The following is a 109,793-nucleotide window of genomic DNA, read 5'->3' on the forward strand; positions in this document are numbered from 1 at the left end:
GCTTAGGTCATGATGTCAAGGTTCATGAATTCGAGCCCTGCATCGGGATCTCTGCTGTCAGCAAGGAGCCTGCTTCGCGTCCTCTGTCCCCCTCTCTCTCTGCCCCTCCCCTACTTGCACGCTCTCTCTCAAAAATAAATAAACATTAAAAAAACAAGAATTGTGATTTTACATGTTAGCAACAAACAATTGGAAGTAAAACGATCATCCGTGAATAAAGGCAATTTTATTTCTTCTTTTGTGATCTTTATGCCTTTTTTTCTCTTGCCTTACTACATCTATTGGAACCACCATGACAATGTTAAATTGAAATGAAGGTAAGAATCCTTGCCTCGGTCCCAATCTTACGGGAGAATGTTCATTTTTCTCCACGAAGCATGACACTATGATGTTTTTTGGTAGATGCCCTTTATCAGCTGTAAAATGTTCCTTTCTACTCCTCGTTGTCTAAAAGTCTTCATCATGTGTGAGTATGAACTTCATCAAATGCTTTTAAAGCACTCATTGAAATGATCACATTTTTAATTTTCACTTTCTTTAACTAATGTGGTGAATTGCATTGATTGATTATTTGATGTTAACCCTACTTTGTTTTTATTAGATAAACCCTTCTCATCCGTGGTGTGTTACTGTTTTTGTATGTTTCTGGTTCAGTTTGCCAACATTTTGTTAATATTCCTGATCTATGTTCATGATAGTCTGTCAGGGTTTGGTATCAGGTATATGTTGTCCCATAAAATGAGTTGGGAAATGGCCCTTCCTCATCTTTTTTCTAAGTTTGTCTAAGAAGGGAGCTTGCTGATAGAATCAAACAGTGAAACTACCTGAAACTGAAATTTACTTCGCAGAAAGGTTTTTTGATAGGAACTTCAAAATTTTCCAGAGAAATAAGGCTATTTAGATTTTTTACTTATTCTTGTGTCCACTTGATAAATTGTGTTTTTCAAGGAATTTGTCCGTTTTATCTGAGTCATCAAATTTGTTGGTGTAGATATTAATTAATATGAATATTATTCTGAACATAACCTGATTTTCCTTTTAATGTCTGTAGGACTATAGTGATAGCCCATTTTCATTTCCGATATTAGTAATTTGTGTTCTCTGTCATTTTTTTCTTGATCGGTCTAATTAGAAACATATCGAGGGGCGTCTGGGTGGCTCAGTCGGTGAAGCTTCTGACTTTGGCTCAGGTCACGATCTTGCAGTTCGTGGGTTCGAGCCCTGTGTCAGGCTCCATGCTGTCAGCGTGGAACCTGCTTGGGTTTTGGGATTCTCTCTCTCTCTTTCTCTCTGTCTCTGGCTCTCTCAAAAATAAATAAATAAACTTAAAGAAATGTATTGTTTTTTTAACCTTTTGAGAAACCCAGCGCTGTTCATTTTTTTTCTCGTCTGTTTTTTTTTTTCTTTTTTATTTCTGTTAGACCTTGCGATACTGTCCCAGAGGCTTTGTTTATTTCTAACCTCTTTTGCCCTCTGTTCTTCCACCGTGGGAGGCGGAAACATCTGTGAGCAAGAAAGCACCGTCCGTGAACCAAGAAGACAGCCCCAGCAGAAGGCGACCGTGCTGGTGCCATGACCCTGGACCTCCAGGCTCCAGACCCATGAGAAATCAGCACTGTTAATAAGCTACCCCGTCCATGGGCTTCTGTTACGGCAGCCTGAGCACACTAAGGGCTGGGCACGCACCCTCGTCTCCACACGCAAGTTGCCCATCGGCACACAGCACGTATGTCGGAACATGGCGGAGCCTGACACACTCATGTTTGATCACACGGCTCGTGTGGTTTCCGAGCTTTGCCGCGTGCCTGTTCCTGTGCTCCATCGAAGTCCACGGACTCGAAAATGGCCGCCACCCAGTGCGGGGGGGCTGGTGGGTGGCCCTCTCGGCAGGTGGCCCTCACCCCATTGGCTTAGGACGACCGATCCCTGTTCACAAGTCTTCTCCCGGCATAATCATTACTAGTGCCCTGCATGCTCTGAGAAGCGTCCCAGTTTGGACAAGTCATGACATGGTCACCTCCCTAAAGGGTCTCCCCTGGCCTCGAGGCGGGTGGAGGCTGGCCCGGCTTTGACCAGGATGTGGGGCTCCTGCAGCTGCCCTCCCGCTGGTGTTGTCTTAGCCTCCCCTGAGACGAGGAAGTTAGAACAAAGCCTCCATGGGGATTATTTGGGTGAGGTGCGGAGCGCAGGAAAGGATTCTGCAAACATTGGTGATTGATTACGAAGGGCCGGTGATTCACAGAGACCAGCAATGGAATGTGCACAGGGAGGGCGGAGGCAGGCCCGGGACACTGTGGAGGCACAGGCCTAGGGTCGGACAGGGTCTCAGGTGCAGGGGCGCCAAGTGCCAGGCAGAGGTCCCCGGAAGCCCAGCCAGGGTGGGTAAGGGGAGGGACCCGGGCCCGGGTCTTTTAACTGTGTTCTTCCCTCCCCCTTGTGAGAAAATTTCCAGTGAAGGTAGATCTCAGAGCCAGATGCGCCGAGCCCTGGGGCTGCCATAGCAGAGGCCATCACACTAGGTGGTTCTGGCCACAGTGGGAAGTCTGCAATCCAGGTGGTACAAGCCGTGCTCCCTCCCGAGGCACTGGGGGAGGGTCCTTCCTGCCTCCTCCAGCCCTGGTGGCTGCACGCTGCCCTTGGCATTCTTGTTCTTAGCTGCATCACCTCAGCCCCCGCCTCCGTGGTCACCTGCTGTCTCCCTGCGTGTCTGTTTCTCTTCTTACAGGGACACCAGTCATAGTGGATGAAGGGTCACCCTGCTCCCGTCTGACCTCATCTCAACTTAAATAATTACACTTGCAATAACCCAATTCCAAATACGGCCACGCTCTGAGCTTCCAGGAAGGGTATGAATCTGGGGAGGATGCTATCCATCCTGGCACTCTTGGAAGTCACTTAGTGACAATGATTTGATTCACAGGCAAATCTGAAGCCCGAGAGCACAGGGGCTTGTCCGGCTCGGCTGGCAGGGGACCATTTTCCGCCCTTCCCCCGCTGTCCTCCTGGGACGCGGCTCAGAGCAGCGCTGAGGGCTGGCTTGCACCAGGTGCCAGCCGGGGGCACATCCGCGTCCCGGTGTCCGTGAGCTGCCAGAGCCTTGGCTTCCTGTTGGAGCCCATCCAGCGGCTCAAGAAAGGCCCATCCGGGTCTGAAAGGAGGGGCTGTCAAGGAGGGGCCTGGCGCCCCAGGCACATCTGCCTCCCGGCTCTTAGTTCTGTTTATTCCTGACTTATCTCTGTTCCTTTGGGTGTCCTGGTCATCGGCTAACTCATGACTGGGAAGCTTCCTTGTCGTAACGGCACCTGGGGTTGATGCAATAGCTCAAACCCAGAGGCGATCCGGGGTGAGGGGTGCTGTGGCCGAGACCGCCAGCTGTAGACTTTGGGCTAAACGTTGGTTTCTCCAAAACACCCCGGGTTTGTCCCATGCGCCTGCTTGCAGCAGGACAGACAGTGACCCAGTGTTGGGAGCAGGAGACCCTAGGTCTTTGAGGGGCATCCTAGGGCTCCTGGCTTCTGTTCTGACTCACCAGGACCCTCTGTCCTCTCCCTCTCCCCCTCCAGAGTTGTGGGGAGACTCATCTGCACAGCTCCACTCCCCCGATTTGTCCTCCGAGTAAACCACGCCAAAGACGGGAGCCTCCAGGAAGGGTCTGGAAGTCTCTCTCCAGGAAGCAGGAGGAAACTCTGTGCAGGACACAGAGGGAGGTGCCCACACCCAAGGCAGCTGTGGAACGATATGACAGCCGGTGGATAGGACTGTCCCCAGGGAGGTGTGTGATCCCAGGGGCGAACCCAAGCGCCCCGATTAACAGGACTGCGGGTCCACCCCTCCATCTGGCTCTCTGCTGGCTGGAGGAACCAAGAGGGACGGTGCTAGTGAGCTGAGAGGTAGCCCGGAGCATGTAAGCCTGGGAGGCCACGTTGACTCTGTGTTTGTGTGGGTTAGCAGTGCCTGTCTGGAGCACCCTGTGACCCTCACCCATCTGGGAGCTCCTATTCACTCTCAAAACCCAGTTCAGATCGCTCTCCCAGGGAGAAGCTTCCACAGTGTATCACAATGCACGTATCAAGGCTTACTCTCCCCCGTGGGCTGTGGGCTGTGGGCTCTGAGGCCAGGGGTGCTGCCCGGGGTCCGGAGGCTCCCACGTTAGCAGGCCACGCACCTTGCCCTTGATCCACGGTCAGTCCACGCCCGTGACATATACATGCCAGTGGCCATGCACTCCGCAGGTGGGAAGGTTGCAGACCCAGCGCTCAGGGCCAGACGGCCTGCTTCTGGACCCGTCCAGGAGACCCTCACCTTCCCTGGGACACCAGCGCACAGGGCCCAGGGCAGGTAGGGGAGGGATCCCAGGACAGTGCAGGCAGAGATAAGGCTTCAGAGCAGGAGGAAGGAGAGAGATCCCAGCAGGTGCCAGGATGTGCTCACCCTGGGTTCAGGGACGCCCGCGGCAGCCACCTGTCAGGGTGTGGCTGCCGACCAGCTCTGGCCCTGGTTTTCGTTCACTCCTAGAAGTTGAACCACCCCCCTCCCCCTGCCCCGAACAGGGAGGCTGGGGTAAGGCAGCGAGCCCGTGAGCTCTGGAAGGCAGGGCGGGCATTTGAATCCCATCCTCTGCCCCTGGGTCGAGGGTTCCCTAGCACCGAGGAAAGGAACACACAGGAATTCCCTCGCCACAAACATTTACCCGACGCTCCCGTGCCCCTGTGCCAGTTCAAGCTCACTGTCCTCTGACCCAGCTGTGCTCCTGCTGCAACCCCCCCCCCCCCGCCCCGGCCAGACCACAGCTGCCCTTGTATCACATCTGGGGTCCACGAGCCCAGACCCCCGGCCTCTGCACCTGCCGTGCCACACCTGCTGATCGCCGTGTGTCCCCAGGTGCCTGGCTTAGCTCTGCATTACCTAAGTGTGCAGCCCTGTGGATGAGGTGCTATGGGACAGGCTGGGAAACCGAGGCACAAGTGGTAAAGTGACTCAGGACCAAATGTCTCACCCTCCCATCCTAACTACCACATGGCCCGGTCTCCCCACGGAGGACCCTTCAAGGACAGGGATTTATCACTCATCCCAAGCCCCAGGCTCTGTCCACGTGAACTGAGTTAGACTGAAAGCAAAACACCAGCTGTTTTTTTTGTGGTGGTGGTGGTTCTGGGCACTGGCTGCAATCTGAGGGGTCTTCCCGAGCTGGGGGGAGGCAGGGGACCAGCTCCGACATGGCTCCAGCTCCCCCGGTGATTCTAAGTGCAGTCGGGCGGAGGCCAAGGCGCTCTGACAGTTCAAACAGGTGTTCCCTCTAAACCCGTTTCTGGGGTGTTTGCATCTTCCTGGAACCTGGCTCAGCTCCACGATGACGCCGGGCCTGGGGGTACTGTGGGGGCAGGAAGGCAGCGGTCTGGCCAGAAAAGGCTCCCAGGGATTTTCTCTATGATGACCATTATTGTAAATATTTATTTGTTATTTTGAGAGAGAGAAAGAGAGAGACAGAGTGCAAGCAGGGGAGGGGCAGAGAGAAAGGGAGACGGAATCCCAAGCAGGCTCCAGGCTCCGAGCGGTCAGCACAGAGCCCAACACTGGGTTTGAACCCATGAACTGTGAGATCATGGCCCGAGCCGAAGTCGGATGCTTAACCGACTGAGCCACCCGGGCGGGCGCCCCATATGATGCTATTTCATAACAAAGACCATGCCATCTGTTAGCTTGGGTGCACGCTTTCTTTCTGGGAACAAAGCAAGCTCTGACAACAACACAGACCTTGCTCTGTCTTCAGCCCGCCCTTGTCTTGCAAGGAACGGCAAACCAGACGGTGAGCCTCGCCTCAGGTCCGTGTCTCATGGGCTTCTGCACAGGGTGAACCCCAGGCCTGTGCCAGTGTGTACACGGTCAGGCCGCGTCAGTCACCGGGTGGAGAACAGCTCCGTGCACAAACCCCGGGGTGGCCCAGGTCTCCCTCCGACCCCACCCCCCTACCTCGGGGGCTGAGGCGACCAGCCAGGTGCACCTGCTCCGGGTCCAAGACAGCTCCCTGAATCCCAGGTCTACGAGAGTAACCCCTGACAGGCGCCTTACATTGTGAGCCATAGTTCATTCCTCCGGAAAATGGGTATATTTTTTCCCACCTGTTTTGATAGGCTATTATAAAATAATCTCCTTTATTTAAAAAAAAAAAAAAAAGCAAGCTGAGCAAAGGTATCCAGTAACTTCTCATTTGGCTTAAAAATGTGCTTAGATCTAGAGAGAGCATTTCTGGAAAAATACCCAAGAAAGTGTTAAACCGATACCTCTAGACAGGAGAGGGCTTTTTTGTATCGTGTGATTTTTATTTATTTATTTTTAGTTTATTTTTTTAGAGACAGAGAGAGAGCAGGGGAGGGGCACAGAGAAGGGGGGAGGGAGAGAATCCCGAGCAGGCTCTGTGTTATCAGCACAGAACCCGCCACCGGGCGCGACCTTACGAACCGTGAGATCGAGACCTGAGCCCCGATCAAAGAGTCCGACGCTTAACCGACTGAGCCCCCAGGCGCCCCTGCACGGTCTGATTTTTCAAACTTACTGCACTCATTCTGTTTTTATCAAAAGATTACAGTTGATTACATTAAATGTTATCACGATAGCGAATTCGTTCATGTTAACACATTTATTAAAGTGCAGTTAATGGTAGAAATAAGTCTTACTGGAAACAATCCAAAAAGAAAGGGTGGGAATTTCAAGAGTTTCGAAGGAGAGACGACACCCGTGCGCGCAGTGCTGACTCGCTGACTTTTCAAGCACCTGAGGGTCTGGGATTAAGTGGCCTGGGCGCTGTGGCCACGGAGGTGCCGAGCCTTCATCCTGGCCTCCAGGCCGGGCTAATCCCGGCTCCCGGTAGAGGACTGTAACCCGGAGACTGGAGCCTGACCTCCCGGCTTGCTTGCTGCCACAGCGGTGGGGTGGACTTGCTCTCTCCCCCGCAGGAAGACGGGCCGCTGGGGGACTTCACAGTCCCATGCAGGCAGAAGCAGGTGCAGCCGGAGCCAGAGGGAAGGGCCGTCCCCAAACAAACAGAAGGCAGAGCCCTTGTACAAACACAGGGGTATAAATGAGTCTGCTCGGCCGACACGGCATGTCCTCTGAGCGGTCGGGTCCCCAGAGCCCGCCTGTGACCATGGAGGCCAGAGTGTTCTGGCTGCTGGCATTGGTCCTGGCCTTGGGGTCCTCCAGCTTGGCTGACGAGTATGTGGGCCTGTGTGAGTACCGTTCTGACTTTGCTCTGTAGGAAGGAGGGGCCAGGAGGTGGGGGGCAGGGGGGGGCACATAGGAGGAGGAGAAGGGACGCTAGGTCCAGGCTCGGGGGGGGGGGTGTGTGGGGGGGCTTTCTGGGGGCTAGAGGAAAGTGATCAAGCCCCCACATTGATTTATAATTGCCATTTACCAGGCACGCATGTTCCTTCCCAATAGCCCTACAAACTGGGTCTTGCTGTTTACAGACGAGGTAGCTGAGGCTCAGAAAGTTAGTAACTGGCGGCAGGCACCCCCCTCCCCGCCAGTGTTGAAACCGGGATTAGAACCCAGGTCTGCCTGGCCGGCCGGCCACCCCTCCGCCTTCTTGGCTGCAGATTTCTGAGCGACGGTGTAGGTCTTCACGCACCGTTCTGGCGCACTCGCAAGGCAGAAAGGAAAGACCGAGGAACACTGATCCCTGAAGAGCATTTTCAGCACATGGTTTTCACTTGGCCGTGGCATTGTCCCTGCAGGTGGGGGGAGGGCGGCTGTCCCACCCACCCAGCTTTGAAGACATTAGGGTGTGGCTATTATCAGGGGCCAAAGGCGGTGGTTCCCAAACGTGGTGCCTGTCAGAGTCACCAGGACAGCTTTGCGACCCCTACAGCCCAGGAGGCGCCCTTCGTGGCACAGTGCCTCTGGGGTCCCAGTGTGAGCAAATCTGGCTGGGGAACCAGCGGGTTGAGGCATTACCGCCTGGCACAATAGAGTCGGATTTTACACACTTCACATGGTTCTGTTTTTCTAAGGAAAATCCCATTAGGCAATGAGGCCGACTTTGCGGAACTTGAATTTTTTTTTAATGTTTATGTATTTTTGAAGGAGAGAGAGTGTTCAAGTGGGGGGAGGGGCAGAGAGCGAGGGAGGCACAGAATCCGTAGCAGCTCCAGGCTCCGAGCTGTCGGCCCAGAGCCCGACGCGGGGCTCGAACTCGTGAACCACGAGATCGTCACCTGAGCTGAAGTCGGACGCTTAGCCAACCGAGCCACCCAGGCGTCCCAGATTTTGCAGAACTTTAGACACTATAGGCTTGCTTCAACAACGAGTATTGAGGACAGAAGGATGTCCCAGGAGGACGTGACCAACCAAGTGCCTGGGGGACAGGGGGACACAGGAAAGAAATGGAAAATAGCATGCGCTGTGGTTTTCTGTACTGAACGTGCATCTCCTCTTACACTGTTCATTTTTTTTAAGGGGGCAGTTTGTGTTGATAACACAGTGAAGGGGAATTTGTGTCGGGGTTCAGGAGCCCCCAGATTCCCACGGGTTCCTGCCAGCTGGAGGGACCCGAGGCCCATGGACTTCCCGACAAGGCTCCAGGGGCACACGAGTGAGGGGTGTGCCCTGGCAGAGGCCAGAGTCCCCACAGAGCATACAGAAGTGTGCGTGGGAGGAGGGTGCTCCTCGAGCCGATGTTGGGGTGCGGGTGGGGTCACGTGCTTCGAACCCAGAGGCTGGGGGCGGTTGCAAACTTGCCAAATGAAGGCAGCAGCCAACACCCCGGGCCGGCAAGGGCTCCGGCCGCTGACCGGGCTTTGTTTGGGACAGCGGAGAACCTGTGTGCCGTGCCGGCCAAGAACAGGGTGGACTGTGGCTACCCCGAGATCAGCCCCGAGCAGTGTGTCAACAGGGGCTGCTGCTTTGACTCCAGCATCCCCGAGGTGCCTTGGTGCTTCAAGCCTCTGCAGGACACAGGTGAGAGGCCCCGCGAGCCCCGTGTCCCTCCCGGACCCCCCGGGAAGCCTCCAGATCCCCAGGAAGCCGCGCGCACCCGGGCGGGACGGCCAGCACCGTGACTGTCCATCGGGGAGGGGGCCTCAGCCAGAGGCATCGTGCGCAGGGAGGTCAGCTGCCAGGGGCCGTCCCCTGCCGTCCCTTTGCTCGGCGGTTTGTGCGAACTATGAAAGCAGTCGTTTCAAAAAGGTGCTCGAAGTCAAGGCACTGTGTCCAGGGAACTAGTTTAAAAACCATCCTGGAGAGAAGTGGAAAACACACAGGTTTGGGAAGTTGGGCCGACATTCGAGGCCTCGCTCGGCAAAGCATGGTCATCTGTGACGCACTCCCGGCAGACGGCAGATGGCGGCAGCACCGGGCACGGAGCCCTGGCGCCTGTCCACGCCCCGCGACCTTCCCCGCCCTGCCCCCACCGCGATGCACCCCTCCCTCCCTCGGTGTGCAGCGGGGTGCGGGACGGCCGCCCTGGGGAACCCCACGTCGGCCGCGAGCAGGTGTCTGTGCACGTGGGTGGTTCGTAGCCGGCCTCCTGAGCAATGATGGGGCCCTGCCCACGGCCCTGGGGCTTCCTGCCCCTTCCCGGCAAATCTGGGCCCGGGGGCCCAGATACAGCTCTGGGACCAGGAGGGAGCTGCCCGTTGCCTCTCTGCTGGCTGTTCCCCTACTTTGGGGCCCCTTTCCTTTGGGCCCCAAAGGGGGGGGTGCTACACCCTTTCCTTTGGGCGCTGGTGGGGGCCTTGAGATGACGCCATCTCATTTATCATCTGCCTGAACCCCTGTGTTCTGGTGGGACACGTGCTATTCTCCACGAGGCCCGACCCTCAACACTTCTCCAGGGACTGGGGGAGAATGCAGCCCAAGGCACTGACCTTGGAGGCTGTCTTGACCTTGAGAAGCGGGGCACCTGGTGGGTGGAGCCAAGGCTGGTGGTGGTGATGCATGTCTGCGCTTTGTTTCCAGAATGCACATTTTGAAGCAATGCCCACCGGCCCTGGACACCCTGGAATGCGACCTTCCATGCTCCGGGGGACCCTGCTTGCGTCCTCTGTGGGGCCGGCCGCGGCCACTCCTCCCTGCTTTTCTCCCACCCTGCTCCTGGCACGCCCTTCCACTGAGAGCTGATGCCTGGGGCCTGATGGCTTAACGAATAAAGATCCTGTGCTCAGCATGAGGGCTGCTCCTCATTCCCGAGACTCCTCCCGTGCTGTTGAGTTTTATTTCTGCCAAGTGCATTTCCTTTCTCAGCCTCTCCCGGACGGCGGGGGGTGGGGGGTGGCAGGAGGGCGTGATGGCATCTCCGGCCCGGGGCCTCCCCAGGCCCCGAAAGGCGGCCCCTAAGGCGATGCCCCTTGCGTGAGGATGTCACAGGCCCCAGGCCAAGCCCTGACACGACAGGGAGCCCGAGCGGCCTTCTCAGCGGCCACCACCTCGTGTAAATTCAGAAAAGACATTGCAAATGTAAGTTTCAAAACAAACAAACAAACAAACAAAGATCATTAGTGTCTTTCTTGGGGAAGAGAGCAAGCCAATAAAGCCATGTTCCAAACTGGCACTTTTCTGTACTTATTTACAGGTCAAGTTTAACACCTGTGACACCTCGGGCGGCTTTCTTTTTCCGTTTTCTTCTGAAAATGGCTGCAGCTCTGTAAGGGAGCGAGTCTCACCATGACGTTCCCGTCCCAAGTCCTCACGGGGTCCTAATGACGCCTAGACGCAGAGCGCCCCACCTGCCCCCTCTCCTCCTGGGACAGGTGGCTCCCCGCGGACTGTCCCCCCTATCCCCCCCGCGAGGCAGTTTCCAAGGTGGAAGCCAAGCGCGCAGCTCGGAGGATGGGCCGCCTGGTCCGAGCCACACTCCCACTGAAGAAGAGACCCGGTTTCCATCAAAACAACAAGCTTTGTTCCTGGGCCGTTGGGGCCAGGCCCCCAGAGCTGACTCTATCCCTGGAAGGGACATACGGTTGCCCTTGTCTTACAGATAAGGCAACATTAGGAGAAAGACTTAAAAAGACCCAGCCAGTGGCTTCTGCTGAGAGGGGACCACGTCAGGACACCCAGGCCTCTGAAACCAAAGCTCTGTGTGTTCCTCGTAAAGCCGAGCAGCTACTCCTGCCAGGCCGAGGGAGGGCACCTTTCCAGAAGCATCTCCGACCAAGCAGCACGTGCGAAGTGCAGCTTCCTCTCCTGGGGACGCTGCTACCCAGAGCTGTTCTCGCCCGGACACGCCCCTGGTTCTGCCTTTGTGTCCCTTTCTCCTCACAGACCGAGCCCGGCCTTTGAGGCCAGGCCGGATCTTAGCTGGAGGGGTTCAGGGGTCACCCCGGGCCCTGGGCCTTGGCCTCAGGCCATGGCGATGACCGTCAGCCATGGTCCTGGTGACCGGGCTGTGCCACACAGCCTGCTGGGTGACGGGAGGGCCACGTCCTGGCCAGTGACAAGGGACAGCCCCCCCCCCCCACCACGGAGGCACGAGGACCCCCAGACCTCGGCACCCCGCCCTTCCTGGATGCAGCTGCGGCCCAGCGGCCATCACCCTTCAGAGACAGTGCTGTCACCACCCACAGTGTCGTCACTCGCTGGCCAGATCAGAGCTACCGCTCCTCCTTCTGAGCCCTGGACACCCCGGTCCTGCCCGCTACCCCCACCCCCAGGCAGCGTCTTCTGTCCTGTTGTCTTGGACGACCCCCAGTCTTGACAGGGTCTTCCCGGGGAACTCGGAGAGACCCCAGGCCAGACTCACACATGGAAACAACCTTCACACCCAGCACAGGGGCCTCCTTCCAGAGACCTCGCTGCTTAGGAGAACCATCTGGAGGAGGGGGACTTAAGTGTTTCATCCTGGGGTTCACAGGTCTTTCCTGAACCTTCCCTCTGTTGTTCCCACAGCGGGCGCAGGGGGGTCCTCACGCAAGTCAGGCTTTGGACTGTCTGCTCCATGCTCCCTGGGGGTCCCGGGCAGCGTGAATGCTACCTGCCCCCCAAAGCCAACAGCTTCGTGAATACTTCAAAGAATGGATACAGATGATAGAGCCGTCTGAGAGGCTTCCGAAAACCTCAGAGGCCAGGCCATTAGATCAGGCTTGAGGGTGGGCTCGGCCCCGGCCCCGGCCCCGGCCAGCCAGGCAGAGAAGCTGGTCACTTCCATCAGTGCCGGGCGGACGCCCAACAGCAAGAGCAAAGTGGGTTGTTGGGTGGGCGGGGTCTCCAGGTCAGAGATTCGGACGCTAACCCAAGGTTCAAGATTCTTCCTCTCTCCAGCCTGTGTCAAAAACGAAGTGAACAAGCAAAACCTGTAGCTCACCTGTCCCCACAAAGCCTCTGGGCCAAAAAGGCCACAGACATCTGGGGACCCTGCCAGGCCACTTAAAAAAAAAAAAAAAAAAAAAAGACTCCACTAAAAATATCATTTATCTTGATCGCTGAGTTTTAGGGCAACCTTCCAATTTTGTGCCTCTCCCTGGCCCTGTCTTGAGTCCATGGGGGCCATGATATTCTCACGCACAAGTTCACAGAGCACCAGCAACCGGCCGGACTGCCGACCGCCTTGGAGGGAGATACCTCCAGCCGCCGCTCAATCCATCCACCTGGTTCGAGCCCCCAGGGCCCACCGGCTCCCTCTTCAGGTCACCACCAGTACTGCGGCTTCCTGCCCATCGTGGCTGCCACCCTACATTTCTCCCCTTCTAGAAAAGATGTATTAAGATCCCCGATCTCTCCACTACACCTACCTCCTGCCGGCACCTCTTGAGCAAAACCCCATTTCCTTGAACACCCTCAAAACTGCATAACGCACGCCTAAGTCCTATAGTTAATCCTTCCTAACACCTTCTTACTGAGATGCCCCATAATGTGCTGTGTTCCTGTGGTTTTTCGCAGGAGGACGTCGTCAAGACACAGGCTGAAGGCTTGGTGGGGTGACGGGGACGTGGGGACACATGGTCTCAACCCGTGGTCCTCAGTGGGGCCTTCACGGCCACAGGGGATGTTTGGAGATCTGTGGGTATGTCTCTTAGTGCCATATGAATGGGGGGAGGGGCTGCTGGCATCGAGTGGGCACAAAGCCAGATATGGGGGGTCTGCAGTGTGCTGGGGGGTACTGTGGATGGCCAGTGTCCTGTTGGACGCTCAGGCAGCCACAGACCTGTTTGTAATGGTTGGAGACTAGAAGTAGGTTAAAATCCTAACACAGGGGCATGTCGGGGGCTGAGCCAGTCAAGCGTCTGACTCTTGATCTCTGCTCAGATCATGACCTCACGGTTTAGAGGTTCAAGCCCCATATCGGGCTCCATGCTGACAGTGTGGAGCCTGCTTGGGATTCTCTCGCTCCCTCTCTCTCTGCCCCTCCCCCACTCACTCTGTCTCTCTCAAAATGAAAATAATAATAATAATAATAATAAATGAAATGAATAGGGGTGCCTGGGTGGCTCAGTCCGTTAAGCATCCAACTCTTAGTTTCAGCCCGGGTCATGATCTCACGGTCTATGAGTTCGAGCCCCACGTCAGGCTCTGCGCTGAGAGCACAGAGCCTGCCTGAGATTCTCTCTCTCCCTCTCCCCCTGCCCCTCCTCTGCTCTCTCTTTCTCTCAAAATAAAGTAACTTAAAAGTATTTTTTTAAGTCAATAAATGAAATAAAATAAAATCCAAAAAGCAAAGTTGTTGTCAAGTTTGGATATACCAGATTTCCCAGGAATGCAAGGGAAGCCTTCTGCGTAGTTCGGAGCTTTGGCCGAGTGGGTCATTCCCGACACGCCATCACCAGGGACAGTGCCCCACGTGCCTTGTGCCTTGTCCACCCTGGGGCTGCCTGCATCCTCGGTGCCTCAATGCCTTGCATCACTCGTAACAAGGGTGGGGGGGGGTTGGTGCAGGGGCGAGCCCCCGCCCTCACTTCTGTCTCCTCCTCCAGCTCCGGCACGCACAGCTACACAAACATGTAGCATTATCGCCCCAACATTACTTTCCCTTTACTTCTTGTATTTTCTAGGGCAGGCTGCATATTTATTTCTTTTAAACTCTGTGTGTAGGCAGGTTATTAAGTTATTAAGGATAAAATTATTAGGTATAACTTCAGTTCAGGAGATCAAGAGGGGTCTTATGAAATCCTTGCTGTAAAGAAGGGGGCTCTGCTCGGATTAGACTCCCCACCTCCCAGGGAGGCCTCTTGCCGCTTCTTGCCGGGGTCCCGAGCAAGACAGCCAGGCCCAGGAGACCCCTGCCTCCCCCGCCTCTCTTCGTTCCTGTATTTTCAATCTGAAACCTGGGTCACGGCTTTTGAACTTAAAAAACCCCAAAGGCTGACAAATGTGTCCTCTGGTTCCCCAGGACAACCTCCCTAAAGCCCCCTCCCCCTCGTCCCCAGTTCAGATGAGGGAGGGTCACCAGGCCCACAGAAGCGTGGATAACATGACCTTGGCTCCCACCTGCCCGGTACCCTGTACCTTTACTTGCCATTCAGGGGCCGTGATCCCTCTTTCCAAAACAATCCGTTTCTCCCCAGTATCCCCGCAGCTATGGAGGCCGAGTGGGTAAAACCTGGGGTCATGAACACCCAGCCCATACTGCTGAGCCCAGCCCCGCCCAAAGCGCATTGCTGGGGCCCAGAAGCAGGCATCCGGGAAGGGGTGAGGGGTCTGTGCCCCTCCAGGGCTGTGATGGAGCCGGGTGAAAACCCTAAACCCCATGGTCTGTCTCTCGCCCACCCCCTGGTCCCTCCCTCTGTCCCCACTAAAGGATCAAGGGGTTCAGTTCCAACTCCAGGAGATCTTGGCTGACCTGACCTGCATGTCAAAGTGTGTGCCCTCGAGGCCCAGGACTCCTGCAGGAATGACTGACACCCCCTCACGGCCCAGTGTACAAACCCACCTCCAGTCTCCACCAATTAAGGGGAAACTTTATCTTTGCCAAAATTTCAAAGTTCCTCCTTCTCCTCCTGTGCTTGAGCCTAACCCAGGTGTGGCCCATGCCTCCACCTCCCACCCCTGGAGATCTCCTCTGTGCTGGGGGAGAGAACAGATTGGAGGGGAGGACGGTCTCAGGGAAGCACTTGGCGCCCTGCCCCCCCCCCCCCCCCCCCCCACGGACGATGAAACAGCGGCTCAGCCTTCTTTAAGGCTCATCGCTGTCCCCGCTACGGTTCACATATTCCACTTCATTTAGCCCCACGGCAGCCCTGCGAGGTACAGATTTTAAGTGAGCAAGTGAACGCACAGAGACGTTAGGCCGAGAGCCCAAGGTCACACAGCAGAGAGAGGGACCGGAGCCAAGAGTCTGGTTCCAGGGTCCGCAGACACTCGCCCAGCAGCTCCAAGCTCTTTGAGTAGAGGAGAGGGGCTCCTTCTCAGTTCACGGCCAAGGCACTGGGTGGGGTAGTCCGTGGAGGAAAGGGGGGAAGAGGCAGATGGCTCCAGCAGTAGCAATGGCCGGATGGCTACTTTGCGTCCTGCCAGAGAGAGCTAGAGGCAGCCCCCCGACCTGCAGGCTGCCGGAGGGTCTTTGAGGGCATCCCAAATGTCCTGGGACCCCACCCAGGTGCACGCTAGCCCAGGGCAAGCTGGAGGGACAAGAGGAGCAGACATCTGGGGGATGTTTGCCGAAGCCACCCGCCCCAGCCACCTGGGACTCACTGAGCAGTGCCCCCAGGACAGACCGACAAGGACCCCGCCCCCTGGTGGAAGCCAGGACCCCGCAAGCCCCCCCAGCTCACTGGGCTGGAGAACCCCGACCCAGTTTACCCGCAAGTTCCTGGGTGGGGGCAACAGAGAAAAATCAGGTCGCTGTTTTGCACAAGGAGTTTTGGGGTGAAGGTGAGTTATGTGTTCGCTACACATCTTGTGTTGCTGCCCCAAGTCTGCAGCTGCCTCCCGCGTTCCCAGGAGCCGTGGGGAGGCCAGCCCGGGCAGGAGGAGGCGTCCGGACAGGGGCCTGGCTCCCCGAAGTGCTCCGTGTGTGCACAGGGCAGGGTGGCCTCTGTCGGCTGGGGTGTCTTTCCCCTTTGCCCCGGGTCTGACCGTCTCCAGGCGCCGCCTCACCGCGGCCGATGCCCAGAGAGGTTGTGGACGTGGAAACTAGGCCGGACCGAGCACCTGGCGTGTGTCAGATGGCGACTGAGCACACGAGACCTGCAAACCCACTGAATGCTCCGGAACCATCCGCGAGGCGGGGGGCATCTCCACCTCCTTGGCAGAGGAGGAAACAGACACAGAGCCAGTTAGTAATTTGGTCGGGAGTTTGCAGCCAGCAAGGCCGGGCTGTGAGGACGTCCCTACGGCAGGAGGCCGCCCGGGGCTCGGAGCCCTTCTAGAAGAGCGGGGTTGGATTACAGCACCTGCTGTGCATAGGCCGTTCTGGTCTGTTCCCAGCCACAGCAGTGTCTGTCTCCTGACTGGCTGAAGAAATTAAATTGTTCTGTGTTTCAACCTTGTGTAGAGGCCCCGAGGTAATCTGCTAGGTTTAAAAATGAAACACCCAAATCCAGACAAACCAAACGGGAGCGATTTCCTCTAATTACTTGCTTGCCAGGAGCCAAAGGTCCCCTCCCCCCAAGCCCAGTTCTGCCCCTGAGTCCTACGGGGTCCGCGGAGGTCTCCAAAGGGTGCAGAATCTTCCTGGGGACTTTTAAACAACAACATTCTTGGCTGGGAACAGCCGGTGTTGATAGAGCGCCCAGAGAGCGTTAACCAGTTTTAAAATTGGGGGCTAGAAGGTGCTACAGTGTGGGCCGGAAACTCTTTTTCCCTTTTCCCCAAACTGCAGTGAGAAATCATATATTTATTCTTACTTTACTGATGCGGAAGTTGAGAGAAATTTACCCGAGGACCCAGCCTTGCTGAGGTTCAAAGCTGGGACGTGCTGACTGCTCTTGTGGGGGCTACACGGACCCGACCACCCTCACAGCCTCATCAGGCTCCCTGGGCACTCAGCTGACACTGGGGCCCCCACATGGTGCCCCATAAGCCTGGTCAGAGCTCCTCTGAAATTCACACCCACCGTGGCCATTAAACCTGATTATTATCTCCGGTGATGTGTACCTGCCTTCCCCACCTCTTGAGTTTAAGTACAGCTGGGCACTAAAAGTGTGGCTTTAAGGGACGCCCGGGTGGCTCAGTCGGGTAAGCATCTGACTCTTATCGCGATCTCACAGTTTGTGGGTTCGAGCCCTGTGCTGGGCTCCGTGCTGACAGCATGGAGCCTGCTTGGGATTCTCTCTCCCTCTCTCTGCCCCTCCCCTGCTTGCCCTCTCTGTCTCTGTCTGTCTCAAAAATAAATGAATAAACGTAAACAAAAATTTTTTTGAACCAGTGCGGCTTCAACATTTATTTGGTAATGGTTCCTTCTGCGTAGGCTGCATGGCTCTGGATCGTCCCAGGATATGTTGGCTTTTCACTGGAATTCACACTCTCTTCTACGGATCTTCAAACGTTCAATGGCACACAGAGGAAGGTTTTTGTTTCACACTTAGACACGAGGGTCAGACTGGCGACAGACTCCACGGAGAAACCCCGAGAGGGAGGGGGTCAGGCGTCGCCGGGAGTCTCAGAACTGCTGCGGGTCTGGCACCTCTGAACGCAGACAGGGGAGGCACGAAAGGGGGTGGGCAGGGCCTCAGACCGTGGCCAAGTTCAGAAGAGGTGTCCTAGCGAGCCAAAGTGCCCCTTACAAGAATCCTTTCTGGGGGCAAGAAGGGCCCGGCACCGGCACCGTGTTGCATCGTAAGGGGCATCGGCTGGGGGAGTTCGTCCACCTCTGCCGGATTTTCTTGGACGGACTTCTGGACGGCGTGTGGCCCACGAATTGTCACAAGAGGCTCCTCTTTCGCTGTGCGTTTTCTCTGAGGCCCTTCCGGAACCTGGGCTGGAAATCCTCCCCTCGGACCGCTGGCCTTTAGGGCTAAAGAGGTGCGGTCGTGTCCTGGAAAGAGACATCCTTTGAGCTTCAAAGACCCCGTCGGCAAACTGGGGACAGCGGCCATGGCGACATCAGAGCGCGTTTGATAGCTGTGGCCGCAAGAGGCAGGCTGGGAAAAACCTGGAAAACCGGCACACCGTGGTCGGGCTTAGCGCCGTGGGGGGAGGCGGGGGTCTCAAACCTTCCTGAGCCGCTGGCAGTCCTTCTCGTGTGTGAGAGGCTACTTTTGAAAACGAAACGAGCTTTATGCTAATTGAAAGAAGCCAGACGCCAAGACAGCAAGCGCGTGACTGCATCTCTGTGACGTGCACAGAACAGGCACATCCAGAGACAGGAGGCACGTTCGCGGCTGCCGGTGACGGGCTGGTGGTGGGTTTCTTCCGCAGGCAACGAAGGAGTTCGGAAACTGGAGACTGGCCACGGCTGCACGAGTCTGTGAGATCCTGGAAAGCAGTGAACCGTACATGTTAACAGGGCAAATTTCACACTGAATGAGCTCGCTCTCTCTCTTTCCATACACATTATATATAATAAACACACTTGTGCTTCTAATCTCTCTCTGTGGATTTCCTGACTTTGGACAGCGTCAGACTTTCTGCTCCAAGAACTGAGTTTACTTCCAAGAGTTTACCAAGGGCCACGGTGGGGGCCGGTGCATCCTGTCCTCCGCGCCACTGGCCTTACCAGATGGCCTCTGAGGGGGCCTCGTCCCCTTCCAGGTGACCCCGGGCCGAGGGCTCTCTCCACCTTCTGCAGCTCAGGGTGCAAGAATTATTAGCTGCTCCTCACCAGACAGCTGCCCTTGCCCCTGTTGGCCTGGACGCTGCAGCCTTTCTCTGTGTTTGGTTTTGTGGGGTACAGATGGTCCCCGCTGCTCCGACCTACAAACCTTGCCAGGAGGGCTGGGCTGCTCCGTGGCCCACGGCGCACAGCCCCGGCGTCCACTAGAGGGAGCCCTTGGCACCCACGTCTGTTCTGTCATTGCTCTGGTCCAGCCACCCCTCCCCCACTTCTCACCAACCCAGCGGAATTTTCTGTCCTGGGATGTGCAGAGATCCCTTCTCCTCCTGCCACCTGCTCTCAACCGTGACACCCGGATGAGGAAATTGGGAGAAACGAATCAAGTTCCAAGGTCACTCCTGGGTGTGGCTGGATTAGCATCTCCTAAGAGCCGGAGCACAGAGCACAGACCCACAGGGCCAGCCGGCTGCTCGCATAGCAGGACAAGCAGAGGAAAGAAGGCAGCTGGGGGGAAGAGGGTTTGTCCATCAGGAAGAGCACCTGCCACAGGGCTTTATCTCTACTGCTTACATCATTGTCTTTCTACAGAACGGGGTTGCCGACACGAGACCCTTACTTTCACCGCCAAGGCCATGGCGGTGTTGTCAGCAAGGATTAGCACTCTTGGGTGGGGTAGGACCCTCTTTCCCAACAACATCCCCGGGCCTGGCGGCTTTGTTGGGGGTCTCCTGTCCCCCGCACACCTGCAGCTCCCAAGCGTCACCACGTTCGCATGTAAGGCAAGGCCAGAGGGCTGGAGACGAGATGTCAGCCACGTGGGACTGCCCCAAAGCCGCCGTGAGAGCGAGGGGGGCACACGTGGGGTCCGCGGGTCCCCGTCTTCTCTGTGCACCTGTCCTTCCTTCCACTTGCGTTTCCAGAAAGCCATCTGTGATTTAAATTGTGGGTTACAAGGATATCAGTAGAAGAATGCTGTCCAGATTTTCAGATTTATTAAAAGCCTGTTTGTTATTGTGGAAACAACCACAGCGTCTCTCCGAAGGGAAATGGCTGCAGGGATTCTGGAACGTTCCCGCGGTGATGCGCCACGCAGCTGCTGAAGTGAGAATAGGGAGGGCTGTGCCCTCCGGTCTGGAGCGCCGTCTGCGATCCGGTGGGAGGGGAGGCGAGCGGGGGCGTGGGGTGGGGGTGCTGTGTCTGCCTCTCTGGGGGAACAGACTGCTGTCTGCTTGTCCACTCCGGGTACCTCGAGGGGGGTGCCTGGGATGGGTTCGGGGCAAGATCATTCACTTTTGCATTATTTGTGAAAACAAGTATGTAGAATTTTTGTAATTTAAAGATGCAAATGAAGATAATTTTGGAAAAAGTGTGGAAGGAATGGGGATTTTGATGGGGGAAGGAGCAGAGGGGTTTGGGAGCATCTCACAAGATTTGGGGGCAGAGAAACCCGGGCAGGAAGAAGGGGTGATGAATGCTGGGTCATCGGGTGGTGGCTTCTCTCTCTGTGTGTCCCTGCGTCCACACCTTCCTCCACACCTGCAGAAGTAATCTGGTCCTCCCCATCACGGCCACACCCAGGTGATGACCCCAGAGTGACACCTGTGCCCAGGCCCAGCCTGAACCCCGGTGTTGACCTATACAGGGGCCCTTAGAACATAAAGCCACCAGAGCTGACTCCTGGGGACACTCGCCCATCATCGTGCCCCTCGGCAAAGTACCTGGGAGAAGTTTCCTCTAGTCGTGGGGGATGGGTTCCCGCAGCCACTTCCTGTGACAAAACAGATTCTCCTCCTTAGCCTTCAACCCCACAGTGTCTTCTTCCCACGTGGGGGGATGACGCAGGGGTCAAAAGCCCTGGCTCCCTGCGAGACCGTCACCATCTGATTTCAGCCTCCATCACTCGTCTTGGGCCAGCTGTGAAATCTCTAAGAACCTCGCTTCCTCATCTGTGGTTCTCCGGCCCCGCCCGAGGAGAGCGTTTAAATGAGATAGTCCACGAAAAGGCACTTGACCCGTCCTCCCGCAGAACCAGTGGGGGCTGCCCACCACACCACTACCAGTCTTGTTCCTCTTCCCATCCATTACAACACCAGCTGAGCCAATGGCTCCATCAAGAGCGAGTTTCTGCCAGACCCCGGGCCCCATTCGCCCGGCAGGTGCGAGCGCTGGCATTGTGGAAAGCAAGAAGGAGAGAGAAGGAGAAATCTGAAAATAACAATGCTTTATTTGACTTATGTCACATTTTCATAAGTGGCATCTAGTTTCAGAGAACAAAGTTCAGGTCTGCAAAAAACGCACGTACAAATCTTCTAAGGAAGTAACTCTACAGAAATGTACACAACAGGACCGAAGCCTGTAAGGTACAGTTAGAAAGCTCACATCCTAGGGTCTGCTTGGGTCTCTGTTCCAACGGAGTGGACAGCCCCCGAAACACGTACCCGAGAGAGCCGACGTTATTTTTAAATATATATATTTGTATATACGTATGTACGTACACGTGTGGTGTTTATCTACAACGGTGCAAACCTCTCGCAGAGCGCAGGCGACGGTATTCCCTAAATAACAATGGCAAGATTGTTGCAAAGTCATCCATACCGTATTTTAAAAACCAGGGATTATACAATCACAGATTAGGTATACAGATATATGCACGTGTTTGCACGCTGATTGAAAACGTTGCTTGCATTGACTCTTGCTTTGGGACAACAAAGGGATAACACTCGGTAGCGACTCATCAGATGAAAGGCAACGACTGGCCACCTGCTCACACACCCACTATGTCTGCAAAGGAAAATGCAAACAAGGCTCAAAGGGCTGGTTACAGACAGTAACTTTGTTTTAAACATACACGTTCTGCTGAGAAACTACTCTTTCAGCCCCTTCTACAGTGACCCTAAGATTATAGAAACGGGAAACCCACTGTGCGGCTTCAGTGGCCCATTTTATCAGCAACTCGGACGAGAGGACTCTTTCTACCGTTTTCGAGTGGCCGAGAACTTAAAAATGAGATGTTGATGGCGACGCTCGGGCGTCATGGAAATGTCATGGGAAAGAGACCCCGGGGGGGGTACACGAGGACAGAATTGGCAAAAACAATTATACAAGGTAAAACAAATAAGAACAAAGAACAAAGAACAAAAAATAAGAACAAAATAGCTACCACGACCATTGAAATACTTCCAGGAAAACCAAGACCCGTGGGACCGTTCGGACCGAGCTGCACCCTGAGATCTCCAGGAACCCCAGGCCCTGGGGCTCCCAACCTTCACCCTGTGTTCCCCATGACTTTTACCTCCCCCTCCGCCTAATCATTCCGTCCAGCGGGCGAGGGCACATTCGGGGTGGCCCAGGAGGGGAGGCCGTTTTGGTGACCTGTGCGGCAGAAATGGGCCAGCGGTTTCCCCCAGCTCCCTGTGCGCCCCCAGGCTGTGCTGGGATCTGTTGCTGGGCCAGCCCTCAGGGCAGGTGGGGCAGAGGAACACCGTCCACCTGTGAGCTGCTGGCAAGGGCTTTCCTTCCCCGGGGGGGACTGGTCTGGCGGGGGGGGCCTTGAGAACTGGGCCCAGCGGGCCTGCAGTGGAACGTCACCGGGGCGTTCTGTCGCCCACCGGCCTGGCCCCAGCACCCCCCCCCCCCCGGCCCGCCCGGCCCTGCTGCGCGTGGCGAACGCCTCCCGCGTGCAGAGGTGAAATGCCGTTTAACTGTACACAACACCAGGGCCACGTTTAAGTTCATGTGCAAAGTGTAGGCCAAAGGCACCCAAAGGCGACAAACGGGATTCTCTCTTCCGTTCACGCAGATGCTCCAGGACAGGGAGGACCTGCCCCACGGAGGAAAACCTCAGCTCCGTGTAGCAATGTCGAGTTTTGCTGCTGCTTCTTTATGTGGCTTGGGGCTCGTGCCGCTCCCAAGATTTGGTGCTCCTGCTTAGGGGCTGAGGGAGGACCCTCCGGAAACCGGGAATTGTAAGCTCGGCGAGAAAGGCACGCGCGCCCGGGGTCACGTCCTCGGTCGAGACCATGGGGGGTCTCCCGGGAAGGAGGAGCGGATCGGGCCAGCCCAGCCCTCCAGCCGTGACGGACCCCCAGGGCTCTGCCTCCTCCGTCCTGCAGCCTCAGAAAGCCGGGGCCCGGACAGAGCTGCAGACTCCCCCCACCCCGCCCCTGCGATCAAACAAGGACACTCCATGCTCTGGCTTCCTCCTCTTCTGCTTCGCGATGGTCTTTGTGCTGCGGGAAAGCCCCCAAGCTGTGCCCCCACCAGGGACAGTCCCTTCCCCGGGCCGCAACACGGTACCTAATGTGCCTGGTCGTTTTCTCCTTCGAGACGCCAGGGGGACTATTTCTGAGAACAGGGAGGCGTCAGGGGCTGAGCCTGACCTAAGCTCATTTATACAAACCGGGTTGACATAAACGCACGGCGGATTCCCTCGGCCGGCCTCCGTGCGCCCTCGACCCGGCCACACAAGCGTCTGTTGGAGGAACGACTGCAAGCTGGCATGTTCAGAGGTAACGTACGAAATCGGGCTCGGGCTAAACCCTTCCGTCTGCGCCAAGATGAGAGAAAGAAACGGGAAGAATGTGCAGTGGTTCTCGGAAAACCCAGCTACACCGCCTGGAAGGGCGGGCGTGGGCGTCACCTTCGCTCTGCCTTCCTGCCCTGGACGCTTGCGTTTCACAAACCGGCTGAGCTGAGCCCGCCGTGAGGCGTCTTCCCTGCCCTGCCAGCCTCTGGCCCCAGGGAGGCCCCCGGTCTTTGCAGAGGGCGATGATCCCAGAGGAGTCCAAGGACAGTGACCCAGAAGGGCCGAGGCGGGACTGGTCCCACGCATGGGGTGCCCTCCGATCTTGCAGGCCACCTTCTGTCCCCGTCACTTAGGATTTGCAGGGGCCAATCGTTGTGCCACTTAGCTCAGCCCGGCTCTCTGCTTGTTTCCCAGAGGTGGGAGCGAAGACCCGTTTGAAGGCCAGGCCTTAAGCACCACTACCCTTAAGTCCTTGCTCCGGGGGAGCTAAAGCAGTGCACAGCACCGGCCTCCTTCCGGGCCCCGCTCACGTCCGCCTGGGGAGCCAAGCCTAGGGAGAACATGCTTTCCCCATCACAGCCGCCTCCACAGAGGCCAGGCCAGAGAAGTGGGTGTCCGGGAGAGCAAGGAGAGGGGGATATTCCTCTGCAGAATGGCCACCAGTGCCTGTGTCCCCGGAGCTCACTCCAAGACGGAGGGGATTGGAGAGGAAGGGGCACAAGGGCCACAGCGCACTGGGGGGCTCGGCCCTGTTTGAGGTTGTGGCCGACACTGACAGGGCAGGAGGAAGTGGGCGGGGGTCTGGGAGAACAGAGCAAAAGCACAAAGCTTTAAGACACCACATGGTGTCCGGAGAGGAAGGTGAATTTACAAGCGGGTGTGTTAGACCAGAACGCCAAGTAACAAAGCGAGAATCTTACTAGACACACAACAAATGTATTCCAAATGCAACCTAAGAACCCATTTTACCTAGTAAGATTTAAGCAAATCATTCTGAACTGGAAGCATTTAACACTGAACACAAGCGAAATGTTTTATGTAAAATATTTTATTAGCAGTCTCGATTTCTTAAAAGTTATCTAACTTTATATTCACACACTCTGCACTTCCCCGTCTTGGGTGTTGTGTTTGACCCTTGGTCACATTCACACGGCACTGGATGTGGGAGCCTCAGCGGAATTTGACTACGCTCTTAGCCATCTGCACGGCAGGCATGAAGTGGAATTTTCTCCCACCTTCTGGGAATAAAGGATGACGGAGAATTCGGAGACGGAGCACGTGTGCGTGCACACACACACACACACACACACACACACACCAGCCCTCTCTAGCCCGAGCTAATTCTCAGGTACGCCACTTTAGGAAGCCAAGACCAGGCCGGGGCAGAGGAAGGCACCTCTCCACGAGACAGGAGTCAGCTCAGCCTCCAAGGCCAGAGGGACAACCCCATGCCGGGCGATGGTGTGGGGGGAGGGTAGGGGCACGGGCCACCCTCCTGTCTCAGCTTTCTGTTTGGTAGCAGCCAAGTCCATAATGAACAGCCACTAAGCTAGTATTCTAGTATTGCACTTTATGCTTTAGGAAGTATTTTCGTGTGTATTTGTACATCACAAAGAGGAGGCAACAGGGCAAAGCAAAAAAAAAAAAAAAAAAGACCTGGGGTCAGACCCCCACTCAAATTTCCAGTGCGCTCTTCCCTGGTGTCGGACTGAGACCTCGCCCGTCCTCCCCCGCCCGGCCTTCTGCATCTGCAGAATGAATACAACCCCCGCCCCATCACCTGCCACCCTGGAGGCCAGGTCACCTCTGGGTTCCCTCCCCCTGGGCCCCCAGGGCCTGAGACACTAGCACCAAGCACGTGGGGAGCACCAATGACCGCGTTTGCTGAGGGAGGGGATGAACAGAGGACCCCCGCGGCTCCTGGCTCAGTGTCCGGGACAACCAGCAGGGAAAACACGCTCAGTACACGGCGGCCCGGGCTTTCCGTCCTCTCAGCCAAACCACAGAAGGTGACTCCACCTGTCCCTGACCTCCCGGTCATGCTCCCTGGGAACGTGGCCTTTTTGTGGGTCTCTGGGATGAGCTTTCTCCTGGTCCCGAAGGCCCCTTGCCCGAGGTGACGTCACCAGACTCCAGCATCTTCCATATACGGGGTTTCTTCCCTCCCTGGGGAGAGCTCCCCATGGCACCCACGCGGGACCCTTGGAAGGACTGCCCCCTCCGGCTGGACCTCAGCGAGACCAGGAGCAAAAACGGGCACGATCCTACGGTGGCACCCGTGGAAGGCTCCCCAGGTACGGCTGGCACCAGACCCCAGGCCCCGCAGCTCCCCCTTCTCGCCTGACAAGCCGAACTTGGAAGCCAGACCCTTTGGACTCGAGCTTTTGCCTCTCCTAACACCGCAGGGGCTTCACGTCTCTCACGCAAGATTTCGCTCTTCCCTCTAAATGAAGAATCACAGAGACGAGAGGAGGCATTGCATTCAGAACTCACGACGAGAATTAAATCTGGGCAGCTGGCCTCGATGCAGTCCCAGCAGGTGGACACCCCCCTCTTAACCGCAACGAGTTCAAAAACAAGTCAACAGGTTGTCTGGACGTTAGCTTAGGTCATCCGAGTGAGACGCTGTACCCAGCAACCTGGGGACGCAAGGAACACCGTTTGCATCGCTGTCGCCCAGGGTCTGTGTGAAGGCGCCAGCGGGGGGCGCCTGCTGCTGACGGGGGAGGGACGGCATCCCGGGACTGACCGCCTCTCTCAAGGCGCCCCAAGGTCTTTCTGAGCAAATCCCCTGCCTGGCCACGACGGTACTCGTGACACACACCAGTTAGCGCCCTGTTGCTTTGCACATGCATTCTCCTCGACAGCGGACAGCCTCACATCCGCCAGATCTGCCCCCTACCCGTCTACATCTATTAAGGGACAAATGTAATTTCTCAAGAGTGGAAAATGGAAAATGCAGGGAGCGTGCGCTCCTAGGGAAATATTTCCTTCTGAGGACGCAAGGACACTTGGAAACTAGATTTTCGGTCTCAAGGAATCTGTTTCCTTCTGAAATGGCTGAGACACCGCACGGTGGGCTCGGGTCACAAATGGTGCCTGGTAGGGGGAGGGCTGGGTCCTGCATTGCAGCTCCCGGCCAGCCCGTCCTTAGCAGGGTCACAGACCTGCCTCCAGAGGGCTCACCTGGAGGGAAAGAGGTCTTTAAATACCCAGGGCACCTGATGTCACTGTGGCGTGACCAAAGCCATCCCCCCGGCCCCACCCCCTCTCTATTTCACCAGGCTGTTCCCATGTGGGACTTCCTACCTGTGACACCTTGCAGGCAAATCTGTCTTGAAATTAAACGAAGACTTTTTATGGCGCCTAAAAAGCGATCCTGGTTAAATCGCTTCACCTGGCCGGTGATGCCCCATTTGCACAGAACCATGAAACTGAAAGCTACGTTGTAACATGTCTCCACTGTGTTTACTAAAACGGATCAAAGCGGGAGCAAAGGGATCACCAAGTATCTGTGAGTCAAATCCATGCGCCGGCAAAATCTGAACGCTCTCCATTCTCTTCAAGTAGGAAATAGAAGCTTTGGGAACACAGCTGAGGAGGCGCAGAACCTCTCAGGGCTGAAAGCGGCCTTGAAGACGGCCCGGCGCTACCGTTCACGGACCAGGAGATCCAGGCTCAGGGCGGGAAGGAGCCAGAGTCGCTAGGAGACCCCGGCCCCAGGGCAAGGAGATTCCCAGGGGGCAACACTCCATTCCCTTCTCTGGCCTCTTCCGACCTCCACCCTGTGGTCACACTGCCTCCGACGGCTGGTAGGCGCCCAGGCACCTGGTAGCAAGCCAGAGGCCGTTTACCCCCCCCCCCCCTAGATGCACCCTGGACTTCCTTCACGGGGAAGAAGGAGCTTCTGGTCCGCGACATCGCCACCAGCCCAGCCAGGGCTGAGAAGGAGGAGATGCCACCGAAACGGGGCTTGGCAGGTGGCATTGCCCACAACCCTGTCCACCGCCTGGCCAAACCACAGGCGTCTCGGCCACACGGTGTTCGCCGCTTTCTTGCAAAGGCCTTGGATGCTCTGGGGTCTGGGCACCCTCCCCACCGCCCCCCCCCCAGCCACAGTGGGGTCCCCTCACGGCCCTCCGTGTGACCCCCTGGACTTTCCGCGAGCCCAGCACCCCCAGCTCCGTGGAGGTAGGTGATGTGATACGTGGGGAGAGAGACACACGGGTAAAACATCAACAAAGCCAATTTTCTGGACATGTTGTAGGCAAAATTAAGGTGTTCAGAGAGTTAGGAAGAAATAAACAATATGTTTTGCTTAAGATAAGAAGCACGGGGGGAAACAGAAGGCTTGGGGGGCGTCGGCCAACCTCACCCTCCAGCTCTCCTCACGACTTCTTGAAATTCCGGCGCGGCTGAGCGCGTGCGGCTCCAGAACCTTCTCTCCGCCGGGGACCGCGTCTCCATTTTTTACAGCTTCAGCCCGAAAAACGAGACCAGCCCCGCGGTGAAGTTCAACCCCTCGCCTCTCGAAGCAAAGTGTGTCATTTACCCTGAATCGTGTTCTTCGACGAATACTAAAAAGATACAGTTTCTTCAAATGGATGAGAGTTATCGGCTTTTGGCTTGGAAGGTGACTTCTCCGTGGAGAAGGAGGCAGACCGTGGGGGGGGGGGGGTGACGGCGACAGTCATGAGCGGGGCCGCGGGCGCTGGCCTTCCTCCCCGGCCGCCCCGCCGCCGCGTTGTGAAATGCTGCTCGCGGACACACCTCTACACCTGCTTCCCCGGCGGAGCCAGAAAGGGGGACGGAGCGAAGGCCCGGCCGGGCTGCGCGGACGGGGCGGCCTGACGCCCGCGGCCCGAGGGCGCTGCCAGGGCTGGGTGGCGGGGGTCCCTGTGTCCGCGGGCACGGCCCTGCCGCCGCGATCCTACAAGCCACCCTGGGCCGCACTGTCTACTCCGCCCTCTGCCGGCACTCCGGTGTTTTACCTCTCGGCCCGGATCTTGTATCTCAGGACAAAGTAGGCAATGAGGCGCAGGGAGATGAAGAAAACCCCCAGGACGATGAAGTCCAGGTAGAGCTTGGCGTCCTCCACGTCCAGCTCCCGCAGGATGGCCTCTGACTTCTGGAAGTGGCACGTCTCGTCGATGCCGCAGTGCAGGTCCTCCCGGTCCAGGCCGTAGATGGACAGGATGACCCCTTCGAACCCGTACCTGCGGAGGAAGGCACAGAGCGTGAACACGGCTCTGCCCGCGGCCAGGGGACCCCGCAGCCCCGCGCGGGGGGGGGGGGGGGGGGATCCGGGTGGGCCCCCAGCCAGCCCTGACCCACAGCGTGGCCGCCCTCCCTTCCCCAGACCTGTCGTCACGGAGATACCTCCCAGCCCTGCAACGTCGTCCCCAGACAAACGCATCCAGCGGCTTGGCTGAGGCCTGTCCACTTTTTGTCTCCTCCAGAGCCTCCTCCCGAAAAACCAAACCGGACACACAGTAGGGATTCGTTCAGTGGGGAAATGAATTGAAAACTCTTTGATCAGGGCGCCTGGGGGGGCTCAGTCGGTTAAGCGTCTGACTCTTGGTTTTGGCTCAGGTCACATGATCTCACGGTTCGGGAGATCGAGCCCCGCGTCGGGCTCTGCACTGACAGTGCAGAGCCTGGTTGGGATTCTCTCTCTCCACCCCTCCCCTGCTCATGCTCTCTCCCTCTCTCTCTCTCAAAATAAAGAAATAAAAAATTTTTAAAAAGCTCTCTGATCACCTCTGATATTACATACTTTTTTTTTTAAATAGTTAGGACCTGAATACATCTGGGTCTGAACTGACATGCTAGAAAAGGAAAGCTTCTTCCCAGCTTCGGATCTCAGGCGTCACCCGGAGTCGCTACAGCTGGGGGAGGCGAGCTCTGAAGGCGGGCGCTGTCCAGTGAGGCCAACGTGCCAGGAAGCCCCCAGCACAGAGGACGAGGTCCGGGCGCCACAGTGCCGAGGGGCCAGGACGCTCTTGGTCGAAAACAGTAGGATGTTTAAAACATGACTTGGTTTCTCCTGGATTTACACGCGGTCAGAGTGACGGGTGCTGTTCGTTCCCGAGAGGAACGAGGTTCCTAAGGTGAAAACACTCTCCCCACGGCAGCTCTCCAAAACAGGCGGAATTTGGGGGTCCACAGTGGCTCCTCCAAGGCACAAACTGCTAGTATTTATTTTATCCTTATGTGTGTGTGTGTGTGTGTGTGTGCGTGTGTGTTGGTGATGATGGGAACACGTAAGACTTAGGGAAAAAAATGAAAGGCACCAACGGCCTTGGATCTGTAATGCAAGCATCATGCTGGCCTGTAGCTGACGGCTGAGAAGTGGCTTTTGTCCCCTCCCTCTGTGTGCACAGCGCTCCGAGTGATGAGAGACGTCACACACGCTACCTGACATAGGAGATGTATGACATCCACTGCAGGTAAGCTGGGATCGTGTCGAAGCTGACGAAGAACCCCGAGAAGAGGAGGACGGGGATGGCCGTCACAGGGCCCACAAAGGTTGCCACCTGGCGGGACGCAGAGAGCACGTGCTCAGAGGCGGCAGGGGGGAGGTCCCGCCCGATTTCCTCAAGTGTCCCCAGAAGGCCATCCCCCACGTGTCTGCAGGGTCAGCAGCAGCCGGGGCCGGGCCAGGGTGTCAGGCTGGGGCCCACGAGGCCAAGATGGCACGAAGGAGCCCCCGTCCTCCAGCAGCAGGGAGCGGCTGGGATGTTGGGCTTGGAGATCAGCGGGCCCCAGCAGAGGGGACGGGAGGCAAAGAGACAGAGCCTTCTGCAGGGCTGCAGCGGGGACCGCAGTGACTGGCGGTGAGGCAGCAGGAACAGCACCTGGGGGGTCGGACAGCCAGGTGCTGCCACCGCGTCCGAGGGAGGAAGGGCCGTGAGCGCTATCCCCTGGGCACCCACTGCGGCCGGTGGGCCCAAGCACTTTCCACGGCCATCCCGGGGGTACCATCGCTATTCCCGTCTGTGGAGTGGGGGGCCACCCTAGGGGCTAAGCAGGTGGGGCTGGCGGGTTGGGGGGCAGGGCAGTGCCGGACACGTGAAGGGCACGTGAAGCCCCAGAGAGCACGTGGAGGGGCTCGGGGCAGGGTGGGGGCACAGACTGCAGCTGGGGGGGGGGGGTCCACGGGGTAGTGGAGTGGATTCCCCAGAGGCTGCAAACCGCAGGACTCGGAGCCAGCTGCGTGAGCCTGACCAGACCGTGTTGCCTCTTGGGCCTCAGTCTCCACATCTGTGAAATGGGGACAGCATCCCAGCTAGCGGGAGGGCGTGGGGGGGGCTCCATGAGCTATCATGTGCCACCCGAGGGCACCTGCTGGTGGCAGCGTACCAACCCTGACCCTGGCCACAGCGGTGTGAGTCCTTCCCCAGGGAGCGACCAGGTGAAGCCGATCCAGGCGGTCAGGACAGAAGCGAGAGGGGGGTTTGGGGAGGAGGGGTGGTACTGAGCCCCCGCCAGGGCAGCAGCCCCGGCCGCACCGGCCCAGGTGGGGGAAGGGAGGCCCCTCAGGTGGTGTTTCCTCCGCCGGTACCTGCAGGGACGTCGAGGCAGCTCCAATCAGCAGACCCAGGGACTGCGCCACCAGAGAGGTCATGGTGCCCAGCGCGGCAAACAGGACGAACCTCACGGCGTCGGACGGCTGTGACGTCATCCAGTACACGATGCTGCAGTAGGCCACCGGGAACATGATCTGGAAGCGCAGGGTCCGTTACGCCCCCTGCAAGCGGCTGCCTCCCCCCACCCCCTGCCCCTCCTCCAACCTCGCCCCTTCATTCACACACCTGGAAGGGGACATCGGCCATGGTCTTGGCCAGGTAGTAGGCTTTCAGGCTGTACCAGTAGTTCAGGTGTTCCCGGAGGAACACTCCCATCTCCAGGGGGACTAGGAGACAGAAGGATGGAAGAGGGGTCGGGCGGACGTCCCCGGCCAGCTGCAGACGCGCCCAGGCGACCCCGTGCTGAGCTGGAGGCCGGGGCCTGGGCCTGTGTGCGTGCAGCGCTCAGAGACGGAGGGAAAACATGTGAAGTGAATCACCAGCCTGGAAAAACTGCCAACTGGTTTTATAACCCGAAGAGGCACCGAGCGGAAAATCAAAGCGCGGAGGACGTCTCCTCGGAGACCGAGCGTTATTTCAGTGATGCGCTCAAGTAGTTACGACTAACCTCACCGCTGACCAATGTGAGTCCTTCCGTGGGCAAGAGCCCCCAGGCTGGTCCTGAGGATTCAGGGCCGTTTAGGGCGGCAGCACTCGGGCCGGGGGGCGGTTTTTACGCCAGAGTTCACGGTCGGCCCGAAGTGAGCAAGGGCAGTGCACTCACAAACAATCCGGAACGACACAGAAATCCATCCAGAATAGCTTTACCCGCTGGCAAACTTGGCCACAGCAGGCTCCCTTAATAAGTGAACGAGGCCATGCTACCCCAGTAAAATTTGAGGGATTCCTGATCAGAACACCTTTCAGAATCCCCCCATCAGCCTTCCTCCATGCTTACAGATATGTCATTAGTGATTAATTCCTTTGCCTTAAACATGGTATGTATTTTCTCGTCTAAGAGAAAATATGATAGTACCTGTCAACCGAGAAAATGGCACTTCGAAGAACCAAGATAGTACGCGTCAGAAAAGTCATCTGTGGGCCACGCCCCGGTCTCAGCGCCCCACTGGTGGGTGGGTCTAGGGTCAGGCACTCACATGTGAGAACGGTGGGCATGAGGGCCGCGAACATGAGGAACAGCATGGAGAAGAAGAGGAAGCCGGAGTTACTCAGGACCTTCTTGGCTTCGTTCCCGATCCCCAGGTAGAGCAGGCCGATGAGGAGGCCGATGCCGATGTGAGACGTGATCCGCAGGTGCGTCAGGACCTGGGGGCAGACACAGCTCTCACTGGTGTCCGCGGGGGTCAGGCAACGACAACAAGGCCAAGGCCTCCGGAGGCATCGGCTGCAGATTTCTCCTCCAGAAAAACAAGCCTGAACCCTAAACCAACTCTCTCTCTCTCTCTCTCACACACACACACACACACACACCCAGCATTTAACTGCTGTGAAAACAGAGGCAATTGCTAGAATGGATACATCCGAGGCCGCTCCTCGGAGCACACTGGCCCGGGCGGCCCCCAGCCCTCCAACTTTCCAAGTAGGTCCCGGAGCCCCACTGGGCACTCGGCCGTCCTCGGCAGGTAGCCCGTCAGGTTGTCCACTGGGACAGGTGGACATGATCACAGCTCCTGGTCACTCACCACCTCCCGCCTGACGGGCTCTGTACATCTGCCAGCACCTGGGCCCCCAGGGACTCCTCGAGGGAGGAGCACTCCCACTTGGGCCTGGCCGGTGGGACGTGCGCACGGGAGACGGTCTGCCGCCCCCAGAGGGAAGTTTTACAGGCCGCCTGGATTTCTCTCTCACGCTTGCCCTTTGCCGCGTCCCAGAAAAGGAGCCGCGTGTCCGCTCCGGGTTCCAGGATGAGACACGTGAGGCAGGGCCACAAGCCACAGCCACCAACGCACGACACCAGTGAGACATACACGTTTCCTATTGTAGCCACTGGCATCTGGGGGCTGTTTGTCACAGCAGCATCGTGGAGGGAAAGCTGACTGATGCAGATGCAGGGAAAGCAATCCGAGAGCCCCATCGGGATGAATAAAGCGGAAAATGACTCGACACGCACGAGACACGGGAGAATATCTGCAAACACCCTTACCGAATCCCTCATGATACTGAGGAAGGTCCTTTTGAAGAGAATGCAGAACTGGGTGAGGCAGCTGGCTGAGAAGCTGTGACAGCCTTCCATGGAGGTGGAGTCCTGGGGACACACGCGGGAAGGGGGAGGGGTGAGCCGCCCGCCCGGGACGCGCCTCCCCCCCGGCTCGGAGCCCCCATGCAGTAGCGTGCAAGGGGCAGCATGCAGCCGTCCCACGGGGGGGCCGGGGGTTTGCATTACCTTTCTCAACCCCTTTAATCGTTTTGCCTGCTTTACCTCTTCAGAGGGCCGGTGCCAAAGAAAAGGGTTCACCTCGGCATCCCCCCCAGGCTCTCTCCTGTGGTCAGAATCACACATGCCCTCCCGGACGGCTCTCACCAGGCGGCTGTTCTGGTCACCGTATTCACCGGACGCTACCTCCATGACTGCAGGAGACACAGGCGGGTCAGCCTCGGGCCCCAGAGAGGTGCCCCCAGGTCCCTCCCATGGAGCCAGGCGGTGCTCGTTTTGCGACAACACAGCCATTAGCCTTGCGGGGATATTTTCAACCCATTATATGGACGCTGTGTGACACGATGAAATCATTTCACGGCCAGTGTGTTTTCAGCCCTAAACTCCCCTCCCCTCCCACCCAGAAAGGCCATTCATCATGTCGGATCCTAGAAATGCAAATTCAGGTGGTGATGCCAGGGAGCCTGGGAGGTCATTAGCTCACCATCTATTGACTTATCCACCCACTGATGTTAATTGAATGCCTGTTTCAGGCATTCAGGCCGCAGGGTTGGAGCCAGAAGGTGAGCAGAAGGGGGCTTGTGTGTCCCTATGGGCCGAGGCGGGAGTGATTCTTCAGCACCATGGAGAAGGGCCCCGGAAGCACCAGGCTGCGTGGGACCATCAACCCCAACTCTCCATCCCCAGGGATGTCAGACCCTGTCTCTGGCTCCCACTGGCCTCTCCTTGGCCCCTGGTTCCACACCCCACACTACTGCTGCCCCTTCTCGCTCCCGACCTGAGGTCTTGGTGCCTCCTTCCCACGGCCCCACCTCTCCCTAACATCCTTGCTGAGGCCCAAAGTCCCCGGCCTTGATTTTTTGGTTCTGTCCTCTGCAAAACCAGCTGTCTGCTTTCCCCGAGCCCGAACCCCTAAACCAGGGTGGTCAAGCCCTCCTAGGTCCTGTCATAAACCAGAACATGTTGCCTGGAGATTGGAGGGACACAGCCACAAGCCCAGGAACGCTGGAGCCAGCAGGAGCTGGAAGAGGAGGGAAGGAGCCTCCCCTGGGACTTTCAGAGGCAGCACGGCCCTGCCCACACCTTGACTTCTTTCTGGCCCCCAGAACCACGAGGTTTTAGACCACTCAGTGTGTGGCTCAGCAGGCACGGAAGGCAGGAGGCGCTGGCAAAGATTGGACCCTGGCACCGGGGTTGAGGTGGGGGAACAGCACAGAATCGGGGATCTCCAGCACTTGGGGGTCTAGTAAACATGAAGCTGGAGAGAAAGAGAAGGCAAGAGGGATGCCAGGGACTCCAGCTTGCAAAGCAAGGTGGAGGACATTTGGTTTTGGAGACGGCCTGGAGAGGCTGTTGGGTTTGCTGAGAGCTATGCGGGGAAGCGTGATGTGGAGGACGGTGCTGGGCATGGGGACCCGGTGGGGGGAAAGTGATGGCTGGCAATGGTCAGTGCCCTGGAGGGTGTGGGTAGAGAGGAGAATGCCTGGGAGCACTGCCAGCACGGAGGTGTGGGCCCCTGCATCTCAAGGCCCGTGAAATGGTTCAACTGACCTCCAAGCACCAAGGCCACCAATCCCAGGACCACCAGCTCAGAAGGAGGAGCTCGGACCATCAACATAGTCTCTGGACACTGAGCATCGCCTTTTTTGCTATGTTTGGTCAAAGTTTAAATCAGCATTTTAACAATTCGGTTAACCGACGCAAAAGGGTCACTTTTTATTTTTAAAGGTTATTTCTTTCCAGAAATAACTTCTTTAAAAGCAGAAGCGTAACACAGCATAGCATTAGGAAATTCTGCTCCTAACAGCTCCCTTGTTCTAGTTCCCAGGTATCTTATCTGGAGGAAAGAAAACCTCTTCTCTGTTCTTAAAAGCTCCACCGCAGGATGGCACTTGACCCATGTTTGGAATAGTGAAGGAATTCCAGATTTTGGGGCTTCAGGTAAAAGCAGAAACCCACTGGGAGTGGAGAAGAGCCCTTTTCTTTCCCCTCCAGCTGGTCAAGCCTCTACTTACCAAAATCAGCAGGGTTGTGATAGGTTGGGCAATTCAGACCTAATTCCCTCAAGTATGGTACAAGGTTTGAGACTTTTCCCCGGTACACACATTGTCCTTGACTAAGGACATAAAGCTGGAAAAAAGTAAGGAAAGGGAGAACACCAACCTTGTCTTCCTTTGTAAAGCAACAAGAGCTGTCAATCCGTCCACCCCTCCACCCACCACCCATTCAACCGTCCACCCACCCACTCACCAATCCTTATACCCACTCACCCACCCACCCCTCCACCCCTCCATCTAACCACCCACCCATCCATCCACCCACCCACCCATTTACCCACCCACCCATCCATCCATCCATTGATCTATCCATGCATCCCCCACCCATTCAGCCATCCATCCATCCACCTTTCCACTCATCCACTCATCCACCCACCCACCCACCCATCCACTACCCATTCAACCTTTCATCCATCTATCCTTCCATCCACCCACCACCCAATCAACCATCCATCCATCCATCCATCCTTCCATCCACCTTTCTACCCATCCACCCACCCACCCACCCACCCATCCACCACCCATTCAACCTTTCATCCATCTATCCTTCCATCCACCCACCACCCAATCAACCATCCATCTATTCATCCTACGTCCATCCACCTTCCATCAATCAATTTTTCTCATTTTCAGGACAGCTATACATTACCTCCCCCAAACTGTTAAAGTTCAAAGGGAACTTTAAGTCAGGGAAGGTATTACATGGACAGGCATTACTTTACTATATTGCTTCCTGCCCCTTCACACTCACTGCCTGCTAGGAAAGATTTTTGAAGCTATACACATTTCATCCCTGGGCCTTTTTTTTTTTTTTTTTTTTTTTTTTTTGCTTATTATAATACTGAAACCTAAGATTTATAAAAGAGATGATGTCGTGCACACGTGATAACCTGCCATTTAATTCTGTAAAGCAGGTGTTCCCCATTGTTACAGGGGTGGGGGTGGAGGATGAAGCTTCCACAATGTCGGTGACTTGCCCAAGACCCCTTGGCTAGATACCAGCCCCAGAGAGATAACGCTGGCCAGCTCTCTCGACCCCCTCCTGCCCTACCACCTTAGCTGCCGATGACTCCAAAGTCTTATGAAAAATAACACTTGAGGCCATTCAGAAATGAAGACGCCTCCGGGAACCGACAGGAAGCAGAGTCCCTGGGACTTGGCTTCACTCGGGCTATCATCAAGTGGTCTGCGCACCTGGTCAAAGAGCTCGAAGAGCTTGGCGCTGGGCTGATGGACAGTGCAGATGATGGACCTCCCTCCTTGGGCCAGTCCTTTCATCAGGGAGACCACCTGGAAGCAGGAGGCACTGTCCAGGCCGCTGCAAGGCAAGGGGCACCGTCAGATGCCTGTGGGACCCCCCAACCATACCCTGTATTCAGCTCACACGGGGAGGCCTGTGCTGCACGCCTGAGCCTGTCATGTCTTCTAGAAGCGGATGGAGAGAGGGAGGGAAGTCAGGCTTCCCCTCGGGGACCCCGGGATAGGAGAGAAAGATGGGCAGGCAGAGCACATGCCTCCCCCCTTCTGAGGCTACTCTGGGGCCCCCCGGGGACACTGCTGATGGGGAGGACGGGGCTCCTCCCTCATTGCTCCTGATTACCTGGTGGGCTCATCGAAGAACATGACGGGAGGGTTGTTCACCAGCTCCAGTGCGATGGCCAGGCGCTTCCGCTGGCCGCCCGAGAGGCTTCCGGTTCTCGTGTTGGCGCAAGAGAGCAAGCCCAGAGCCGTCAGGATCTCCTTGACCTGAGGGAGCAATAGGGCCAGAGTATCCGTCAGGGACTGCCCACCACACTTCACCACCTACAGGGTCCATGTGGAAACACCTGCTGCCTCCTGCATCCCACTAGTGGATACACACGGATGGGACTGCAGAGCAGGGCCCATTGCCGAGTGGACAGGTGAGTTTCCAAGTCCGAGGTCCTGATTTGGGCCCAGGAGGCCCAGTGCTGGAGCCAGGCCCGCCTGGGGCGGAGTCTCCGATATGCCTCCTGCAGAGGTGACCTTGTGGGGCTCTTTAAGCCTCGCTCAGGGCCCAGGTCAGGGAAGGTGCCCAATCACCGTTTATAGAACAGGTAGACCGGCAGACGCACAGAGGATGATCAGGGTTCTGACCAGCACAGAGGGGAGGGCCATCGTGGCAGTTAAATGGGAGAAGATATCAAAACACCCAGCTCAGGGCTTGGCACACAGGAAGCATTTAATCAACAGCAGCGACCAATGCCACCATTCTTAGCGCACGCGGTTCCTGCAGACGCGCCCCACGCAGGCCGGGTCTCTCCGGAAGAAGGAAAGCTGCCCCTTGGCACTTGTCAATAGAAGAACCAGGTGTCCGACGTGCCAGCAAGGCCAGGAAACCGCTTAAAGCCGTCACCACCCTCCACGGTGGCCCCCCCGAGGCCAGCCCCCGGGAAGCAGGCTGGGCACCGGGATACAAACAGTCCACTGGGACGACGCCTTCCTGTCCGCTCCAGATGACTGACCCAGCATGGGCTCAGGGAACAGAAAGTCAGCAGGCTTAAGTGCAGTGTCTTCCCGGAGGCAGCCCCTGGGAAGGCGGGGGGCCACCGCCGCTGTCCCGCGTCCACACCAGGCTCGCCGCCCAGGGCCAGCCCCCCTGGAGGTCCCACCACGGCCACCATCCTGGCCCCTGGTGGCAGAAGCAGGCGGACCCCAGTCCAGTGGCTTCTCTGGGGAGATGAGGTCATCCCAAAGGAGAAAGAACTCCCAGGGAAGAAAATTTTCACTCCAGCTCTTGAATTCCTGGTGCACGGTCAGTACAGAATGCAAGCCTGGGTGATGATAAGAGCTGGGGCACCACTGCCCCACAGCCTGGGAGGCAGTCAGGTCAGACGGACTTGGGTCTGAATCCCACCAGGCTCTTCCCTTGCTGACCAATAAACCCAACCCACGGCCCTTCTAGGACACACTGCATTTGAGGGATTCCAACCTAGAAAGAAGGTCAGCGAGGTTTCCTGGGAAGGGCCATCAAAAGGGGGCTGCGGGGGGGGGGGGTGGTGTGTGCCCTGGCCCACTTCCTTCCCCTGCAGACGGCACCTGTTGGCTTTCCCAGAGCCACCAAGCTCATTTGGTCTTCTGGGACACAGACTGAACTTGCAGAACGAAGGGTCATTCTGGTTGTTCCAGGTTCGTCTTTGGGGCCCCCCTGCAGCACGGAGCATGCCCTGTCCTGTCCACGATCTGTCCTCTTGGGGATCCCTCCTTGTGGTCAGGTGTGGTCCCCGTTCCATGTACCCTCGGCCCCCACAGACAGGACACAGGAGGTGGAGGCAAATATCGGTGTCTGTCCTTCTCCTGCCTGTCCAGCCCATTTCTCCGGCTTTCTCTCAAGAGTCATGCTCTGCTGGTTGGTTTTTTTCTAAAACTAGTCAGAAAGAACAATGTCCCAGCCCTGGGAGACCTTGCTCCTGAGAAAGCCCCTTGCTGGGGACACTGGAGGGCTGAGGCTGCTTTTCTGGGAACCAAGGAAGGCTGTGGACAACACATTCCATTACCTAGTAGAACATTCTATCCTAAGGGCACCTGGGTGGCTCAGTCGATTAAGCATCTGACTTCGGCTCAGGCCATGATCTCACGGTTCGTGAGTTTGAGCCCCGTGTCAGGCTCTGTGCTGACAGCCTGGAGCCCGGAGCCTGCTTCGGATTCTGTGTCTCCCTCTCTCTGCCCCTCCCCTGCTTGTGCTCTCTCTCTCTCTCTTTCTCTCTCTCAAAAATAAAGGCTAAAATTTTTTTTTTAAAAAATAGAACATTCCATTCTATTGTGTTTCCACAAGATACAAACAACTGTAACTCAGGCTGGGGGGAAATGAGTCACACTCGCCACTGTTTCATCCTGGAAATAACCAGCCAATCCGGCAGATGCATTCTCGGGGGAGGCGGGACCCACACCTGGCTGAAAACCAGAACGGGGGCTTCCAGTAAGAAATGTGTGCGGGACCCAAGACCACCTCTAGGCGTGCATGCTCACGGCCTCGCTCGGTCCAGCAGCAGACGAATCTGGAGACGGGGCAAGCCTCTTGCTCCCTCGGGACGATCAGCCACACAGCTGGCAGACGAGACCCTCACTGACTTGCTGTCTTTGCTCTTGTAACCCAGCTGAGAACAGCATGAGGCTCTGGTCTGCTCGTGTCTTAGGTCAGGCGTATGGAGGACATGTGCACAGGCGTGGCCCGCCCGGGAGACACCTGCTCGCCCCACCAAGAAGGCCTTCTCGCCCCGTCCCTTCTGCTAGAGCAGGAAGAGTGGGTTCCACGGCCCTCCCCAAAGACCCCGACCAGCTCCCTGATGGGGGCTGGAAGCCGGTTTCTGAAGACCTGGCTCAGGAGGCAAGAGGGCCTGTGTGTGATACAGAATGTCAGCCGAGAAGCACGCATTGCCCTCCCAGCCCTCCAGCGAAAGCTACGTTCCTGTTCCCTTTCCCCACGGAGAGGACTGTCCAGGAGAGTCGTGCTGCAGGAAGATCACCGCGAGTCTGCTCTGTGGATCCATGAGCTAAGTCAGCTTCACACTGCCCAGAGGGCAGGGGCGGCCGTGGTCTCTAGCCCTCATTACAGACAACGGTCCAGAGCGCTGGAGGCAGCGACCCAAGGTTATCCAGCGGGTCCTAGGAGGCCAGAGCTGAAGGGGCCCCCCTGTGGATCTAGCTCCGCCTCAGGGCAGGGCCCTCTCCGTGTTAGCAAGACCCTCCACCTCCCCTGTCCACTCACCACCATATTGTGTAGTCCTGAGCGGAACTATAACCTGGCCCTCCCTCGCTCCGAGGGGCCTTCCCTCCACGGCTTTCCCCGGCGGGCCCGAGGTGGTTGTTCACTCCTGGGGGCCTTCCACGTTCGGCACCAACGACCCAGCCCACCCCTCCCACCTTCCTAAGGGGGTCCCCACATTTGCCCCGTCTCTGTCCCGGGTTCCAGCAATCTATTTCATTCCTTTGGGCTTCAGAATAAAAGAACGCCACAGGGGGCATCCTGACAGCAGCAGGGGTCTTTGCTCAGCTCCCACCTGCACCCACCACGTGGCTGACCTCGGACTCCCGGGGCTGACCCTGAGGGATCTGAAGGGCGCCGGCCAGGCCAGGGTCGGGGTGGGGGGCAGAGGGGAGAGAAGGAGCCCCAGTGATGCCCAGCATTGTTTTCATGGCACACTCCTGGAACATGAACTAGGATGTGCCATGGGAGAGGGAACAGACGTGGGAAATAGACTTGCTATTAATGTTCCTTAACCGGGCCCTGCCTCTCATCACTGCAGATTACGGCAAACGTAAGGCGCTGACCAGCACCGCTGGTGCTGAACCTGCAGCCTACTCTTTCTGCCTCCGGACTGTCGTCTTCTGATGGTATCAGAAGACAAGAGAGTACTGCGAGAGTGGGATTTCGCCCAATTTTACTCTTCCATTGAAATCCCACTAGCACCAGGCTAGCCGGGGAGCGGAGGAGGGAAGTTGAGTCTCCCCCAGACGATGTGTAAACATAAATCCGTCATACCCGCCGCTGAGTGTGGCTTGCCCACTCCCGATGGGGTGCTGACCCGGCACCTTCCCTGTGCCCTGGGCTTTAGGGAAGCGGCGAGGAGGGGGATGAAAATTTAGAAGGCCTCCAGCATCCTGGAAACTTACTTATTTGATTTTTTTAAGGCTGCTTAATAACACGTTAAGAACAAAATATCTTCTTGTGAGTGCGTGTGGGTGGAGGCTGGTTATTTTTAAGCGAGTGACTAACCATCTTCATTGTTAGTGTTTTATAAAAAACAACAACAATGGAGTACAAAGCACATTAAACACTAAAAAGGGGCAGAACGCTTGGTCTAGTGTTGAGGCTGGTGTCCTCTGACCACCTAAGCTTTCCTGCCGCGCCCTTGCCATTTGGTGGCTATGCTAAGAGCTGTAAGTCTTGTGACAAGGCGGCCACTCCTGGGTCCCGGCTGCCAAGCCTGGGGCGCACACGGAGATGTCACTGTCCCCCATGCAGAAGGCTAGGTGACGAACCAGCAAACAAAAGCAGGGCCACAAAGTCCCTCCCCAAGCCTCGGCCAAAGGGATCTCACGCACTTTCTGGACCACCCGTGGCCCAATCCCACACTTACCATCTCCCTCCTGCCTTCGTCCTTCTCCTGGAGCTTCAGATGTGCAGACACCTGCAGGGTGGGGAATCAGAACAGACTGCGGTCAGCAGGGCAAGCTAACTCACTGGTCTGCTGTGGGCTGGAGCCTGAGCGGCCACGCTGCCAGATAATGGAGGAAAGCCCCTGGAGCTCTTGGCTTCCTACCCCCGTTGGCTTAACAAAGGCGGGGTCCCAGAGAGCAGTACGTGTCTGGATTGCTTCCTGTCATCTCAGACGGCTTCTCTGCTGTGCCCACAAGAGAAGGTGGGTAGGGGCAGCTGACAGTCAAGGAAACCCCAGGCATCAGGGGCTTAAAGACCAGGCCACCCGTTAAACCACTGGACAGCTTAACGCTATCCACAGTGGGGGTGCTCACACCGCAGAAATTGGAAAGTGCTAAATATTAGGACCCCCCCCCTCCCCCGGCATTGTTTTGTTTTGTTTGAGATCCGGTTGGCTGTGCACAATGCTGCTGGGTAAAACCTTGGGTAGCAATTGGCATCCAGTGTCAGCCCTGGTTCTGCCCTGCCGGGTACCGTGGGCCGCCCTGGGAGACGGGCACACCTCCCATCCAGGCCTGGGTGGCTCACAGGGCCGGCTGCCTGCTAGGTAACACTGAGTGTCACCTGGTGGTCTGCGTGGTGGTGGTAAGGATCAGAAGCAGCACGTGGAAAGGCACAGCTGTCGCGACACATGCCTGGGACTGGGTGTGGGTGGCTGGTGTCACCCCCACCCCTGTGACAGGACCTTCTGAAGTCAAAGGCACGATTTCCCCAAGAGAGAGGTGGTTTTCAAGGTATCATACAACTCTCAAAATCAAAATCTTATTTAATTTCATGCTGAAAATGGATTTCACAGCACAGCCTGGTGACAGCTTGGTGAGAGTCACCAATCTTGTCTGCAAAAGAAAGCAGTGATCGAGCTGGAAATCGAAATGAAGCTTCTCAGTCAAGTAACCAAGCATTTAGCTCAGTAACTCGCCAAGAAGCTAAACTCTGGTCTCCCAGGAGAAAGGCGAACAACTAAGTTTGAATTTTCTAAATCGACTGTTCTTTTCGTAACCCCTCCTAAGTTCCCTGTGCCCCATGAGAATGGCCATTTGGAGGCAGAATAAGCCATTAGAGGCACTGAGCATGTGTGTCTGTCGGCAAGGCCCAGCCTGGTGGAGAGGTCTCTCCTTCCAGAACATTCAGCACCAGGCACGTGAATGAAGACAACCCACAGAGCAGGTTGGGGACAGGTGGCGTATCCGACATCTTACCTGCTCCCCTTTGCCAATCTGAGAAGCCCTTGGAGTTGCCCTTCAGATAAATTGGCAGGCAGCCCTCTCCAAGCCTGCAGAGAGGAAGCTTTGCCCTGTCCGGGTCAGGAGCACAGGGCAAGACCTCTCTGGGGCAGGAGAGTGAAGGTAAAAGCCTGTTTACTGACCAGGCCCCAGGCAGAGCACCCCAGAACATTCCCCACGGTGCCAGGAGGGACCTGGGGGCCACACGCTATCTTTTGCAGCGGGTGAGGCCAAGGCAGAAAAGCTAGCAGCCCCATGCACAACCAGCGGGGGGCTGAGGACGAGACCCTCAAGGACCTAACCCAGGCACCAGATCGGGGAACTTGGGCCCAAAGCCACAAACAACTAAGGGCAGCTGATGGCCCTTAGGGGTGATAGGGGTGTGTCTGATGGTGTATCAGTAAACACACAAACTTGGCCATGAATTTGCCATCCAGAGTCTATGAGAAGTCAGGGTCTTGGGAGTTTGTTTTCAATGAAGCTGTCCAAACAGCATGCCTGGTGTGAGACCTGCGCTGGAGGGAGGTGGCCCGCAGAGCCCCCAGCCCCACGCCGGGCACTGCTCTAATGGGGGGGGGGGAGGGGGGTGGGCTCAGGCTGGTGGGCGGCTCACCATCATGGCTTCCTGCACAGTGAGGTGTGGCAACAGCATGTCGTCCTGCATGATGTAACAGGACACCTTCCGGAAGCAGCGCAGATCCCGGGGCAGGCCGTTGATGAGGACGACCCCCTTCATGCCAGTCTCCCTGCAGAGCCGAGAGCGGACACCGTCAGCTCCTCCTCCAGGGCCCTGGGGAGGGAGGAGGCCCCTCCCAGCATCTTCCCGACGGACCGTTTACCGCAGGGACACCAAGGGGCAGGCAGGAGGGGATGGGGACCCAGAACAGTACCAGGACTCGCAGGAAGGAGCTGCACGGAGACCACGCTCGGGATGGACGGGGAGGTGAACCGAATCCGTAAGTAACCAGCGCTTACGAACAAAGATGCACGTGGGTGCTCCCACGCACGGCCACCAGGTGGGACGTGCCCCCCCCCCCACACTGTGCTGGGGTTTGTGAGATTGGCTTCTGAGCGATGTCGTGAGCGGCCAAGGCTACCCCGAAGGCCAAGACTCTGCAGCTGGGGGTGTGGCCGCTATATAGGAACCAGCTCCTGAGGGCGGAGACCGAGCAGGCTCCCTGTGTGCGGGTGGCTCAGAGGAGGGGGTCTGGGCCCTGCATCCATTCGGCCAAGCGGATGCTCCTTCTCCACAGGGGAATTTGTCCCCTGGCCCAGCGACAGGTCGGGACATGGCGTGTGCACCCCGGAGACCTGAAGGGCACGGCCTCCCCCTCCCAGACCCACGGTGCATCTGCACTGGCCCAGGGAGGTGGGGGAGGCCGGGACAGCCCCCTAAGGAAGTGCCTCCTGGATGTCTCGGGGCACAGTGGAGACCAGTGAAATTACGGAGTCTGGTTTCCAGCCTCATCCCGGCCGTTACTATGACCTTGGGCTCTTTCCTCCAGGCAATGGGCTGGGATCCCCCCGCCCAGGGAATAGCCACCTCCAGGCAGTGGTCCACAGCCCCAGACTGCCTGAGCACCCCTAGGCCAGGCAGCAACTGTGGGTGTGGGATGTGCTGACAGTGGCTGCCCCCCCCCCACCCATGCACCCCCTGATGCTGGACGTTGACTTCAACCTTTGTCAGGGTTTTAAAAATCCTAATTTCTGGCATTAAGGAGTAATGCAGAGGTCCCAAGGAAAGAGGTGATAGTGTCTTTTTGTTTCCAGGAGATGATATTCTCCTGAGTATCAACAGTGTTTTTTGCTGCAGTTAGCAAATGCAAGCCCGAGAGCTGAAGACAGGCAACTTGAGGAGCACAGTTTTAACACCCATGGGGACTGGGCTTTCCGGCGACGCCCCCAGGAATGACACGGGGCAGGATGTCCGGGGCTAACACAGGCACTGGCAGGAGTGCGTGAGCTCGGGGACCCAGCCTGACGGTCCTCCTGCTCATCTTAGACCCTGACTCACACTAGTCATTAGACCCTGACTCACACTAGTCTTAGAGTTCTCCTGCCGTCCCCTCCCCAGCCTTGACCTTCCTCCTTCTTCCTATCCTGCGCCTGGCCGCGGCTGAGCCCACGAGGGAGCCCACCTGGCTGCTCCGTCCCGTGGCCGCCTTCCCCTGCACGTGGGCCGTCCACCCTCCACCGTCACGGGACATTGAGCAGGTGCTGCCCTCTGACACTTTCAAAGTCACTGCCGTCCCTGCAGGGCTTCCTTCCCGGATCCCAAGGCCTCTCGCTGCTAAACCCCACAGGTCACCGTCTGTACAGAACCTTAAGAAGTGACAGGTCGAACAGAAGGGGCTTCTCTCTCCCGACTGCCACCCACAGGCCAACCACGGGGTGAGGACCTGTTTCTCCGCAGAGGCGTGCTCACCTGTATCCAGCCAGAATGTTCATGAGTGTGGACTTCCCGGCCCCAGAGGGACCCATGATGGCCACCAGCTCCCCGCTGTTGAACTTCCCGGAGATGCCTTTCAGAAGGGTCTTGTATCCTGCAGAAAAGCGCATCACACCCGTTTCCCAGCTGCCGATCGCAGGGATCATGGGCTTTTCCTCCAGGCAATACAGGCAAACCCACAAGAACACCCGACGACGTAACCACGGCCAGAAAGCAAGATCTTACACGCGTGGCCTAAATGCTGAGTTCTTAGGGCAAAAGCCCACCGCCCGTGTGCCCCCGTCTTCCTCAGTGGCACACCCCCCGGCATTACGTTAGCAGCGACCCGCACACGTGCGCTGCTCTAGTGTTTATAAAGCAACTGCATGTGCATTAATTATCTGGCCTACAGGGAATCCACCACCTCGTTTTGGAATAAGACCAGGGGGTCTGGTGTCTCCTTCAGGACCCCCACAGCCAGTGTGAACAGAGCTCAACCCAGGGCCACACCGCCAGCCATGTCACTTCCGCCCCCATGATGGGGAGCAAGTTTTATTTGCTTATTTTTTAAAAATTTTTTTTAACGTTTTTTTATTTTTGAGACAGAGAGAGAGCGTGAACGGGGGAGGGGCAGAGAGAGAGGGAGACACAGAATCCGACACAGGCTCCAGGCTCCGAGCTGTCAGCACAGAGCCCGATGCGGGGCTCGAACTCACGGACCGCGAGATCGTGACCTGGCTGAAGTTGGATGCTTAACCGACTGCGCCACCCAGGCGCCCCTTAACATTCATTTTTGAGAGAGCGAGTGGGGGAGGGACAGAGAGAGAGGGAGACAGAATCAGAAGTAGGCTCCAGGCTCCGAGCTGTCAGCACAGAGCCCGATGTGGGGCTCGAACTCACGGACCGCGAGATCATGACCTGAGCCGAAGTCGGACGCTCAACCGACTGAGCCACCCAGGCACCCCGCAAGTGTGTTTATTAACGAAACGGTTATTTCATTTATTTGCAGTTTGTACACACACAAACTATTCACGCGAGATTTCTTCATAAACCATCGCCTTCTAATCAAATAATTAAAATAGTATTAATTAATTAATAATTAAGGGCTTGTCGTTTTGCAGCCACGTCAAATTGCTTTGGAAGCTCTGCCAAGTCTCCATCCGAGAGCCTCGTAAAAGGAGAAGGACCATGCGTCACAGAGACAGCCACGTTCGCCTGCCTTCGAGTAGATGGTTCAACGTGCGACAATAAAACAGAGGCAGCTGGACCCACAGGTAAAGACTCCTGATTCGGACCCATTTTCTCAGTTCCTGAGAAACGTGCTCAGAAGGGACCCCTCCAGGACCACAGTCACGCAAACGAAGCGTTTCACCCCCCACGGCCAACACTTACAGGGGCCGGTGAAGCCCTCCAGGCAGGGAGCCCCTCCTTTCGACTTTCTCCCCAGTCGCTGGCTGTATGCTCCCCATACCCCCAAACCTGCACGGGCCTGGGGGGGGGGGTTCTCGCCCAGCTGTCTACTCATCTTCCACAGATGGGGCCACTCAACCCCGCACCTGTCACCATGTGCCACCTCGATTTGGACAGGGAGTCCCCGAGGACTTGTTTAATCAGGCAGAGAGAAGCAGAAGCAAAAGGCAGGAAGCCTGTGGCCCCGCGATCTGCCTCATTACGGAGAGCGGCAGAGTCCCCTGGGGAGATCGCGCCAGGTAGGAAGGGGCAGAGCAGCTCACATTCCTACCGCTGGGATGTGGGGGACTTAGCGGAAGGAGCAGAGGGAGACCAGCTGCAGGCCGGGGCTGGGACCCCAAGGACGACGTCTGCATCTGCCCCGTGGCGGACGGACACGTGGAAAAGCTGGGGATCAGCAGAGGCTTCTCCTCTGCAAGGTCAAGCTCCCCGTGCGGTGGGACCTCATCAGGCGCCCCGGGGCCTGGGCCACAGGGACCCGAATGACATCACTGAGGGCGCAGTAATTCCAGGCAGGCGTCTGCTCCTTCCTGGCCTCCCGGTGGGCAGTTCAGGTGGGGATCGGGGTTACTCCCGAGCAAACCCTCCCTTGAGTCTGTCCTGTGAACCAGTAACCTCCCGAGGATGTAGGTGACTCGCTGAGATGGTCACCAGGCCATGTGCGGGCCAAGGGCCGTCTGACGGCCTGGGGGCGGCCTTGTGCCCCGGGGTTCCGAGAGGCCCTTCCCTCTGGGCAGAGCCCATGGGGGCTCCTCTGACAGCACCTGGGGCTGCCCCTTGGTATTGGGGTGCACACTGGGCACCAGATAATAGCACAACTCACACAGGCAGTGATGCCCACGGCCGGCACACCGGCATGTGCACCAAACCCGTGGGAGCAGTGGACTCATCTGGCCCTTTCAAGAGAAGCTGGGCCCGTAGGGGTGTGGCCTGTGGTCTTGTCATTTAGAGCCACCGACTGGGACTGTACATGTGCCCACGAACCCCGTAGTGGCTTCGTGGGCCAGGGCCAGGTGGAGCGAGGCTGGTGAGGCTGACGACTCATGCCTCGGGGAGGGGCGCTGGCTCCCAGGGCAGCCAGTGAGGCCAGGTGCATGCGGCGGGCTGGCCGAGGGGGTCCTCCCGAGTGGGGCCTGCACGGGTCCGGTGGCGGAGAAGGTACCAGACCCGGCGTGGGGCTGTGCTTCTTTAAGATCAGAAACCTGCTTTTCTTTAGAAACAGCGAACACACATTCGGGAGTGAAGAATCGTAAAAGTGACAGGGAACCAAGAAATCACCAGTCTGTCTGGACCCGCGAGGGTCCGAGTTCACACTCGGACGTGGGGCCCCCAGTGTGGTGCCCAAGGACCGGGCGCACCCATTAGAATCGTGTTTGTGAGTGTCCCACACGTGCTCACTCTATTTGCGCAGCAAACTCGTCCTTGGCTGCAGAGCCTTGCGCTTGACCCCTTGCAGAAATACGGAATGCGAGAATACGTGAGGCGTCCCAAACCCCCGCCCTACGTCCCGAGCTTGAGCTCGGCCCAGCCCAGCTCTTGGCACGATGGGGGAGCCACCTCCTTCGTGCGCTGTGGACACTCGATATGCGTGCTCTCCCTGCTGCTTCTGGTGAGGCAGTGATTTTCCGGGAATCGCCAAGTGTGGAAACCATAGAGGGGCAGGGCCCCCCTGCCGCGTGGGGACAGCCCATCCCTAAAACAGCCGGGCAAGAAGCCAGATCAAAACCCACACAACAGAGGAGCGGAGAGAAAGACACAAAGACAGAGAGGACAGTGCCCCAGGTCCCTCCAGCCCAGGGACGAGAACTCTGCTCAGACACCGGCCCTTCCACCTCAGAGGAGGTTAGCGCCACTCTGTCACGGGGACCCACGTTGGCGAACAGTGCTTCAGGGGGCAGCGGCATCTGTCGACCCCCACAAGGTGCTGGGGACACACAGCGGCAAAGCTTCAGCTTGGGGGGGCACACAGATGTCTCATTTTGTAGAAACGTGCCCTTGGAGGGGAAGGACGGGGGATAGCCCGGCCCTCGGGCGAGTGCCAGCTCTGGGAGCGCTCACTCGGGGTGAGCGCGGCACCCTCTTCGCTCACATCTTCCCCTCTGTGCCCCACAGCAAGCTGAGTACTGGGTTCCTCCCCATAAGCTGCAGACCAGAAGCCAGGGCCCAGAGAGGGCGTGTGACCTGCCCAAGGCCCCACAGCGGGTCAGCAGAGAAGGCCAGCATTGCAAGGGCTGTGCGAATCTCCAGCAGGGGCTCTTGCAGCCGGGGGCCTGATGTGCCGCCAGTGCCAGCAATGCAGTCGCGGGGTTTGGGCGTTGCTCCCGCCCCCCAGCGTGGCCTGACCCCTCCCCCCGCCCAAATCAGCGTCCGCTCAACCCAGGCACGTGCGTTCCGTCTGCTACTGTGTGAAGCACTTCGCAGAGAAAGGGAAGAAATGACGCGCCTCTCGCCCCCCAGAGACAGGATCCCCTCCCTCCCCGGAGGCCCAGGTTGCCACCCACCCGGTGGCAGGTGAAGCTGAGAGGTCCCGGGGGCGGGGGGGGGGGGGGGGCTCGGGCTGAAAATGCCCTGTGTGCACCCAAAGAGCTCGGAGCGGGTCGAGTCCTCCCCTCCCCTTCCAGATCTTCATTCCGTAAAACGCCCTCAAGGTAAAAACAAACACTTCCTGCCGGGGTGAGGGAGGGTCTTCTGTGGTTTAGGGAGGACTCAAGCCCTGTGTATGTTAGGGACCCCTCAGTGCACGTGGGAAGACAGGCGTCCTCTGACCGAACAGACGCTCCCGGATACTAAAGCGCCTCCAGCCACCCAGCCCGGCGGCGCAGGGACAAAGGGGTTCGGCAGACGTGTTTCAGGGCAGCGCCCGCAAATCGGGGCCCGCTGTCGGAGCCCTCGGGGACCCGTTAGGCCCCGATCCTGGTGACCTGCAGAAAATAACAAGCAGCATGTCCTGCAGGCTCCAGCCAGTGACTCGCTGGCTCAGGCCTCATTGACCGAGTTGTGGCTTTAGAACAGGCGGCTGTTTCTAGAGAGGTTTCCAGGGTCAGTGCGTCGCTAGGTTTTGTTTCTGAGCCTCGGCAAACAAGGGCGCGCTGCCTCACCGTGCCGGGCAGCGGACGGAGAAGCGGGCGCCCCCAGAGAAGGGCTCTTTCCGTGCTCGTCCAAGGGCCGAATGCCATCCTGAGGGTCCAGGGCGCTGACCCCGCCGGGGGTGGGGCACGCACGCCATAAAAATAACAGTACAGGAACAGTCCCCACACAGGCAGCTGTGCAGAGGCCACAGAGGGGCCGCCCTCCTGGGTCTGCTCGCTCACTCACTCAAGACCCGGCCCAGGTGGCTGTGCCCACAGAATAAACCACGGACTCCCCTGCTTTGCTGCAGAAGCAAATGGGTGTGGCCACGTTCCAATAAACCTGACTTACAAACCGAGGAGGCGGGCGGATTTGGTGGTTTGTGACCCTGTTCTAGAACTCTGGAGCGGGGACTGGCCCGGCACCAGAGGTGGCTGGGTTCCCACCAGGTCGCTTCTCTCAGGCGGGTGCGCTTGCTAGCTGTGGGAAGGCCAGGTAGGGCTGGTGTGCGCCTGCTCTAGGGGAGAATGGGGAAACTGAGGCAGCTCTGAGAGGAAACGAACCTCACCCTACACCCCGGAGTGAGGGGGACGCGAGCCCAGACCCAACTCAGCAGCATGAATGAGACGGCCTGTCAGGGTGCCCGCTGCTCCCCCATCACACCCAGACTCCCCATGGTGCCATCCTAACCAGGAAGCCACACTGCCCCTGGGCGGGGCGGGGGGAGCCCCCTAGGACCGCGGTCTCCAGAGCCACCCACGGGGGCCACCTCCTCACGGGCCCTCAGGGCAGCTGCTATCAGCACCCCACTTCCACGGGAGCCCGAGAAAAGGTGACCTCAGGGCCCATTCGCTGATAGAATGTTCTAGTCCCCGTCTCCAAAGCTTACCCAGGTATACTAGAAACACGTTGGTTCGAAGCAATCCCCAGCGGCAACTCCCAGGGTGGTTGTCAGGCCTTGAGTGTTGGGGGTTCGGGGTGGAGTTGTGGGGGGGACAGGGAAGGGAGGGAGGGAAGGAGGGAAAGAGGCAGGGATGGGGGGATATGTGCTCTACCCCTGGAGTGGACCGAATACTAGCCTCCAAAGAAGTCCACATCCTAATCCTGAGAATCTGTGTTACCCTGCAGATGGGATTAAATTAAGGGTCTTGAGATGGAGATATTACCCTGGATTATCCGGGCAGGCTCAAAATAATCACAAGAGTCTTTCTAAGGGAAAGCGGGAGACAGGCGGGTCGGAGGCAGGACTGGAGACATGACCAAGGACGCAGAGGCTGAGGAAAGAGACAAATCGGGTGATGCCCCCCTGTTGGCTCTGAAGATGGGGAAGGGGCCACAAGACCAGGGGTACAGCCGCTGGATGCTGGGAAAGGCAAGGAAAAGATTCTTCCTGGAAGTCTCCAGAAGGAACACAGCCCTAACGTCCCAAACTTGAAGACAACCCATGTGTTGTCTGAGGCCGCCTGGTCCGTAGCGATTTGTTAGCTCAGCACCAGGACGCCCGTAAATCCCTCCCCGCCCCGCTCAGCCGATGCCCAGGTGCTGCCTGCGGGGCCATGTCCCCCCGAGGACCACGTCCCCCCTCCTCTGTGGACATGGCGGACAGGCCAGCAGGCCTCACGAGGAGCAGCTCGACGGACGGTCTTCCCTCCGGGAAGGAAGCCCCGGGCTGTTCTAGAAGAGATGAGTGGTACCATCTGGCAAATCTTCCAGAACGAGTGTTTCTTCTATCCGGTGTCATTCTGACTTTCTCGGGTCATCCACACGGCACAGAGCCTGGTTAGACCAGGTCCCCAGTGTAGACTTTTCATAATGAGGTTAAAGGAAGCAGATTAAACTTTGCAATTAAAGGTGAACAGAAAAACAAGGAGAGGGAAGAGTAAGGTGGGGGGAGGCAGCCGAGGGCCCCCCCCCCAGCTATGCTCACGACTAGGGAGTGGCCATGGACAGACCGCCTACCCGTCCTGGCCTCAGTTTCCCCAGGATAAAACCCGTTCTGGCACTAGAATCCTCTAGATTCCTCCAGGAGTCACACGTGGCTTTCTTTCCCTAGACAACCAAATGGTAGCTGGGGGGTTACGTGCGGATCCCACTGACAGGGCCAAGGGGTCCTGAGACTGGGAGTCCCCTCCGCACGTGCCAAGCTCACGGCGAGCGTCTGCGACTGAGGCCAGGTCCGGGTTCGTCATCGTGCAGGGCCTGACACAGAACCTTCCCTCAGTCCGAGCACGTGCTTTATTTTCAAACGTTCGTCAGCTCTGAGTAATGACGACAAAAAAGAAAGGAGCCCCAAGCGGCTTAGGAAGAGCCAGGTAATAAACACAGACCGTCGACTATTTTTAAATGTGTGGGATTTAACTACAGATCTTTTCGGCGGTAAAATTTCCCACAGGGCTGCGTTCTGGGGTGGGGGGCTGGCTTCGGGGGTTCCAGCGTGGGCCCGGGGCTCTGATCGCTCACGGCACACCGACGTGTACAATCTCCTGCGCACGCCAAAGCTGCCCATCTGTATCCAGACAGCAGGCAGCCCATGGAGCCCATATGCACGTTCTCCCTCCTTACACAGCTTTATTCTCAAGAAGCACAGTGCCTCCCACCGTGCAGGGAGGCATCTCTGGACCAGGGGCATGTCAAGGCCAGTTCGATCGAATCCTAAATTATGAGACATTCTCCCTTGCCCCTAACTTAAACGCATTCCCGTGAGGGCTTGGATCTTGGCATCAGCATCAGAGTGGCTCTGAGCCCCCAACATCGTGGTTGCTGGCCCCAGGTGACCTGTGTGACCTGGGTGATGGGAAATGGCGTCCTGGTTAATATCCCATCGGGGTTCTCTGAGATGCTGACCCGCTGAGACAGCCGTGGGGCACGAAGGCGTGAGCGGGCCTGGGTACAGTTGAGCTGCAAGGATGGCAGTACCCGGCACATGAACCTCTCTATCCCAGCCACCGCTCCTGGAGCCCAGCTGACAGTGCCCGCTGTCCCCTGTGGCCTCGGGCGCAGGAGCTGAAAACCCCACTGGCCCCTGTGGTGAGACAGACAGGGTCCTGCCAGTGACACCCTCAACATCTTTCCTGCATCGCCATCAAGGGCTGTTTTGACGCAAAGCCCTCTGCATATGCCATTGAACCAGCCTCAGTGAGCCCAGCAGCCCTGGGGGCGGGGGGCGGAATGAATGTCAGAGGAGGGGACCGAGGCTTACAGAGGCCGAGGGACTTGCCCAGGGCACACGGAGAGGAAGTGTCCACCCCTGGATCCAAGTCGGGGCCACCCCTTTCCCAGTGCTGCTCTGGAGATGGGGAGGCGGCGCCTGGTGACCGAGTCCCAGCCAGCCCCCCTTGGGGGCATCGGCACACGGGCCGGAGGACAAAGCCGAGGGCTTGCCAAATAGCAAAAGGTCTCAAAAACCACATCGGAATTCCTTCTCTCGGATCCACCGTAGAATCAGTCAAGGCATAAAGCCATCACTTCAGAAGGACGACTGAGAAGTGTTGTTTCTGGGACACCAGAGAGCGGGATTCGGGGAACATGAAGAACTTTAGGCGAAAGCAGGCCCCCCCCCTCCTGAAACCAGAGGGAGCCCGAGCTGCGATTAAAGGGGAAGAGCAACACAAACCGCCAAGCACGACGAGCAGAGTCTCCGAGGGTGGCTCCGCGATTTCCATAAAGTCCCCGCCCCGAGCGGTGGGCAGGAAGCTCACAAATGAAATTCTGACTGCGTGTCTACTTCAGGTGCCCTCTCTGTGATCCTTACCTGCACGAGGCCGCCGTGCACCCACGAACGTGCCCACACACCAGGTACACACAGGCACACTCACACCCCACCGCATGCCCACACCCTGGTACACACACGCACACATGCACATGCACACCACACACACACACACATGCACACCCGCACCCCACCATGTACACACACAGGCACACCGACACCCCACTCCACACACACCACACCGCCAGCCCGTTCGTGAGAACACTGGCAGCGGAACAGCCCTGCCCCAGCACAGCCACTAAAAATTGGATGCAAGTCATTTACATCTGCCCGTCAGGCATGAAGCAGGTTTTTATCACCACGTTATTTTTATACTTCTAAAAGCAGAACTGGTCTCTTTCACACACTTCTAAACCTGGCTAGAACAATGAAGACAAAAATCCTGATTCTTCAAATGATGCCAGCAGGGCCGCGAGGGTGCCAAACCATCCTCCCGGCATCCCATCATCCTCACCTGAGCAGAACACGCAGTACCTGGTCTCCACGCCCACGGCGGAATTCTCTATGGAGACCGACGTTTGTAAGATAAGCCCAGCTGCACACCTCCCTCCCCCCCATGCCCCTCCCCCTCCTCCCTTCCCTCCCTCTCCTTCCCTGGTCTCCCTCCCTCTCGCTCCCTCCTCCCCCTCCCTCCCTGTCCCCTCCTCCCTTCTTCCCTCTCCCTCCTCTCTCCCTCTCCCTCTCCTCTTCCTCCCACTACTCTTGGCCCCAGAGCTAAAAGGATCTCTTGTTCAAAGTGTCTCTCTCCAGCCCCTTCCCCCTCCCCCTCCAAGAGTAACCTCAAGGCACGAAGGACAGAACTCCGTGTTCCTATAAACCCAGACATTTCGTTCTTAGCCCACCTGCTTCTTCCCTGCAACACCCAAGGGCCTTCCCATTCACGCCTCGGTTTTCCTTATTAAGTGGCAAAGCCACGCCTACAAACCAACCCTCGTTCTCCTTTTTCACGCACCTTCCGAAACAGTGAAGGGGGCTTCTGACATGACAGCAACAGCAGGGAAGACGGGCTCGTAACGTGAACACGGGCCCGAACACGGGGTAGGTGAGGGCTTCTGAGACGTTACCATGTGTCCCCAAACCGTGCAAACAGCACGTCCCCGCTCTCTGCCGGCCCAGCGAGTGTTGGGGCAGCAAGTCCAGTCGGCTTCAGCACGGCTAACTTAACCGGTCTGACCGTGACCATCTACCACTGGTCTTACAGCCCCCTCTCCCCCCACCAGCAGCTGGATAACAGACAAAGCGCTGAACTTTCCAAGGGCTTTCCTTTGGGCGTGACTTTAATGGACCCAAAATGGTCACCCGGCCACAGTTCAGGATGCCTTTCCACCCTTCCTTCCCTAGAGCCTCTCTGCTTTATTGTCCCTGGTTGATGGTCTCCCTCACCGCCCATTTCCCCTGTCTGTCTGTCCGTCTGCCGCCCCACCTCGGCCCGGCTCTAGGCCCAAGCGGCTCCCTCATTCTTTCTGCCGGCTTCGGCCTCAGGATTTTAAACCGAACTGGGGAACGATCACATCAATGAACATCACGGGAGACGGTGCTCAGTGTCCAGAAAGCACCCCAGGGAGGCGCACACGCCCCCTCTCACCTCCTGCCCCAGCCGGTGCATCTGGGGTCGCTGGGCAGAGCTGCATAAATGTGGTTTCCGTTTCCCCGGGAAGCCAGTCGCGGCACCAAGGGTTTCCGTCCAGCTCCTCTCTGCGCAGGGCTTTTGGCCTCGGGGTCGGTGGGCTACTGACACCCTGGAGGGTCACATGAGGGCCTTTCTCCCTCTAAGGAAGGGCTTTGGGCAAGAAAACTATCCAACGGGCATCATCCAGTGCCTTGCTGAACTGCGCCTGGTGTGGCTGGGATTTAGTCCCCCACCTTCCGCGGTGGCTGGGGCTGTCCTCCCCCCGCGAGCACCAGCTCATCCCCAGTCTGGTCCTGTGACCTGCTCCGGGCACCCGCCCTTGGAGATGCCGCGCTTGACCGGGTCTCCACATGTCTGCGCCACCCACGTTCTCTGCTGACGTGCCCCACTCAGACCCCGGTGTCTGTCTCCCACCGGGGTGGTGACCAGCCCTCGATTCCGGGCAGGGCGGATGCACTCCCCAGGGGCCAGCGGCCCCAAGGCTGGGATCCGGATCCCAGCGCCCTGAAGCTCCTGCCATGTCCCTCCCCGAGTGCCGACGCTGCACGCAGGCCTGCGGGGACGTTGGGAGACCGGAGCACTCGGGTGGCAGCCCCTGGTGCAAAGATTCTTGCTGTTGCCGCCTGCCCCAAGGAGCACCAGCGTCAGCCGCGCTCACTGCCGCCACCGCCCGCCAGGATGACGTGGGGGGAGGGCTTCCCTCCAATGACTTCCCAAGGAGGCCGTGGTCACCGAGCTGGAAAAGGGACCGTCCCCTCCACTCCACCCTGCAGTCACTGCACCAGGAGGTTGCCCCCGGCCTCACAAGCAGCTCTTCTGTGAATGGCAGTTTATCGCGGGACACGTTTCAGAACTGGAGGACATTCACCGGCGTCTTTCGTTGAAGACACATCACAGTACGACTCGCACCAGAGGCCACACGCTCTCCAAAAAGGCACAGTGGAGGCTCTCAAACGGGGCAACCTAGAAGTGTCACTGCATTTCCCCATCGGCCAGGCTGGCTGCCATAACATGTCACAGTCGCCCGAGCTCCGTGCTCGACGGGCTCTGAGGCGTCCCGGACCTACTGGACCCGTTTGTGCTCAGCGGGGCTATTTAAGGAAAGTCGTGGTTACCGCTGTGATCTGTCCAATGACTGCTTCCCCATCCCAAGTTCAAAGTCTGAAGGGGGAAAGGAAAAACTAAGCCCAAATCAGCACATGTGCAATTGTACATACAGAGGGCTCTGGGCGGCTTCCAGAAGCACGCCATGGCTGGCGACCGCTGGGCTCTACTCCCCTCCCTCATTGGGAAACGTTGATGGCATTTCCCCAACAGGAAATGGCAGCCACAGCTCGGTCTCCTGCAAACACCCGGGCAGAGCTGGAGAGAGCTCAGCCACGCGTCACCGTGCGTGGCCACATCCGAGAAACGTTCTGGGGACAGCTTCAGAAGATGCAGATTGGAGGACGCTGTATTTCCACATTTGGCATTTCCAAGGACCCCGTGGCATGACCGAGGTGGCTAAGCCAGGGATGCCAGTGACCCCACCAGCTTCATGAACTTTCCCTGTTGTTCTGGGTTACACAGCCATGGAGAGGACCCCACACACAGACGCAGGCCTCACACCCATCCTAGAGGGTCACTCCGGCTCCCTGAGTAAAAGCTCGGTACCCTCTGGGCCAGTGGGGATTCCCCGTGGCATCCTGAGCCTCTCGGGTGTCCCTCTGGATGGGGCCCCACTATCTCCCCCTCCAGGACCACCTCTGTGCGGCCAGGCCCAGGGTTCCAGGCCTTCTGTCACAACTGGGCCCTGCCAGGCCCATCTCCCACCACCCAGTGATGAAACTCAACTTTCCCCGCACACCAGGCCAGTCTGCTGGGGTCTCCCAAACATGCCTTGGCTGGTGTATTTCACCCCACAGAACGCGCCCCCTGTGCTGGCTCCATCATGGTCTGGCCAGGGACGTGGCCCCTGGGAGAGAGTGACCTTTATGGGGTGACTGGTGATGGCTCAAATCCCAAATCTACCCCTCTGTTTTCTCAACTCTAAAGTGGGGATAACCACATCTACCTGCTTGGAAGGTGAAAGGAGGAGAGCACTGCGGGGGGTGGGGGGTGGCTCTGGTGCTGGGCTGGGCCTCAGTGAACACAACCCCCGCCAAACTAGACAGGCTTCTTCCTCCAAGCAATTGGGCCATTTTCATCGATTCGTTCCATTGGCCAACTCATTCGCCACCTTGAGAGTCAAGGCAGCAGGTGCGGAGGCAGGCCGGTCAGAACCCACTCCTGCCTTCCTCCAGGCTCGCCACCTGCCGGGGGCCGGCATCCATGGGGCGCGGTGCCTGGGGCAGTGTGGGACGTCAGAGCACAAGTTCGATCACTGTCACCGCGCTGTGGTCGCTCTGTTGTCAGCTCTGCCCTCACGTCCCTTGCAGGGGGAAGACGGGTCCCTCCTGGGAGCCTGGTCCTCCTGGGCACCGGGGAAGGCCTCACACCCAGCGCCCGTCCAATCCTCGGCCTGGCTCCTGACCAAGTCTCCAACCAACAAGGCGTGATGAGAAGCCATAATCGCAAGAGACACAGGCTTAAGTGTTACCTGCAGTTCGGGGAGCACGGGACCCAGAGACGGCCGGGTTCACGGCACCACGCGGGAGAGGCTGACACAGCCGTGCGCTAAGGGCACGTGCAACCCACGAACGAAACTCCGGGGACCACGCGCGGCCACAGGGAGGACTGGCGAGCCGGCCGGAGAGGAGGCCCTGCCCCTGGATGGACTGACTCGTTCTCTGGACGGCCCGGTGTGTGTCCTCAGCGCCCACTTCCGAGGAGCAAGCCGAGCGTGGCTCCTGAATGTCCGAGCGCCACTGCACGCAGCCTCCTGTCCCTGGAGTCCTCGCCTGTGAGCAGGACACCCCACAGGCACCCACAGAGCAGAGACCAATGAGGTGCCCAGGGGGGCCGGGGGAGCCGGCTGAGCTTGAATCTGGCGTCTGCCCGTTTAAAGGCCTTCAAAATGTGACCAGACGTGCCACAGTCCCCCAGGTCCCTGGTCAGCAGGGTGGCAGGATTCACCCAGGGGGAAGGCCGCTCGGCCAAGGAGGCCTCGTCACCTCCTTCTAGGGCGCTCTCCTCCTGTGTCTTCCCTTCCCGTCGTCCCCCGGGAGCCCCAATCCCCGGGCTTGCAGGTCAGAACCCCACGTCACGCACGGACGGACACATGCCGGCCCTCCCTCAGCGGGAGCCCTCCATCCATACGTCCCTTCTGCTCTTTCCTTTCTTGATCGCAGACCGCTTCAGTCGCAGGGCGCTGGCGACCGCAGCCGCCCCGGCTTCCGGGCTCCCTGGGCCCGGACGCCATTCCACGCTCCCACGCGGACTAACTCAGCGGATTCCCACACGACCCTGCGTGGGACGTACTTTTAATACGCCCACTTCACGGGTGGGAACACTGAGGGACGGAGAGCTAAAATAACCTTCCCGGGGTCCCGGGGCCAGCGGCTGGGAAGTCAGCACTTAAACCACCTGGCCTGGTCCCGAGTGTATCTGTGATGCTAACTCCCTCTCCGACACAGACAGAAGGAAAAGAAATGAATACTCACGTGCCCACCACCCGGGTGAGGAAACAAGTGCCTGCTGTACCCCGTGCCCTCCTGGGGTCCCCACGCTCTCTGTGGGCCGCAGCCTGTCTCCCTCATGGCACACAGACTGGTCAGGTACTCCCCCCTCCCCCCCACACCCCCCCAGATCTGGACACCACGCCCGGCCCTCGGCCGGGCTCTGGCCCCCTTCCTTCCTGGACAGTGGGCCTCCCATTACACATTCTGTCCCCCGCCCCTGCTTCCTGCCAAGGGGATGGTGCCCACCCCTCTCGGCTCCTGGTTTCTAGAACCCTGCCATGTATCACTCCCGCTTCCAGTGACCCCCTCCCTTGTGTAACTTCCCCTCCCCTCAAGGGCCATACTTTATCCACTTTCTTCCTCCCCGAGACTTAGCCAAAGCACTTTGCTTATAACAGATAACTAATAACAAATTTGTTGAATGATGAACAGATGCTTTACGAACTTGTTAAGAACATGGGGAAAAAACTCAAATATTTTCTAACCTGAAAATTACTCAAATGGAGAAAAAAGCAAACCCCCCAAGAAGGGTTGACTAGAAATTGTTTCTCAAGAGTATGTAACACCTCACATTTCTTTTTTTTTTAAGTTTATTTATTTTTAAGAGAGGAAGAGACAGAGTGTGAGCAGAGGAGGAGCAAAGAGAGAGGGAGACACAGAATCGGAAGCAGGTTCCAGGCTCCGAGCCGTCAGCACAGAGCCCGACGCGGGGCTCGAACCCACACACCGTGAGATCATGACCTGAGCCAAAGTTGGACGCTTAACCGACGGAGCCACCGGGCGCCCCTACACCTCCTGTTTCTTACGGTAGATGTTCCTGTCTAATTTGAAGCAGAAAAGGGCTTCCCTGGTGTAGTTTAAAAATCATGATCAAGTTTACAATCTAGTGATCCTAGGCTTTTGCTTCCCCCCCCCCACCCCCCACCCCACTTATCCTAAGCTGGTTACATGCGGCTTTAGTGCTGATAGTAGAGGCAATAATATATCACCTTCTCACTCAGAAGGAAATAAAGATATGCACATGAGATATAAATTTAGATGTGGCAGGGACAGTGTTTGATCTCAAAAGCTGATTTATCTTAAACCCAACTCTGTCAACCCAGGCCTTATTTTTCTAGAAAACTGGATTCTGTGAATCTTTTTTTTTTTTTTTAATTTTTTTTCAACGTTTATTTATTTTTGGGACAGAGAGAGACACAGCATGAACGGGGGAGGGGCAGAGAGAGAGGGAGACACAGAATCGGAAACAGGCTCCAGGCTCTGAGCCATCAGCCCAGAGCCCGACGCGGGGCTCGAACCCACGGACCGCGAGATCGTGACCTGGCTGAAGTCGGACGCTTAACCGACTGCGCCACCCAGGCGCCCCATGGATTCTGTGAATCTTTAAGTTCTTTTCCTTACTTAAAAATAAATACTCACATAGGGGCGCCTGGGTGGCGCAGTCGGTTAAGCGTCCCACTTCGGCTCAGGTCACGATCTCGCGGTCCGTGGGTTCGGGCCCCGCGTCGGGCTCTGTGCTGACAGCTCGGAGCCTGGAGCCTGCTTCGGATTCTGCGTCTCCCTCTCTCTCTCTCCCCCTCCCCTGCTTGTGCTCTGTCTCTATCTCTCGAGAATAAATAAACTTAAAAAAAAATTTAAAACACAACACTCACATATAAAAGTAATCGTACGTGAATACATCACATACACAAGCACTGATACCTGCTTATGCGGCTGCATCTTGAAATCACCTCTCTGACTCCCTGTAAGGCAACATTATGAAAAAGAAACGGAAGAAAGCTCATGAGATCGCTCATTCCTGTACATCAGGGGCTTTCAGCTGTGGCTGACCACCTTCTCTCAGCCACGGCAGCTCTGTTTATGCTTCTCGCACTGAACTGAGGCTACTTTATGTTTGAAAACGTTCATCACCAGGTAACGTACTGGAACAGTTTTAATGTTTTGCCGGCATCACGAGTGAAGAAGGCCTCAAGAGCAATAAATCCTTTTTCAAGCCTCTTTACATCCACTGAGGACTCTTTTTCCATACCCAGCCTCCGTCCAAACCCCCACATTGACTCCTTTGACGTGCATGGATGGCCAAGGTCGTACAGCTCGAGGCTGACACCTGTAGATGCAGGGAGCTGCCCCGGGGGTCGGGATCACTGTCTGTGTCCAGTCACTGGACTGGACGCTGGACATGTGTCTGTGTCATTGTCCCCCCCTCTCACCAGCCTGCTCCTCCCCGATCCGCCCTGGGTTCTCTGGGGTCTCCTGCCCGGGCCACTGTTCCTGACCCAATTCCAGGATGTTCCCCAGGGAGAAGAGAGGCAGGCATGGCCCCCCACTGGTGCTTGGCCGTCAGGGTCCCCCCGAGACACTCGCTTGGCTGTGGAGGTGTGCCATAACGGGCGGAGGCCAGGAACAGACGGGGAAGTGTCTGGATTGCCTGGTTTCCCCTGCAGGTTTGCCCACCTGGCCTGGCCGCATCCCAGCCCTGAGTTGTTCTCTTTTTTCTGCCAGCCTCGTAGGCCTCTCCACGCCTCCCCCCCCAGTCTTTGTTTCTGCTCTGCCGTCTGCCCTGACCTCTCCTTGTGCCCTGCTTGGCCCCTCGTCTGTGTGGGGTTGCAGGACGCGAGGTAAGCCCCAGCTTGCAGGCAAACGGACCCCACTCTCCACGAGAGCGCTTGCTGTATGCTGAAGCAAATTGGGGTGAAGTCCTGCTTCCCCCCCCCCCCAATAATCCCCTTATCTGCACCGAAGGCCTCAAGTCAGCTGGAGAAGAATGTAATTTTCCAGTTCCCTTCTAATTTTTATGACGCCAAAACCCCAACCCAACAGCTTCTCTATAGATCGAGCTTATCCACAAGCCAATGGAAAGGCTCGAGTTTTCACGTAAATCCCATTTTCTTTGGTTCCTCCATCTACAAAGTCCCAGAAGTCTTCAGAGACCGACGTCTGCTTCCCCCTACACACTGTGGCACAAAGCACGGGGCATCCAGAATTTACTGGAGGAGGCTCCAGAGGTCCAGAGGCAGCCCAGGGGAAACAGGCGCAGCAGAGCTCGTAGGGTGGGTCTGAAATGCAGCAGGCATCTGGGAGGTAGAGCTGGGCCGGTGACGGGGGGACCCAGGACCCTGCCAGGCACAGGGTCTTCTTGCTTGGAAGTCACCCTCAGCCGGCAAGTCGAAAACGAGAGAGTTCACGCTTCCGGTTTCTACATGTCCCCCCTGCATGACTCCTGCCAAGTCAACAACCCTCTGTGAACCTCCAGTTCTGCCAGCAAGCTTGGGGATTTCTCTGCCTCGGTCATTCCGCATGTGAAGGTGCTTCCCCTGTGGTAAAGGTCATTGCCAGTTCTCAGCAAGTTTTTTTCCAATGGAGACACTTCAGTGGCAGAGTCAACTATTAGGTGGTGGGGCAAGGGGTGCCCTTCAGCACAGAGGCTTCGAGAAGCCTTGGAGTCGCCCCACTCACGCTCCCACCATTAGGACCGCCTCTGTGTTCCCAGGATAATTTTTTAAAATTCGTCAATTACCGTCCTGCGATTCAGAATAATCTACCCTCTGCGAGACGAGGAAGATGCTCGGGTTCTTTGCCAAGAAGGGAGTGGGGATTGCAAAACAAGACAGCAGATGACAGGGAACGTGGTGCATCAGAGAACAAGATTTGGGGGGCTTTTACATGTGCCCGCCTACGGGCAAAGCGGTGGCCGTGCCGACCGCGGTGTTTCTTCTCGAGTCCCTGGAGCTGGTGCAGAGGACTTTGGAAATGCGACCTTATTCTGCTCTGAGCGAGTATTACGAAACACCGACAGACGGCTCAGGTAGGCTCGTGTTGGAACCCTGCTCCGGGAGGGGAACGGAGAAGCCCGGGGTCCAAAGGGCCCATTCTGAACACCCGTGGGCCCCCGTCTACTCTGGCCGTGCCCCCCCACCGGGCTGACCTCAGGCTCCAGCCTCCGCAAATGGTTTTGCGGCTTACAGTGACGTTTTAGCCAGAAGGGAGGAATTTTTCCGTTAGTCAAAGACGAGGCAGGTTTACAGACAAAGAAAGCGGGCGACCAGGTTGGAAGGTTGGAAGTGAGCTCCCCTGCGCTCCCCCCCACCTCCTCTGTCTGGCCAGTGCCCGGGGTTCCCACAATGGACCCCCGTCCCTTCACACGGCCCTCTTCCCAGATTTCACAGAGGAACTGGCCAGTGGACAAGAGTCCAGCCGTGTCAGAGATCAGAACAGCTTTCCTTGGGGGCTTGAACAAGCTTTACACACAAGCAGGAGGAAGCCTTATCTTCTTTATCCCGCACGGGTGAGGTCTCAAACCAGACGGCGCACACACACATACGCGTGCACACACGCACACAGGGTATCTAAAATACCGTGCTCTGGGTGAGACAGAGACAAAAATACAACGTGTGTTCTCTTGAACACAAACAGTAAAAATCGCCAAATCCAGGCACTCCCGCCCTGTTACCCAGCATCCAGAAGCCTGCTATTCCCCAGAGATGCCCCGGGGAGGACAGTGAGATTTTAGTCCTCAGGGGAGGGGAGGGGACGGACAGTCTCCCCAAGTCCACGGTGGGGCTCAGAAGCTTGGGCCCGGCCCTGTGTTGCACGCGGAGCGGCACCTGCACCCCGGTCCCACCCTCCTAGGTCCCCCGGGGAAGCTGACCGTGAGCTCCGGGGCTGCTGAGACCCTGACGCCTCCTGGGTCCCGCCTCCAGGGCAGGTGTGGGCGGGGCCACTTCCTGGGCCAGCTCCCACAGGGCCAGTGTGGCTGTCAAACGGCCACCAGCTCCTCTTTGTTTGAACTCAGCGGTTCTCAGAGTGAGGTCCCTGGCCCAGCAGAGGTAGCATCACCCACACCTAAGGGACGTGCCGATTCTCGCCTGCCCCCCCCCGATGCTGAATCCCACCCTCTGGATGGCACCGGCCACCTGCGTTTCGCAGGCTTCGCTGCCACTCTGGCACTCACTCGGGTGTGGGGCCCCTGCTCCTCTGACTGCCTCTCGTCACTTCAGCTTCTGGAGACGCCAAGGAACAAACAGAACAACACAGAGGCTGGTGCCCCTGCATCCGCTCTGAGGGGGGCCGTGTGGGAGGCGTGAATAACAAAAGAGCTAGAGAAACCCCAGCTGGGCGAATTCTTGGTTTAAAAAAAATACAGTAAGAATAAAGGTTTTTAATAGCAAAAGAAGAAGAAGAAGAAGAAGAAGAAGAAGAAGAAGAAGAAGAAGAAAGAAAGAAAGAAAACAGCAAGAGGAAATGAAGAGGCCCCGAAACGAAACGCCAGTGTTCTCCCTGCAGCCAATACACCCCATTACCCGCATCGTTACACCCCTGCCTGGGTCTGATAGCAGAACCCAGGCTCTGGCCCGCCACAGTACCCTCCCTCTTGCTGCACAGTTTTAAAAAAGCCAGCGTCCCCTAACGGAAGCTCAGAAAGTCAAAATAAAGTAGAACGAACAGCACACGCTTTGGTCATTTTGCTTGGAAGAAAACACACTAAGGATGGGGCGCCCGGGTGGCTCAGTCGGTTGTGCGACCGACTCCGGCTCAGGTCACGATCGCGCGGTCTGTGGGTTCGAGCCCCGCGTCGGGCTCTGTGCTGACGGCTCAGAGCCGGCAGCCTGCCTCGGATTCTGTGTCTCCCTCTCTCTCTGCCCCTTCCCCGCTCACGCTCTGTCTCAATCTGTCTCTCAAAAATGAATAAACGTTAAAACAAAATTTTTTTTTAAAGAAAACGCACTAAGGAGTCTACCGTAGCACTGGCCCCTCGGGTCTTAGAAACGCATCTCGCCACGGGGCATTCCTAATACCACGGGATTTCTTAAGAAAACACTGCACGGCTACCGTGGATTCTCAAACCCCCAACAGAAGAAACACGGGCCCGACGCGTCCCCCCTTCTGGGGTGACGGCGGGCGAAAGCTGGTGGCCCGGCGTCCTGAGCCTCTCTAGAAGGCGGACAGAGCTGTCGCAGTGTGTGTGCGGACACCGGATGGCCGGAGAGGCCCTCCCTGGTCCTCCCAGGCCCCTCTTCTCCTCTGGCGAGTCTGCCCTGAGCGGACAAGGTGACAGAGAGTCTGGATTCACCCCGCCCTGTCCAGGTCCGCCCCGGGTCAGGCGGGGCAGCGAGTGCAGTGTGGGTCCATCACAGTGCAACATAGTCCCCGGGGACGGGCAGGGGGCCGTCTGGGCCCGGTCAGGACCCCCGGCTGCAGCCTCCACCACTCGGCTGTGCTCCGAGCTCCTCAGACTTACTCCCTGAGGACACTGCCTCGTTCTCCCCGAAAACAGGGCTGCAGGGCACAAGCGTGAAGGAAGTGAACATTCTCGTGTAGGGAGCTGACTCAACAGGGCCATGGGCGAGTGTGGGCGCTGGACCTGCTTCACACGATCAAGGGCAAAGAGGAGGAGAGTGGGGTCAGCCGGGCTGGCCGTGATCGGGCGTCTGAGTGGCCCCTGCAGGAACTCTGAACCTGTGGCTTATGCTGCTCCAGCCACAGTCTCCTCATGGGTGACGTGAACGGGCTGCCAGACACAGTGTTGGGGACAGAGCAAGACAGGTCACCCTACCTCTCTCCTATTCCACCCACGGGCGGAGCCTCCAAGGTAGATGCCCAGGGCTCGAGCCTCCAAGACTACAGCCTGTGACCCCGGCTGTCTCACGAGGGCCCCGCCCCTCCGTGGGGCCAAGGTGAGGGTCATGTGAGCTCACAGGTGGTGACGCGTCATTTACCGTCACCGTGAACCAACTCCACTCTTATTTGTAAAGCCTAAGATTTTCCCCCCAACTCACTCTCGGAATGATAACCGAAGGGCTTTGATCCACCCTCGATTCAAGGCTATTATGACTATTTTATTATGTCGCATACAGAACCATTCATGGGGATTGTAGCTACTGTCTATTCCGCACTACGTGTTGGGCACGGCGCTTCATATATATGAGGTTACTGGATCCAGTAAGAGGGATATGATGACGGTGAGGATGATGACGGCCGTTCACAGAGAGGCGAGGGGACGCGCCCAGTTGCCCAGGCGGTAGGTGGCAGAACCAGGCTTCGAACGAACGCAGACTCCCTTATTCTGGAGCCCACATTCCCAAGCCAAACCCTCCGCCACAAAGCATACGCTGCCAGGAGGTGCTGGACCCGCAGTCCTTTTATTAAAAGAGAGAAAGAGGTTCTGGCTAAGCCCGTGTATATAGTTCAGGTCGCCTTACCCTCCTCCGCCTCGTTACACGTTAACTTACGACTCGAAGGAAGGAATATGCGTTGTTGTTTTTTTTAATTTTTTTTTTAACGTTTATTTATTTTTGAGGCAGAGAGAGACAGAGCATGAACGGGGAAGGGTCAGAGAGAGAGGGAGACACAGAATCCGAAACAGGCTCCAGGCCCTGAGCTGTCATCACAGAGCCCGACGTGGGGACCGAACTCACGGACCGCGAGATCGTGACCTGAGCCGAAGTCGGACGCTTAACCGACTGAGCCACCCAGGCGCCCCGGAATATGCGTTTTTTACAAAACTACAACCTGGCAGGATTTCACACTTCGTATCTGCAAATCCAAGAAGATTCACACGCCGGCGATCTGCCACCACGCCGAGACTGCGGCCTATCACCGCGCATGCCCGAGAGGCGGCCGACCCCGCCACGTTCCAGCACTGGGCACGACGTCCTTCGTTTCCAGCCGTGAAACTCTAGCCAACAAGAGGAACACGCACAGCGCCCTGTAACATCTCACACCCGCCTAAGATAACCCAATGAACCTCGCTCCCGAGCCAACTGCTGAAGGGTAATGTTGCTGGGCGCCTTGTTCCTGCGGTGGAAATTTCCATCCAGTCACTCCAAGTGTAGACACTTCTGTGTCAGTAGACTCATCAGCCGGCAAGCTGAACGTGCCTGCGGGACCTCCCAGAAATAATGGAACCTCTGTCTAGTTCATCCACGGACGTGCGCAAGCCTTAAATAAGGTATTTATTCACATCCCTGACATGGTGGGGGTCAGTCCTGACAGCCACCAGGAGCAGGAAGCCACTTTAGAGAAGTACAGAAATTCCCCCAGAGCACAACTCTGGGATGCTTGTCAACGGTCTTCCTCGGACAGGGCAGAGAGCCCAGGGCATCGGGACACGGGTCGAAGGTCCCAGGGGAGGGAGGGCACTCTGTGCAGCTCGGGCAGAGGACCTCACTGCTCCGAGCCACAAGAGAAGGGGGTAAGGAGACCTTCCCCTGCGGATGCTGGGAAGACAAACACACTGGTATCGTCGTTCTTATTCACGAGTAAAATCCCCAGGGAAGCCAAGACCACAAAAACCAGGACTTCAGCAAAGTCTGACCTACCGTACCGACACGCACTATGCCCCGCTGTGTGTGGGTGGACCTCCGCCCCTCCCTGCTCGCACCCACTGAGGGTGGGACCCTCCTCACCCCATTCTGCAGATGCGGGAACTGAGACCCAGAGCCACATGGCTCGGGGGGGGGGGGGGGGCGGGGGGTGGAGCCAGGATCCAAGAGCAGGGTGTCTGCCCCAGACGCCAGACTTAGCCACCGCCCATCTCCCACCCGCCTGCCTGCCCATCCAGGTTGCTGGAGGTGAGGCCCGGGGCTGCAATGACCCAAGGAAACAGCAGGCAGCCTCTTCCTGGGTGATCAGTCAGAGGGGGCTCATGGGCTCCATACAGCATGGGAAGATCAAAGCGTCCCATGTCCCCGAGACCTCTTCCAGGCTGAGGCCGCGCTTGTCTGCTGTGACCTAGGCTTCTGTGACTCCATTCATTGGACTGGCGTTGCGGGCCGGGCTGAGTCAGGCCCTGGGCTGGACTGCAGCCGTAAGGGGTCATTGACATAGTTCCCGTTCGGAAGCGGAGAAAAAAAAGACACAAAATCGTGTGCTGAGCGCCACGACCACGGGGCACAAGGGTATGGAGGCACAAGCCACAGAGGGGAGGACGGGAGGAGGAACACCTCCCCGGCCGGGGAGAAGAACACACACATACTGCCAGCAGACGTCTTTCTCACCAGGCAGTTCTGCCGGCCCACCCTGCCTGCAGAGCAGCTTCAGGGAAGACAGGCTGGAGGCACGCAGGAAGGGGCCGAGGAGAGCCCGTGAGAGACACGGCCAGTTCCAAAGTCAAGAGGTACAGAACGCTCCTACGAAGACAGAAAGGGACGAGATGACCGTGATCCCTCTCCTCCCTGAGCCTTATCAAAACGAGAGGCAGGGTTGGGGCGCCTGGGTGGCGCAGTCGGTTAAGCGTCCGACTTCAGCCAGGTCACGATCTCGCGGTCCGTGAGTTCGAGCCCTGCGTCGGGCTCTGGGCTGATGGCTCAGAGCCTGGAGCCTGTTTCCGATTCTGTGTCTCCCTCTCTCTCTGCCCCTCCCCCGTTCATGCTCTGTCTCTCTCTGTCTCAAAAATAAATAAATGTTAAAAAAAAAAAAAAAAAAAAACGAGAGGCAGGAGACGTCTGAGCTTTGGCTCAGAGCACGTGACACATTCATGAACGACCAAAAGGAAGGAGGACGAGGCGCACGTGGTTAGAAGGCTCACCCCATTTAAGACGTAACCACTTTCTGGACAAGCTGATATGCAGGCCTCAGAAACAGGAAACCCGCAAGCTTCCTTTCCTATGACGGGGGCCTCTGAAAACTGCCGTAAGGGCTCCCCACTCGTCAACTAGAATTTTGGACGTAGTATATCCTTATGCTGCCAATATGCATTGTTATTGTTTATAACGATGGAGCGTCGCAGCTGTCTTAAACGTGCACTTCCTTCTTTTTGCAAAGGTTTGGGACCCTCCTCACCAGCAAAACCTCAAGAAAACGGAAGAGGGAATTTCTGGTAATGAAATTTGCCCCCGCCGTCTCCGACTTCCTAGATGCTACCTTCAGCTCACCGAGTCTCAGAGGACTAAGAGGGTCTCTACGCAAGTTTACAAAAATGTCAAGGCTACAATCACAGAACCCGATAAGCAGCCCAGTAAAACCCAAGAGTACGAGAAAAATCATTAGACATCGGGTCAGGAAACCGAAAGGTTGAGGAGAGCATAGGAATAACAGTGTTGAAGGTTTCCTGACACACGGAAATTAAGCCCAAAGGAACCAGACCAGCGTGTGTCTGGACAGGGAGGGCCCCGGTCCCCAGGAACGGTGACACAGGGCACCCAATCCCATCACGGCATTCCCAGGCCCTCGCGGTGTTGGAACGGAGCCCAACCGCAGAAACTATGTTTATCGCCACGTTTGTGGGTTCGCAAAAAAACGTGCACTAGGTGTTCCAGAAAACACGCTGGTCAAGTTCAGCCATTATTTCTCCTGGCCTCGGGGACACGCCCAGGGTGGAAGTGACTCAGCAGACAGGGAAGCAGCAGCCTGGCTCTCTGGATGCCAGCCGCCTTACTGGATCCCCCGCTTCAGATTCCTGAGGGGAATTCCAGGATTCCGAAACCCGCCCGGGGTCATGTGTGAAGGCTGACCTGACCGCCCGCCCGGAGGGGGCCACAGCGGGGGCTGGGTGCTTTCCTCCCAACCCGCTCGGCCCCACCCCCAGAGGCCGGCCTCATAGCACCTCACCCACAGGTGAGCCTAAAACAAAACAAAACAAAACAAGAAGCTTTCAGGAGGACTGAGAAGTCGGTCGCCTCAAAGGGAACGTGCGCCACCCGACCTAATGGCGCCACCTTCCACTTCAAATAGAAGTCTGGAAAAGTCGTGGAGCCTGCCCAGGATGAAAGCTACAAGGACACAGACACTGCACAGGACACCTGCCGTGTTCCTGCGGCTGGCCTTTGTAAACGTCTGTGCGCTGTTCCCACTCCGGTGAAGCGCCCAGTTATGCTTAAACGGACATCAAAATAATAAGCAGGGAGTAAAGAGTCTCTCCGTACATCAGGTCCGTTTTGGGGACGTCTCCGGAGGAAAATTAGGCTCCCCGACACGAGAGAGAGAGAGAGAGAGAGAGAGAGAGAGAGAGAGACAGAGGTCTGGGCGCCGGGGTCTGTCGGTGCGGGTGCGGGCGGAACACGGGGTCTGCCAGGCCGGGGTCCGAGGATCAGAGGGCGCCGGGCCGGGGACGGGGGACACCGGCCGCCCCAGGGCCCCAGCATCCCGCCCGCGCTCAGCGCCTCCGCGCCCGCTTGGCAACAGCGCCCCGCGCGCAGCCAATCGCGCCGCGCCGCTGAGGTTACCAGCGAGCGTTGACCGAGAGTAACCCCGGCGCGGGCGGCGGCGGCGGCGGCGGCGGCGGCGGCGGCGGCGGACGGCAGCCACTGCGCACGCGCGGGGGCGCGCACCTGCCCCGCCCGCACCTGCGCGCGCTGGGGAGCCGACCCCGTTCTTCTCTCGCAGCCATTCAGAATTTAGGGTCCCTGAGAACACGAAAGTCTTCCAGGCAGCCTCCGCCAGACCCGCGGCTAGATCTGCACGTGGGAGCAGGTGCATCGGGCCGCCTGGCGGGGACAGAGCACACGTCACCCCCACCCCCCACCCCACCCTGGGCAGCAGGCCGGCAGAGTCAGCGCCGCCCCCGCACCGGGAAAGAGATGGGGTTTTACTCCGTATTGAAAGCCTGCTGGAGAGCCTCCGCTAGGCCGATGGCCAGAACCTCATTTTTCCCCCCGAGAACGTGCAGGTGAAAATTGGCCAAAATGAATTCGTTCTTTGGGAACAGGCCAGTTTCGCGGCCCTCGGAAGGGCCGTCCGGGAGGAGGGCGGGTGGCCCGATACCCCCATCCTGGAGGGTGAGGGCAGGCAGGTGGACAGCGATCCTACACAGGACAGAGGGAAGTGCCCCTCCTGAGCCAGGAAGGAAATCTGGGAACCCCCTCCCCGGGGAAGTGGGGAGGCCTTTTGTGGCACCTCGGCTGCCCCCAGGGCCAGGGTTGTGTATGTCACAGGCAAAGATAACGCGGTTCATTTTACGTGGGCCTAGGAAATGACAAAAGGAGGGGAGTTCTCCGTGGAGCTTGCTGAGAGACTGTAGTCAAGACTTGAGGTTTACGCCTGAATCTAAGATGTACCTTCCTGGAAACCTCCACTGCTCCTGGGTAGGATGTCCGTCCAGACAGGCCCCCACGACTCTTCCCCAAGTGCCTAAGGATGCAGTGTGCTAAAAAGCCAACCGCTTTTGCTTAGTGGACAGTTATTTTGTAATAAAAAATAAACCCTTCCAGAAAAAAAGCGGGAGGGCAGACATAACAATGAGAAAGCCCATAAAACTCCTGCTAAAAAGATTCGGTTTCAAGATAGGCCATGGAGATATATGAAGGTGAGGGACTTTTTGGACGAGCACACTGCTTGCCTTATGACAGTAAAAGAAACAGAAAGGGGGCCTCACATGCCCCTCTTCTGTTAAGCTCCACTCGTCACTTTGCAAACCGAGAAAGCAAGAATAGTCTGGGCAGAGGCTCCTGCTCACTGCCCTGCCCCCCCCCCCCCCAGGGATGTCACTGGGATGCCCACACCCAAAGCAAGACTCTGGGGCTACGTGCTTCTGTCTCTTCCTCCTCAGGCCGTCCTTGGCCTTGATGCACTTGGTTGCTGTTTGGTACTTGGTTAGGTTTTTCTGTTCCTCATCGGGGAGCTCGTTTCAAGACCAAGGTTATATGTGTTCTGCAGAGTTCCAAAAAGCAGAACTTGGATCAACAGATGAACTCGAATGCAGATTTCAGCTCAACAGACAGAGGCCTTTTCTAAGAATTAGATTGTGCCAGCAAGGACCTGGCTGCCCGGGGAGGTGCCAGTGCCTGGTTGCTGGAAGTTTCCAGAGAAAGGCTGGCCGCCCGTTGGTGGGGATGCTGCAAGGAAGGTTCCTCCACCGGTAAGAGGTCGGCCTGAGGGAGCTCGGAGGTCCCCCTGGGCCTCCAAGATTGGGACTCTAAATACAGGCCTGAGCTGGACATAATAAGAGTCTTGAAGTGACTCTGGCATGTGTTAATCTTGACATCGGATGCCATTTACCCCCACAGAGCACTAGGTGGCCGACAGAACAGCCCAAGAGTGAGGAACGAAGCTGATGGCTGGGGTCAGACTGGCTCCCAGCAGGCACGCCGGCCTCCACCCTGACTCCGAAAACCCCTCTTGGTGCCTTTTCCCATGAGCAAGACACTCAGTATTAGATATAGTTCACTTGAAGGTAAGCTTTCCTACAAAGGTTTTGGAAGCTGGGCAGCACGGGGCTGACAGAGAATGCACAACCTTTCTACAAACCCCTGGATGGAACAGGTCAGATGTAATCTGACCACGTGGTTACCTTTGTTCCTTAAATGAGCAGATCTGTTGATTCCAGAACTGAACTCAAAAAAAGCAGGTGTATGGTTACTAAACATTTTTTTTTCTGCCAGTTCAGAAACAACAGAAATGGTTTCAGGTTCAGCAAAATATCACCTTGGGTTATAGCTTTGCCCTGGAAGATTAGGTTCTGGTTCCTAACAGAGGACTGTAGTTCAAGAATGTGATGTTCTCAAGATACAAACATATTTGGGGTGTTAAAGGAGGGCAGCAGGTGAAAACAAGTGTGGCCGGAACGTCCTCAGAAAGTGAAACAGTGACGCCAACGCTCCACCAAGCAGAGCACAGCCCTGCAAAGTCTCATCGAAGAGACCAGATGATTCAAGAACGAAGCAGACTCTCTGGGAAAGTGACAAAAGGGTAGCATGCCCGGGTAAAGAGCCTGCAGATGGGAAGGTGACAGGGTGGCCAGACATCGAGGCGGAGGAGAAAAGGAAGCCTTAAGGCCCATGATGGCCGGGCCACCTGAGTCGTGTCTGCAGAGGCCATTGAGTGGGACGGTGCCACCTTCTCCATCCTGGCACCTGATTCCAGGCCCCGGCTTCCACGCAGGGTGCTCGAGGGCACAGGACATGCCGGCTGGAGAAAGGGGAGCACCCTGACCCCTGGGTGTTAAAAGTTCTTGTAAACTAGCAGGCCTTTCCGGTTTTGAACACAGTCACTGTATCTATCGCGATTCTGTGTGAGAGCCGGCCCCCTTCTCAACACGTCTTTCAAAGCCTCTTTCAAAGCCTAGATAACAGAAGATCAAAACTATTCCAGAAGACCTCACCGCTACGGGGCCTGAGTGGGTGGCCTGCCTGCCTGCCCCGGGGAGCCACCCAGTACTGAGGACCGAAGAACTGGCCCCGGGAGGGGAAGGGAGGAGCTCTCCAGTGTCTGGACTCACCACGGCAACTACATAGGGCCACTGGGCTTCCTTTGTGAACACCCCAGCCTCCAGGAAAGAGCCCTTGTGAGCAAGGTGTAGGTTCACCACACTGCCCTACAGACTAGCTACAGCCTCAGACAGAGACAAAGACAGAGTATTAAAGACAATTTTCTTTTGTACCCCAAAGAAAATCCACCTTAGTGCGATGGTTCCCAAGAAGTTCGAAAGCCGTTCATTCATGCTGGGGGGTACAAACCCCCTTGAACCTGAGCTGCTCACCCCCAGAACACCCATGGCTGCTGTGGGATCCCCACGGCGCTCCTCCCCACCCCTGCTCCCGTGAGCCGCATCAAGCCGGCCAGCGCGTGGTTGGAATCCAGTCTTCTCTCAACGGAATTCCTGAAAGGGGTTTATTAGCGGCACATTCCACTCATACTCGCCGGCCTGTCGTCGCAGGCCCCACGAAATAGCTTTGGAAAGTAAGAGAAAGCAAACTTTCATTTGAGAAACGCATGTTTAAAGCTTAGAAGCAAACCAGGACCGATCATCTGAGGTGGGCCCGCCCAGAATGTTGAACGCCATCCCGGTAGCGGGCAAGGAGGGAGGGTTCCAGAGGAGGCAATTCTCTGCCCTTCCGTCTGAGACTCACCACGCTGAGACAATTGCCAGGCTCTCTAAAGCCCCAGATACGATTACTTTCATTCTCCGCCTGAACTTCATCACAAGGTAATCATGAGAGGTGTATTTAATTTCTAAGAATCATGTCACTTGTTTGGGTGACAGCATGCCATGCACATCAGCCTCCCCTGGTGACGGGACAGGTCAGCTGGAGCCTCTCCAAAGGCCCAGGAGGTCTTTTATGGGTCCTCACGGATGGCAAAGGGGACGGACAACGCAGCAGGCCAACTAAAAGGGAAATACGTCAGCGTTAACGGTCAAGGCGATGCGTAACGGTTTCATAAAGTGGGGTGAGGCACGTCCCTGCCATAGTGGCCCTGTGGTGTTTTGCCTCAGGGCCAGGAGCTTGCCAGGTTCCTTGTTGTATCTTGGCCTCAGATTGTACAGACCCGCTTTCAAGGGCTGTCTTCTGTGCTCCTGTGACCTGGGCCCCGTCTCTGAGCCTCAGGGATCCCACGGGGAGAAAGGGCAGAATTGGCCGCACAGCCAAGGGGCCTCACAAACGACATGAATTCTACAAATGGAGATGGCACTGGTCCCCCAGGCGAGCAGCACCCCTCTGGTACCCTGAGTATCCATTCCTTACGATCGGTCACATCCCAGGAAGTGCTCCCCAAGCCAGGAGGTCCTATTTCGGTGTCAAACGTCCTCGTCACCACCTGTGGCAGTAGCGTGTGCACCTAAGAATTTCATGGTGTGGATTCTGTTCTTAATCAGGGCTCCTAAATATTCCCAACGCAGTGCCTCCTTTACAGGAACCAAAGCTGCTTTCAAAGTAAGTCACGCTGACGGTGAATGAGAACCACCGGACCGGATTGTTCCGACGCATCCCCGACACGATGGCTTGTGTGACGGGGCCAACGTCCACACCGTTCCAGATCATTTGTCCCATCGACTTGTGCTACGGGAGCGAACTCCTTGGGGAAGAGTAATTACTGTATCAGAAGCCGGTGCGATTATCCTTGGGGTGAGCTGTGTTCTCCTGAGAACACTTCCTTTCACAATTGTGTTCTCTACTAGGAATCTATTACATGATCTAGTTTTTCCTCCAAAGACATCATTAATCATATGGTGAAAACTTACTACAATTGAAAATGCGAGATGTTTTGTTAAATGCCGTATTCAGTGGTTGGCAATCGTCACGCTCAAGGATCTTAACCAGTGCCTGACATCTTACAAATAGTGTCACTGATTCACCGGGCACCTTCCTGCTAAGGATTACGAAGCTCCCTTTCTTGGAAACGATCACGTAGGAGTGTATAATATTATTCTCATCGCGACACCAAGCTTTGCTACAGCTTCTGTGTCGAGCTGTGTCTCAGCGCCTGGTTCTGGGAGAAACCGTGGAATCTACAGAGCGGTCCAGTGTCTCTGTGATGGAAAGAAATCTGGAGCAGGAGTCGGACCGTGGGTCCATCCCTGGCTGTGACCTGGTGCAGTCACTGGGCCCTCCGGGAACTCAACATCCGGAGACGCCAGGGCATCCAGGCCCTGTGTGATCGCTATAGGGAGTGCAACACGTAAAGCCGAATTTCAAAAAACTGAAAACTGATATGGTGAGAGAAGCAAGGGAAAGAGCCCCTGCCCCGAAGGTCGGCCGCACAGCCAAGGGGCCTCACAAACGACATGAATTCTACAAGAGTGTCGCCAAATATAGAATGGCCACGATGAGAAAAGGGGGGTGCAGGGTGGCTGGCTTTGACTTCTCAGCTTAGCCTAATCATTGCTGGGGGCTGAGGCAATCAGCAGCAATCAGAGGAACAAAATCAGGAAAGGCAGGGTCCCACGTTGAGGGCGAAGGAGATGGACCCCGAGAAGGAGCAGGCTCCCCGAAGAGGACGCGGCGAACCAGGCAGGAAAAGAACGAGCAGACACACACGTACCAACTTAAGGACACCCCCCCCCCCCCCCGCCACCAACGTCGGGGGACAGCCCCGATGCCTGCCTCCAGATTCAATGCCTACTTTTACTCTTCATCCTGGGCGGGGGCTCTTAGCTGGGGTGCTACGGTCCCCAAGTTCTGACCCCACTGGAACTTGGACCCCACTCAAGAGCCAGCTGGTGATGAGGTAGTGAGCTCGAGCCACGTGGGTGGCTAACTTCCCTCATTTGGGAAGCTCTAGGTTTCCCTGGCCGCGGCTTGCAGCCGAACAGGGCAGCCAAGCCGCCAAGCAGCCAGCAGTGAGGCTCTGTGGGCACCAAGCCTCCAGGAGGAACGCTGCTTCCCTGTGGCTACGGGGACCCTGGCACCCCCGAGGCCCTGCAGCCCGGCTGTAGAGTTAGAAACCACCCCGTCTGACTAGCTCAGGTGCGCGGACAAGCCCCCTGACCACTCAGCTTCCTTTCTATTCTGTGAGAAGTATTTCCCCCGCTGAATTTAAGGGAAGCGGAAAGCCATCGAAATTCCGAATCGCAGAGCACCGAGAACAAAGGAAACCATGGGGCACCGAGTGGGGGAAGGGCAGGGGGAGCAAAGCGGAAACAGGTGCCGCTGAGGGGAGCAGGGAAGGAAGCCAGGCAGCGAGATCAGGCCCCGCCGGTTCAGACACCAGCAACTGGGACACGCCAGACCGATCATGCCCATCTATCCCTCCGGCCCTCGCCATCTCTGACTCACCGGCAGGTCCCGTGGGGCTCACTTCCTACTCCTCCCCTCCCGAGCCCACACAGGTTACTGTAGGGCAAGTGTCTGTCTGGAGGCCACCTGGGTGGAGTTTCCAAGGAGGCCACCGGGAATGGACGGCGGTGGCCCCTCCCTCACTCGCTAAGATGCCCGTCACCTTTGGCTAGCTTTGACAATTATGGGGACCGGTCCTAACACTGAGAGAATACAGGGTTAACAAGCCCCTTACCTAAATAGGAAACGATACTTGCAAATGCAGAGCACTTCCTGGGTTCTGCCAGGGTTCTGCAAGTGTTCCCTGTCTGCACCGCAAGCCCACCTTCTGCTTACAGGGTACCCGTCCACGCACCGGGACGTCCGGCCACACCTAACGGGTGTACAGAATCCCATCTCTGCCTCTCACAGGTTTGCCGCAACGTGTCCGTATAGACAAATCAAGCCAACAGAACAAGGCGAGTTTTTCCCTAAGGTCTTTCGTTCACCGTGAGAGTTGGGAGAAGGCTGTAACCCTGTACTGACATTCCAGTCGGCTCACACGAATGGACCCACGCGGGAGCCTTCACAGAATTTCTTTCTCTATGACCCTGGCTGGCAAACTCGGATAACGGACGTATCAGCAATGTACATTCGGCCATCGATAAGGCTCAGGGTCTGTTCCTAGTTGTACAAACAGACAGAAGTCATCCAGCAACCAACGCGGCTTGCCGGTCCCAGCGGCCAGTCAGCCGAGGGTCCAACACCGTGGCCACAAGGAAGCCCAGAGTGCCCAGGCCAACAATCTCAGCAACTCGGCCTCAAGGGAGGAGGAGAACAAAACAGAGGTGACGGCGGGAAAAGACAGGAAAACGAAAACTAAAAAAGTCCTGGTGGGTCTTCCTCAAGAAGGAAGAAGGGTTGACTCTGGATTTGAGCGGAGAATCCTAACGTACGATATGCCAGTGGTACCTGAGTCACCGTCATTGTTCCACACACCGTTCCGAGTGACTCAGTAGATGTTCCCTGGTGAGGTCTGACGTGCCCTCTCCCAACCAGCCCCCCACCCGCCTGAAAGAGGGGTGCAGGACGGGGGCACGGACATGCGGAGTAAGTTCCGTGGGAAGAAATAGGTCAGGCTGGAAAAGGAAACGCCAGCCCAGGGAGGCATTAACTCTACACACTTTGAAAATCTAGAGCTAGCACAGGGACATCCAGGTTGCTAAGGAAGCTGGAAATACCGTGGGTCGTCAATTCTCGTTAACATGCGACAAGCCGCGGCAAATACCTGAGCCTCCCGTCCTTTCTCTCCCTTCTATTTTTATTTCTGTGGCTCATTTGGTAACAGTTTATTTATAGCCCACCGGCACCACTCTTAATGTAGATGACTGGTTTCCCGGGGGGCCACTCTAGGTCACGGCTACTTCGGAGCCCCTCAAACTTGGGACGGAGCGCCTGCCTTCCTCTCTGCTCTGAAACGTTATGAAACAGTCCCCTCTCGGAGGGCTAACGGGAACAGCAGCCTGTGATGAGGAACCAGCACACGTGGACACGGGTCAGCCCTTGTGAAAGCCTTTGTAATCCTATCAGGCTGTAAGAGCCACCGTAAGTCCGGAGGTCTCTAATCCGAGCTGTTTGTAGTAGAGGTCAGAAAAAGCTGGGCATGAAGAAATTGGCCGTGGCAGTGACCCGGGGGGGAAGACTCCCCGCCTCCTGGCTGCCAGACCCAGATGGCCCCAGACACCTGTCACCTCCTCCACAGGCTCCTCCCGGCCCGAGGCACACAACAGCCCTCCCTACCTTTCTTCCTCCACCAGGGTCCTTCGGGGACGGAGTAGGAGAGGTCCTTGAACTCGATGTTCACGGCCGCCCTGCGGGGCAGGGACGAAAAGCGCTGAGCCTCCGTGAGGTTGTTGTCCACCTTCTTCAGATGTCCGTTCAGCAGGTCCGTCTCGGTGGCCTCCATGTTGCCCAAGACCACCTCGTCCACCGAGACACACACGGACTTGGGCTCCGTCATCGCTGCAGAGTAGCTGCTGGCGTTCTAGAAAACCGGGGAAGAAGCACCAAGAGACGTCACGATCTCCATAGAGGGAAGAGCGTAGGGGACTGGCCTTGAGGCTCGGGGTCACTGAGTATTCATGGCAACGCTTCTGAAACTACGTCAAGGTGCTTACCTGGAGGGATCTGTCATCTCCAGCCATGGCGACCTCTTCCGTTTAAAAAAAAAAAAAAAAAACAAACGCTGAGAAAGAACACGAAACTAACCTGCCAAAGTCTTACTTTGGAGTCAAAATCTCCCAGAACTGTAACAAAAACGAATTGCTTGTCTCAAAGAATCAAACACGGGCCACCGTAAAAAAAATGATCTGTTTACATTAAGTACACCGGTTAAAACACCCAATAAAAATGCTTGGGGTTCCTAAGAAATGTGTAATTGAGAGCATTTTATTTAAAATGAGCTCTTTTAGTGCCTTCCTGTGTAGGCTCATAAACATTTCTCAAGAGCAGTGGCTTTACATCAAGTGCTGGGGTTTGTGGGAGTCAGCATTGGTGTCTCCCTTGTAAATTTTGCAAATCACTTCCAACTCTCCCTCTCACTGCATCTTCCTAGTAGCACTGGGAAGTTGGAAAGGTCGATTTTTTTTTTTTCTCTGTCTCTATTATACAGACGAGGCAACGGAGACACAGCCACTCTGAGGAGCTTGCCCTGAGCCCTAGGATCAGGGCAGGGGCACGATGGCTCCTAGGGTCGAATCACCAAAACAAGTGCAAGGGGTTCCTTGCACTGCAGCGCCAGGGGACCTGATCTTTTGTAGCTACCTTGGCTTTTAAAGCTTCCATGGGGAGCCAATTGCACTGGTACAGATGTGCCAAGATTCAAAAGTGTTTGTGCGAAGGAAGGAATATCCTCATCTAATGGCTTGGCAACCCCGAACAGATAAATGTGCTGCAGCCACCCCCCAAAACGCAGAAGAACCCTGGGGTGGACAGATATTATGCTCTGCCTTTCCTGGCCGTCTCTCGACCCCAAGGAGAACGTTCCACAGTGCCGAAAGCGTGGGCCTTTGGCAACTCTCCTCCATACCGTTGAAGACAGTCGGCCTGATTGGGAGAGCCCATCGAGAACCATCCTGGGTAATTCAGGCCACAGGACTGTGGACACACTGCCACGTTGTCATCTGCTCTAAAGCAGAACAGCGCCACACTGTTCTGTTTCCGCTAGGTTTGCTAGGTGTTCCTCTAGAGGTGATAGCTTCTTGATCATTATTGCTTCCAATCAAAACCCCAAAACAAAACCAGAAAGTGGGTCGTCGATAAACATGCCTACAAACCCTAGCAATTCTAGCGGCCAGACCAGCTCTCCCCCCACCTACAGGGCCCGCTTTAGGGTACGTGACTGCATCATTGAAGAGCTGGCATAATTTCCATCACGGGATTTAAAGGCTCAGAAGTCTTGGAAGGCTTGGAGGCTTTGAATATCTGAAGCACACGTGGGGTGAGGGGAGAGGTGCGCACGAGATTTCTGGTTCCTGTGATGTTTGCGAGTGTTGTTTTGCCGTTTGAGTGAAAGACACACACGCTCCCAGGCATCTCCTACTCCTGAAGAGCTTAACTCGCTGAGATCAAAACTTAGCTCACTGACTATAACATTCTGTGGATAAAAATTAAAGTGCAAAGTAAAACTGAGAAAATTAAGCTTGGTTGGCTGCTGGCACCCAGCATGTGAAATGCTTCAAATGCAAACATAAGCCGGTTCATACGTTCCCGACGCAGAGTCCGGGAAGGCTTGACAACGGACTCCTGAGAGCCTTGGCGTGGGGATGTGGCCGTCCCGCTCCCAAGAGGAAGCTGCCGGACCACCTCCGGGCCTGGGTTTGCCCAGTGCCTTCTGTGCCGGGGCCTCTTGAAGGAAGAACGGGAGCCCACCCTTGCTCAGCTCGCTCTTGGCTTTGGCCCCTGGGAAAGCATGTGCAAGGCCACTCCGGCACCTACCGCGGGCACCACACGCTATCCCCCTGCCCATCCATCCTGCCCTTTGGGGTGCACATGCTTCAGCTTGACGGCCGGCTTTGACTCTGCAAATTCTGGCTTTGGAGGATAGAGGAGAGAGCCATGGGGATGGCCATGAGCTCCAGGGCTGGTCCCCAAAGCCCATTCTCCACCCCCCACCTGCCGCCTCAGTGGAAAGGCTAAATCTCTGCTACCAAACCCACACCCTGGGGGTCCCCGCTCACTGGGCTCAGCTGACAGCAGGGGGCATCCAGCAGCCCCTCTCCAGCGGTGGCCCCCAGGACCAGCGCCCCAGCATTCCAGCTGTCACGGCCCATCCACACCGCCCTCCTCTCCCCGGCACCCACCACAGGCGTCACCCTCGAGGAGGTTCCAGGGATGGGTGGTGTCTTTCGTTTTTTGATAAAACCCACGGGAACGCAGGGGTGACGGCCATCACTCCACTCACCCGCCGGCTGCCGCGGATACCGAACCCATGTTATGATGAGGGTCTGACTTCCCCTCTAGACTCCAAGGCTACCTATTCTCTCACTCACTCCCTCGCTGGCTCCTTCAGGAATGAGAGCCCCAAGCAGAGCTGCGGGGGTCAGCAGTCAGCCAGGCAGACAAGGCCCGTGGCCTCAGCACAGGCTCCCTTCAAGGTTGGGCCCCAGGCAAGAACGCAGGCAATCACAATGCCAGGAGGCGAGAGCTATAATGAGCCCTGTGCAGAGACCCAGAGGGACCTCCAAAGCAGCAGCAGACCCCGGGGTGTGGTGGGGGGCACTCAGCACCAATTTCTTCTGAGGGAATCAAATCTAAACTGAGATCCTCCGGGTGAGGTGGGGGAAGGGTGCTTGATGTTCCCCACAGCAGGTGCAGAGGCTCAGTGGCAGGAGGGAGTGGAACAAGGTGGGGGGGCGGGGGGAGGATCTGAGAGAAATTCAGAGGCTGGGCCCCCTTCCAGGTGGTGGGGAGGAGGGAGGGAGGGTAAAATGAAACTAGAGACACAGGGTCTGCAAACCCTGTTAAGGGTTTTGTACTTTATCTACAAGTCCTTGGGGGGGGGGGGCACCAAGGGATTTAAAAGGGGGGTAACAGACCAGAACTGTAATTAAAAACCATCTCCTGCCTCAACATGCAGATGGGAGGGTGACAGTGGCCTTAACCAGCAAGTGGCCGTGGGGATGGAGACAAGGGGACAAGCCCGGTAAGACAAAGCTGGGTAACTAAACTGATCTGGGAGAGAGGGAGAGAGAGAGAGCGCGTCAAGTACTCATTATTTAAAGTATTAAATAATAATGCCTCCCGCCTACTAGGTAAGTGATTACAAACAATGGTGACTATTGATTCAGCAATTACAAGTGCCTGTAAACTCCAGACTGCCAGGAGTAGGCCTCTTCCTGTCTCCACCCGAAGGGGGTATTACCATCTCCCACTCCGCCTGGAGTTGGGAGCTAAGGCACAGAGACCGCCTTCTGCCCCCGACACCCCACAGTGCATGAGTGGCCAAGTCAGGGTCCAGCCCCCTGTGTTTCCTCTCTGTGCCCCGTTCCCCTGGCCAGTGTCCTTAACGGGGCTCGAAGGTTGCTCAGCTGTCTCGAGGCAAGTTGTAGGTGACTCGGGGTCATCCCAGCCCCTGCCCGTTGTAGGAAAATCCACAAGGAACTGAGGAAACCATACCATCCCGCCCCCGCCAAAAACCAACCGTTACCCACCTTTCTTCTGCGGGTGTCCAATGACCTCGCCCAATTACTAAAATCATGGAATCTTGTATGATGAGAGGCAGTGGCTGTCACTCGGAAATAGACCAGCTCTCTGGAAACACATCCTCAGATGAGAGCGGCCGGCCGGCAATGTAGGTTACAGCTAACTTGTCCTCAGCCTCCTGAGCTCATTAAAAATGAAACAAATACATCTTCCCTGCACATTTGTTCCCTTTCATTGTATGTTTCCCTGTCTTCTCCACACATGGCCTCTGACCTCCCCATCTACACACGGTGTGTACTACATAATACATGATAAATAATAACACGTCCATTCGTGGTGTTGAATGCCGAGGAGACCCCGTTTGGATTGTTACTGCCTGCCGTTCATGAGAGTATTTTCTTGGGCGCTCATACCAATTGGCAGGCAAGCATACAGAGATGCGTGTTTAGCTGGGGAGGGTCTCTGACAGTCAGCAACCGTCCCCAGTCCACTGTGAGGCTGGTTCACTCTGTTTACCCGGGAACACACAGTGAGAGCTAGAAACTTCTTCCCACAGCTCACGGGGAAGGGAGGAAAAGGAGAGGAAGGCACAAGCGCCAGGCATTGGCACGCTCTTCTCTCTCGGTTCTCTCTTCCGCGGGTCGCTGCTGGGCTTGGTCCCCACCTGGAACCAGTGGGCCCTTCACTGGAGGGCAGATCCCTCCCAGGGATGCTGGCCACATCAGAGGACAACGCTGGCCAAGAATCCTCAAGACCATTGCCCTGGGGAGACTGATCCAAATGTCACACCCTTAACCAAGCAAAAGGCAAGTGCCACTTGCGTGGTCACTCAGGCCGCTGACCTCACCATCACCAACAGCCACTTCATACGGCTCCAAATACCACCATCCCGTGGGGACCTCGTGCCCGCCCCTCCCAGCCCAGCTCAGGGCTGGGTGCTCTGCTCATCCTCTAAACCAGCTTCTCCAGGTTCACGGCCGGCGCACTCAGTCCCAGGTGGGACCCCAGAGCAGGGGCCAATGAAAGAGCTCAGGATCCTGGGGCTCCCTCAAGTGCTCTTTGTTTATGATCTGGGTAGAATTTTTGTAATTAAAAAAAAAATTACACGATCTTGGGGGGAGGAAATGCTTTTCACACCAAACAATGTTTCCTGAAAAAATGAGCCCAGCCACTAGTGTGTCCATCTGAGTTCAGAACACTGTGGAATTCTGGGTCTGCATCAAACTATAACATAACATTAGAAAATCCTGACATAAAAACATCAATACCTTAAAACGTTTGGATTCATGGTTTTTCCACACGTGTAAACCACTTTTGCAGCTTTGAAAGGACTTCAGGAGTTACCCGGCATCTCAAAGATCTGAAACATTCTTTACCTACGACTAACGATAAGGATCGCCTTAATTTTCCATTATCCACATAATCTAGGAAACCCAAAGAGATGGGCAAATGTGAAAGGAAGAATTACCAAGTGTTCCCCAAACATTCAATCACATAAAAGCAAATGTGAGAGGGGCTGCCTTTTTTGTGGTTCCACATCCCCTTCCGGGTGAGAAGCCAAGTAATGAAGGCAGGGCACGCCCAGAGAGGGGACCTGGTCAGTGTGCCCCCCCTCCCGCCAGCCTCTGCTCCACCAACCTCCTAAACATGTCTGCGGCCCCATTCTATCGGTTTACACAAAATCATTATATAATGAGCTGGCGCCGCTCGGTATGTGTTCCACAGTAACCTGTTTGGAGCATAGGATGCGGTTGTGAGAGCAGAGAGCATGCGCAGACCGTCAGCTACATTTTTTTTTTTTTTTTTTTTCTCCTCGGGCTCAAGGCAAGAGGTAACTGTCGGTCAGATCCTGCTGAGCCCTGCTGACTTCAAACACAGGATGCTAAAAATGAAATAAGGCGAGGGGTGGGGGTGCGTGCTGTGCACCGTGGGCTTACAGCCTATGGGGAGTAATTAGCAGGATAGTAAATCCACAGACAGAGGATAGAGAGAGGGATGGAGAGGGAGGGCGAGGTGGGTTGGAAAACGGAATACTTTCTATTTGTACTTTAGGTGACCTGAAATCTAGTCTATAAGTACCTAACTGCAAGGTCGGTGCGCTAGGCATAAAGATGAAAGGCCCTAGGATGGACGGGTCGATGGCTACTTTGTTGTTGTTTTTTTTTTCCTAATGTGAGTTTCTGGAGCTCACATAAAGGAGCAAAAGCAGACTTTGGGCCACCAATGGGAACAGCACTTGCTGTCACTGGGTCCAGCGCTGAATCTGCCGGCACCCGGTGGTCCCCCTACGGAGCTGGCACCCTCGGGAACGAGAGATCCGCGTCCCTGTCCCCACCCTGGGCTCTCTCCAGGGTGCAGAGAAGGTGGCCTGCAGGTATCCGGCTCGCCCCCGGGCTGCCTCCCCGGAATCCGCCACCCCCTCCCGAGCACGTCCGGGAGAGGCTGTCCCTGCGGAGCGCGGGGGGCAGCGCAGGCTTTGGCTCTCAGGGAGCAGCCTCCTCTTTTGTTCCCCCAGACCGTGCCAGGCACTCCGGAGGGTGGCGCGGGAAGTGCGGGCTCCCCGCGTCCGGGCCGCGCGCGCGCGCCGGCCGGGCGGGAGGGACCCCCCATCCCCTTCCCTCGGGCCCAGGCTGCCACCCAGCTCAGTGCGCTCAGGAACCCAGGCCCCACGCCCCTAGCCAGAGGGGACCCAGACGAGGCCATCCGTGCACTGGTGGGGCTGCCCGGCCGCCTCCCGCACACTCCTGGCCCCTCCGCCTGCCCCGCGTCCCCTGCCGGTGCGGGGAGCATCCCGAGGCGTCAGGTGGCCGGGGCTGGGGGCAATGGGAACCGGGCTTCTCCCCGGGGACTCAGGGGCGGGTGTCAGGGTGAGGGTGCGGGGCTTTGTGCGTTTCTCGCTCTCCTGGAAAACAGAAGCAAGCCCCGGAGGCGAAGGATGCCCTCACTCACCATGGCGGTGCCGACCGAGAAAGCGGCCATCAGACAGGCCATGCCCCGGGGGCGGCGGGCACGGGCGGCGGCGGCGGCGGCAGCGGCGGCGGGCACGGGCGGCGGGCACGAGGCTGCGCTCGCTCCAGGCTGGGCCGCTGCGCCCCGCGCCGGCTCGGGCTTCTGCTGCCGCTGGGGCTCCGGCCCCGCCCGCCGCGCCGGCTCCGCCCACGCCCCGCCCACGCCCCGCGATTGGCCAGCGCGCGGGGCGGGGCGGGGCCGGCAGGTGCGCGTGCTCTTGTTTTGCTCCTGCGGAGGGCGGCGGGCCCGCCGGCTGAAGTCCCCCGCTCTCCCCGGCGCCCCGCGCTCCCGCCTGGCCGGAATCGCGGTCCTTCCCCAGCCCCGGAGCCCCCGGGGTCCGGAAACTCGCGGGGGCTGGGCCGGCGGCCCCGGGCGTCCAACTGACAGCCGGGGTCTCCCTCCAGGACCGCCGCCTCCGAGCCTGCGCGGCTATGTGGATGGGGCCCGAGGGGGCGTCAGGAAGGAGGGTAGAGGGACAGGGCGTCTTTTCTTTTCTGTTTTCACTGTTGAGCACCTTTCTGCCAGGTAGGAGCGTGAGAACTAGAGAAGAAGAGATGGCCGGTCCACTGCCCTCCGCACTACAGCTCCGTATCTGGGGTGACACCCCCCTCCTCCTCCACACACTGAGACGATGCAAATTCTCATTCCTGGTGCACTGTTGTGGCCAGATGCAGAACTACTCTTTGGTTAACAAGGGGACGCCGGGTGAAGGTGCCCAGGCCTCTGTCCTCGCCCCCGCCCATCGGCCGCACCCCAATAAAAAAAAGCCACGGCTTATTGCCGGCGCCTGGCTCAGTAAGGCCCACAGCTGTGTTCAGGTAACTGCGTACGGAATGGTACTCCAAGCACCCTCTCATTTGGCCCCAGACTGGAATATCAGATGGCCTGGCGTCTGCTAAAGCCCTTATTATATATAAGTGGGTCCATTTCCTGGTAACCATGGTGACAAGACATTCTTACTCCCAGTCTAATGCTTTTGTTCAGCGGTTTGCATGTTGGGTCCGCAGGTAGGAACGCATTTTTTCTCACCCCAGCACACCTGGCTCACCCGTCCCCCCACACCTCAAAGGAGCCAAGTCCCCATCTTTCTCCTCACCTAGAAAGAAGTCAGGGCTTCTCCTGCCAGGCAGGTGGACTTCACACCCAGGGGTCTGACGACCATGGCCAAATTCTCCTCTCAGATCAAAGGAGGAAAGGGCGTTACAATATACGAGTTCAAGGGGAGTGTGGCCCTGCTTTTGTCCGAATAGTTTCGCTTGAAGGTGGATGCATTACCTCGATTCTACCTTTGGCCAAGACGAAGGAATCCTGACCACGGTATTTTCAGGGGCCACTGTGCACGGCGGGCCCAGCAGGCTGTGTGGTGCCTTAAACGTAGTGAACAGGGAAGCCAAAAAACTCCCAAGTGTTCTGGAAAGAGGATTCAAATCCACAAACCTCCTGGGGAGAGATGAGGCCAAAAGGCAGAGACAAAGGGGCCTGGCTTCTGGGGCCCAGGGTGGCTGACCAGCCCTGCAGCCCAGCACCTGCTCGGGGGCAGATGGGATTTCTCCGTGAGAACATGCCTGGACACTGCCCCGCTCTGTGGTCAGGGCAAGTAATGTGACATTGTAGTCCTGTTGTGCTGGCCTCCATTCTCTGTCCAGTATCCATTCTCCTCACTCCCAGGGACATGTCCGGAATTTCCTTCTGGAAACCTCCCCACCCCCCCACCCCCCCAGTTCTGTGTTATGCAATTTATAGCACTGGTTGGTCAGAAACTAGAGGTGTAAGGCGATGCCTGCTGGGCTTCAGGGGATGGCCGAGGGGACAGCATGTAGGAGCTGAGTATGAAGCCAGGGAGGGAGGACAGCGGGAGAGCAGGGCCTTGTTGGCGTGACTCGAGCTGCCGGCTTTCCCATTGCAGGGGCTGAAAGAGTCCTCACTTCTACATCTGCACACTGGGTAATTAGACTCTCAGCCACACGGGAACTAGTGCATGTCAAGCACTTCCCACCATGCATGGCCCCTGGCAAGCAATCCAATCCCAATCCTCTGGTGCCAAAGCAGGGAATATGCAAACAGCAGACTAAGTCAGATCTGTGATGTTTGTCTCAGGACTCTAGGTTGTAAGTAACAGAAACTCAACCCCAACTGGGCTATGTTAAAGGTAATGTGTTGTCCTGGGTTCTTGATCTCTAGATTTTTCCATGCCTCCACCGTCCCTCTGCTGACCTCTCTCCGCCCCCCCCCCCCCGCCCACCCACCCCCAGCAATGCTGTCTCTGCCCAGCCCACCCAGCAGCTTCAGGCTTGCATGTGCCAAACACTGATTAGCCCGGTCAAACAGGCCATAGAGGAGAGCAGGGGAACCGTGCAGAAAGGTTAGGACACGGGTGCTTCACCGAGGCCATTTTGGAGCACTCTGAGCAGACGTGTGTGTGCCACGAAGGCAAACACAAGAGAAGCTCGTCACAAGACTGGCCAGTCCAGAGCCCAAACCCAGTAGGAATTTCTGCTAAGACACCACTGACAGGCGGGCCGGGCCGAGCTTGAGAACCTCCCGTGGAGAGGCACTCACCCAGCATGCAGCCCTTGCGACACTAAGTAGCTGTCATTGCCAGCAATGTCATTGCCAACATGTGCCCAACTGGACTCCCAGTCACCCTGGGTGATCCGTGATCCACGGTCACAGAGCCAGCCCTCCTCCCCACGGTAGACCCTGAGTTGTTCGATCAAGGCCCTGTATTTCTCTCCAGGCCTTTGCCTAGAGACGGAAAGTCCCTGGGCCCCCCATCGTTGCTTCTTGGACCATGCCCCTTCTTCCCGCTTACCTTCCCCTGTGTGGGCTCCATTTACCCAGTGTCCCTCGTGAAGCTTGGGGTAAACCACTGACTGCCTATTCAAGGTATTCCCTCCTCTCACTGGGAAGCCAGTGTTCCCAGGCTCCACTCAGACCACCAATAAGGACAAGCTTCCCTGGGGCAGAACCAGCTCCCTGATATCCTGGGGACATGCAGGCCAGTGGACTCAATCACCAGGGACTGAATTCACTTTCTTTATATTTACGTACTCACAGTTGCCTAGTTGGCCTGTTATCCCCCAAATTCCATTTTAAAGGCTGTCCGATTTATCTCTGCAAGATGGCCAGCCACTAAGGCTGGGAGACGGGGGGGTGGGGGCACCCTGAGGACTTGGCCTTGGGTGCAAGTGTTCTGCCCTTGGTGTCCAGTGAAGGGAGGGATGGGTAGGTCAGACATCCAGACGGGCTCGTAACGCGACTGCGGACTGACACAGGTGAACGTCTGCAGGGAGCCGGCCACAAGGGGTGAGGCTGGCTTAGCCTCTTGGACTGCCCCACCCCTGCAGGTCCCCGACACAAGATCCCTCCAGAGCAATCTTTGGGGACATCCCATGGCTTCCCAGCCTCCCCACTCCCAGCTGCCGAGGAAGACATCTAATGAACATATTCTCTATTAATACGGTCTTCTTCATATTTTGGCGATTTGGTTTCCAGCAATTTTGACCTTGAACCTTCTTTGCTTACAGGGTGGCTGGCTCGGAACTGATCTAAGCGGACTCTATCGGCTGCTTTTCTTCTGCTCAACAACAGAGCTACACCAACCTCAACTTCGTTTTCCAGAACCTACGACTTTAGCCCCACCCCCTGCCCCGCCTTAGCAGACACGCAGAGATTGCCTGCTCTCCGCATTGGAACACGGGGTACAAAACAGAGAAAACCCTGCCCTATAGTGTAGTCAGGCGGTAGTCACGGTGGAAAGCTGAAGTTCTTATCCAGATTGGGTATGTTGGTAACTTCTCCCGTGAACTCACCATACTTCAGGGATCCTTCTTTACCTAAGCTGCGCACTTGCCGTGTGGTTTAGGGGAGAGGCAGAGTGGGGTGCACGGGCCTCCCGGCATCCCCTCCGGGGTGGAAAAGTGCCTGTCCTGCCCATCTTCCAGCGTACATCTCCCTCATTTCACACACCACCATTTCACGGAGGAAAACACAAAACCACGCGGGTCTCCCTGCCCAGTCTCCAGCGCCCCTTCCCCTACACCTGTCTCTGCACAGTGACAACGTGCAGGCTAATGGGACTTCTTTCCCCCAAGCCTCAAGGAAACTCGGTTTAGGAGGGGACGGTGGAGAGAGGTGTTTGCTAGTTTTTCTTTCTACAACCCAGAGCTCTGACTCTGAAGGTGAACGTTTTCAGACAAGTAAAAGCAAATATGGTGTCATAATAGCCAGCAGGAAAGGGGCTTGTCACTCCTCCTGGACTCCTGGCTCATGGGGGGGGGGGGGGGAACGTGGTGGGGACCCCTGGGCTGGGCCAGCGGGGTGAATCCCACCCCTGCTGTATCCCAGACCTACGACCTCACAGCAGGTGCTAGAGACCTACCTGGGGTCGTGGCCCATGCCTTGTTGGCTTTTCTGATCCTTTCTCTGTCATGTTAGCAGAGAATTAGGGCCATTGGGCCTTTTCTGTCTCTGTTTACATGAAAGCCAATGCCTCCACTTTAAAATAGGAAGAGAGAGAAAGAGGGAAAGTACAAAGCTGAGGGAGTGAGATAGAATGAGAAAGAGAGAGAAGGCGGGAGGGGTGGGGAGGGAAGGAAGAAAGACAGAATATTAAGAGGTTGGAGCCGGTGCAGAGGAAAACTATGTCCCAGCCCTTGTGGGCAGAGATGGGAAATAGCAGAAGACATATACGATGTGTCAGGGAGGGCAGCCTAGGCTGGACCTGCGTAGCAAACTCTATAAACTGCTTCACTCTAAAGAAACATTGTTTTCATCTCCATGGTTTGCTGGGTTCCTGTTTTGTTGGCCCTCCCGCCTCTTGCGACGTTCTGTCTCCAGTCCCGCATTGCACCCTCTGTCTCCAGTCCCGCATTGCACCCTCTGGCCCAGTCCCCGAGGGGGCCTCTCTCTCCTCACCCTGCTGGGGGGGGGGGCAGAAGAGGGGCTGCAGGTGCACGCAGGGTGGAGGGAGGGAGAGGGGGCACGCCAGAAGATGGAAAGATGAGGTCAATGAGGGATGCTTGCAGGAAAAGAAAAATGCAAGTAAATATTCACAAACTAAATTAGGAAGTAGTAAGTGTTGCAGATTATTCCTGTTTTCCTCCATTAGCACAGAATAGAGAGTGGCAGGAAAGTCCTAGGAAAACAATCTCCACAAATGAAGAAAGAGAAAATAACATCTGGCGATGAGATGACCTCCAAAGCTGAAGATCAGGGCAGAAGTCTCAGAGACAGACACAGGAAAACTCCTGGAGGCCTCCTCCCACACATAAATAAAAGCCTTCCCCTGAGCCCTTTCGAGCTTTCCAGTTGGGAAATAACCAGTAACCCGTGGAGTGCACCCCACTTTTCCTCCGTGGACCTGCCCTCCCTCGATCAATCCTAGAACGCAACCCCCACCGGGAACCAGTCAGAACGTTCCATCCCTCGGGCCACTGCATTTTTCTGGAGAGGATTTGCGAGCCCCATGGAGCCATCAGAGTTGTCCCGGGGACTCGCCAGGACCCTGAGAAGAGAGTTGACCTCCCCACGTGGCGGCCATCTTCCCTGCCTGCACGGCAGGACCCGCTGGGCACCTTGAACAGGTCCGTGCCTCTCGGCACCTCCCTGACCGCAGCTGTGAAGAGAGTGACAGCTGTGTCCACCTCATAGGATCATTTGGGAGGATTAAATGAGTCCAATTTTTGATAATCACGTCTGACTCATAGTGTGTGTCTTATAAATAAATGTTGGTCATCCTCATTAAGAGACCCAGTGCTTTCCCTCTGACCTTGAACTAGTACTTCAGTCATTTGAAGCCTGAAAATCCTGATTAGGACACACAGTCTGTTAAAAGTCAGGGCCCCTAAGCCAGTCTATGGGGGAGATCTCACAACGAGTTTATAGGTCAGCCTCATAACCCTTTATTGCCTTAGCCTCTGTTCACCCAGGCACCGTGCCTTATCTCCCCCAGGAGGTCATAAATCCCAATGCTTCTGGAATGTTTCTTTGTCTCCAAAATCATGCTGGCATCTAGCCAGAGTAGGTGCTTGATAAAAATCATGAGTTATGTTGAACAACCTCTAGTGTTTTGGAAGGTGCTCTAACAGGCATTGTCCCATGTGACACTCAGGACGTCCCCTCAAGGTAAGAAGGCAGATGCCCTCACTGGAACACACTAGGATCTGACACTCCAGCCCCAAGTACAGGGCAGACCACATTTTGTTTTTCTCAGCAGTCAAATAATCTGCCCCTGATCCCTGGAAGGCAAGGCCTCCATACTGTGCCAGCTCCGGTACACACCTACTCTCCTTGCTCCAAAGACCACAGGTGGAGTCCAGTGTGCTCTTTGCCCTGAAGTCCTCCTGCCTCCCCGAGACACCTGAGCTCTCCTGTGATCCGCAAACCCCACCTGTCCCCTCCCCAGCCAGGGGATGTTTTTCCTGAGCCGCCTCCCTCTCTCCTCCACTCACCTGTCCCAACCCCCCCCCCCCCCCCCCACTCCCCAGGAAGACCTGGGCAATCACCTACTTGAACCTGGGCTTTTGGAAGCAAAAATTTGGTTAGGGAGTTTATTTTCTGCATGGCTGGAAACTTCTGGGCAGGCCCCTGCAACTCACAAGTCCCCAAGGCAAGAGAGAAACAATTTAATTAAAAAGATTTGGCTACTTTTTAAGGGAAGGGAGGGGAAAACAGCTAAAGCTGTTCGGAATTAGCTTCCAAAATTATCTCAGTAAATGATCCTGCCTCGGAAACACGGTGATGCAGGTTCCGTGAGGTTTGGAAACCCCGGGTCTCCGGACTCTTGCTGAGTACTCTTTGCACTTGAGCACCACACCTCTTTCAAACAGGGAGAGAGATCTGAAGAAATGCGTGTTCAACGTTTATTTATTTTTGGGACAGAGAGAGACAGAGCATGAACGGGGGAGTGGCAGAGAGAGAGGGAGACACAGAATCGGAAACAGCCTCCAGGCTCTGAGCCATCAGCCCAGAGCCCGACGTGGGGCTCGAACTCACGGACCGCGAGATCGTGACCTGGCTGAAGTCGGACGCTTAACCGACTGCGCCACCCAGGCACCCCAAATGTTCATTTATTTCTGAGTGCTAGACAGACAGAGCATGAGCAGGGGAGGGGCAGAGAGAGAGGGAGACACAGAATCGGAAACAGGCTCCAGGCTCTGAGCCATCAGCCCAGAGCCCGATGCGGGGCTCAAACTCACGGACCGCGAGATCGTGACCTGGCTGAAGTCGGACGCTTAACCGACTGCGCCACCCAGGCGCCCCAAGAAGTGCGTGTTCAATGTGTTAAAAGTCACAGGCACGCTAGTGGGGGTGGGGATGGGGCAGATGTGCTTTTCTCTATTCCCCCCACCGAAGCACGGCTAAAAACTCTGGACATTATACAAAACAAATGTGAGGAGACCATGGCCCAAGGACCTTGGGGGACCCAAGGAAGGCAGCTATGCTCACCACTATACCACCAACGCACACCTTAGGGGACCCAAGGAACCACACTGGCTGAGGTCCCCTGGTTTTCTTTGTGACTCATATATCCCAAACACTGGATATATTTCCACCAACAACCTGGAAATGCTAATGGGCACAAACAAGCAAAAAAAAAAAAAAAAAGCCCCCTACCCCAAACAGCCAAAAGAACAAAAAAGGGGCACCCTAGAAATATAGACATTTTTTCGGCAATTACTGCTCTACTCCAGTCAAACACCACATGATAAAATGTGGCCCCATCCCACCTACACCAATAAAGATGAGTGGCGAGCCTAATTTCCGCCCTCCTCAGGCCATAATGGAGCACCAGAACCTGTCCCCATCCCTGGTCAACACAGTGGCAGAGAAGACCATAAACGGAGGCTGGAATCCGTCCGCACCAGGCAGTAATGAGGAGCCTCCCCTTTCCTCACTGGGACGGTGGCAGAGGAGATCCAGTAGAGTCAGGACCTTCACCACCGCCCAGTGTCAACAAGAAGTCTACACTCTCCCCAAACCATGGTGCCAGTGGAGATCAGGTGGGGAGCATAATGAGGTCCCCTATCTCTCCCAGCCGGGGAGGTATGGGTGGAAGCCAAGAGGGGATCCAAACTCCAATCCTTCCCAGCAGTAATGAGGAGCTCCTCCCTTGGAGGTCAACAAAGACTGAGCAGAAAACCTGGACTTCTACCCTCTTCTGGCGGTAACCAGGCAGCGCCCTCCCACCTCTCCTACCTTCGTGATATCAGAGGAAGCCAACCTGAACAGAAAGCTTAAATAAGATCTAAAGTTTCGTGACCTAGTATCAAAAATATTTAGGTTTCCATCAAAATTCTCATTATCCAAGAACCAAGAAAATCACAATTCAAGTGAAAAAAAGCAGTCACTGGATGTTAACATCAAGACGCCAAAAAATACCATGATTACCTAACAAAATTTAAAAGCAACCTTCATCAAAATGCTTCAGTGAACAATTGTGACAACACTTGAAACAAATGAAGACAGAAAGTCTCAGCAAAGAAATAGAAGATATAAAGAAAATGAAATGGAAATTTTAGAACTGAAAAATACAATACCTAAAATGGAAAACTCAGCAGATGGGCCCAACAGCAGAATGGAGAGGAGAAAGGAAAGAATCAACGAACTGGACAATAGAATGACAGGAATTATCCAGTCTGGACAACAGGGAGAAAATGGACTATACACGAGCAGAGGCTGAGGGCTCTATGGGACCCTAACAGAAGATCTAACAGAATACCTATAGTCTCAGGAGGGTGTTTGGAGATTGGAAATACTCAAAGAAATAATGGCTAAAAACTTCCAGATTTGGCAAAAGACAGAAACAAAAGATTCAAGAAGTTAAGTAATTCCAAATAGGATAAATCCAAATAAACCTACAATAAGACATGCCATAGTCAAACTTCTGATACTGAAGACAGTGAGGGAGACATGACATCTTACCTGGAAAGAAAAAGCAATTCAAATTACAGCAGATTTCTTATTGAAAACAACAGTGGTTGGAAAGAATTGGCACAACCTTTTTCACTCGCGGAAAGAAAAGAACTATCAACCCAGACTCTTATATCCAGAAAAAAAAATCCAGGAATGAAAGGGAAATCAAGACAAATTTAAGAAAATGTGTTACAAGTACACATACCCTAAAAAAACGGCTGAAGGAAATTCTCCAAAACATAAAGAAAATGGTAAAAGAAGGAAGTTTTGTACATCCAAAAAGAGAAAGAACACTTTAAGTAAAAATATGAGTAAACAAAATAAACTTTTCCTTCCACTCTTGAGTTTTTCAAATTGTATCTGATGGTTAAAGCAAAAGTTGTAGTATTGTTTGATGTGCTTCTACATGTGTGTAAAGTAAATATTTAAGACAATTACATTATAAACAAAGGAGGGTGAGGAGGTGTAAGGGGAGGCAAGATCTCTACATGATAACGCCAACTTATAAAACCATGACACTAAAAGACTGATGTCATGTAATGTAGTACCTAGAGAAACCACTAAAAAAGTAATACAAAGAGATGCTTTCAAAACACAGAGAAGTCAGAAAGCAATTCTAAAAAAAAAAATGTTCAAGTGACTCCTAGGAAGGCAGAAAAAAGAAAACAGGAAAATGAAAAACATATAACATGGAAAATAAAAAGTAAAATACATACTTAAGCCCAACATGTCAATACTTACATTACATGTCAATACTTACAGGGGCACCTGGGTGGCTCAGTCATTTAAGCCTCCGACTTTAGCTCAAGTCATGATCTCACGGTTTGTGAGTTCGAGCCTGCTTCAGATTCTGTGTCTGTCTCTATCTCTGCCCCTTCCCTGCTGGCTCTCTGTCTCTGTCTCTCTCAAAATAAACATTAAAAAAATTTTTTAAGTGTAAATTACCCAAACAACAGAACTACAAGGTATGTGAAGCAAAATCTGATAGAACTGAAAGAAGAAATAGATAAATTCACAATTACAGCTGGAGACTTAATCGCCTCTCTCAACAACCACTAGAACAACTAGACAGAAAAATCAGCAAGGATACGGAACTCAATAGCACCACTGAGCAACAGGATCCAATCAGTATTTATAGAACCCTCCAGCCAACAATGGGAGAATGCACATTCTTCTCAAATGTTCATGGAACATGTACCAACATAGATCTTATTCTTATAAAACAAACCTCAACACATTCAAAAGAACTGAAATTATGCAGAGTGTGTTCTCTGACCCAAATGGAATCAAACTAGAAATCAATAATAAAAAGATAATAGGAAAATCTCCAACACTTGGAATTGAAACAGTTCACTTCTAAATAATCCATGAGTCTAAGAGGGGATCCTAAGGGCAAATGAAATACAGTTAACTGAATTAAAATGAAAGTACCTGTATCAAAGTACACATGTGAGGACTACATCAGTGTGGAGTGGAAATGTATAGTGCTAAAAGCATATTTTAAAGTTAAAATTTCCTCATTAAAAATGAAGAAAAATCTCAAATCCATAATGTAAACTCTTACCTCAAGAATGTAGAAAAAGAAGAGAAAAATAAACCAAAATATAGGAAATCATAAAGATATGAGCAGAAATCAATGAAATTAAAAATGGAAGAATAAAGAAAATCAATGAAACACGATCATTTAGAAATGATCAGTAAAACTGAAAAACCTCCAGCAAGACTGGCAAAGAAGAAACACAGAAGACACAAATTACCAATATTAAAGACAAGGCAGGGGACATCAATACAGATCCTACAGACACCTGGAAGACCGTAAGGCAACAATACAGACAACTCTGCACAATAAATTTGACAATTTAGATGAAATGAATGAATTCCTCAAAAAAGACATAGGTTATTTGAATAGCCCTATAACTATTTAGGAAATTGAACTCATCATTTTAAAACTCAAAAAGAGGAAGGAAGGAGGTAAGGAAGGAAGGAAGGAAGAGAGAAAGAGAGAAGGAACTCTCCAGGCCCAGACAGCTTCCCTGGAGAGTTCTACCAAATGCTTGAAGAATTCACACCAATTCTATACAATCTCCTCCAGAAATAGAAAAGGAGGGAACTCTTCCCAATTCATTTTATTTAACTAGTATTACCCTCGTATCAGACAAAGTATTAAAAAAAGAAAAACTACAGACCAAAATCCCTCATAAATATAGATGCAAAAACCATTAACAAAATATTAGCGAACGATTCAACAATATACATTTAAAATGATACACTATGTCCAAGTGGGGTTTATCCCAAGCATGCAACTCTGGTTCAATATATGAACACCATATTGTAGTACACCATATTAACAGACTAAAGAAGAAAAATCATACAATCGTGCCATTTGATGTGGAAAAAGCCCTTGACAAAGTTGAACACCTATTCATGGTTTAAAAAAAAAACACTCAGAGAAATAGAAATAGAAGGCCATCGCCTCAACTTCTAGCAATTGCACTCCTGGACATTTGTCCCAGAGAATGAAAACTTACATTCCCACAAAAATTAGCAAGAAATGTTTACACAGTTCTATCTGTAATAGCCAAAACCTACAAACAACCCAGATGTCTGTCAATAGGTAAATAGTTAAACTGTCGCCCGTCTATAATATGGATCGCCACTCAGCGATAAAAACCAAAGAACTATTCAATACCCAACAACCTGGATGGATCTCTAGAGAATTCTCCTGGAAAAAGCCAGTCCTAAGAGGTTATACATTGTATAATTCCATTTATGTGACATTCTTGAAATGGCAAAATTACGCAAATGGGGAACAGGTTTGTGGTTGTCAAGAGTTAGGGAGGGGATTGAGTGGAAAGAAAGACAATGGAGCTATAGAAGGGGGGGGGATGAGGGACCCTTGTGTGGATGGCATTCTGTATCTGGACTCTATCAGTGTCAGTTTCCGGGATGTGATGTTATACTGCAATTTTGCAAGATGTTACCATGGAGGGAGCTAGGTAAAGGGCACATAGGGTCTCTTTGTTCTTTCTTACAACTCCACGGGAGCCTGCAATTAACTCAAAATTCAAAGACTAATTTTTTTTTTTTTAAGTCACAGGACAGTCCTGAGTGAGGCCACTCCAGATGAGGTGGCCTTAGACCACCCTGTGGCAGAAAATAGACGTCGCATGGAGCATGGGGAGTGAGGAAGTAGGTGGGAGAGTTTTAGGGATGAATAGGGAGAGGACACGGAACCAGAGAGCCCTAGGTCACTCAGGACCACACGGTGGGCTGCCGGGCAACGAAGCATTTATGACCGTTCTTTGTCAACTGTGAAGGTGAGAAGGTGAGGAGGGATGGGACAATGTTCTTCCTCCTTACTAGAAATTATGTGTGTGCGTGCACAGACACCCAGGCACCTGCAGGGACAGTGATGGATAGGATGCCGGTCCCATCGTTAGCCATCTGTGGTGCTGAGCCGGTCCTAACGTCTCAAAGCCTCAGTCTTCATCAGTAAAATGGGAATATCAAGAGCACCACCGTGGCAGTTGGATAAGGTGGGGTAGTTACAGTGCCTGGGAGCTGAGAAGAGGGAAGAGTGGGTAGCTCGTGTGCCTCTAATATTGTCCTCCAGGTCCTCAGACCATGACCTTCTCCCACCCTCCCCCACTGTTGTCATTACTCACCATCCTCCCAAATGGCTTACTCTTCTCTTCTTCCTGTGATGAACAGTTCTGTGTGGGAAAAATGGGTGCATAAATGTACAAAGCAACTCCTAGCTCAGAGTGATATTTCAATATCAAATGTTAAGGCGTCAGTATGGTAGTCCAAGGTTAAAACTTCTAGTTATAAGATAAGTAAGTCCTGGAGGATGTAACGTACGTAGGGCGCGGTGAACATTACCGTATTGTGTCTTTGAGAACCGCTAAGAGAATAAATCTGAAATTTTTTTTAATGTTTATTCATTTTTGAAAGACAGAGAGACACAGCACAAGCAGGGGTGGTGCGGAGAGAGAGGGAGACACAGAATCCCAAGCAGGCTCCAGGCTCCGAGCTGTCGGCACAGAGCCCGACGCGGGGCTCGAACCCACGAACTGGGAGATCATGACCTGAGCCGAAGTCGGACGCTTAACGGACGGAACCACCCAGGCGCCCCACTAAGAGAATAAATCTTAAAAGTTCTCCTCACAGGAAAAAACTCGTTAACTATGCGAGGTGATGGGTGTCAGCTACGCTTATCGTGGTGATTCTTTTGAGATACAAACATTATCAAATCGTTATATGGCACACTTCGGACTGGTACCATATTACCTGTCGATTCATTCTCAATAAAACTGGAAAAAAATGAAGGCATCTTACTTTTCCTTGACAGGCAACTCATCCACGTTTACAGACTGGTTGTGTTTCCCTCACTGGTCTGTGGGCTCGGAGGACAGAGAGGCTCTGGCCCATTCTCACTGAGCCCCGACATCCAGCAGATGCCTGCCTCCTACATGGCTCTCCAGTATTTGCCGGCTGACTGATCTCAGTCACAGGCACTTCACGTCACAGCTTACATTATAAATTTTTGTCGGTGCCCGTACTAACACACACGACATCTTTTCTTTGATCTACAACTGGCTACATTTACTGTATACATTTATATTTAAAAAATTTTTTTTTTTACTAAAAAGCACCTTGTCAGCGACTTACCCACAAGCTTAGATGTAAACACTTCCCAGGGAGCCCTTCTGCTGCAAAACAGACCCCTCTGCACGCAATGTATTTATTTTGCCATTAAGAAAGGGAAGTAACTTCTGCCTTATACAGGCCAGGATTTCAATTTTCATCACTGCAGACATGTGAAAACCCCCAAACCAGAAGCCATGATTTCAGTTTCTGTTCTGTGTCCATACAAAACGAATTGTTTTAAAATGGGCATAATGTAATCACATGCGTAATAATATTACCAGTGCAATGGTTCCTGCAGCAAACAGGAAGCATGAGAGGTTACTAAGGGTCGGCCTGCTCCCTCTGGGGTTACTGTCACAAAATAGCACCTGTCTGCCCCCAGACTGGCCGTGTGCCCATCTACGGGTAGCTTCCCGCTTTTGGTCAGATGATAGATTTCACATTTCTGAGCGCTGTGAAATTTATTTTTTTAATGACACACGTTTAAAACAATTAACAGCAAAGACTGCAGTTCATCCGGGCCTTGAGGGTAATAGTCAAGGATAAAGGGAGCATTTCCTAGTGGAAGGTCTAGAATAACTTACATAACATCAATCATGATAACTCTGGTCAATGATCGTCGCTGCAAAGTGGGGACAAAGTGAGCTAGTGAAGCATCTGAGAGCTCAGGGCTTTCGGGGAGAGCAGCCATCACCTAATAGCAAAAACTGATAGCCTTAGAGGCCATGGTGGGTTCGAGAATAGTGCTTTGAACTTTACAGCTGCTAATTCACTTCATCCTCATCACAACTGCATGGGCCAGACACTATTACTATCCACAGCGGGGAAGTAAGGCACAGAGAGGTTATGTAACTTGCCTGAGGTCCCACTCTCCCAGTACCCAATCTCAGAGCCTAAACAGTCCAGGCTGGCTCCAGAGATCGCAACATTTTTCCCCCGGAAAGAAGGATTTCTTTTCACTTTTTAAAGTAGAGCACAAAAATGTCAATGTCAGGATGGGTGAATTTTACATGTCTCTACACTTGGCTACTCACCGCCCAGATCGCGATATAGAACATTTCCATCTAGAATGTTTTCACCCTGTGACCTGTATCGTGTGCCCGATCCCAATCAAGCCCCGCCTCTGAACACAAGTACTACTCTGGCTTTGATCAGCATCGATGAGTTTTGTTTGGTCTGCACCTTCATATAATTGGCTTACCGAACGTACTTCTCCATGTCTGGATTCTTCCACTCGACAGGGGGTGTTTGAAACCCATTCACACGTGGATGTGCGTGCACCCCCGGCTCCTTCCGTTATAGTTTGCTTTCCTTTCTGCTTTCCTTTCGAGCTTTTCAGCCATTAGAGTGAAGCTGCTGTCATATCGGCCTTCCTGCACGTCCTCTTGGGGGACACGGACATTCATTTCCCTTGAGGAAAAGTCTGGCAGCGAAATCCCTGGGCTATGAAGTAAGAAGGTTTAACTTTAGTAAATCCTACCGATCAGCTTTCTACGTTTCTACCGATTCATACTCCCTGCTGCTTCACACCCGTACCGTCACTGGGCATTTTTGGTTTTTTAGAAAACGCGGCCACCCTGACAGGTGTGTGGTGATTGTATCACCAAGGTTTTAATTTCCTTCCTGTACTGACTAGTGATCGTCAGTTCCATTTCCCCTCATTTTAAAATGGCATTGTTTTGTCTTTAGTCTTGGTCTATAGGATTTCTTTTTTTTGTTATCAAGACTTTAAAATTTTTAAGTAATCTCTACACCCACCGTGGGGCTCGAACTCACAACCCCGAGATCCAGAGTCGAACGCTCCACCAATGGAGCCCGCCAGACGCCCTTGATGGGTAGGATTTCTTGATGTATTCTGGATACGTGTTCTCCGTCCCATCGGTAGGTTGGAAGTGTGTTCTCCCAGTCTGAGGCTCGCCATTCGGTTTCTTGTGTTCCTCGTTTTCATAAAATCCAAGTCCTCACTATTTTCCTTGATGGTTATGGGTGGGGGTTCTATCTGTAGGCGTGCCTTCTTTATGAAATCTCTGCCTACGACAAGAATATGAAAATATTTTCCTGTGTTTTCTTCCAGAAGCACCATTGTTTTGTTTTCACAGCTAAGTTTAGGATCCATCTCAAAATTTTTTTTTAATGTTTTATATATTTTTGAGAGAGAGAGAGAGAGAGAGAGAGAGCAAGCAGGGGGTGGGGACAGAGAGAGAGAGAGAGAGAGAGAGACGGAGACACAGAATCCGAAGCAGGTTCCAGGCTCTGAGCTGTCAGCACAGAGCCCAACGTGGGGCTTGGACCCGTGAGCCGTGAGCTCATGACCCGAGCAGAAATCAGACGCTCAACGAGGCGCCCCTAAGTTTTAATAATTTTTTAAAATTATTCACCCTGGTTGGATTTAGTTTCTTGAACCTATGGGTTACTACCTTCCATAAGATTTGGAATATATTTGGCTATTTTTTCTCCAAATACTGCTTTTCTCTCTCCATCCCTCTCCCTCTCCGTCTCCTCTACACCTGTTTGCTATCGGTCATGTCCTTCTTACAATTTGTTCTGGGTTTATGATTTTTTTCCTCTCTGTGATTCATTTTGGATATTTTCTACCGATCTCTCTTCAAATTTATTTTCTTGTGTTCCGCTGTATTCAGTCTGCTGTGAAAGCCATCTGAAATACCCTTGTTTAAAATATTTATTTGTTCATCTAGCATGTCCACTTGGTGATTTTCGTAGATTCCAATTCTCCTGCGAAATGCCCCCTCTTTGCATTGATTTTCTCTACCTTTTACTCTATGCTTCACATATTTATCATAGCTATTTTGATGTCAGGGGCTGCTAATGCTTTTTCTGAGTCATTCTCTGAAGTGTGACCTTTAAACATGTGAGCCATTTCCACAGAGGAGGTGAAATGAAGCCTGTCTCCTGACTCATACGGCTCCTGGTGCTGTCTTACTTCTCACCTACAGCGTGTGGCTGTTTCGGGGGGGTGCTTGTCTTAGGGTGCTGGTATACATTTCCAGGAACCGGTCAGGAGACGGGCGTTGCTATCCACCCTCAGTAAGAACACCGATGCAATAACCCAAACTGTGTGGTCACTGGACATCAGGAGGCGTCTGTCCCTCCCACAAACCACACTCAATTGTCTTGGGCAACACCAAGTCTCTAGATAAAAATTAATTTTCGGGCCCCTGGATGGCTCAGTCAGTTAAGCGACTGACTTTTGATTTCGGCTCAGGTCATGGTCTTGCTGTTTGTGAGATCAAGCCCCACGTCGGGCTCCATAGCTGGCAGCACAGAGCCTGCTTGGGATTCTCTCTGTCTCTGTCTCTGTCTCTCTCTGCCCTTCCCCCAGTCGAGCTATCTGTGTCTCTCAAAATAAATTAAAAAAAAAAATCATTTTCACCATTCTCTCTCCTTGAATTTGCCCATCTGTATTGAGGATCGCCGATTCACCCATTTACAAACCACAGTTTGAGTAAGATGGCCCCAAATGAGGTTTCTCTGTAGAATCTTCTGGGAGAGGGGCTCTTTAAAAATTTCACTACCTCCCTTCACCCCAGACCGTGAATCAGCCGCAGTGGGGGAGCCAGGAAAGAGGTCCAGGACCATGCCTTGGAGCCACTGCTGGGCCACTGGAGGCAGACCAGGACCCAGGCGTCCCCACGTCTTTTACAAACCTTGGCCGCCACTCTACCCACATCGCTGGGAGCGTTGCACCCCAGCAGGAAATGGCTGAACCTGTTTCCTAACTTGACCTGCTGGCCTGAGTCTGTCCAGCTGCCCGGGCCCTCTGTGCCTGTCACACAGGGTCCTGCGGTCTGAGGTCGCTATGGGGCAAGACTGTAGCCTACAGACTGAGGCTCTCGAGGACACAGAGATGAGGGTGGGGTTTCCCTGATGAACTGCAGGGTAAGAGATGAGAAGTAAAAGGTGCACTCAAGTCAACTGCTTTATTTATTCTCCAAAAAATGTCCTAGAATGTTTTCTTGATTTGCCCAAGGTTAAATGGGCTTGATAAGAACAGGCCAAAACAAAACAAACAAACAAAAAAGTAGGAAGTTGGGGGCGGACCCTTTTGTCCCCAGCAAAGGAAGAGCGATCCTAGGATGCTCCCAATTAACGGCAGCAGATTCTTTAAACAAATTTTTAATGTTTATTTATTTTTGACAGACAGGGTGCAAGCAGGGGAGGGGTGGAAAGAGAGGGAGACACGGAATCGGAAGCAGGCTCCAGGCTCCGAGCCATCAGCCCAGAGCCTGACGCGCTCGAGCCCACGAAGTGCGGGATCGTGACCTGGGCCAAAGTTGGCCACCCAACCCACCGAGCCCCCCAGGTGCCCCGACAGCAGCAGATTCTCACAGCCACCTCTCTCTGTTGAATTTTTTCAGAACAAGGACCCTGGAAAAGCACGTAAGAATAGCTCACGCGGTCGGGATTGAAAAACATACATATACAATTTGATATAAGTCACAAGGATGCTGGCAAAAAAACCTCAAACCTGCTCTCACAGTGGGGACAGTCCCAGCGGCCATGGGAAAGGCTGTTCGTGTGACCCTAGAGCCAAGAGGAGAGACAAAAGCAAAGCCAGCAGGTCAGAGGACTTTGAAGACAGGGCGAATGGCTGTGGTCTGATGTACTGCAGCTCTCCCCACGGTCAGTGTTCATGGGGACGGGTGTTTGCCATGGTCAGGTCTCCGGGCAATGACGGTGGGGTCCGGGCTAAGCCGAGTGGGGGGGTCGTACAAGCTGGTGTGGAGCGTGGAACAGCTTGTGGACAGGGCCCCCAAACCGTCCTGTGATGTCTAGAACCCGTGAGAACCAACCTTGAAGGCTGAGCATCTAAGAAACTTCCATCAGGGCAGTGGCAGTGATGTGGGGACAGAGCGAGGCTCCGTTCTGGCCTCCCCGTCTCGAGACCCTACCCTTGAGGCCAGGCCCACCCAGCACCAAACATGCGCCCCTGTTGCCAGGACGTTAGCTTCCGAAGGCTTTGCTTTCTGAATCCTAGAAATCCCAACTTAAAATTTTGACTCTTCAGGTGGGTGTCTGACTTCCGTTCAGGTCATGATCTCACAGTTTGTGAGTTCGAGCTCTGCATCGGGCTCTGGGCTGACAGCTCAGAGCCTGGAGCCTGCTTTGGATTCTGTGTCCCCCTCTCTCTCTGCCCTCCCCTGCTTCTGTTCTGTCTCTTTGTCTCTCTTTCTTTCTCTGTCTCTCAAAAATGAATTAAAAACCACTAAAAATTAAAAAAAAAAAAAAGGCTTTGACTCTAGAATGCCTTCACAAAATGTCGGTGGAGCATTGTATGGAAAGGACTTTTCCCACTTCGCTTGGCCCCTCACCGGCCCCACACCCCAAGGACTAGCAGCCTTGCCCCTCCACCTCGCCTGGCCCCATTCCACTGGGGGACACACAGGATCCGGAGCGCTGGCAGTCCCCGCGCTGGGCGGGCCAGCGGTCTCCCTGGCTTATTGTTTAGAATTTAGAAAGCACTTTCCCATAGACACAGGGGTTAGGTTCCCAGGCCAGGCATGAAAGCCCATTCTTGTTTCACTTGTAGATAAACTGCATTACTGCAATTCTCCACCCGACCACATTGTGGAACTCGGTATAGAAAGTTCTACCACCCTACGTTTGTTGGAAAATATCCCCAATTCAGTCTTCGACCTCCCGGACGTGGGGTATGGGCTCCGTCTCCCCTCCTGCGAGAGACCAATCTTCAGTGACGCGGGCCCTGGGGCTCCCACCTGCGTCCAGATGGGGGCTGGTGCGTGGACCACCATGGCCCAGAGGTGGCAATGCCAGGGCCACAGAAGCAAAGCCAGGAATTGAGGGAAAGAGCGGAGTCCCAGGCTGAGGCAGCGTTTCATACATAAAATTATCAGTAGTTTCTGGAAGTGGAGCCTTGAGTCCCATGCTGGTTTGTGATCTCTGTCACAAGCTAGGGCAGATGAGATGCACACAACCAGAGGTCCTGGTCAGGACAAAGGATCTAACCCAGAGGAGGGCACGGAGGGTTCATCTCGAAGGCTAAGTTGGATCCATCACTATGGCTGTCATTGCCTCAATCCCCGTCGAGCTGAGTCTGGGCTCAGCAGAACCCGGAGCCCTGATCGATTAGTGATGCCTGCCGAGGGAAGGGGCAGGGACAGTCCCTGCGTGTTTGCCAATCCTGGCTATGCCCTCACGGGGAAAGTCAGTACCCACCATGTTTTTAGAATTCCCCAAGGAAAGGTGTGCTTTTATACACAAGACACTCGGATAATTTTCGGAGGTCGATCATAGAAGCGTTACTTACCAAGGCTTCTACAGTTGGGCACATGAATCTGAAAATGTTGTAAGCCAGATGATGTCTGTACAGTGTGGGGAAAAAGAACGTGATCACGTGCTGGGGGAAAGGCTTTGCTATACCTAAAATTGAATGTTGCCTGGACAGCTGAAATCACTACTACTGAAAGGCTCACATTTCTTACCATAGTGTCCAGAAAAGCACAGCTACGTAATATACTTGTGCCCACTGCGTCCTGAACCTGAATTTTTACTGTAATTTTATCTTACCATACTTTATGAGTCATCATAATTATACATGCATGTATTGGGGGCAGTAAAATAGTATTTTGTTGATTGATTTACAACGTAATTTGAAGACGCTTTCTCTCCAAAATGCCACAATTCTATCATCGTCATGTAAAAATGTTTTTCCCCTGCAACGACCCCCTCAACCTGTGTGTTTCAGTGGGTACTTTTCCCGAGCAGCTCCCGAGGTACAAGCAGATGCTCCAGGTCTCATGGGAAGCACACCGTGAATCCTGAGTGAGGGAGGGTGTTTTTTCATAGCAGAAACCTCAACACTGCTGACACCCCACTGGAGGCGTTCGCTTCGCACAGCCCAGCTCAGAACCAAGACAGGGGACTGTGGACCTAAAGGCATTCATGTGACCTGCAGTCCAGTTGTCCAGCAGAGCTCACGCCGGCCCTGCAGCTTCAGGTGGAACGAGCTGGCTTGTTCCCCCACGCCTGAAGAGGTCAGGTCTCCCCTGAAATGCACTGCAAGCCTTTCATGCTTTTTAAATAAAAAAGATGTCTTGTGATTAACATAGTGAGCTCAACTCACATGAAGCAACCACATTTAGGATGTTCTTTTGAGTGATCGCATGAAAGACGGACAGATGGATGGATGGATGGACGGACAGATGGATGGATGGATGGATGGACAGATGGATGGATGGATGGATGTTGGATGCATGGATAGATGGATAGATGGATGGATGGATATATGATGATAGATTTTAAATGAATAAATTCCCAGCCTAGGCCCCTCTTGATGGTCTGCATTTGACTTCCCTTCTTTGGTGGAGGCAAAAGCCCCTGGCTGCAGATTTGCTTACGTTCCAGAACCATCTCTGTAACAGCTGGCTGCCCTGCTCCTCCACGGCTCCCTGGCTGTCACAGCCTCAGCTGTGACATTTCATCATGGGAAATGCCCTGGTGGCTCTTTTTGGCCTTATCATTGCTAACGCTCCCACGGGCCTTCTCTGCCCAGAGAGGACAAGGGGACACCGGTCAGGCCCCTGCACCCTCTATAGTCTGCCTCCTCAGACTGCAGATGGCTGGGCAGGTGGCCCTCCTGGACTCACCAGGACATTTATTCCCGTTGCTTCCCCAGTGAGCGGCCGCTGGCATGTGACAGACCTTGGGGTGCTGGCCCTGCCTGGACAGGAGGGCGTGCCCTGGCACCCTGCCCTCCCTTCGGCCATCACTGGGCTGCAGAATCAAGTATAAATATGGACTTCTGATCAGCCACTTAAACTGGCTTGTTTATAATCCCTAATCTGTTTTGCACACCAAATTTTAGTATGTCACACTTTCTCCCAAGTAGACGTCTGTAACTGTTTCCATCATTATGAAAATAGTAAGCACCTTTTATCAAGCACCTTCCACATGCCCGGCACCTCGCTCGGCTGTTTACATACTTTGTATCCTTTACTCCTTAGGACAGACACCCTAGAGGGGGAGGTATTATTTCCGGGGACCACGTGTCCTGGTTTTCCCAGCACTGGGGACGGCAGTAAGAGGGGTCCCTGGGACGTGGGACTTTTCAGTGCTAAAAGCAGGATGGGTTGGTCGCCCTATATTATCCCCACTTTATGAGAATGTGCTCTGGATAATGGCAGTTTTGAAAATTTGTTGAAACTTAAAAAAAAAAAGCGCTCTTCCCTATGATTAATTAACATACTGCCATGTGGCCTTGAAAGAATGCGTTTTCTGCTTGTTGCTGGCCACTGTTGTGAGCAACTGGGGCTTGACCCAGCTGGGACCTGTTGGGAAGGGTGTAGAACGTTCTAGACTTCTCTGTCCAGGGAATGAAGGTTTGGGGTTCCTGCCTCCTGCTGGTGCATCACCTCCAGGGCTAAGCAGCGAGTAGGGTCCGGCTGACAACCTCCTTCCAAGGCATCAGAGAAGTGGGGGCAGGGCCTGGGAGACGGGGGGCTGGGCCCGGGGAAGCTTGAGGTGAGAGCCATCGGCAGGAGGGGAGCAGAACCTGCAGGCACCTGTTTGCCGAGGCCACGGCCATCACCAGGCAGAAGCCCATGGACCTGAGCTGCGTACGAGACATCCGGTGCAATTTGTTCTCTAATTTATTAAGGTCTGTTTGGCATGTATTACCTCCTTCCGTTTTCTTTGGGCTTTATTTGCTCATTCTTTTTCGGAATTCTTACATTTGGGAATCTAGTTCATTATTATTTCAGCCTCTCCTCTTTTCGAGTAGAAGCTTTCAGGGTTTTGAACATCTCTTTGAGGAACATTGTTTCTATATCCCTAAGAATTAAGATGTAGGTTTAACATGGCTGTTGAAAATATTTTCCACCAGTGCATGGGCGGCCCAGTCGGTTGAGCGTCTGACTTCGGCTCAGGTCATGATCTCACGGTTCGTGAGTTCAGGTCCCGTGTCGGGCTCTGTGCTGACAGCTCAGAGCCCGCAACCTGCTTCGGATTCTGCGTCTCCCTGTCTGTCTGCCCCTCCCCTGCTCATGCTCCGTCTCCCGTCTCTCTCAAAAATAGATAAACACTTAAAAAAAGAATAAAATAGTTTCTAACTTCAACATAGTTTCTTTTTTTGGCCCAGGAGTTAGGGGTGGATATATTAATTCCCCTTCATATGTCTCCTCCCCCCAAATTACCTTCGTGGTTAATTACTCACCCAAGTGTGGACAAAGAATGTGACGTTAACGAAGTTCTTTTGAGACCGGGCTTGCGCCCCATTCTGTAGATGTCCTACTTGTGCCTGAGAAGTCCCCGTGTTCTCTCAAAGGGTGAGATATCTGCATCTCAGTGTATGAAGGTGTTTCTGGAACTCTGGAAGACAGGGCAGGGTGGAGAGGCCTGGGACGGACACCCCCAGGGGAAGCCGGCAGGAGTGAGGATGGGCGGGGGGTGGGGCGCCTGGGTGGCTCCGTTGGTTGAGCATCCGGCTTCAGCTCAGGCCATGACCTCACTGTTGGCGAGTTCAAGCCCCGTGTCAGGCTCCTGTCCTGTCATCCTATCAACATGGAGCCCGCTTGGGATCCTCTGTCCCCACCTCTCTCTCTGCCCTTCTCCTGCTCACATGCTCCCTACCTCTCTCTCTCTCTCTCTCTCCCCCAAAAATAAAATAAACATTTAAAAAAAAAAAAGTGAAGATGGGCTCTTCGGACGGGGGCCCTCGAGCTGCAGCCCATCAGGGTTGCCGTGCCCTGTGAGTGGAGCTTTAGCGTGGACGCTGGCACTCTTGATTTCCTGCTCATGCTCTGCTTTAAATGTCATTTTGTCTGATACCGATATGTATTCTTTTGCTACTATTTTCCTGTTATTTCCCCTTCTCTCTCCCTCTACTTTTTAACAGAAAAACTCCTGAGCATAACAGCAGAGAGAATGGTGCAACAAACCACTTTGTACCCTCGACCCTGCTTTAAAAACCTGTTTTTAATCTTCAGAGGGAGGAGTTGGGTTTGAGCAGAATGAGGGTCGCCCACATGGGGTGGAGAGGAGGAACCAGAGTGAGGTGTGCAAGTGTCGCCGTGGGGGCGGCCACCCAGGCTGTGGTGCCCCAGAGGGGGGCGAGGGGCGTGTCCTCGTAGGGGCTGCTTGTGTCCTGACACGTCTGTCCTACTCTCTGTTCCTTATGTCTTCAGGATTAATTTAAGGCGTGGAAAGACCTTCTCCGCACATTCTCAGTGTGCCGAGACCATTAAGAAAGATGTTTTGATAGTTTCGTGGAAATAAGAACATTCTGGAGGTGGGGAAGTCCTGGTGGAGAGGCCTGGAGCACAGGCCCTGGACTCAAACCAGCAGGCCTGGGACCTGGCCGCCTCTCTCCTGTGCGCCCCGGACAAACTGTGGAGTCCTCTGGGCCTCAGTTGCCCTATCTGCATTGCAATTAAATTACAAATCAACAACACAGACACTTCAAAAGCATGCTCAGAAAATGCAAACACTCTGCTCAGTGACTCTGGAGCCAGGAAGCTATGGTAGAAATTAGGAGGCCTCGGCTCCCCCGGAATGGAGGGCTGGCGAGAACACGTGATTTGGTAACAGCTAAATATCATCCCCAGAAGCAACAACAAAAGTCAACCAACTTAAAAGTGAGTTCTCTGTAAAAACTCGGGAAACAGGCAAACCCCCTAGCCTGAAAGGTCTAGAAGAGAGGGGGCGGGAGGGGGGAGGGAGAGAGGGAGAGAGAAATTATGACTAATAAGAATGAAAAGTGGGATTTAATTACAGCAAAAAACTAAAGGCATACGTTGAAGAGATACTATGAATAACTTTATCCAAGGAATCTGAAAACAGCAATGAAATGCATCATCTTTAGAAAGGTAAAAATCACCAAGACTGAATCAAGAAGAGAAACGCTGAAATAAGCCCTTAACCCTTGCATCAGAGAACTCGGTAGCCAAATTCTCCCGCCTCCCCTAGGCGTCCCAGACTGATTTTCAGGTGCACTTTATCAAATCTTCAGGAAATACATCACTTCCGTCTTACCTCTTACACAAATTGTTTCAAAGAGAGAAAGAGAGAGAGGGCTATACAATTTGTTGTGAGATGTTGGTATAAATTTGATAAGGAAATTGGCCAGAGAAGATGTGTATGTGCAACTCAGCCCCAAGGACTTACTATCTAGACTATATAAAGAAATCCTACAAATTAACAGAAAAAAAAAAAAAAAAAACCTCTATCATTTAAAATGGGCAGAGTAGGGGGCGCCTGGGTGGCTCAGTCAGTTAAGCATCCGACTTGGGCTCAGGTCATGATCTCGCAGTTTGTGGGTTTGAGCCCCGCGTCAGGCTCTGTGCTGGCAGCTCAGAGCCTGGAACCTGCTTCGGATCCTGTGTCTCTCTCTCTCTCTCTCTCTCTGCTCCTTCCCTGCTCGCCCTCTGTCTCCGTCTCTCTCAAAAATAAAGAAACATTAAAAAAAGATTTTACAGAACATAACACGGGCAGAGTAGGTGAACAGGAAATTCATGGAAGAAACCCAAGCATCCAATAAGATGCTCACATTGGTTGGTGAGCGTGGAGCTGGAATGAAACCAT

The 109,793-nt window shown here is 55.2% G+C and overlaps 2 protein-coding genes and 1 long non-coding RNA gene across 7 annotated transcripts; 2 read left to right on the top strand and 1 right to left on the bottom strand.

Annotated features, from left to right (window-relative positions):
* The first annotated feature begins 7,093 nt into the window (after window positions 1-7,093).
* Window positions 7,094-10,187, top strand: TFF3 (trefoil factor 3). Its single transcript, XM_045501294.1, has 3 exons — window positions 7,094-7,226; window positions 8,809-8,955; window positions 9,955-10,187. The coding sequence occupies exons 1-3, from the start codon at window positions 7,103-7,105 to the stop codon at window positions 9,966-9,968; spliced, it is 285 nt and encodes a 94-aa protein (XP_045357250.1). The 5' UTR covers window positions 7,094-7,102; the 3' UTR covers window positions 9,969-10,187.
* A 7,099-nt stretch (window positions 10,188-17,286) lies between these two features.
* On the bottom strand, window positions 17,287-98,327 carry ABCG1 (ATP binding cassette subfamily G member 1). Of its 5 annotated transcripts, XM_045501297.1 has the most exons (17): window positions 98,259-98,327; window positions 97,253-97,300; window positions 77,760-78,003; window positions 45,012-45,129; window positions 43,200-43,332; window positions 41,284-41,334; window positions 36,786-36,931; window positions 36,380-36,503; window positions 35,144-35,258; window positions 33,138-33,322; window positions 32,898-32,999; window positions 31,891-32,059; window positions 30,980-31,080; window positions 30,730-30,888; window positions 29,583-29,701; window positions 28,157-28,381; window positions 17,287-18,342 (listed from the first exon to the last, which is right to left on the bottom strand). In XM_045501297.1, the coding sequence occupies exons 2-17, from the start codon at window positions 97,253-97,255 to the stop codon at window positions 18,144-18,146; spliced, it is 2,193 nt and encodes a 730-aa protein (XP_045357253.1). In that variant the 5' UTR covers window positions 97,256-97,300; window positions 98,259-98,327; the 3' UTR covers window positions 17,287-18,143. The 5 variants fall into 5 exon arrangements, with proteins under 5 accessions (XP_045357253.1, XP_045357252.1, XP_045357251.1 ...); XM_045501296.1 differs by lacking the exons at window positions 97,253-97,300; window positions 98,259-98,327 and adding an exon at window positions 84,612-84,767 and having other exon boundaries at window positions 33,174-33,322; XM_045501295.1 differs by lacking the exons at window positions 97,253-97,300; window positions 98,259-98,327 and adding an exon at window positions 84,612-84,767.
* Window positions 84,973-88,655, top strand: LOC123610532. The gene is made up of 2 exons (XR_006718176.1): window positions 84,973-85,489; window positions 88,199-88,655. It is a non-coding gene; the product is annotated as an uncharacterized LOC123610532 (long non-coding RNA).
* Window positions 98,328-109,793: the final 11,466 nt, after the last annotated feature.

The sequence above is a fragment of the Leopardus geoffroyi genome, chromosome C2 (assembly GCF_018350155.1).
Source record: "Leopardus geoffroyi isolate Oge1 chromosome C2, O.geoffroyi_Oge1_pat1.0, whole genome shotgun sequence".
NCBI lineage: Eukaryota > Metazoa > Chordata > Mammalia > Carnivora > Felidae > Leopardus > Leopardus geoffroyi.

Coding starts and splice junctions, on each gene's coding strand:
- TFF3 (XM_045501294.1), top strand. CDS start 7,103: ATGTCCTCTGAGCGGTCGGGTCCCCAGAGCCCGCCTGTGACCATGGAG. Junction 7,227..8,808: donor TGACGAGTATGTGGGCCTGT/GTGAGTACCGTT, acceptor TGTTTGGGACAG/CGGAGAACCTGTGTGCCGTG.
- ABCG1 (XM_045501295.1), bottom strand. CDS start 84,653: ATGGCCTGTCTGATGGCCGCTTTCTCGGTCGGCACCGCCATG. Junction 36,932..41,283: donor ACGAAGGCAGGAGGGAGATG/GTAAGTGTGGGA, acceptor TTGCTCCCTCAG/GTCAAGGAGATCCTGACGGC. Junction 30,889..30,979: donor TGGCCGATGTCCCCTTCCAG/GTGTGTGAATGA, acceptor CTGCGCTTCCAG/ATCATGTTCCCGGTGGCCTA.